The sequence below is a fragment of the Zeus faber genome (genome assembly GCF_960531495.2).
Source record: "Zeus faber genome assembly, chromosome: 18".
Lineage (NCBI taxonomy): Eukaryota > Metazoa > Chordata > Actinopteri > Zeiformes > Zeidae > Zeus > Zeus faber.
The window spans coordinates 12,351,012-12,495,190 of NC_137210.1; the positions used below are offsets into that span (position 1 = coordinate 12,351,012).

The window sequence follows — 144,179 nt, forward strand, 5'->3', positions numbered from 1 at the left end:
TGTCCATCTTTTGGATGTTTTAAATAAACAAAGCGTATTGCCCTTAAGGTGTGTACAGTGTAATGTGACCACAATCATGCATATTGTGCGTCTTTGAGATTTTTCTTTTTGTTGCCCAAAATTCCCCTACTTGCGCGGGGGTGATGTGGTTTTGGTAGAAGCTGCCAGAATCTTATCAATACCAGAGTCTGGAACACGGGGAGAATCACATTATTTGATTAAGGATTTCTGCTTGAATGAAAGACTCAACAAGTGATTTCCATTAGGCAGCCACACATTTAAAATAATGTTTTTCATTTAGCTGCATAATTTATTGAATTAAATAACACATAATAATAATAAATAATAATGATAAAAATAACAATAATAATAATAATAATAATAATAATAATAATGATAATAATGATAATAACATAATAATTATAAGAACAACAACAACAACAACAACAACAACAACAACAATAATAATAATAATAATAATAATAATAATAATAATAATAATAATAATAATAATGAAAGTTCATTTGAAAATGATTCAATATCAGTGATATTTAAAATGGACTTTTGCCCATGAGATGAGATAATTCCTGAAACAAATTGGTTTTCAAAAAAATAAAATAAATCACAGACTTCAATCTTCTCATAAAAAACGTACAATTTCCAAACTCTGCTATTGGGACGCCATGGCTGTTTCATTGAGTTATTCTGGAATTTGGTTATAAGCCAGCGCAAGTACAGTAAATGTTATATTTTAGTTTTATGGGCAACAATATTGTCCTCCAAGCTCTGGACATGTTAGTGACACAAAAAGAGAAGTCTAGTATAGAATCACTGAATCACAGAATCCAAAAGGTGAATTATGGGGGAACTAAGGTTTTGTACTTGTGCCAAATGCCACATGATGGATGGATTTATTGGTATATTTGGAGAGGGGTAAAGCCCGACTTCCCTTTATCTCAGCTGCAATAGCAATGTTAATATATAAGTAATAATATTAGGACCGACAAGTGAATATAAAGAGAAAAAAAATTGATGTAGAAAGAATGGGTTATCCAAGCCCAAATGTGTCTATTTTCCTTTCGTTTTATACGTTGTATGCACACAAATACATTGACAAGGACACACAGAAAATAATCTGCTGCAGCTGATGGAGGAATGTGAGTTCAGCTGCAAAAGCTGCGTGGTGGCCTGCACAGCTGAGAGACATGGAGTGCTCTCCTTCAAAGCGTCCCTCTCCGTCCCCCTGCACCGCTCCGTCAGACTGATAGAGAAATATCATTATTTACACCACCCCACCAAACGACCAGACACATCTGTCTCCCCTCCCCTCCCTCTCCCTCTACATCTATCTCTCTCTCGATGTCTTCCGTCGGACCTCCTTCTTTTCCAGAACAGAGCCGGTTTGTGTGTTCCGCACCGTCTTCCCCGCTACAGGAAGCCTCCCCTGTGACCTGGAGCCACCCTTCACCCCCACCCCTGATCCCCACACACAGGGCAGTGGAAGTTGAAAGTGTGCACAGGTCGACCTTCCCGACAGGAAGGGATAGATAGATAAGTCAAACGGTGCTGATCCCTCGCCGGGGAAAAGGGAAGGCTGCGATTATTGTCGTGCGGGTCCGTGTACCGGAGACTCTCCTCAAGCCGCCCTGAAAAATGCACCCCACCGCCGGGAAACCCTCCTCCCTGGTGGCTGTCGTAGCGGACGTGTCTCGATCGGTTCCAACTCTAGCTCGCCATAATCAGTATCAGCGGCTTCCGATCATTCTGTCGGATTCAAAATGTGGCGCAAGGGTTGTTTTTTTGTTTTTTTTTTGTTCTCCAGATGTGTTGAAACTACCGGAGCGTCGCTGTCGTTCACCGGATTCAGTCAAGCCGGCTTGTATACACTACCCCCATTGAAGCACTAACAGTAAATGTAGCGTGATTAAGAGTCACAGCTCCTGTCTAAAGATACCTCCACCTGTGCATTGGTTTCACAAGTCACTGCCTTTATTTCTTAATTTACTTTTTTTTTTCTACAAATAAAAAAACAACAACTCTACTCATAACTCTACATATACTACTTAGTACCAGATAAGGTTTAGCTGGGACTGTAATATACAGGTGGTTTGGTGAGTACATTTTGGACCCCTTGGACGAAGGTGTCCGCTTAATGATTCAGTGTCATATCATTTTCACTGAATACGTTTCGATACGTCTCGGCCAAAGCTCCGAAGGCATATTTACAACTCCTTGGTTTCCCAATGTATGAGGGGGAAAAACATTTTAACTGCCCCACTCGGTATTATCACAAAGCACACCCAATAAAGTTCGCACCTCCTCAGGTCATGCTGCAAAGGTCCCATTCAGACAAGCCCCACAAAGACACACACACACACACGCACGCACGCACGCACACTCACACTCTGCCACAGCTGTGCAGCCCGACAGTGTGTTTGCAGATTCTCTCGCTCTTTTTGTCCCTCCATCATTCTTACCCTCACACTCTTTTGTCCCTTTTGTGACTCGCATTCCAGATGTTTGCCCAAGAATGCATGCGGGGTAATAAGTGTGCACATACACACACACTTGCACACACAATCTCACGTGCATATGCAAACACGCCCTTCATACCCAAACACATGCACGTGCATACACACACACACACACACACACACACACACACACACACACACACACCCGTACACACGCACACACACACACACACACACACACACACACACACACACACACACACACACACACACACACACACACACACACGCACACACAGGCACTCACACACACACACACACACTCTCGCACACTATCCTGCTGAAAGGTGAACCAGGAGACTAACAGTGAATATTTTGTCCCCATGCCATGTCAACATTGGTGGAAAGTAACAAAATTCAAGTATTTGAGTATGTTACTTACTTAAGTACTACTACTACTAATTTCAAAGCAGATATCTATACCTTTATACATTTTTAAAAAACCTATATCTATCCCTTCTATACTACTATTCTTTATTGTAGTTATACTGCACTGTTATACGGCACTGGATATGATTAATAACTTTTACTTGTAATACTTTAAGTACATTTAGCAGCAAGTACTCATATTCTTTTACTTGAATAGCAATGTCATTATGGTACTTTCACCTTCACTAGAGGAAGTCACTACAGGCCAACAGCAGAGGAACAAAAATGAGTGAGAGAGTCAGAGAAATTGTTGGAGAATGGGAAGAAGAGAGTGAGAGAGAGGAGCACAGGGTCTAACAGCCATGAGGAGCCATGAGGATGAAACCAATACATTTGAGGTTGAGAGACAGAGAGAGAGAGAGAGAGGGAGAGAGAGAGAGAGAGAGAGAGAGAGAGAGAGAGAGAGAGAGAGAGAGAGAGAGAGAGAGAGAGAGAGAGAGAGAGAGAGAGAGAGAGAGATTATTTTGCTAATGAGCCATCAAGATCCCAGTGACAGAGCTGCTTAGACAGTAAATGTGTTTGTTCTCGGCCCCTTCTCACCAAACTGCAGCTCTCACCCCCATCACACTGACCTGACACTTCAGCCTCAACACACACACACACACACACACACACACACACGCACGCACACACACACATACACACACACACACACATACACACACACACACACGCACACACACACACATTGACGCACGCACGCACGCACGCACGCACGCACGCACACACACATGCACATACACATGCAAATACACGTACACAGAAACACAGAGGATGCACATTAGCTTTAAATATATTCAATCTCTTATATTTCAGCGTGTTTCAGCTTTTAAGGAGCCCTAGAGAAGCCGTCATTATGCCATAGTACCTATGGATAGTAGCTCCCTCTCTGACCCTCTTGGTCTGATTGCGACAGATATGTCATTGCATAGCATTGACATACAATATTTTGGAATATTAAGAAGAAAAAAAGGGGCTGTACACTGTGTTTGATGATAGATCTGATAAAATAAACCATAGATTAGATCATCAATTCTACATTATATATATATTAGAAAAATAGGCATAAGAAAAATATTCCTCAATATTTCAGTGCAAGGTAAAAATTGACTGTAGCAATGCAGTCTATAGGTTTCACATATATCTTTTTGAAATGCCCCAAGGAAAAATACCATTATTTCTATTCGAAAATACTGTGGAATCTCTTTTTTTCTATGTTCTAGGTCCATGTGTGTCTTTTTGGACCGAATGCACCTGCGCTTAAATATCCTGAATACTCTTTGACAGCACTTTCCATTTCTTTCCAGCATATGTTCACAACTGTAATATTGTCCTGAGTTGTGAAAACAATTGTGTAATAAAACAATGCTGCACTGTTTTTGAAAAGAATATGAAGATAAAGAGCTAAAACGAGCTTAAATAATAACCTGTTAGAGATAGCAGGACCTCTGGGTTTATGCTTAAACAATTTCCCAGCGAATCAAATTGCATGGCTATCTTATCAAACTAACTTTGACTAATATGTATTCTAGTAGAGAATTGGAGGTTATAATACGTGCTTTGAAGTTTCAAAAATGGATAGTCAATAGAGATTTTTAATTTACTCTAGTGGTGAACAAAAAAGGATTTCTGTTTCTAAGACAACACAAGACATCCATTCCAATAATATATGACATGATGTTGTGAATACCAAATAAATATAAAATATAACATATAGAACATATCAAATTGCATGTCAGACACCATAATTTATCCCTCATAATAATACAAATATTGCAATTATATCATTGAGATACTATGGGCGGTGAGCAGAGTCGATCCGTCTTACCTTTGTGAGTGGCCGTTTATGGTGTGAATAATCACTGCAGACGCACAGAAAGAATAGTAGACAGAACCAGACAGGGGGAACCCTGGGATATGTGCTCTGAACCAAGCCGCACTGCATGGACCAAGCTTATAACTATTAGAGGGTGGAGCCACGCTTTAGGGAGGGGAGAGAGTGAGAGAGAGAGAGAGAGAGAGAGGGAGAGAGAGACCTTGAGAAAGTAGTGAGAGGCCTTGACTAAGATGGAGTGAAAGCTCCTGCAAGTGTTTCCCAAATCCGCCATCCCCTTTCCCAACGAGATGGGAACAATGGAGGGTTCTCCCAGTGATTAGGTGTGTGTCATCAGTCAAACAGTCCTGCTCTGGCAATGGGGTGGACGCCTCCTTTACTGGGACACACTGGAGTCCACCAGGAACTGAGGAAGACCTCTTCCATGACGCACACACACACACACACACACACACACACACACACACACACGTGCGCACACACACACACACACACACACGGACACACACACACACACGGACACACGGACACACACACACACACACACACACACACACACACATTTCATTTTGAAAATTAATTGAAATTTACTGCTTATTTTTTCTTTATTAACAAATTTATTCCACTTTAAAGCAATGTCACTTCTGCCTTTTGGAATGGAATGAACATGTACAAAAGACAATTAAGTAACTTTATACAACTTAACTAATGTAACTTTTATATTCATATAATCTCTTAAGAAATTAAAATCAGGAAAGTTGTCAGGTGTAACCCATCAATCCAAAAGTTTGGTGGACTTTACAGTCATTATATTGAAAGACACCCTCTCACGAATACCTTAAAAGCGTCATTCACTCGGTGGTTAAAAGCACCAAATATAATCTTCTTAGAAGGTCCTTTATTGGTTGTCGATGACACAGTTCTGACACCTGTCTTCCATCGCCTCCACCCTCCCTGACTAAGTCTGCGGTGTCCGGAAAACTAAACATAATGTGCGCGCAGCGAGCTCATCCATACCTCCATTCCTCCTATGGGTTTACAGGTTGAGCGTGCGGTCAGCCTTTCCCTTCCATGACGGAGGTCCCGCCTGTCTTCTCTGCCCTCATCATTTTGTGAGCACGAAGGCAGTAGTAATGGATGATGTGTGTGTGTGTGGGTGTGTGTGTGTGTGTGTGTGTGTGTGTGGGTGTGTGTGTGTGTTGCACCAAGCTGCCAGAGTGATGTGAAAGGGAGGACACCCTGTCCTATCTCCAACAGTCAAGTGTTAACTAAGTCAGCTCATGGGGCCTTGGCCAGGTTTTGGCAATAAGGACCTGTCAATGAAGGAACAGTCAATGACGACGTCAGGAATGAAGAATGTTCAGAGCGAATTAAATGACGTGGAAATTACAAATATTATGCGATCTGAGATCGGTAACAACTCAAATAGTCATGATGCTGTATGCTGTTTCTAAAATAACCCTTTAAGGGGTTTTTGATTGATAATGAATGGCAACAATTGGGACCATTCATGAACAAAACACCCACTCGAGCACACCGAGCGTAAAGACAATCTCACTCGAAAACCTGCATTCACACACAGGCACACACAAAATTCCCACACACAAACACAAACACACACACACACACACATACACACACACACACACACACACACACACACACGTACACAGCACATCAACACCCACTTTAAGCCGCGGTGTGAAAGGTACACGTTAGCCGAGGGGACAATGAGTTTGGAGTGTTTGTCCTTGTGCTTGGCTTCTCTTCCTGTTCTTTTAATGAAGCCTCAATGGGCACCTCCACCCACCAGGTCTCCACCTGTTCCGCCCTGCAGCATCCATAAGGAAGAAGAGTCCGTTTCCGAGGCTCCGTCGCCACTTTGACTCATTTCAACATTAGTTCTAACGGCAGGAAGCCAGATGGGAAGGCTTTCCTTTCGAGCGCGCGTCATGACCGATAAGCGTAGTGAGATCATCGATGGCTCGCTGGGATTCTGCTTCCGTTTTTTTTTTTTTTTTTTTTTTTTTTTTTTTTTTTTTCCAGTGGCTGAGTTTCCGACAGTGTTTATACGGAGGCTGGACAGTATATGAGCTGACACATATGCTGCTACCTCTGCCATAAATAACCTTTCCACAGTTTGGACATGTTTGTTCCAGAGAGACTCAAACAGTACCATGGATCATTACTCCTTGGACTGAGCTGGATAAAGATTGGCAACTGCGCAGCTACCGGGAAAAAAAAAGAAAACCAAAAAAGAGTCTGTGTTTGTGGCTGTGGTGGAGTTGGGGTTAATTATTAAATAAAAAAACACAGATAATCCCCAAAGTGTGCCCAAGCTGGACAAGCTGCCACTTTGCCGCCATTATTCTTAGGAAACCATCATGTGACAGACTGTGACATGCTACTGTCAGAGATAGAGATAGAGAGATAGACCGTGACGGGCAGTAGGGGAGGTTTCCACACTTTATTATCACATTAGAGATCCAACGCTGCGCGCTACGGTTTCCACATGGCTTCCGCAGCCGGGGGGGATTAGAAACATGTGTGAGCTCCAAAGGGAAGCAGGAGAAATTGTTGTACGGCTTTGTGCTCTGAACAAGACATCGAGTGAAGGATCCTGCAGGCACTGTCCAGGCACGAGGACACGCCAAACGTTCAGATAAGGAGATTAACTCACCGAAACGTACAATACACACACACACACACACACACACGTACACACACATTCAAGCATAATATGCTCGCATATACAGTATATGTGTCTGCACATAAAGGGGCACAGACTTCAATAAACTCATAGCGAAGACAACAATGTGTACAGTGAATAATGCCTAATATGGGTGACATTGTCCAGAGCCCCTGACGACCACGACCAAGGTGTCTGAAGTTTTCATGGGCAACATGACAGAGAAACTTTGACTTGAGAAATATATTTGAGAATGCAACTGATGCCCATCGTTCATTGCCCAAAGTCTGTTCCCACAGTTAGAAGAAGGCCTAGGTTTCCTCTGCTTTACACAGTCGATTTTTTGACGCTGACGCCCGTTGCAATTTCCAAATCATACCCTTTTGAACACTTATCACTGTATGTACGGATATGGATAGCGCCAAACAAGTAAATGGCGGAGAGTGCACCATTTAGACAGAATATACAGTTGCGCGTGTGAATGTGTCTGCTGTCTGTGCCATTCTTAATGGTGATTTGAATGGGTGCGTTGGCAACCTTTAAAGCAGTCTGTCCCCGGTCTGCAATCCATCAAGGTCTGTCTGGCCACTGAAACCAGAGATTTACCGGTTACACACCACTCAGAATTGCTTGTTGTATATTCATATATATATATATATATATACATATATATATATAAATACAAGAGAAAGAAAGAAGTAAAAATAGAAAGAAAGAAAAAGAAAGGAAGAAAGAAGGAAATAAAGAAAAAGAGAGTGAGAGAGTGAAAGAGAGAGAGAGAGAGAGAGAGAGAGGACGGCCTTCAGCCTCCCAGCGATGCAGTTCCATTCCCAGTGCAGATGTTGTTTGAAATGTTTGCATGACGGCGAAATGATGTTTTACAGTCATAGAGTCCACGTAATCAAGCCATTACCACAGCAACTACATGTTAAGAATTTGTCTTAAACAGTCGTCGAGTCGCCGTGCCTTTCACCGCAGCCGCATTTTCGGATGGTTTTATGGCGTTGCACTTTCTAAGGGTTACACATTCCTCTGCTCTTTCCCATTCGCCATGCAGCAACCTTGGAATTCGAAGCACAAATAGAGCGGCCGACTCGGCCGGCTTTCCCCTGTAACATACATATGGAGAGGGGAGACCACAGGGAGGCCTGCAGAAAATTGTATCTGAATATTTATATATAAAATAAAGAAGTCAGCAAACTGGCTGGCGTCACGGCGATGAGTGGCGTCCAGTTCTTTGAAGCTTATTAGAGGAAACGTCCCTCAGGTGTAGTCCGTGGAAGAACACAAAAGACAGATAATGGGATCCTCGTGAATCCATGGAATCCTTCGATGCTGGCTGTAATCGCGCCGCCAGCAGGCAACGCTTTGCACTTTTAACTTCAAAATGCAACTTCATCCGGTTTCAATTTGAGAACCCAATTTCAAACTTTTTCCCGGAACTCCAAAAGTCTGGCCCCTCTCACCTTAAGAGTTTTAAGCGAAAAAATTAAAAGGGAAAATGAAAATAGGTCATTTTTTACATTTTTTAAATAAATAGCGTTACGGTTCAGTCAATGATCTTGCAAGTCAACGGACACAGTCAACTCCATGATATCGCCTATAGAGTAAGCAGAGTACACTCTTTCGCAGACAATACCTCAAAAAAGAGAGCGATCTTTTCTTTTCCCTTTCAGAGTTTTAGGATTCTGACCTACTACCCCGGTGATCGGCGTAATGAACCTTGACCTTTTTTTTCTCCGGCCCTTCCAGCGAGGTTGAGTTGAACCAACTCGGAACGAGACCTTTGGAAAGTAGTAAAGCGCAGAACTCCGGACATGTCATGAATAGTCGCCAGTTATCATGCACAATGTGCGTGGTTGTGTTTCTGCTGAAAAAGGTGGTTTTGGGTTAAAATAGTCACCTCAATGCCAGCAAAAAAAACCATATAAACTCACTCTGAAAACAATAAGAGCGAGGCACGTCAGAAGCCGTATGTAAGGTATGATTTGCAGCCGGTCATTATCCCAGAATAACCCCCTTCAGTGTGATACAAGATGCCTTCGTTTCATGTTGGGTTCCTCATCACCCTGTTGGGGGTTCTTTTGCGATAATGACCAGCTGGCTGCACATGATCATACTAAATACTTACTTAATACTTTAAATAACGGGGGTTAATCCCATCTGAGTTACCTTTACAGATTTGACAACCCCCCCCCCCCCCACAAAGCTCAACTCCGCCCCATCGTTTTTCTGCACAGACGACGCCGCTGTCACACCCTTCATCCCACACCTTTAATGCCGAGGGGTTGGGTACGGACTGTTCTGCCACATCGCCTCCCCCACAAACCTCCCCAAAACAGGCAGTAAATCAGCATGTTTTAAGAGCCCCCCTGTGTCACCTTAAAAGTGGCACACTCACCACCAACGAGGGCAGAGGTTTGTTATTCTGTTTTTCATGGAAACAACCCAGCGGGCTCATTCGGCAGGGGGCTCCCAGAACATTTATCCCGCCCCCCACCTTCCCTGTTGACCCTCTGTCCAGCTAAAACAGATGTCCTACATGAATCAGAATCTGAATCATATTATTCGGCCAAGTGCGTTTTCATATACAAGGAATTTGTCTTGGTAAGGATTGGTGCATTGCTGTACAGACAATTTGCCTGAAAAAGCTTAATTGTCTATAAAAAAATAAAATAGAGAAAAAAAATTACAAAATATACACATGGTGGTTCTACGTATAGGATAAGTTAATTTGAAATGCTATGGCAATTGATATGTGACAATATGGTTGCTAGTAACGCTGTGGTTATAAATATAAATATATATAATATATATAAATAATAAATTATTTTATTACTACCTTGTTACAGCGCTACAAAATTATGACATCATAATGCACAGTTGTTGCACAGTGTGAGAAGTAAGACATTACAAACAAGTCAAAATCACATAACCCTACTTTATGTTAGAAACTGTCAAAACGGTCATCATGTGTAGAGTGTGAGCGGTGTAGAATTGAGCTGATTCCCACACTCAGCAGGTCCAGAGTGTACTTACACCCACCGGACGCTCCCCCGAGTCCGATCCACGGCGATCGAGAGTCGCCTGACCTCGTCTGTTCAAACATTACAGCCTCCACCAGGTCTGCTCGAGAGCGGGGGGGGGGGGGGGGGGATCAGACAAATGGCACTAAATCTAAAGACTCTGTATTTTCGGAATCCTGTCGACTGTACATGTTACACGTCTCCAGTAGGAGCAGTGGGTTTATTTAGCTTTGGGAGTTTGCTGTGAACTGTGCACAGCCAGTCCACACACCCTGCGTACTCACAGCTGGCTCGTACACACACCGGGCTTCACACACCGGCGTCGAGACCATATCAAGCATATACAAATGCATGTACGCATGAAGAAATACACTCACACACACACACACACACACACGCACATACACGTGCGTATGAATGCACTGACAGAAAAACACATGAGGCACTCGACTCTTACACAGTCTCCGAAGACACTGACAACACACATACACACACCGGCCGACCCACAATTCCTTGCCTGGATCAACACACTGTTAAATTCCGGTGTCTTGCCTGGGGGCCACAAGCTATGACATCACTGTCGTGGGAGAGGGCCACAGGGTTTACAGGGCTGGCGGCGTCTTGTTGGGGGGTGGACTCAAAGGGGCTTGCTTTCTCTCTCTCGTGGGCACACATTAAAAAACAAAACAAAAAACAAAATGCCAGTATTCATAAATGACAGATTTTAAAGGACACAAACATTTATTGCACAAACGTTGTGAATAAACTTTAAACATGCAAATGATGGACTACTCGTTAAAGACGTGTGGAAGATGTGGGTCGGTGTGTGTGAGGGGAATTATGAGTGCATTTGGTCATGGATTCACATTGAGTGCCTGACTGAGAATACATATGTATATTTGGATGGCAGTAATCCCTCTCCGAGATCTTTTTTTATCATTGTATATTGTATTTTATGGAAATGTGTGGTGCGGCGGGTGGTGTGGTTTAAGCAGTCACACTTGTTTCACCTGGTTCTAGGTAATTGGGCCCGGGATCAGGATGGCTGTACGCCTGTTGCTCGTCAGAGCAATCAACGAGCAACAGGTAAAACCCCCATCCCCACACACAGGAGGCAGCCATTGTCATGACATGTTTTCCATCTGCTCCTGGCTTGTTCTACCTTGCCCACTCTCTACAATAAAACTGATACTTTTCAACCCCACCGTCCCTGTCTCTAGGTTGGAGACACAGGGTGACGTGTGACATGCGAAACTGCCACAATGGCCGGAGCAGATGGAAAACATGTCATTACAAGGGCTCCTCCCCTGTGTGTGTGGTGATGGAGGTTATACCTGTTGCTCGTCGATTGCCCTAACGAGCAAGAGGCATATAGCCACCCTAATCCCGGGCCCAATTTATCTAGACCCAAGACAGGTATGGCTGCTTAAACCGCACCATCGCCACACCACAAAATGTAGGGGTAAATCTTGCTTGGAAATCCATAATATTCAATTTTTAAACTGCACCCAACACACTGATGTACACACACACGCCCTCCGTGCAGCCAGCCCTTTACACTCTGGTGCTACAGTAACGTCCGACACGGACAGAAATTCTGTGATTTATCTCTGGTTGAAAAAAATAGAGTTGATCTGGGAGCCAAAAAAATGACCCTCGCCCTCACCACCCCCGTTTTGGTCTCTCACTGACTCAAACCTACATTTTTACTCTTGTCCCAGCTTCAGCAACACAGTTCTTAGTAGCAATTTCACCTCTGATTAATTGTACATGTTTGTATACATTTGATCTAGAAATATATATTTTTGCAGATATTCTGGGTTATTTTGTACAGTAAATTCAGCAGTATTCCTATGAGGGAAGCAAGGCAGGGCAAAGCAAGTTTAATTATATAGCACATTTCAACAACATAGCAATTGCTGTGCTTTACTGTAGATGAAATATCAGACAAGACAATATCAAGACAAAGTGCAAAAAAAACACATTATGAAAGGACATAGGATACATAACGTAAAAAATAGAATACATAGAATGTACAAAAGTTACAATGGAGTGCAAGAAATAAATCTATGAAAGCTTGTTTTTCTCGTCTTTGTGAACAAGTATTTCCCAAATAGCGTTTCACCTGGTCAAGGCGATATACTAGCCCCGGAGAACCGGTCCGGAGGACCATTGTGCAACCATGTAATGTTTTGCCCTATGCCCATCTATGCCTACAGCAAATAAAGCAAAGCACAGTGATTCATCTGTGAATGTTCTTAGATCAGAGGCTGCAAAAAATCCTGCCATCTGTTTCTGCCTCGGTAAAACAGATACGGTAGCTTGTCTGACCTTTGATATCAGCAAATTTTACTGGAAATCACCTCTCAGAATTCTTTAAACCAGCCACAACACACACACACACACACACACACACACACACACACACACACACACACACACACACACACACACACACACACACACACACACACAGAGATATACACGCAGAGATGGACCTTTATCTCCAGCATACTTTCGTAATTAATAGAAGTCTTTCTCTCTCTCTCTCTCTCTCTTTCTCTCTCTCTCTCTCTCTCTCTCAGACACCCAAAAAGAATTCTCTCCTCCTCTCCTCTTTTGCTTGTTTTTTTTGTTCTTCCATCTCCATATAAATACCTCACTGCCCTCCTCCCCTCTAGGTGAAAGGGTGAGGTAGTGGGCTATAAACCTGGCTACTGCCTGAAAGGCATTTTGGGTCGGATATTCAGCAATGAGGTGTAAGTATGCGTGGAATGCCCATAGAGGTCCATGTTGACACAAGATAAACAGAAAGCATGCTGAAATACAGCGTATGGTGCCAAGACAGGGCTGGCTTCACAGCTTTTAAATAACTTCTATCTGGTTACCAGCGGGAAAGACAAGACAGACATATATGGACAATGAATACCGTTTAAAAAAAAAAGAAGTAGGTTAATGTAGGTTACAGTAACAAAAATGCCTCATTGGAATGTTTAATTCCAACAACTGATAGTGAAAACTCATCATCTGGCCGGGTGTGCTCGGCCTGGCCGGGTGTGCTCGGTGCGGGCTCCCGATGTGGTCTTCTTCGGGGGGTGGACTCCCGTCATTGTACCTGGCTGTCTGGGTATCGGTTATCCAGCTTTCTTGGTGCGCGGGGCACTCGTCGCTGCAGTCCCAGCTGTAGGCGGGGGGCCTTCTGCCATCGTCTGTTTTGCTGTCCGCATGTACGGCGGCCGGGGGCTGGTCAGGGGCCTGCTAGGGGCACAGAGCGGCTCTCGCACTCCGCAGGCCCCCTCTTTCCACGGGCGTTGGTGAGCATGGTGGACGGTTCTGGCAGGGTGTCGGTCTGCTGGCATGGAACCTGGCTCCACGCCTGGCCCCGCGGCCCAGATTCTGGCATGCGGGTGCGTCTTATGCCTGCACGTGGGGGTTTGTTGTGTGTGTACACTTCAGGGGTGCAGGGTCTCCTCGCACGCTCAGGGACTGGTTTATTCTCCTCGGGGCCCTGCGTGAGTGTCGCTCCGCGGGCTCCTGGGCCTCTCTGTGGCTGTAGGGCTGTTCGCTGCTTGAAGGCACTACTATATAATTCTGACGTCATACACGTGTTCCAATTAGTTCACACACACACACACACACACACACACACACACTCACACACACACACACACACACACACACACACACACACACACACACACACACACACACACACACACACACACCTGCTTCGAACACCACCCGAACACCATCCTGATTAGATTTGTCTCCTTTTCTCCCTCCTTGACAGCCATAGCTATCACAGGAAGAGGCCACGTGCCGAATTGCTGTTCCAATTTTCCAGGACTTAATTAATTATGTTTTGTCAATACATCTGATGTTTCTATGTTGTTGCTTGTTTCTATGTTTATTTGTCTCACCTGTGGTGATTCTCCCCCTCTTGGAGAAGTAGTTGTTTAGTTTAGTTTAAAGACCAAAACATGGTAAGATAGTTCTCCAAAGAGGGGGATTGGTGGCGGTCTTGTGTAACCAAAAACTGTGCTCTTGTCATCCCACAGGACGTCCACAGGACAGAGTTATTGCAGCAGTTCCTGGTGATTAAAGGATGAGTAGCAGAGTGGCACTGCAGGTTGAGAAGTCTCCACTTGCAGGCTAGCGTAAAGGTTGAATACGATTTTGTTTTTATAACACAGGAGGGAAGTATAAAGTGGATCCGATGAAACAAACTCTAAACAGGGATGATAGAATCAATTAATTATGGAAACTCTACAGCGAAGAGCCAACGGAAGGAGTATAATATCAATTGTTAACCGGAAGATATCTTGCCAACATTTTTATAGATTGAGATCAATTCAGGCTTTAACGTTTTATGGCCAGGTTTAGTCTTACAAAGCACACAAAGAGGGCTCATGTGTTTTTTAAATCTTACTATAAAACATAGAGAGAGCGCCAGCTTTGTGACCTTCGCTTCTATTGTAGATATACAATGGAAACAACTGTGGATGGTGGAGTGTGGTTAGAGTAGCGCATGATTTCGGTGGGGGGGGGTTGTCGGTTTTTTTTAAGTGGGCTGCTGTAACACCACTATGAATAAAGTATCTATCTCCAAAAATCCCAAAATAATTAATTCAATTATATATTTTAGAAAAAAGATAATAATAATAACAACAACAACAACAATAATAATAATAATAATAATAATAGTAATAATAATTATAATAATTATAATAATAATAATAATAATAATGATATACATCGATCAGCCACAACATTAAAGCCACTGACAGGTGAAGTGAATAACATTGCTCATCTCGTTCCAGTGGCACCTGTCAAGGGGTGGGATGTATTAGGCAGCAAGTGAACAGTCAGTTGTTGAAGTTGATGTGTTGGAAGCAGGAAAAATGGGCAAACGTAAGGATCTGAGCCACTTTGACAAGGGCCAAATTGTGATGGCTAGACCACTGGGTCAGAGCATCTCCAAAACGAGGTCTTGTGGGGTGTTCCCAGTATGCAGTGGTTAGTACCAAAAGTGGTCCAAGGAAGGACAACCAGTGAACCGGTGACAGGGTCTTGGGCGCCCAAGGCTCATTGATGAGCGTGGGGAGTGAAGTCTAGCTCGTCTGGTCCGATCCCACAGAAGAGCTACTGTAGCACAAATTGTTGAAAAAGTTAATGCTGCTATGATAGAACGGTGTCAGAACACACAGTGCATCACAGCTTGCTGCGTATGGGGCTGCGTAGCCACAGAGCGGTCAGGGTGTCCATGCTGATCCCTGTCCACATCCGAAAGCGTCTACAATGGTATATATGTATATATATATATACACACAGTATATATATATATAATATATATTCCCTGTGACAGGGAAGGCACTCCTCACAGATACAGTACACCACAATGAGTATCTAAAATGGCACACCCGTTTCTAGTGGTGTTCTGCACTGTTAATATGCTTGGCCCTGTGGTCTGCATGGATCTGACTCCCGTTTGTTTGGAAAGGAAAGAGCCCTGCCTCAGTGGCAGCAAGTTAGCCAACTTCTAAACTATAAAACAAAATCCCAAATTGGGCACCCTTTCCTCTCACGGGAGTGGAGTCACCGTCAAGCAGTCTGCTCTATATCCCCGTGGCACTAAGAGACCTTTTGTATTCCACGGAAGCGCCATTCATAAACCACACGTTTACAGTCACACCAAATAGATGTGACGTTTTTAAGTGTATGTTCTAATGTGTCGGAGCCGGTGATGTTGACTAAATGGCAACATTGCTCTGTTTGGACCATCTCCCATCAGGTTTTCCACTCGCTCAGTGTGTCAGACATTGCTTTGCTACGATGACATTTCCTTCCTTCGCTCACAGACAGCTCTATTTAAAGGTTAGCTCTGTCTTTTCCTGCTAAATTCCCTGAAAGTCGCCCCCTCCTCTGGTCCGCAGGTGTGGTAGCTTTGGTACATCGGTGCTAAGACCGCCGGGGAGGGGGGGGGGATTCCGCTTGAAGTGAATCTTTTACAGATTTGCCGGTTTTACTGTTGGCTGCATAACTTCCTCAACTGTAATGCCTGTAACGTGGCTCGCCCATGACAACACCGAGTCAGGAAACGCAGGATAATGTAACATTAACTTGTTATTAGGGCTGGGTATCAAAAAGCAGTTCCACCTTGGGCCGTTGTCAAATCTTCAAATTCTCGAATTCGCGAATGATAAGCCACCATATTCATCAACCAGAGGCTTCACAATAATGAAGGCTGTATATCTTTGAAAAAAAACATCAAAAAGGAAACGACTTTGAAAAGTCATGTGCATGCACAGTATCACTGGGGTTAAAAAGAAAGTTATTTATTTATACCATTACATTACGCGGTATTACTCGCGTATACTGTATATCAGTACAAGAGACATTCCAAAAGGCTTCCCTCTGTTCTCTGCCTGTCCATCAATTATCCCCGTGTTCTCGGGAGACCTTGCAATATAATGTCTCACTATGGGCTGCAGGACCTCCGTGGTTGTGGACACTCTCTCTCCCTCAGTAAAAGGGGAAATACACACACACACGCGCACACGCGCACACGCGCACACGCCCACACACACACACACACACACACACACACACACGCATGACCAAAGAGTGTTCCATATACACGATGGCAGAGCCCAGTCATGACAGACCTCCTGGAAGTTGACCTCTGAACCCAGTACAGTTATTGGTGCTTATTGACTCTGTGTCAGCATCTTAAACAACCCTAACATGGGTTTTCTCGCCCCACATCAAATACTGCTGCCATAACACTATTAGTAATAAATAGACGGATTGATACTATGTTATTATAATGGAATTGATTATTTGGATTTTTATTTACTATCTGGTTTTTTGCATTCCTTTTTTGCAGAAAGATACAGTAGAACAGGCTACAAGGATATCAGATAGGGCTTTGTACCCAAGGAGAAGAAGCTATAAGCCTTTGCTCAAGGTTAAGCATTTTGTCTGTGATTTTGCTGCTGGCAACCTCGAACAAAGCCTAAAAACCGGTGACCTAGCCTCAGTGTCCAAGCCAACTCTGCACAACCACATTAAAAACACCTCATCGCAAAATGTAGGAATTTTAAAACAACTCCGTAGACCGGCATGATACTGTATGATAAAACATAATAATATAACTGCAACTACAGTATACACCGATGGAGAATACAGTATACTTACTTCTATTGAATGTCAATGAGACAATGCACATCTCACCACATGGATGTATATATCAAACACACACACAGATATAGATTTATATATATATATAAAACTACATATGTATATATATATATATATATATATATATATAAATATATATATATATATATATATATATTTTTTTTTTTTTAATTTTTTAATATATATATACTGTATATAAACAATTACAATAATGACAGCGACCAGATCATGGAAGGTGGCTGTGATGCCAAAAAGTAATTTGTAGTGATCAATTACAATGAAAAATCCATTTGATTTTTCATTGTTGTCATCGCCACAAGCATCACAATTACGCTTTCTATGATCTTTGTGAACGTTGTGCCTGTATTGTAGGTATACAAGACACACTACGTCCATTTCACGAGGAGGAAGCAGAAATCAAACAGATTGTTTTTTGATTTTTTCAGGCAAAACTAATAAAAGCACAGGTGGCATTTCACACATTAAACTTATTATCAAACTGTTAAAAAAATATTGAAATCACTGTTGGTTCCAGTACCCCTCTCTCTACGACAACATTGACGCGCCTGGGACGCTTCACTACGCAGCTGGTTCAGCCGATGAGAAATCCACAACTCCGCGCCGCGCCCGTGCGGTGGTGTATTTCGGGCGTAAGGGAGCAAACAGAGCACAGTTACATTCCTCTCCCAGTAAGAGCAAACAGCGGGCGCAGAGAAGAGGTCAGAGGCCATTTTGGACATAGCACCCCGGGCCGTCAACACCGACTGCCTCTCCGAATCGCAGCCGAGGTGTGACTGTTACTTACTTTGAAACTTTGGTCTCTTTGGAAACTGAGCGTACGTTATCTCCCAGGAAAAACTGGAGGTAAAAAGTGGTAAATACGCTGCTGGCACCACAGAACAGCCATAGATCACTATATTAGATAGATAGATAGATAGATAGATAGATAGATAGATAGATAGATAGATAGATAGATAGACAGATAGATAGATAGATAGATAGATAGATAGATAGATAGATAGATAGATAGATAGATAGATAGATAGATAGATAGATAGATAGATAGATAGATAGATAGATAGATAGATAGATAGATAGATAGATAGATAGATAGATAGATAGAAAGATAGATGGATAGATGGATAGATGGATAGATGGATAGATGGATAGATGGATAGATAGATGGATAGATGGATAGATGGATAGATGGATAGATAGATAGATAGATAGATAATTATGTAACATCTTAAACCGTCAACGGTGATGTGAATAATTATATGGCCCATTTGATTATAAACATTAACATTTCTATAAACATTTCAATCATGTTTATGTTTTGTTTTAGTAGAACTTTTTTTATTTGTGTTATTAGTAAAAAAAATATGTACAAATAAATGTTACGAGTAAAACAGTTTTTTCTAGATGAGTCATCTTGTTTTTGAGCCGGCCCCCTTATGGGTTTTGCCATAGGCAAGCAACAACTGGACTCATTTACAGAAAGAACAAGGATGGTGCGGTGGGGGGTGGTGTGGTTTAAGCAGCCGCACCTGTCTTGGGTCTCGGAAACTGGGCCCAGGATCAGAGGCAGTCCGAGCAATCACCGAGCAACAGGTAAACCCCCCCACCCCCATCCCCACACACACACACACACACACACACACACACACACACACACACACACACACACACACAGAGCCTCTGTCATGACATGTGTCCATCTGCTCCCTGCTTGTTACATCTTGCCACCCTGTAATAAACGGGTGTGTGTGCGACATCTCTGCCTGTGCGTCGGTCGGAGGGCGCGGAAAATGCCGCTCGCGTGGCGTGTGTCACTGCCACAGATGGAAACCATGTGTCCCATTGATTTCTGCAGATGTTCCTAGAGTCACGGTCAGGATGCGACCTCGTGCATCAGCGTACAGTGCTTGTGATTGTATGTGTGTGGCCCGTTGAGGGCCGTGAAAGACGGGCTGATCTCTCGTCACCTTCGCCCTCAGCTTCTTCATTATTTGTTCTTTATATCGAGCCGACACGTGGGCTCTCAACTCTTATGGGAAAATAAACCCCCCGTAAATAATATATGTTAAACTTGCACTTGAATACATAAACATTACCATTTGTGTGGACATATGTAATGTAAAGGTCACTCGCTGAGCCTGCGTGGGATGCAAAAATAAATGAATAGAACAGCGTACGGGGATGTCATCAAGATCCGAATGTCCTGGTATCACTGTGTCTAAATAAAATGACATTCACAACTCAATGCCATCTTCATTGTCTCTTATTCCGTAGATGTGTGATGTGTGGGTGCATCCAGTATGCGTGCTCGCAGGCATGGTTGTATTTTCCCCAAATGAAATTGATTGCCAAAATGTCACTCCTCATCGGAAGTCAACCCTAATTTAGAGGCTCTGCCCTGCGGATGAAATGAGCTCCCCACATTTCCACATGCGTAACGACAAAATGACGTTGTGGTAGATTCCACGTCCGTGCCGTGTCATTGATTAACGGTAGAGATTGTCGGTTTCAGTGTTGGTGGCCCCGCACCCCAAATCACAGCCTAAATCTGTATTAATCCGAATACGCGATTTTGAGGGCAGGTGAATTATCTGTGAGGCACTTGGTGGGGAATGGCTGAGGATGGAGGGGATGAAGTTACCACCACCATTGGGACACACTATTCAATTTCGCGTGGCATGGAACATGGTCCGTTAATAAAAGCAATTATAGAAAGATAATAAAATGTGTGGCACGGTTGTATTTACACGTTCTTAGATTCATAAATAAACCAAATTCCTGGAAAATTTTCATCAGTATGTTCATTGTGTAAATTTATTAAATCATACATTTTTCCAAACGGTTGCACTTTCTCTTGAGTTTTGAATTTGGCATTAGTGGGTTTCAAGGCGACAACTATTCACTTTGCTTGGTTGATTTTGGATTGGGATTGGCTTCCGTGTCATGGCCGCTGTTCACGTGAATGCAAAATTGAGGGTTAGTCTTTAATGTCAGGGTTTAGGGGGTGACTTGGAGCACAGTGTGTGTGTGTGTGTGTGTGCGTGTGTGTGTGTGTGTGTGTGTGCGTGTGTAGCGCGTTTGTGTGTCAACATCAGATCAGCTCACACGCACACATACATGGATTTACAGAGAGGTGGTCGGACGTATAAAATGTTCCACCGCAGGTAAACACCACCTTTGCCAAACTTCCAAGGCAAAGATTTATCATATTGTAATTCCTCCCAACACTCCACGCTTCAACGCCAGGTCTCTGAGAACCGCATCACTTTTGTCCACCCTTAAAGGCGCAACGGACAGCTTTTGCGGCGCTGTTGCAAAGACGAGCGGATTCGCTCTACGATCGCTCAGAGCGCTCTGTGTAAACGATCAACGCCCCTTTAGAAATAAGAGAGAGGAGAGAAGCATGTTTTCGCTGAAGAGGGCCCATTGAAATTGTCACAATTTCAGTTTCATCGTATTTCCCGCGGTTGCGCAGTCGTACAGCGTGAACGTGGGTTCTGGCCCAGGGCCGGGGAATGAGCGAGGGGAGGCAGGCGTAGGTAGAACAGCGCCGTCCGCCGTGTATTTATTTCGGTCTTTAAACAAAAAGGTGGCTCGTGGGCCGAAGGCAAAATCATAGGCTCGCTGGCAAACAGGGGGAGAGTCCAGAGCGTCGGTGCGCACGTGCTCTGCCTCCGTTGATTGGGCCGATGCCCCCAGCAGCTGAGCGGCCTCGGGATGAGAGCCTGCACCGACTGCTTCAACTCGTAGCTGCGCTCCGTCAACGTCGCCGCCACGTTGGAACGGACAGCACTGGCCTGTAAACAAATACAAGTAAACAGGGGAGCTGCGGTTATCCTGGATCAAAAAAAGCACTACAACGTTTACGTTCCTCAACCGATTTCAATGAGTCGTTTTAATATTCAAGGGTTTACGATCTACCTGGAGGAGGTTGCGCCACCCTCCGCCACTTCCGCTAATGGTAGACGCACTTCCTGTGACGCACTCGCCGTAAGTCGATCATTTTCCCGGGGATTCACACCCGGTGGCGGTCCGACTCGCATAGTGATAGGGAGGCTTCTAGGGAACCAATCTAAACGCCGATGGTGTCATTGTTCTATGACCATTACACTGTGCAAACAACATTAACTTCATCATGATAAGTAAAGTTGCCTATTGCTCCTTTAATAAGAAGTGCTCCGAAAAAGTGTCCCCCCTCCACCTCACAAAACCTGTGTGCGCCATGTCTCTCGGTGGCGCCCTTAACAAGGTTATGCTTGGCAGCGCCGGAGGATGTAGAGATCATCACTGTGTGCTTGGTTTCTCGAAACATTAAGTGCTCGGTGCCCAAAACATTATGCATGACATCATCAGATAGGAGCGGTGGCCCCGGCGTTAAAAAATGTCTGCGCCACTGACTGGAAACAAAGTGTCCTCTTGTGTTCCCGCCACGTCTTTTGGCGCGGCTCTAGATCTCCCTCTTCCCCCGTCCGGTCGTGGCCCAAATGATCCTTTTAAAGACATATTTTATGAAGATATACAGCCAACGTAATGTTTTTCTGCATGTGTCGGGGAGGGAATGATTGCGTAGGCCCAGGGAAGTGGGTTGGGGGGTTGGGGGTCGCGGAGGTCTGTGCCCTACACTGACTCGCTGTGGACGTGTTATTCAGCACATTGTCCAGAATTGCCGGCGACCTCCCGGCGCTGACCGGTCCAGAGCGCCACCGTGTCTGAAACTTCTAACGCTGGCAGGAAATTCCAGCCGTACACCAGAGAAACGGTTAGCTGTTAACAGTTAGATACTGCATGTCCCTCATCTTCTTATTATAGGTCCTTGGTCCTATGAACATTTCTGCCTAGGCTCCACAAGGTGTTCTTTGAGACATCTTTGTGACGGTGGTCCAAGTCAGGGAAGGACGGACGCTCTGTTGATGGATTGGTTGAAAAAGTTCATCCCAGATGTAAAATGTCTTCTGGTCGTCTTTGCAAAGTAGACACAGTCTGAAGGAGGCTGGGATTTGTATATTGGCTCCTGAACGGATTTGTGTGGTATTTGCAACAGCGCCTGTCGCAACAAAATGCCTTTACTTGTCATCGTCGATTATGTCCACTAGATGTCACTCTCTATTCAATGTTGTTTTCTCCATTGTCCACGCCAGAAGAATGGACAATGGTTGGTTATGTGGTTAATTGGTCAAAACCTCATAACATTTTCAGAGAATATTAAAATAATAATAATAATGATACGAAGAATGATAATAATAATATTATTATTATTATTATATTGTTAAAATCATAATCATAATCATAATCATAATAATCATAATAAATATTGCTGCAGGCAGCAATACGCAGGGTCCAGTTTATTTGTTTTTAGGTACGTGTTACAATTTTTTGTTTTTTTATGAAATGCATCAAAATGTACTGAACTCACAAAAATCCTGTAGTCACGTTCATGTAATTCCACGAATCAAACCGTCATGACATTACACATGAGGTGTTCCCATTTCAACCAACTATTGATTTTAATTTCTAAAGTGACATAAATTGTGTTATGTGAATACACAGTGAGTTCTAAATAACAGTTCTGAATAGATGTTCTAATATTGTTTGTAAGTTGTAAAGTAGAGTCATTTGGAAATGTGGACAAGAAATTACAAGACAAGTCAGATAATTGTTTTATTAAACAGCTGTCCAAAAACCTGGACAAAATGATCAATACATGGGGTCCAGTTTATTAATTTTAGGCACCTGCATTTTTTTGTGTGTGTGTAATGCAGCGAAATATAACTTAAAAACATAATGTAATTACGTCCATGTAATTTCCCGAATCCAACTTTCATGGCATTAGATATGAAGCATTTCCATTTCAACCACACGTCAACCATTGACAATAATGGAAAAAAAATAATAATAACCAAACCCTCACCCTAACCCTACCTTACGTTGAAAGTTTTTCCATTAGAGTGTTTTTCACAGTATTTTTCTTCTGTACTTTTTTTTTTTATATTGTGACTGACCTAAACTTCTGGATTTTTTTTATAATGGCTTCTATTATTATCGTCTTAGAATGTTGCGTTATTTGTGTGAGTAATTACCATTGCGCGGCTATTTTTCCAACACCTCCCTGGATCTTGAGTGCATCACTCAGTCACAAATTCCAATGGTTTCGACTAGACGCAGTGATGGGTTTTTGTGGATGACTTTTCATTGTATTTTTCATTAACCCGGCAAAGTAATGGGGTCCACAGATTTAAAATATTACTCAAACAGATCTACTGACATCTACCAGGTAAGATGCTATATAAATATACACGTAAATTGGTAACTTCGAACAACTACAGAGAGACGGAGTCTACGCTGCACACTGGACACCATCCGACTGGACATTCTCAATAGTATGATGACGTCATAAAGCGTCTTACTGTAAATATCATCCTGTTTATTTTGTTTACGAATAGCGGCATGTCAGTTGACCAAGAGCAGCTGAATATTTTGGGTCAAAGTTGTTAGTTTTTTCACTACTATCTGCTCTGTATGTGGAGTCATTTGGATAAAATTTAAACCACGAGGTCCTTGTGACATACCCGTTTAAACGACACCCCAATCGTGCTCGTAGGTATAGTTTTAGCCGGGTTGGACATATTTTGGCGTGAATTGCTTTGGACCGCGTCTGTGATATCGTTCAAATTTGTTCGGTTTTTCACTGATCTCTGCTCCGTATGTGGATCGGTTTGGATGAACCACAAGGTGTTTGTGACAACGCGGTTCAAACAAGACGGCAACCGTGTTCGTGGGTTCGGCCGATTTTGTGTCCCAGATAGTTTTCGATTTCAAAATTCCAATAATTTTTCCCAAACAATAGCAATAGGCAAGTCGAATAGGTGAATAAGGGATGGACCCCTTATAATAACAATAGATTCAAGATTCAAGGTTCAAGAGGTTTATTAATAAATATAGCTGCAGACAGCAATACACAGGGTCCATTATCGACACCAATTACAATTTTTCGAGTTCCCATGGAACGTAGCATCAGATTGTTCTGTCGCCCCTCTTTACATCAGCACTAGAATAACAACTACAAGGCGATACACTTGTTGCGTGTTATGACTTTATCCTAAAAGTTAGAACGTGGCTGTCTCCTCCCTCCTGCCGCACGTCGTCTCTGTGGAAGGAAATCACTCCGTGTGGAAGTTCCCAACAACACAGTTCCATTCAAAAAGATTAAACACCGCATGTCCCTCAGAGACATTTCATCAACTTTTTAAACTTTTGGGACTTGAACAAAAATGGATACGATTCGGACCCGTTGCTCTGGAACTGCAAGCTAACTCTATGTGTGAGGACACAAACACAGAATATGTTTTTGACTGTTTTCCACTCCTACAGTTTGTGTGTTATGACTGGCTCCAATGCCGCACTATATAGAGAAGGACACGACACTGGGATAGATGGGATGGACGGCGAATGTGCACTCGTAGCCACAACCTGCACATACAGTATAAAGCAAATTGGATAGTGACGTCACAAAGCGTCTTACTCCACAAACTCCTCTCGCTCCACCACCGCACCGAGACTTCAGCCATGTCCGTAGCTCCAGCAGGTGTCATGGTCAAGACACTTTAAGGCCGAGAAATGCCAAGGAGAAAAATAAGAAAAAATATCTGAACAATAACAATAGGGTTTGAGCGCTGCAACTGGACCCCAAATAACAACAACAACAATAATAATAATAATAATAATAATAATAATAATAATAATAGATAAAAAAGATGAAAGTAATAATTGATAATGATAATAATGATAGTTATTACTGAATAAAAAAATAATAATAATATGAAATAATCAAAATAGAAACAATTGCCCTGAAAATAATTGTATGTTGGAAAGGGCATTCAAGACTAACCGATCGGCTTTGCCTTCCAAAATAATGTATAATCACAATAACATCTGGGGAGTTTAGAGGAGTCTGTAACGACACCTGTTTGAGGGTGTCAGACATGCTATTACAGAGAGGGGGGACAATACATTCACAATGAGTCGAGAAATATTTGGCTGATCCTCTAGACATTACACATTACACTTCACACACACACACACACACACACACACTAAAACTGAATCATCAGACACATTACTCACAGGCTTAAGGCAAAATACTGTTGCCACACAACTGGATTGTTTCTTTTTGGAAAAATGTGCATCATGATATGTGTGAGTTAATATAATCTTTTTATTTAGCCACCCAAGTAAGATAGGAACGTTACGGGTGGTTACGGGTGGTCATTTATAAGCACATATTTTCCCATGACAATGCAGGTATTGAAGCCGCCCACCTCAAAACAAACACACACTCCCTAACAACCATGATCACACTACCATGAGGTGGGGGTGGAAGTCATGATAATAATAATAATAATAAATAAATAAAAGTTCTACAGAAGAGGATTACGGCCACGTGATGAGGGGGAAAAAAATAAAACTAGTAGTTCTGGCATTAATGTCAGAGAAATGAGTTGACAACATGAAGGGAACAACTTTTTTCTCAGGATCGTTCTTTCTTTTGTCGTAATGTGTTGTGGGGTTTTTTTCACGTGGTAATCCCCCCCCCCCCCGCCCCTCTTTTGGCCCTAACCATCTTCCGTAGAATTGACATGCGTTCGGGCGCCACTCGGGGGACCCTGCGTTCGTGAAGGTTCGGGGAGCGCTGCTTCCATTTGAGCAGACGCGGCTGAAGTTGGAGGTTCGCTGCGGGGGAAGCTGACGCGAAGTCCGGCGTCATTCCTATCGGACCACTTGGGGGACTCGGGGATTCCTGTTTGCGGAGTGGGAGTGGGAGTGGGAGGAGGAGCGGAAGTGCAGGAAGTCGATCCACAGATTCAATGCGTGTGTGTGCGTGTGCGTGTGGGAAGTGTGTGTGAAGCCGCTGTTGCTCCGATACTAGTGAGCGCGGAGCTCGAGGCAGCCGCGGGGGGCGGGGGAAGGAAGCCGCTTCACGTCGGTGGAATCGGACCCTTCATGGCGTCGGCGCCTCGCCATCCCGCTTGAGCCGCGGTGCGCCTGTAAATCGGCGGCGGCCGGTTCCCCCGGAGCGACCACTATGCATTCGGACTGCAGGCTGCTACGGACACAGCGGTAATGGAGGGCGGGGGACCGACGGGGGCCGCGGCTCCGGTCCTGTCCATCCTCCTCGTCGTCCTCCTCGGCCCGGGGAGCAGCCGAGCGCAGAAAGGTCGGTTGGACTGGCACGGGGGGTGGGTGGGGGTAGTTATGGGGGGGGGGGTTAGACGCACGCGCCCCGCTCCACCCTCCACCCGGAGACGTTGTGGTGGTGTCGGCGGCAGCGCGCCGCGCTTTGATATCGCTACCTTACATGGGTACATTTCAAACCCGCTAAAAGCCCGAACGAAGCCTTCCACCCTAAAAATATATATATATATTGTTTTATATTATATTATTATATGCATGGTTTCGCGCAGCCCTAATTCGTTATGGTTAATTACATGTATTTTTTATTTTATTTCATTTTCAAGCTGGAGTGGTGGTGAGCGCGTGGTGGGGGGTGGGGGTTGTTTACACGTGGTTTGCTCAAACACCAAGTGTTGGACACTGGATCTCCCATTTATCCTCAAAAGCCAAAACACCAGTCTTTTAAAGGGCGGTGTCCCCCCCCCCCCCCCCCCCCTCCTCCTTCTTAATCTGCAGTCGTCCAGTGCCAGTGGTGACTCGGCGGGACAGGGAAGCGGCTTTTGTTTTTGTCCAGTTCACCTGGGGAACCGCAGCAGGGAGACTGTTATGTAACGGCCAAGCTCACCGAGGACCCACTTGGCACCGTCAAGCGCTCGGTGTTATTCCTGAGGCTTGGCCCGCGGCAGACAGACGCAGCTTCTTCGATTTGTTTTTGTCCTTCCCCCTCATCTCCCCTGCGCTTTCTGCTCCATCCTCCTTCCAGGCGATGGCTGCGGCCCCAGCGTGCTGGGCCCGCGCAGCGGGACCCTGTCCTCCCTGGACTACCCGGGGACGTATCCCAACCACACGGTGTGCGAGTGGGAGATCCGCGTTCCCCGGGGCGACAGGGTTCACTTTCGCTTCGCCGAGCTGGACATCGAGGAGAACAACTGCCAGGTCAACTACCTCCGCCTCTACAATGGCATCGGGTCGCAGCGCAGTGAGATCGGTGAGGGTGACCGCTCAAGTGTGGAAGAGCGAGAGACTGCAGCCAGTCGGGGACACAGCAAGGGTTTAACACCCATAGGGGCGGTCAAAAGATAATACAATTGGGGGGGAAAGACATAAGGGCCATGGATAAACAAATACTAATGTTGGATACTGTTACAATACAGGCCATGGGACCACTACACCAATTTCAAACTTACTTAATGTTCACACTACACAACATTCTGTCTTGTGATCGGGAATCTTACAGTCTTGAGGTTTTCACATTACATGACTGATCTGCGACAGGGGGTCACACACTCCAAGATATTTCACCAGGAGGAATCCTAGATGAGTCTGTCGGGTATCCGAACTACGCTTTGTCACAAAAACACACACGAGAAGGGACACCGGAAAATCCGCGGTACCAGGCACTAGACAGGATTATTATTATAATTTTTTTATTATGTACTTGATCGAAAAATAATAATGAAAGTAGAATTTAAATAAGAAATTTATTAAAATCATAGAGAAGAAAAGTGAAATAGGTATGTTGTGTGTTTCTGGCTGCTGCTCTGTGCACTCCCGTTATTCCAGCTCTCCTTCTCGACCCCCCCCCACCCCGTGTCTGCCATCGTTGGCTGTAGCCCGTTGCGTCACTCCCGACTGGAGCCTGACACGATCAGATATTAAACATATATATCTCATGATGATGATATATCTAGATACATCATCTATATCTCGCCGGCGTCTGCAAGCCATCGGTAAACACTCGGCGAGCAGTGCGATCGCGTCGGTTCACACCACTCGCTTGTCGCCCACCGGAGTGTGGTATGATGTTCCTCCAATCTGGGGCTTTGCTCGGTGATCTCCAAAAACCCGTCAGCGAGTGGAAAATCAGGCCTAGGAATCGCGTAGTTTGAACTCGGCATAGGATAGAACATGGTTATTGTATCGGGTGATGTATACAGTGTAAACATCTGTTGCCAAGAGCCACTTCAAAGTTGTCAGATATTAAGGAAAAACCACTTGAGTCTCTAATGCAGAAAATGGATTATATTTTAAGCATTTTCCAATGGCCCCAAGGTATCTGTTTTAAAATCTTGATTTTTCAGGGAACGTAATGGAAAGGGTCAATACTCTGTGTTGGAATCAGTTCTAGCAGTTTGGGAAAGTGTCATCACTGCATTCCTAGCTTCCCCACTAACTTTTGCAAAATAAAGTGAATAATGCATTTGGGTGCCCCTTTAAAATCTATTCCTTTTTTGGCTCAATTTTATCCCAGCATTATATTCATGTAGTGTATATGGCATATACTCAGTAAATGCCCGTTGGATGAAAAATACACCGAGACATCTATAGGTTCTCACTAAATCTGTTAGAGCTCTAATACAGTTCTTACTGTGCATATCCCTACTCGATATGTTAAGTGTTGAGGTAACTAATCTCTACCTTCCTCCATCATCGTATGGCTGTTGTTCCTGCTGCTGTGGAACAGTGAAGTACTGCGGTTTGGGCCTGAAGGTTAATGAGCTTATCAAGTCCACTGGGAACGAGGTCACGGTCCAGTTCATGAGTGGAACCCACCACAGCGGGCGTGGATTCTACCTGTCCTACTCCACCACACAACAGACAGGTACGGCGGGAGTCTGGGATCGTGGGTAATGTGCTTCTATCTGCAGGCTCTGCCGGACCATTTTGGATTGATATTACGTCAAAGTCAACCAGGGGTCACACACAGTTTTATATATTTATGTTTGTTTTTGTTTTGGCTTGGAGTGGGCATTGCCTTGGCGACTGTCTGTGAAAGGCAGTGTTTGAGCCAGCATCTCATGTGAGTCTTATTATAGTTACTTAAGTCTACAACACTTTAGTTTGCCTCCTTTTGGGTTATAACTGTACTAAGTGTACAGTGCCCTGGCGAGGCTTAGTATACGGCACAAACTGCACAGTGTTGGTGTTTAAACATCTAAACAGCTTCCTTATTATTCGTTCAGAATCAGCCTCCACATTCAGTCTTGGGTGCTGAACTAAACAACATAGCTCTCCTGTTTCACCCCTGCAGTATCTGTGGTGTTTAAAGTGAAAGGATACAGATTAGACGGAATAGTAGTCAGGGGAACTGTGTGTGTGTGTGTGTGTGTGTGTGTGTGTGTGTGTGTGTGTGTGTGTGTGTGTGTGTGTGTGTGTGTGTGTGTGTGTGTGTGTGTGTGTGTGTGTGTGTGTGTGTGTGTGTGTGTCCTCACCAATGCACTTGATACTCTTCTTCAAGCGCATAGGGTCTGTTACCAGTAAGCTGTGTGGCATATTTTAGTTGTTTGTTATTTTCTTTTTTATGTCATTACTTCCATTACATTGTTCAAGATTAATTCCCAGCAGTTTGGCCACTAGGGATGAACCATTTGTGATCAGAATTCACTTAAGCTGCCAATAACCATGTATAGCAATTGGAACTAGGGCCCACACTCAAAATAAAACAAAAAGACAGGTGTGTTGTTATTATTATTCGGGGTCCAGCCCCCTAATAATTTATATTATTTTTAATATTGGTCTTTTTTGGGCTAAAAGTTTCTGTAACAAGACAATCGCAGTACCCACAATCATGTTTGAGGTCTGATTTAAAACTGAGATGTTTCAGTTGCTTGTCATTAGAGTTTGATCAATATTGATTTATATCTGAAGCAGAAATTAGTGAAAAACAAGGAGGTGGGGTGGAAATCTTGATAATAAAAAAGAATGGTTACTCCAGAAGAGGATTAGTGCCACATGAGAAAAAAAAAAAGAGAAGAAATTGCGACGCGAAAACATTCTTAGATGAATCAGTCATTTTACTGGAAGTAGAAGAACGCTAAGGCGATTTGATAAGTTTCAGGAGTGGCCTGCATTGTGACATAATCATCCAAAGTAATATAACTTTATAAGCTTTGTCTCTCAGAACTCATTCGCATTCAGCCACTTGTGACACGTAGACAGACAACTTGAACCGATGCTGCGTTTAAAGGAAACAAGGAAAACTGTAACTCTTTCTGCGTTTTACAAAACCGCGAAAACTATCATGGTCACAGAAAGCATCGTTGTACCGAAGGAGGTTCTACGAACCTTTTGAGGAACTAGGGCAGGGCCATGAAACTATCTAGATAATTTTCATGATAAAGACCTTCCATGATAACAATGACAAATTTATGAGATTGAGATTTATGAGATTTATTTCGATGCAAAGTCTGTTTTCTTCTAAGACACGACAGGAGCAGCCAATCGTACAGAGCAGATAAACAACCATGTGACATGAACAGCCAATCGTACAGCAGGAGCACCGGGGCTTCCTCCGATCTCTCTCCCCAGCCGCGGCGCCCTCCGGCCGGGCAGTGCACAGTGGGAATGAGGGTCTTGACTTTCCCTTGAATATATATATAAGTGTATCTAGCCGCAAGGTAGGGAGTTTTGACCCTGAAGTGGCCATGCCTCTTCTGTTTTGGTTTTGTGGTTTTCTCAGGTTAAAAGCTATTTAAAAGCATCCTTTAAAAAATAAAATATGAAGCGAAAAGAGAGTTCTGACATCTGATCTCACCAGCCTGAAGTTGCCTTGGCTAGTGTCCAGACTCATAAAACCTGTTTTCCATAACATTCAAGCCAATTTTGTGCCTGTTTTGCAGCCATTCCAAAAAAATGGCCACCTGTGTCTTCACATGATCCTACAGCTTTGCAAAATCTGGCGCTTTTATCGTGAAATGCCCAATTGTATCGGATATTTCGCCTTAACCATTAGACTAGTAAACAATGGAACAAGATGTGTAAGTTAGTGGCTGTGGAACCAGAGGCCAAAAGGGAGGGGGGGAGGGGGGCGTTATGGTTTGGTGTTTGCTTACCTCAATGTCAGCAACAGATAAGGAGGTGCTCTGCAGTGAATGGTACATCCTGAATGGCCAAATGTCTGAAATTCCAGCTGTGTGTGTGTGTGTGTGTGTGTGTGTGTGTGTGTGTGTGTGTGTGTGTGTGTGTGTGTGTGTGTGTGTGTGTGTGTGTGTGTGTGTGTGTGTGTGTGTGTGTGTGTGTGTGTGTGTGTGTGTGTGATGAGAAAGCAGAGTGTAGGCTATGGCTCGATTCACGGGACGTGGATGTAGCTGTTGAGGTCTATTCCCCTTTTCACTGCTGTGCCTGGGTTTTGTCAGATTGTGCTCTGAAGCTCCGTGAGGCTAAACCAAGAGAGGTATGTGTGTGTGGACGTGCACGAGTTCCTTCTGTGTGACGCAAACCCAACGCCAAATATGCCGGATGGAGTTGTGGTTTGTCTCCGCGGCTGGCCTTTGGAGTGTGGTTCCTTTAGAGAGAAAATAAGAGGATGTAGGGGAAGGATAATTGGACACGTGAGATAGGAGAATGGTGCATGATATTGGAGAAGACACCCCCCTCCCCACTCCATGAAACCCTCAGCCCTCCATTGTCTGATCTCACATTACTGAAGAATGTTGATTATCAGTTAGAGCTGACCCTAGTGCCTTTGGACGTTTCTTTGAAGGGACTTCCTTAAGTACAATACTTCTACTCTCTTGAGGGACAAAGGCGTCACTCTCAAGAATTTCATTTTATGACCAAAATGCTTTGTCAGAGTTTTAGTGTTGTGTTTGTCGTCTTTGGTTTAATGGAGTATTGATGGTAAAGAAAGGTAGTCAGTGATATGCAGTACAAAGGAGCGATATTTTCCATTTCATTGGATCACAAGTCTAGGCAAACAAGTCAACCAGTAGGGGAATATCGGCTTTTACGCCAGAGTACATAAGAGATGGACGTGGTTTGGTGGTTTGCACAGCTAAGTAAATCAATGCATCAGTCGGTGAACTGCGGTTACTGGTTGCTGGGGGGGGAAACTGGTGCATTTCTGACTCACTGGTTGGTTTGCCGGGATGAATTGGCCGTCTGATATTGAGGTCAAGTCTCAACAAAGAATGGCAATGACTACCACCGGGGAGGTTTCAAAGGACATTTTCAGGAACACACATCATTGTGCGGTCCATATATGGAATGTCCCTTCACCAAAGCACTTAACACCCCCCCCCCCCTTTTTTTTCACATATTAGGTAAAACTTTGATGTGAGGTTGCAATACTGTTCTATACTGTCACTTGTAAAATCACTGCTTGGGTGAAAATGACCTTAGTTGGTCTCGTTGATAACGTTTTCCTGAGGGCAATTTTTCAGTCAGTGTTGTTTAAATAAAGTGTCCCATAATCATTGATTGAGATATATATATATATATATATATATATATATATATATATATACACATACACTGCTTTACTTTCTAGATCTGATCACTTGCCTGGACAAAGGAAATGACTTCACAGAGGCAGAGTACAGGTAAACACTACAAATTATGTGCGTTTGCCACGGTCATAAGAATATCCAAATCATCTCTAAAAAATCTAAACGTCTCTCCATTTTTTTCCCCTTTAGCAAATACTGTCCTGCTGGCTGCTTGACCTCTTATGAGGAGATTTCTGGAACCGTACCAAACGGCTATAGAGAAGTGAGTAAATAACCTGTGAGTGTGTTTGTGGCACGTGGAGATATTTGTGGACTTGCACTGGTTCTTTGAAATGTTTGGGTCAAGGGGCCGCATTTCAACATTGATTATATCAGGTTTGTGACAGCAGATTAATTAGAACCTTATCATGTAATCATAAATATGTATAATTTTTGACATGTTTATTGCGTCTCGGGCCAAACCATAACTCTCGGAGTACTGGCATAAAATAGTTTGAGGTCTATATCCCATATCCAAGGTACACAACCTGTACTTTGCTCATCGTGCCAACTGTTTCCCCACCGGAGTCGCTAATTTATTTAGTTATTTACTTAGTTTTACCTATTCGACTCTGCAAACTTAGGGCTCAGACCATCTCTCTCTCCCCCTCTCCCTTGATCTCATTAAGTTCTGAGTAAACAGGGCCCCTTCTCTGTGGAATGCATGTCCCGCACTGATGACCTCACAGCGCCCCCGCGGTGCATGAGGTCATGGGCGCCATGTCTCAGGCTGATGACCTCATGCTCGGCGCTTTGGGCCCGAAGGGGGAGGGGGAGGAGGTGGGTGGAGGTTGGGGGGAAGGGGGGGGGGGGATTGCCCTAGGGGCACAGGGGAGTGGCGGGATCCGAAGGTGTGGGGGAGGTGAGCTAATTGTTTGGCCGAATAAACGGGCCTCTAATCCAGACCAGCTGCAGGAGGGTGCTGACCAGACCTGTGTGTGTGTGCGCGTGTCCTCTGTGTGCACACATGTGTTTTTGACAAGGAGAGAGAAGGCCAGTGAGAGTGAGAAGTTGAAGAAAACTTTGCTGTGTGCATGCTGGTGGCTGGTGTTTTTGTGCACATATATATGTTGTGTGTGATGTGTGCCAGCCATATCTTCATGCATGTGTTTGTGAAAGTCCAGACCCAGGAAACATGCCTTACTGGGCTTAAATGTCCTTATACACTATGTTCTGTACAAAGACTACACGTACACATTCAAAGCTTAAAACTCAGTTAAAAATAAAAAATAAAATAAAATCTCCGCTGCTTTTGTAAATGTAGAACCTGTAGAATTTTCCTCTGTAGCGTTAGGGACCTGCTTGTGGGAGAATGCGTAAACTCAGCCAGTAGCACACAGGGTTCGGTATACACACCCAGAACCCTGTGTTGCTGTCAGTCCCTAAAGTCCAACCTTCTTACTCATATTCTCATTCTCACACCCCACTTGTCCTTTTGTCTGTCTGTGTGTGTCTGTGTGTGTCTGTGTGTGTCTGTGTGTGTCTGTGTGTGTCTGTGTGAGCCAGTGTGTGAGAGTGAGGTTTCTTGTGTTAGAGACTGGGCACGGTGGTTTTGGAGCGTTACTTGGTGTTTGTGTTAGTGGTTTGGTATGGTGCTCCCTCGTGTGTGTGTGTGTGTGTGTGTGTGTGTGTGTGTGTGTGTGTGTGTGTGTGTGTGTGTGTGTGTGTGTGTGTGTGTGTGTGTGTGTGTGTGTGTGTGTGTGTGTGTGTGTGTGTGTGTGTTTTTAAGGGATGTTTTGGAGTCGACCAGGGTGAGTGAGCTTTCCTCGCTGCGTACATGTGTGTGTGAATTTTGCATGCATGCTCGTCGCTGCACGGGTCACGAAATGTTTTCCCCACACTCTGTGTCAGCTGTGAATCCCAGTGTGGGCCTTTTTCCAGTAAAAAAAAATTAAAAAAAAAAAAAAAACTGACCACACTTCCCTCAACCAGCTGTTCCTGGGAAGGAGCTGGCTGTGGAAAGGGAACCAGGCATTGTCCGCTTCTTGGGGATAGGGCAGCGGGTTTGGTTTGGAACCCAGCCCGCAGTGAATCATTCCCAGTGCTGCTCAGTATTCCCCCTGCAGGGAGGTGACATCATGCTGACTCATCTGCCTTTATCTGCGACGGTCTGGAGGTTAAGAGGCTCTGTAAAATGGCACTGCCCATTAAATCTCGTTCTCTGCGATTGAGAGCTTTTAAGCCCTTTCCCTGAAACGTCTTCACGATGATCCCTCATTGTATTAGCCAAAGAACGTTAATCCACCCTTTTTTTTTTTTTTTGTCTCCCCCCCCCCCTTTGCTGTTTGTGTGCTTTAGACGTCGCCGCTTTGTGTGGCCGCCATCCATGCGGGTGTGGTGTCCAACGCCGTTGGGGGGAGAATCAGTGTGGTCAACAGCAAAGGCATCCCTCACTACGAGGGCACACTGGCCAACAACGTCACTTCCACTGGGTGAGGGACACCCCCTGTTCCTCACTTTCAAGGTCTGTCCAAAATCTCACTTGTTCAGAACCTTTATTGAACCGTTTTTTCTTTTTTTCTTGTCTTCCCTTCTGCTCAGAGGGACCCTGTCCAACAGCCTCTTCACCTTCAAAACCACTGGTGAGGTTTTGATAGCGCCTTTCCTCGTTGGTATCTGTCGTTTCCTCCAGTTTAAACAGATGGTAGTAATGGAAGCCCTCTCTGCGCTCTCAGGTTGCTACGGCACGCTGGGTCTGGAGTCTGGCGGCGTCGCAGATACGCAGCTCTCTGCGTCCTCCACGTGGGAGTGGAACAACATGGCCGGCGAGCACAGCGTGTGGGCCACGTCCGGTGCTCGCCTCAAGAAGGCGGGGCTGCCTTGGTCGTCGGCTCAGAGCGACCCGCAGCAGTGGCTTCAGGTGGACCTGAAGAGGGAGAACAGGATCACAGGTACTGTGGAGAGCCACGCTGTACTACTGAAGACGCTCCGCTCACTTGTAGTCAATGCTTCACTCTCGTCCTTGTATAGACCGAGGGATGTGTGGTTACCAGAATAAAATGTGTCAAATATTAAAGCTGCATGAAGACAGCTTTCTGCTCATAAAATGAAATCAGACTCCTTGTAATGTGGAGGGATTGCTAAATACTGCTGATTTCCCAGAGTCCGCCTTGCAAAAGAGTGCGAGGGAGGGAAGACGGGTCGTTTCCTTGAATTTCACTTTAAAGGAGACCTTTTGACATTACAAAGGCAAGGCATGTTCCATGTCTTTATTGGAGAAAAATGTATTCTATGTTCTAATGTTCCCAAACGATTTGAGTCTTTTGTGAAGGATCTACAATCGTTACTTTTTGCTCTTTCTCGGCGCAGGCATCGCCACCACGGGCTCCACGGTGAGAGAGTACCAGTTCTACGTGTCAGCATATCGAGTCCTCCACAGCAGCGACGGACAACACTGGCTTACTTACCGGGAGGGAGGTTCTGCACAAGACAAGGTGATACGAGCGCCTAAATCAATACCCCACCGCTTTCCTGCCCGGCAATCACATCATCTGTGTGTTTGCGGTTTTCTCTTCCCTCCCTCAAATTAGTGTAGATGGGCAAAAATGTCACTTAAGAGGACTGGGGGGACCGGCCCCCGGGACTGTTTCCATAGCAACCACTATTGACAAAGTGGTGTTCGTGGCAGGAAATGGGAGACGGCGGCGGTTGGAGTTAAGTGCAGTGATGGACACGCCTGGACAGCGGGATGTCAATAATGAATGCGGATGGATTTTGAGGCTGAATTAGTTTCGGGCGGGGCGGCCGCTTGCATTTCTACACCTCTGTTATGGCTTTAAGCGAAGTAGTCATGAGCTGACCCGACTGATAACGAGTGACTTAATGTCTCACCGTGCCGGTGCTCACAGTCTGAAACCATAAAAGCCTTCGCAAAAACCAACCGAGAACTAACTGTTCCCATCTCACGGCAGATTTTCCAAGGAAACACTGACTATCTGCACGAAGTGAGGAACAACTTCATTCCACCCATCGAGGCCCGCTTTGTGAGGATAAACCCCGTCCGGTGGAACCAGAGAGTGGCTCTGAAGCTGGAGCTGCTGGGCTGCCAGGTCCATGCCGGTAAGCAACCGTGGCGGGGTTGGGTTTCTTTGTCATGCGAGCCGACATCCCACAAAGAAAGAGGATCCCGGCCCTGCACCAACATCTGCATGCCCTCCTCTCGTTGGACAGCCGGGCCCAGGATGTTCCACCCTCACGTTTCTCCCAGGCCTCCCTCGCCGCCGCTGGCGACGAGAAGGCCGCCTCGCTTTGGGCGCACCACACACATCCCGGACATCAGGAACACCACCATGCCGCTGCACACCAACAAAGGTCCGTCGCAGAGCTTCTTGTCGATCGCCTGTGGATGATTCCACTTAAGTGTCTTTAACTGTTATCTGCTTTGTTAGATGTGGCGTTGCCGGCGGTGCTGGTGCCAGTTGTGGTCATGGCCTTGACTGCGCTCATCCTAACTGCGGTTTGTGCCTGCCACTGGAGAAACAGGTGAGAATCCCTGCTTTGCTTTTTACGGTCAGATGAGTGAACCTCCTCAACGGGGGCTTTGGTTTGACCTCTGTGTCTCGGTTGTTTTGGCAGGAAGACCAACTCGGAGGGAACCTATGACCTTCCTCACTGGGACCGCACAGGTAGAAGGAAGCGCCTATTATCCACCGTCATTTCCTTTTATTGTCGACCGTCATTTCATTTCCGTTTGCTGATGTGTATGTGCGTCCGCCTCAGACTGGTGGAAAAGCATGAAGCAGCTGCTGCCATCCAAAATGGCGGAGAGGGAGGATTCGGTGCGGTACGGCAGCAGCACGGAGGTGGGCAGGCTACGGGGGAGGGTTACGGCCCCAAGCCTACACGCCGAATCCGCAGGTAAAATCGGTTAATCCCGGTTACCCCAAGAAAAATGGAAGAGTTAACACCTGGTATCTTCCGGTTAACCAACCCGAGTGGTTGGTTAAGCGGATTAAGCTACCACCTTGGTTAAGCTACCACCTGTTAACTAACCCGTTCCCCCCTTGTCTGCAGAGTACGCCCAGCCCCTGGTGAGCGGCGTGGTGACTTCACTCGGCGTCAGATCTACATTTAAGCCCGGCGAGGCGTGCGACCCCGGTTATTCAGATCCCGACCTGTACGACGCCCCAATCTCGCCGGACATCTACCACGCGTACGCAGAGCCCCTGCCGGCGTCGGGAGCAGAATATGCCACGCCCATCGTGATCGAGAAGGCGTGCCACCTATCGGGGGGCTCCACCCTGAACCACCAGGCCACCGCAATATCAAGTTTCCTGGGCAACGGCCCCCCCTCCATGCTCGCCCAAACGGACAACGGCAAAGTGGGAAGGTCGGCGTACGACACGCCGAAGAGCGCCAACGGACAAGCCTCGTCCACGGAGGAACTGACCTATCAGGTGCCTCAGAACGGCACCCAGAAGCCATCGGGACAAGGCTGACGAGCAGAGGGTCTGCGACGGACAAGGATTATATCCGTCTCCAACCATGGAGGGCTGACGGACAATGCAGCCTTGTGAGCCCCGAGCCACGGGGATAAAAACACTACCTTGGGTTTACTTTGGCTCTACGGTGTGTGTGTGTGTGTGTGTGTGTGTGTGTGTGTGTGTGTGTGTGTGTGTGTGTGTGTGTGTGTGTGTGTGTGTGTGTGTGTGTGTGTGTGTGTGTGTGTGTGTGTGTGTGTGTGTGTGTCGTTGCATGGCCACAGTGTGCTTGCGTAGCCACAACAGTCCTATCACTGAAACCTCACAGATGAATGTGTTTGTCTCAACGCGTTGAGAGAGGTGAACATGGAACGGCCGGAGGAGCTGACTACTATTTATCAGATAAGACTCGGTCCCCTTTTCTGTGATTGCTTGATGTGTTCTTTCCTTAAACTGTGATCGCCACATTGTCGTTTTTTTAGTTTTTTTTTCTCGCCAGGTACTCCGTTCGGTCTATCTGAAACGCAAATGATGAATTACAGATTCATTCCGTGTAAGGGATCTAGAGCCACAGATTTACATGTACAGAAGTTTTGCACCGCTACTCCAGAGACCTTACTCAACCTTTGCATCAAAGGAGGGTAAAGGTTAAATGTTACCCCCAACTCAAGAACACCCCTCTCTCCAAACGGTACTTTTTCCAATGTCTTCTCCAACAAAAGACAACTCAAAATGACGTTGATTTAAAAAAAAAATAATAATAATAAAAAAATTGAAATTATCCGCAAAACCTGTGTAGAAATTGCTTTTCAAAAAATCGTACTGATATTTATTTTTCTTTTAACATCCTGCTGATGAGACACATTTGGGGTTTGTTTTTTTTTTCCCCCTTAAATCTGCCCGACCACTTCCTTCATTGATTCTAAATCAAATAACTAGTGGTCGCACCGTCATAGTTTCACGGCCGTGGACGCATTTTAACTGGTGAGAACTTTTAACGCGCCATGCGATTGCTTGATTTGGTTCAAACGCTGCCGGAATTTTAGGTTCGTAGACTTCGAGAGGCAGACCCCAAGAATCAAGACGAGCTATCAAAAAATAAACTACTTTTTTTTTTTTTTTTTTTTTGTATCATGAAAGACCGAATATTGCTTTTCCTGCATTGACGCAACGCCATTTCTCCCTGGATCGACCCGTCTTCGCCCCGATAGAAAAACAGAACGGTCTTAGTTCACCGGCCACACACACACACACACACACACACACACACACAACGTGGTCAGAGAGAGAGAGAGAGAGAGAGAAAGAGAGAGAGAATGCATTTGGCTGATCCACTTTCCTGATTGAGTGTATCATGATGATGTTTATTGTGATTATCGTGCGGGCATCTGATTCTGTCCTGTCCTAATGCATCTGAATGTGACGTTATGTCTGTATTATGGTGTCTTTCCATCTGTGCAATCAAATTGTGTATCTGGGTGTTTTAGCTGTATCTGTCCCTGTCCGTGCTGAATGTCCTCATACAGCTTGTAGAGCTAGGATGTGTACCTTCACTGTCATTAAGCACAGTAGTCCACAGGCTCCCATGCAACCCTCTTCCGGTGATTCCTGCTCGATTACATGACCCGGCGGGCGGGGATCTGGATGGAGTACGCCGCGGGAGCAAGCTGCTTTATTACTTAAGAGACAGAATCACGCGATTAATTCCGAGTCTTTAGTAGTTGACAGCTTTTTCTTTTTTCGTTTTGTTTACTCAAGATACCCGGGCTATGATATGCATTGGTGCTCTCTGGTCACTGTAGAGGGGTTCTGTCTGTGATTCTCACTCACTGTATATAGAGAAATAAAGAGTTTCTAAAATACAAAGTACAAACTTTTTATTACAGTCTCCAACTCCCGTCATTATCATTCAATTCAAGGGCAGTTTTCATGACAGCGCCTTATTTGGTACACTGCTACACATTGACTTTATTTTTTTCTTAAATATGTACAAACATGTGAAAAGTCATGACAAATGTATCCTGTAGGACAAGCTAGTCTTTGCAGATGTTTTGAAACGAGTACAGCTGCTGTAAAAAAGACATTAAACGATGGCTTAATTGTGTGTTATCAGTTGACCTGGATATCGTCAGCTGCCCCCAAGTGGCCACATGTGGAAATAACATACAAAAGTAAAAAGGTTGCATAGCTGAATAATTCATGCTTTAAACGACTGATTCCGAATCCTAAAATTAAAGTACCAACCTAATGCACAAATTTTACTGACGAGTTCAATTGCAGTTAAGACTGTTACTTTGGAAATTTGGACTCGACATCAGATCTTTGCAGTGAGGATATCCGTCTTTCCAGATTCCTTATTTAAGGGTGGTATCCGACTGAAATCCGTTTTGCTTGTTTTTTTAACTCCCTGCCAAATCTCACCATGTCCATCGGTGATCTTCCCTTCCTTGGAACTGTTCTTTCGTGGCAACCTCTCCCACCAACTCAGCTCTTTCCTTTCCTCTGTCGGTCTCATGTAGTCACTGTTTTTTTCGTTTGTTTTTTTATTCCATCATGTTCTGTCCATTTTTGCCGAACCTCCACCAGATGACAGTGAGGACGACGGCGATGAGGAGGATCAGGCCGCCGGTCACCAGGTAGGCTATGGGCAGGAAGCGGTTCTGCCCTCCGATCCAGGTCACCGTGGTCAGCACCACTTCCTTTTTGCCCTGGAAGTACTGCACGGGGAAGTCTGGAGTTGGCACAGGTCAAGGTAAAGAAATGAGGAAAAGACCGAACCTCACCCAAACATAGCCGGCCGAGCCTTAAAATAGGTCCCACTTTCTTCCTTTTGGAAGAGCCGGCTGTTATTCTTTCCGCAGTTTGTTCTTTTTCCTCCTGGGAACAATTTGACCCCACTTAAAAAAAAAACCAAACAAACCCACAAATCACCATTCCCATATCAGTGAAAGGATACTGTAGGTGATGTTGATGCTGTAGTTTCCGACCGGCAGTCCGTCGGTGAAGGGCTCCTGCTCTCGGTTCAGAATCCCGTAGAGCTTCTTGAAGTTGGGGAACGCCGCCTCCCTCATCCACACGATCAGGTCCTCGTTGATGAAGCCGTTGTTGCCGGGGTCGGCGGCGTCCAGCTCGTACACGGGCCTCTGCCAGTACGGCGGCTTGCCTGTGCCTGTCGTTGAAAGTCAGTATCGGCTCCGATTTGAAACAATTGAGATTTGGAGGGCGATTGATTTACACGCATAAGGATGACAGCATGAATTATTTCCCTGCGCGAGCGTGTTAAAATGCATCTCCGCAAGTCTTCACGATCATCGTCCTAAAAAAGGCACCAGAGCGGTGGGAAACCAGCCTTTTTGTGTCTTTTTACCTTCAAAAACCTGGGCCAGGGTCTTGTTCGGCGTCTGCGGGTTGCGGAACTTGACGTTTTTGTCGGTGTACCAGGCGATGCCCCTCCTGTACAGCGGGACGGCGACCGCGGGGCCGGCGGCGGCGTGGTACACCAGCCTGAAGGTGTCTGGAACGTTCAGCGGGTAAACCCATCAGACGGAGGAGGATGCGGAAGGATGGAGCGAACTAATGTTTGGACAGGCATGATGGTTTACCATTGAAGAGGCTGTTGGCTACGGCACCGCAGGGGGCAATGGGAAGCCCGTCGGGATCCGTTATATACGGGAAACAGTACGAGCTGGGCTTCTAAACAGAGGTTCATGTATGAAATTAATCACACACACACACACACACACACACACACACACACACACACACACACACACACACACACACACACACACACACACACACACACACACACACACACAACGGTGAAAACAATCAACTTTTTTTTTTCATCCATTAACCCACAATGAGGTTTTTTCTCGCCGCCTCCCTCCCTTCGGCTCCCAAACTGCACGAGCCTCACGAGGCTTCAGGTGAAGCGGGGAGAGATCTTGGTGCTACCTCAAGGTTTCGCTTCCTGCCAACCATCTGCGCGTCGTCTCTGGAGTCCATGTACCTGCGGAGGTTCTGGTGGAAGTTCCGGAGCCCGTAGTAAAAAAAGACGTCTCCCTGGGACAGGACACGGACGCGCGTGGGTCAGAAAAGGCTGTCTGTCTGTCTGTCTGTATGTCGCTGGCTCATAAAGCTTCAGGGAGGCTCGAGCGCTAGGTCCTAATAATAAGAAAAGCAGGCGTGAGATGCACGAGTTCACCTTGAAAGGCTTTTCTTCGATTGCAAAAACCACTTGGCAATCACAGGGCTGCGCTGCCTTGCTGACATCTTTACGCTTCTCATAGCACTTGTCACATGTTCCGGCCTCTGTGTAGTCCATCTAGGAAGAAATGTGGGAGGGGGGGAAAAAAAAAAAATCTTGAATTAAATTACGTTTTGTTTCTTGTAAGCACAACCTCGATCTCCTCTCCGCACGTCACTACCGTTTTACTGCACCTTTCTGCTTATCTTATCAGGCTGTGGGACTTGCTTTATGGCAAATACGAAAGTCCACGAGCAGAGTTGGGAGAAAATATCTGTAGGAATCCAAGCGTTTCTCCCTTTATACCAAAGTTAATCCTCGGCCACCGACCTTCATCTCCTGGGTGCTCTGCACGGTGAGCAGCAGCAACACTCCCAGCAGCATGCACAGCACGGCCATGCAGTAGAAGAAGGGCAGCACCGTGTTGGCCGTCAGCATGGGAGACCAAGCGGGAAGCTTCTGCTGCTTGAAGGCCGAGTTGTCCGGCCTGCGGGCCAGGGGCCCGGCGTTGGCCTTGGCTTTGCCCATGAGAGGGAAAACCCTAGACGTGGACTCTCGATGAAGACCCCGGCAGGAGAACGGGAAAGCCGAGGCGAGGGGGGGGGGGGGATCCAGAAGGGTCGGACTGACAGGAACGCTCCTCTCTCTCGTCTGTTCCGGTTCTTTCTATTTCCACGGCGTTATCTCTCGGCGCTCTCGCTCGCCGCTCTGCCTGCCAAGATAATTTTACTCGCCCGGGCCCCGCAGAGTGGAAAGGACCTTTGAGGCTCCGCTGCTGGCTGTTACACATTAACCACGGTGTTTCGTATTACTTCCTCCTTTCGATACCTCTCTTGGTGGTTTTCTCCTCTCCCGCCCGCCTGCAGAACGGACGTTAGATTTAAAAGGCGTTTGTCGATCGAGACCCAAAAGACAACTCTGCGGAGAAAAAAAGGTCTTCAAGGGTAAACTGCTGTTTTCAGCCTCTTCTTTCTTGCTCTAGATTTAAAAAAATATATATATATTTTTTTTAGGAGGCTGTTATGAGAAAGGGGACTTCCTCATGGGTAACAGCATGTGACATCACACCCCCAGTGGGAGGGACTTCCCTTGATCAAGGTAAACAAACAAGAGAGGCTGCTTTCGTTCAGAGAGCGTTTATTCAGTACATCGCACCTGGACAAGGCGTTGAACTACAGAAAAGGAACAAACAACACTGCACAACTGACACGGTCTCTTTGAGAAAAATATTTAAAAAGCACATCACACGTTTCCCACCGACGCAAAAAAGGAAAGCAAACAAGATATTAAGAACATTTTTGGGCGACACTTCAAACATCAGGTCGCCGTGCAGAATAAATCCGACTAGAAAGGGTCCGATTTCACTCTGTGCTTTAAGCATCGAGTCGCTGTGCAGAATAATAAAACCAACACGGCTGCTCCCACGTGCGTCACCCCCCTTCTGCGTGTGCTTAGAAAAGGCCGATTTTGATCTTGCCGTCCCTGCAGCCTTTCAGGATGCCTGCTTCCAACATGTTCAGCAGATCTACTTTGACCTGGGAGAGGGAGACGCGGAAGAAAACATCATCAGTGCATCGCGTCGCACAAAGCACTGTCATTTCATTGCGGTGTCCCGTCCTGTCCAGCAGGGGGCGGCAGCTCACCTCGGGAATGTCCACCATCCTCCGGCGCTTCTGGTCTCTCCAGTTCCAGTCCAGCACCAGGTAGCAGAGGGGCCCAACGCTCAGGCCGTCTGGGAGAGGTCAGAGTTCACGCCGGGGTCAGAGGAGTCGAAGATAATTTGGAAGGCAACATTGTGGCTCGGGATGGTTTTGTTTTTATATCTACCGCTCTTGATCAGACTGTGGAGCCTGCCGGGCGTCCCCACTCCCACGTGCGTCACCCCCTTCTGCAGCAGCTTCGCCTGCTCCTCGACCTGAGCAGAGAGAGAAGAACCTTGTAACACTAAACTACGAGTTATTCGACAATCTAAGTCACAACGGGGAAGACTTATCATCTCGACCTTGATGTGTTTTGCAAACAGCTTCAGCACTTTGGCGTCGCCCTTGAAGGTGGTCAGCTGCCTGGTGGTAAATAAACATAACAACACGTTCATGAGGGTGTTAATAGCCTTAAACAGAGTTCAAAATAGGTAATGATCAACGAGGGCTCAGTTATAAGCCCAGAAAGGGGACCTATTATGCTCCTTTTCAATACGTTAGTATAGGTCTCTGAGGTCCCCAAAACAAGTTTTTTTTGCTGAAAATATACCACTCATGTGAATCATTCTAACATGCCTCCAAACTCATCCTGCTCTCAACGGGCTCTTTCAGTGGGTGGAGCCACCCTCCTGAAGCCTCTAGTTCCGTGAGCCAATAGGGTCTGAGCTTTACTTCCGGGTTCCGTTGTATTAAGCCCGTACATTTTCACTTAACTTCTCCTCATTAGTCCACCAAAATCTGTTTCTGAACAAAGGCAAAAAATAAGCAATCCGGCTGCTGAATCGTCACTCATATTAGATCTACAAGGCCTCATTTAAAAGTTTGTTTTCCGACTTCCGTTGCCGTGCTCCGAGCTCGTGGGGGACACGGCACCAAGACACTGCACGCAGGGATGTTTTGTTTCATTCGATCAGTAAACGTTGAAGAATCAAACAAGATAAGATCAAATAAAATAAATACATATACAATAAAAACACAATTTTTAATGGTTTGTTTGGAGAAACGCACAGCAGATTACACATTACTCCAAAGAATACAGTATGTCACCATCAATAGTGAAAATTACAACAGAAAATACAATAAATGGCAAGTGACTATATATTTTAGAAAGTTTAAATTAATCACCTTTTAGAAGAATAATCAATGCACAAGCATGCGGGTCAGTTTGAACTAGGGATGCAACAGTACAAGGGATGTTATCGAAAATCGCTCGGTATTACCAACTTCTCTTCAGACACTCGCACCACGTCGTTCACAACCGATCCGATTCTCTTGAATGGCTCTTTGGTATGAATGAAGGGAACCGAGTCTCGCTGGGTGATGAATGCTATTTTTTGTCAAGTTATACAGTTTTTTGTTGTGTTGTTTGTTTAAGTTGCGGCCACCGGCAAATGTTTCCCCATCTATGTAAGAGATAACCCATGCTCCTCCCTCGCCGGGAGGTGTCCTGGCTGAAAAGGAACGCACCCACTGTCACGTCCGGTTCACGTCAGGGCCTTTTCCGCTGCTTGGAGGCGCCACGACATAATACCGACCTTATACACCAGAACCAATTGGGATAAGTCCTGTACACTCACCGGTGGACATCACGCATGCACGCGCGCGCGCGCGCGCACACACACGCACACACAGACACAGACACACACACACACACACACACACACACACACACACAAACACACCCCATCACCCTCCTAGTTACACCCCTCTCTTTTTCTTCCTCATTTACTGCCATATCTATCACAGGAAGAGGCCACGTGACGAATTGCTGTTCCAGTTTTCCTGGACTTAATGAACTCTGTTTTTTTCTCGATACGTGTTGACGTCCGTTGTCTCACCTGTGGTGATTCTCCCCCTCTTGAAGTAGTTATTAGTTGTTTATAGACCCAAACATGGTAAAATAGTTCACAAAAGAGGGGGATTGGTGGCGGTTCTGTGTAGGAAAAAACTGTGCTCTTGTCATCCTACAGGTCGTCAGAGTTATTGCAGCAGTTCTTGACGATTTAAGAATGAATAAAGAGTTGCATTGCAGGGTTGAGAACTTGAACTCCACTTGCAGACTAACTCTGTCCTAGATGCAAGAGCATACAAATACTCTGTGTTGTATGCCCAGCACGCTGACAGCACAGGCAAAAAAAAAAACCAAACAAACAAAGAAAAAACACCTTGAATCTTGAACCTTGAACTTGAATTCCTGTCTCCCCCATCCCCTGACAGTCATACGCACAGAGCATTACACTAGTTATTTATGACTACAATAAAAACATTTTTTACACCTTTTAAGTTTTACATTTCTTTTTCATTTTCTTAAATATAAAGATAGTGAAACCGTACCGTAAGCGTGGTCCCAAAACTGTGATACGTACCGAACTGTGAGCCCACTGTACCGCTGCATCCCCAGTTTAAACCCACTTTAATCCATTGAAAAACAGAAATAAACACATAGTCTGTTACTCACTTGATAAGCTCAATAGTTCGAAGGGCAGAGCTGCAGACGATGAGCAACACCACAGAAGCCTTCTCCGTGTGCTGCTTCTGGATCTTCGCCCATTTGGGACAAACTGAGCGAGAGAGAGAGAGAGAGAGAGAGAGAGAGAGAGAGAGAGAGAGAGAGAGAGAGAGAGAGAGAGAGAGAGAGAGAGAGAGAGAGCGAGCCCAAAGAAAACGGAGATACAGCACAGGTGCATCTTACTTGAAAGAAGGAAACGGTCAGGGGACATCGCGGACATCGCCACTCACTTTCTTTGAGATAAGACGAGAGGCTGTGCGTCAGGTCATTGCAGGTCAGGAAGCTGGAGTCTGGGAGGCGCGGAGGGACAGACAGAGAGAGCTGGTGAGTGCGAGCAGCGGCGGAGGAAGGAATTTTTAATTACTTGAGGAGCTCCCGTGGCTGACCCTTCAATTTGAGCTCCTCCAGCTCAATAACGGAGCGCTTGTCTGAGAAGTATTGTACGGTCACGTTCTGCAGGTCGGCGGGACAGCCCGGCTGGGGCTCTGAGGAGGAGAGGACGTCTGTGATCGTCTTCTTTTTCTGGACAAAAATAGATTAACGCTCCACACCGAGCTAAAGAGGGGTGACCGACCGTGAAGCTCAAGGTAGTCTTTATTATCCCCCAGGGGCAATTTGCAATTTACAGCCAGCAGTAAATACAATCAACACACAAACGATACACACAAAATAACCATAGAATTACTTGATGTTATTTAAAAAGGCCAATAGCAGCTAGGACAAATGATTTCTTAAATGTATTGATCCTACATCCTGGTAGATTATGTCTGCAACCAAATGGAAGCAACCTGAACTCACTGACTGAACTAATTCATTTTTTAAATTGCTGTTCCGCTTTTCACCAACAGGGGTCAGGCTCACCCTCTTCCTCTTCTTTTTTGTTGCCTTTTCACCCTCATCCTCTTTCTTTTCCTGGGCAACAAAACACTCCTTCTGTGGGGGGGGAAAAAAGCGAGATCAAGAGAATGTCACCCAGTTCATTACGTACATGTGTGAGAAACACGGAGAGGGCGTGGGGCGGGCTAACAGCCGGGTGTCCTGCGCTGAGTGCACTCGGCTACATGGATGAGCGCTCGGGACTTGCGGCCGGGTGGGCGTCTGGCCGGTTGCGGTAGGACGGGCCTCGCCTTTGCACGGGTTGTTGGTGGATGTGGGGGCCCTGCCGGCTTGCCTGCGGGGCGGGCGGTTCGGGTGGGGTTTGGGTCCGTCGGTGCGGGACCAGGCTCTGCGCCTGTCTGCGTCTTGTGCCTGCACGTGGGGGTGGGTTGTATGTGTGCGGCTCAGGGGTGCAGGGTCTTGTGGGCTCCCCGGGACTGGTTTATGCTTCTCGGGGGCCGTGCGTGGGTGTTGCTCTGCGGGCTTCCGGCTTCTCTGGGGGGGGTCTCTATGGCTGTAGGGCAGGGAGCTCTGGGCTTTCCTGCGGTGTTTATATGGCTGCGGGACTCAGGGGTGGCTTTGGGGCCTTTTCCGCTGCTTGGAGGCACTGCCATATAATACTGACCTCTAACTCATTTGGACAACTCCCGTGCACTCGCTGGTGGGGACACACACGCACACGCTCACGGACACGCAAGCATATGCGCGTGACCTGGACGCGCGCGCACGCACGCACGCACGCACGCACGCACGCACGCACGCACACACACACACACACACACACACACACACACACACACACACACACACACACACACACACACACACACACACACACACACACACACACACGTCATCTGATGTTTCTATGTTCATGTTGTTGTTTGTTTCTGTGTTATTGTTTGTTTCTATATTCATTTGTCTCACCCGTGGTGGTTCCCCCCTCTTGGAGTAGTAATGATGATTAGTTGTTTTTAGTAAGATCATTCTCCAATGAGGGGGATTGGTGGTAGTATTGTGTAACAAAAAGCTGTGCTGAGTTGTTGCAGCAGTTCTTAGTGATTAAACAATGAATAGAGAGTGGCACTGCAGGTTGAGAAGTTGAACTCCACTTGCAGACTAAAGCTGCTTTCACACATGCACTCCAGACAATATCCGGATAATGTCCGGACCTGATTATCCCGACATTGTCCGGATTCACCCTTTCACACATGCAGCAAAAAACATGAGATTGTCTGTGTCGGAAGCGTTTACACCACCTGTAAATAATCCGTTTGGTTTAGGCGAGGTGCGGTGCCTGGGTAGGGCACGCAGGAGGCAGGACGTGACGCAACGACGCTGCAGAGTTTTACGGCACATCCAAGATGGCGGATGACGCTACAGACTTATCAGTAGGTGGGCTTTTTTTTTTTTTTACGTTGATACTCCATGTATTTGCACATATCGCCAATATAAATGAGATATTGAAAAGGCACATGATAGAGACGTCATCAACACGCGACACGCCCACTCGCTCACTGTGAATGATCCGGACAATCACCAGCTCTGTTCACATATACCGCTCAATCTGACATTACGCAGACTTGGTACTAGGGTGCTGGCTGGGTAATGTCCGGGTAATGTCCAGGTCAAATGATTCAGACGTCTGCATTCACACATACAGCTCATCCAGGTAATGTCTGGATAATTTAAGGGTTTCAGTGTGAAAGCAGCTTCACTCTGTCCTAGATGCAAAGAAATAGAATAGGCATCGAAATACTCTGTGTTGTACGCCCAGCATGCTGACAGCACAGGTAAAAGAAAAAGAAAATAAATATATATATAAAGTTTTTTTTATCTTGTATTTTTAATTGATATCATCATACCCTTTAACTAGCAACATACAGTATAAGCTAACCTCCACTTGCTATAGATGTATAACTATAACCGATTTAAAACCGGACATATCCGTGATAAAATGGACTTATTCCTCATTTGAGTGAAGGTTAATGCTGCTGTCCACAAAAAGCTGGAGAACCAGAAGAGCCATGGATATTATATATAGAGCCAACAGGTCACATGACTGCAATACCTGCGGAGGGTTTTTTTTCTTCTTCTTTGCTTTGGCTGGTTTGTCTTCTACGCTCTTCCTCTTTTTCGCCGTTTTGCTCCGTGTCGGTTGTTCCTCCGCTGGCTGCTTCTTCTCCTCGGTCCCCTCCTCTTGTTCAGATGCATCTGAAAAACACAGGAAGAGTAAAAATCATTAAGATGCTGGTGGCGGGCACTGGAAACCCACAGTATAAAAATTGGCTAAATCTGGCAGAACAAAGGTCAAATGAAAAAAAAAAAAACTAAAAACAAACAAACAAAAAAAAAAACCTGACGTGTATAATGTTGTGGTTGATTGGTTGATGCTTTCAATAATAATGTGATTAATACACTGTAGAAAGCGGCCGGACTCAGAAGGTCAAAAAGAAGTTAAGTGGCAAATCATCACATTAAATAAACGACTGTTCGTGACCTTGAGGTCGTGTAAAGCAGGAAATGGAGAAAATGAACTGGACTGAACTGACTTCTGGTCCATCGTAGAATGTACAAAAAAAAAAAAAAAAAAATAATAATCCTTATTTGCATATAACAATGCTGTATGTGCTACGAGAAAGGCCCATTTTTCAAAGATATTTACAGAGAGTGGGAGTGACCCTACAATACTGTTTTCCACTGCTGGTGAAACCTGCCCCGGTCTCTGACCTTCTAAACCAAGCTACCTCTGGTTTTTTCTTCCATTTTAGTTTTATGGCTATCATCATGTACTATTCTAAGTACATGAAAGATGTCATTAGGTTACCGTTTATTTATTTCACTTATTTGTCACAGACCTGTTGGGGCGCCATTACCTACTACAGGCAATACAACAACCGTGTGGAAATGGCCATGTTACCTTGGATACCAAAAATTTAGCCGTCATCAAAGTGTGGAGTTATCTTTAGCTGGCGTGTTGCTCCCTCTACCAATTCCCAATTCATGCCTCCGATCGTCTCTATGGAGTCATACATAGACGACCACAGCGGTAGAGGGCAAATGGGCACGCTCGTAAATACCGACGCCTTAATTAAAACGGGCAAATGCCAGCGTCTCAAGCGGACTATAAATTTGTATTTCATAACAGTGCCCTTACTGTTTAGGCAGGTGGAAAATAACCTGACGTTAAGGCTTCAAGGATATGGAAGATATAGAAGATACAAAGGCAAAGCCCGTGTTTCCCTGTGTCGGTCAGTGGACTGCGAGTGTGTTGGAGGAAAGTTAAAGTATGAATATAGCACACCTCCCTGCCCCACACATATCTCAGACGTGGTAATTACCGGGAATTGCGACATAGCCAGTTGACGACTGCGACCTATGTTCCAAGGATTATAAAATATAGCACGGTACACTGTGATACTATTAATATAGAGATCTATTGCCTATTTTTCTGTGAGAAATTGCAATACATTAAGATACTAAATTATTGTAGAATGACAGTTTTACATTATTGGGTTTAAACACAAGAAAAAATGACTTTCCTATTTTCTCAACTACATCCATAAATTCAATATTTATACTGCTATTTAAAAAAAGCCAATACAGCCTTGTCGAGGGATTGATGAGTTAATGTGTCCATGAATGTATACAAGCGTCTTCTCCTATAATCTCCTCCTATAATCTTCCTGTTATACCTTCAGGCACCCAAAATGATCATCATAATGTGACAGTTTATTCATTCTCTCCCTTTGAGGTCAGAAAGTGATCCACGAAAATAGGTGCCGGTGCGGATTCAATGTCGCGCTCAAGGGCACGGGCAGCTGAGCGGATGCTTCACCGACGTGGCTGGCTTGAACCTCGGTCTTCAAAACGAGTAAGCTTTAACCGCCGAGCCTATTGATCTTCAAAAGATATTTCTATGTAAACCCTTTTATCATGTGGCTTGCTGCAGTGGCAAGGACACGGTCCTCTCACACCGAAGCTCATTCAGCACTTACACTCTGAACACTTCTACATAAAGTTGTATAAGGCGGATAGATCGGTGCCTATTTAACTGAACAAAAATTTGGTGGGGCACGTCTACCGGAGCATCAAATCAAATCATTTCAATGTGGGGTTTAGTCTAAATGCTGACGGGCATTTACAGATGAAGATGTTTCGCTCAGTGACGGCGCCTGTGAACGCTTGACCTTGGGAGTGGAATCGGTGCCGGCGTAACATGAGGCTTTGCTAAAAAAAGTATATTTGGAAAAAGACGTTACGCGGTGTTCTGTCCGTGACGTATTTAGCTGTATTCCACACTCCCCGGTGACCTCCCAGGTCTCTGTTCATTGTCCAAGTGTCTGGCATTGCTGTCAGTGACGTCTCCCAAACAGCCACGGAGCTCGATATAACACAGTGAAAAGGCTTATTCTGAGATGTCTCTGACCTACCACACAGGTCATTGAGCAATAGCAGCCATAGTTATCACAGCAAGAGCCCATCCTCCCCATCTCACCATTAAACGGTTATTGGACCCTGCCCCAACACTTTTCCCTGGGACCATTATGACCCAATGGGGAAAATAAAAGGGAGGGATGGTCTTTTTCCAGGAGAAAGCATTCTTATATTGGCTGGCATGTCATTGACTTTCCGCCTGTCTTTAGCCAATAGCCACACCTCTTCCACCCCCACAAACTTTATCCATCGTCAGCATCACCCCTCAGGAGACTGACTCCTTTCGCTCTAAAAGACCACGCCCACCAGTGATGAACCAAGCCATCCGCTCCACTATTGCCTCGTACGTTCATACATCCCTTCCTTTTTTTTTTTTTTTTTTTTTTTATAAACCGGGGTCATAGCAAAGGGAGCACAAGCGCATGCAGGTGCCAGAGAATGAGGATGCGGGGGACGCTCCAAGGGAAAGACGACTGATTATTAGAGGCTATCGAGGTGACAAAGGATAAACTACAGCAAGGAGGACGCAAAACACGAAGAAAAAAAGGAAAACGGATAGAGGCTGAAGCAACAGGCCCAGTTTTACCGCCTCGTGCACCTCTCAAATAGGTGAGTTACTTTCCATATTAAAATGTGCCTGTGGGAACTTCCCCAGGGAGCCATGATGATGGACTACTTATCCTTTAAAAATGTCAAGCATTGTATTTAAAAGTAAAAACCAAAGGGATAACAAAAAACATACTGTATAAATCCTTGTGTTAAACAGAAAATATTATTTCCATAGGGTCGCTCAGAATGCATAGTTTTCTTTCCCCGAAAACAGCTTAGTCCAGCGCTTGCATTTTGAGGTGATTTCCGTCTCCATTTGGCACAATAAATAAGCGGCGGAACACGAGATAAAATCAGCCTGGCAATTAAACATTGACTAACGCAGGACAGTTCCTGCACTATACTGGCCAATGTGGTCTGAGATGAACATATCTCTTCGTCCGCCATGTGTCAGTCAGGGTGCTGAAGGGGCAGCCGGATTGACAGTGGGTTTAGACCCCAATAATCTCTTTACCGCCACAAAGACCATCCTGACAAGCTGTCAAGCAGTGAGACCTGCTGTATATCCCCCCCGTGTGTTTCCGTGTGATGAGCTGCTGATTCAGCAAGCCATTTCTGCAAGGATTATGTGGAGGATGGGCTGCCGTGATAGCCGAAAGCGTATCCGTGCGCTGGGCAGAATGTAACCGCATTTCTAAGTACGTATCGGCAATGTAGGGTCAGAGGGTACAATAAGTGTCAGAGGGATGGTGGATCTCCCCCTCCGGGACATAACAGGCCAGAGATCAGATTTCCCAGAAAGGCTTTGGAGACTCCATGAATAAAACACCCTATTAATAAAATAGATGCTCGGCCAAGCTAGTGCAGCAGCACACATCTTATTATGGTCAAGCTACAACGGAAGTTTTACACAGAACACCCAAGTTTGGAGGGGGTATTACTAGTTTGCCTTGCCTACAGGATGAGCCAACTACAGCAGCCGAGGTAAATAGGGTTCAAGTGCAAAGGTATTAAAATTAGGTCTGGTATGCTCTATCCCTGCAGATGGGGTCGGGGCACAGCGTTATTAGGGTGCCATAAAATAGCACAATTATTTGAAGGAACAACCCGTAGATAGCGTAGCATTCGACTATATAGGTCACTTTCCTCTACAATACGATTAACATCTGATACGGTCATTCTCTTTTTGGAAGTGGGCTTATCACAGCAAGAACGATCCTAACGATCCTATCCTAGAAGTAATATAATTAAACAAGATAAAGTAATTCAATGATGAAGGTCGGTTGATAAATGTATGCATAGTAGAGCTGTTGGCCACTGAGCAGTGGGGCAGGGTTTCGCTTTGCGGAGAACTGTATCCACTAGAAGCTGAATACGTTCCTTATGTTCCTTAAACTTTGACCCTGAAAAATCGCCCACACCAGGCCCCTCTACAGATGGCAGACTGCAAGAGGAGACGCCCGGCTACAAGATGAATATAGGTCAATGAGTTTACAGCTCAGATAACTGCCGATCAATGGAGGCAAATAGCGACAGAGAAGGGGCGCACTGGAAGAAAAACGGAGCAATGTGGCCACCTTCAATGGATTATCAATAAAGGTGACTGGCTTTAATGGATTGCAGATGGCACTGACTGGTTTTAATGCGTCGCCGATGGCACTGACTGGTTTTAATGGGAATCAATGGACTGGTTTCGGGAAGCGTCTGAATCGTTCCAGACAGATAGTGTTCTGAAGTTTGACGGATTTGGCTCATGAGGAGTTTTTGGGAGACACATGCACAGCTGCCATTATGGCTATTCGAAATGCTTCCCCCCAACCCCCCCCCCCTGCTCTGGTGTCTCGTAGCGATTATCCCACGTGAACAGACATAGCCAAGTGGCCTCAGGAAAGCTCTTAAAGCCCCTGTAAAGAGAAAATAAATATGATGTGTTCTGAGTTTGTCACACCACAGAAAAATGTCTGATGAGTTCAGTTGAGCATAAGCTCACGGCTTCCCTGAAGACGCCTTTCACTCCAGGTGTTTTTTTTCCCCCGAAACAGCGATTTATCCCCGACTCCGGGCTGTTGGCTTAGCTTGTTTCACTATCCAACCTGGTCTTTGTATAGTGTTAGGGGAGTGGCCAGGCCAAGTATGACCGCTCTAGGTCATCAAGTCATGATTTAGCCCGTCCAAAAAAAATCAGTCTTTTCACACGTTTTCATGTACTTTCTAACATGTATAATGTTAGAACAAATCACTGAATTCACTTCACAGGGACTTTAAAGACGCTGTTCACACCTGTAGGGGAGAGCGGGACAAAGCGTTCCCGCACGCTCCTAAAACCCAGGCCCTGCACGTCCCATGACACTTTCCACAGCTGCAGTCGGGAAAAACCAAGAGCCCTTTGTTCAGTGTGAAGCGCATACCATGGGGTGCTTTTGTCGATGTTCATGTCACGATTTATGAGTTTCTGTGAAGGCAATATAATACTTTCAAAGAAATCCATTCAGCGAATGTTTTGACGATCAATAACTCATCTTGGGACAAGTTCCAGTGGCCTGATATCGGGATGGTACTTATTGGTCTTGGAGGCCTTTCGTTTCCACGCTCTAAAGCCACTATTGAGCATGTGTTATTGTTAAATCAATAGGAGATTTAAGCTACACGCACAAAGTTAACAAGCAGGCTATATTGGAAGAAGTCATTGGAAGACAGGAAGAATAGATTGCCAGGCTCTGGGAAGAATCTCGGGCAGGATAGATGGATAGATTAGTCTTTTCGGGAAATCCATCATGTGCCGTACAGAAATTGTCAGACAAACAAACAGACTACAATACCGACAACAAACAACAGCAGAACAGCACAACATAATCACAGGCGTACAGACACATACATACATACAGACAGTATACACACAACATATCACCAATGTGCTCTACATATTATGAGGTGCAGCATCCTGGCAAACAGAGTTTCAGTTATTTTTGTTTCAGTTCGTTCAGCAATGCAGTACTGGTAGGCACGAATGATCTGCGAGCCGGGTTTTTTGGAGGGATGGCACCCTATACCGTCTGCCTGATGGTTACGGCTCGTACGCGCTTAATAGGGGAGGGCGATACATCTCTAATGATTTCAGGTCCTTTTCCTGACCAATCGGGGCTCACAGGTCATGGCCACGCTGTTGTCCAGCAATCTTAGCGCAGGCAGCAACTAACTGACACGACATGATTCAGTCAATTTTCTTTCTAGTGGTTTTATCTTGATGATGCTTGGAGACAAAGCTGGAAGCTTGACGATAAAATTCTGAAATAAATAAACAAACAAACAAACAAATGAATAAATAAATAAATAAAAGGTCTGAGGATCCGAGAGTTCCAAATGTGCCCCGGTCCTTTCTATCCGTTGTGTTGTTTTGTGCGCTGTGGTGCTGCAGGAACGTTTAGTGAATTGGTTGTCTTTACCTTAATCACGATTTCATAGATTTCAGGATTACCATTGTATGTGTTAACAGCACAGGAATAATAAAAAAATATATACAAAAAAAAAATAAAAAGACAGGATATCACCAGCAGGGGGAGTAGCAGGATCACCAGGCAATTCAGTGCAACTAAATAAACCTTCAGTCTGGCCCACAGAGAAGTAGAGAGGCTGCTGTTGACTACTTAGATACAAACAGAGAGAACTTTAAGGGAGAGAACGTCAAGAGTAGCTACCTCCTTCTGTAAGAAACTGGTTTTATAAGGCAAAAGGCTTTGCACAATGTGCGGAACCATGAATTTCTCTTGACATGTTTTCCCAAGTATGTCCAACGTTAACGTCCACTGGGACAGTAACAAAACATTCCCGTCTTACTCAAGTGTGTTACAAAACTACCGATACGTCTTCGTCAAATAGTTGGGAAAGTCCTTGCATTTGTCTACGGCTGTTTATGTTGCGTGCCAACTGTCCTTCCGCAGCTGGTTCTTTTCTCTATAAAAATTGAATAATGCTGCGCGACCTCCAGTTTGACCTATGACATCACTGCCGCCACGTGTCTCCCTGCAGGTTCACGTGCCTGTAGGGAGACTTGTATCAGTCCAGGCCATGGATCAAACCTGCAGGGGGATGTTTCTGGTTGTTTATGGAAAAACAAAACTCTACTACTATAAATGATGCTGTTCTAGAATCGCCCCCAAGAGTGATTGGAATTTACAATGTTCGTAGAATATCAGATGTGCTGCCTTTTTCAAGTTCAAACGGATGTAGATAGAGTTGATTGTGTTGAAGTGGACAAAACATGAAAATGTATCGTAAATGGACCTTCAAGTGGTTTTAGTTTCTGTTGTAATGTTCTGGGTCCAATTTATCGAAGTGTTCGTAGAATAAATTCTACCTATGTGCGGGAATCCTCCTATGCACTAGGATGTAACGGCATCCGTACGGAACGGTATCTACCAAAATACCTTGGTATACGGTATTTCACGGTATTAATCCCCCCCCCCTTCATTTTCTGTATATTCAATTAATAAATAGTTTATATTAAAGAGGATCTATTGTGTTCCTTTTCACCAAGTGAATATAAGGTCTCCAAAGTCCCCAAAACATGTTTTTAAATTTATTCTTATGCATCCGAGCCATTCTAACATGCGTCTAATCCACCCTGTCTAACGCGGGCTGTTTCAGTGGGTGGAGCCACCCTCCCTAGGCACCCAGTTCTGTGAGCCAATGGGGTTTGAGCAGGAGTTCCGGGTGCTGTGAGCCAGTTGGGTTCGAGCTTTACTCCAGGCTCAGATTTATTTACTCTGTAAACTTTCACTAATGTCACCAAACCGATAAGTCCACCAAAATCTGTTTCAAAACAGATTTGAGGCGAGAAATAAGCAATCCAGTTGCTGAATCTTCAGTCATATTAGATCTAAGAGGACTAATTTAAAAGTTTGTTCTGACTTTGGATGCCGTGCTCCGAGCTCGTGGGGGAGAGTCAGACACGGACACCGCACCGGGACACCGTACGTACCGCCGGAAGGGAGTATTTGTGTCATTTAAAGGTCGGAAAATAAATAAACACATCTACATTAAAACACACCATCTTCAAATTGTTTGTTTTTGGAGAAACGCACAGCAGATCGCTTGCCACAGCCTAAGTCTTTCTACCGCATACTACTCATTTTTTAAAAGAAACACACAACAGAATTATTTTTTAAATACTATTTGTTTGTTTGTTGAGTTACTCAGATGAAGGGCGGTTCTAATTCTAATGTGTCTCAATGCTGCGTAGTACTGTGACACAAATTGGGAAAGTTTGTTTCAGGACTTGTCTTCTGAATTAGAACCCTCACAAAAAAAGCTGACTGGGTTGTCTTATTCCATAGTTTGTGTGTTAGTACGCCCATCAGAGACCCAAATGTATGTGCACAAGCACTGAAAAAAAGTTTGTTTTCCATAATAGGTCCCCTTTAAAAACGAAAAACACGTGGTAAAGTCTCTGATGTGACGCAGCACGGGACGACGCTTGTCGGGACTCTCAAATTCCCAAGAGAGGCAAAATAACAACGCACACACACGCACACACGCACACACACACAAACACCTGACTTATTTGCAAAATTGAAGATTAAACTTTCATCCACTCTCACCTTATGATGCCGCTGCACGGTAACAGACGGCCAAATGTTGTAATAATCCATTCGATGAGTATTCGTAAAGCACGGTGTCGTGAAAAACTGGCGTAAACCAGTATTGCTTTGTCGCGAATGAGTGGCAGAACTACTTTACGGATGGATTACAACATTTGCCCATCTGCTACCACGCAGCGGCAACATAAGGTGAGGGTGAATTAAAGTTTGTATCTTCAATTTTTCAAATAAGACAGATTTATATATATATATATATATATATATATATACAGTGGTACTTTGACTTATGAGTTTAATTTGTTCTGTGACAGAGCTCGTAATTCAATCTGCTCGTATAGCAAATAAATTTTCCCCATTGAAATTAATTTAAATGCCATTAATCCGTTCCAGCCCCCAAAAAACACACCAATTTTTTGTTACGTGTTTTTAAATAAGAAAAATGTATTTATAAATAACAAATATTGTATAAAAACATAATAAAACATAATAAAAGAGAATGTGTAGATCATTTTTGCCTTCTCGCAGATGATAACCTCCGTCACGCTATCTCCTGCGAGCTGCTTCTCCGTCAACCACACCAACCGAAGATTCTCCATCTTTTCATGGACAGCGGTCCGCAGCTTAGACACTATTTTAACGCCCTTGGCTGGCGTAATACCCTCTATCGTCTCCTTCTGCTTCAGTATGGTACATATCATATAAGCACTATGCTCGTACTGCCTCGCCAATTCCATCACACGCACACCTCGCTCATGTTTTTCTATTATTTTGCGCTTTAAGTCAATGGACATCATTCGCTTCTTCTTCTCAGCACTTACTTTTGTCGGACCCATGGTTTGAAAAAAAAAATTGGCAAAAGAACTGCACAAAAAGCACAAATCGCGAGCACGAAACACAAAAGAGATGCTTCCACGCTCAGGTAACCACGTGAAGTGAAGGACAGACGCGGGATGCTGGCCGCATTCCCTCGCCACGCCCACCAGCAGCGGTGTACCTGAGGCTCGCTCCTCGTAACTCAAATTTTTGCTCGCAAATCAATACAAAAAAATTGACGGAACGACGGCACGTAACTCGGAAAACTTGTATGTTAGTGCGCTCGAAACTCAAGGTACCACGGTATATATATATATATATATATATGGCCTATTTTGGCTTTTTGAGAGCACTGACAAGCGGCTTCCTTTGCTGCGTCACATCAGAGGCTTTATCATGTGTTTTTCTTTTTAAATACAAGCTATTTATTAATTGAATATACAGAAAACAAAGTGGGAAAATTAATAACGTGAACTACGTTATGTCGTGGTATTTTCGTGGATACCGTACCGTACTATGAAATTTCATACCGTTGCATCCCTAATTGGGAGGTTTTATGTGGGAAATGTTTATGCTGTGGCGTTAAGGGAATAATTGCATGAAGGCTTCACATCACAATGTCTTTGAGGGCAGGTCGTGAAATACCAGGAGTATTGGACCTATCCCCTGTTTTGCTCTGGAACGTTTGTGCTTAAATTGTGTGTGCGCCCAGAGATGGGAATGGTGCCATTTGTCTTCTGTTCAAGAGTCCTTGAAAGCTGCCCACAGAGACATTAAATGGGCTTAAAGAAACAAAACCAACTGATGAACCAATCATTGTGACCTGCAAAAAAAATAACCCCCACCCAAAGAAAAACAACTAAAACTGTGCACTCCTTGAAAATGCAGCTTGTGCCAGATATTAAAGCAAAGCAGGATTTGACTTTTCATAGCAAGACCTAGTGCGCAATGTCTGTCACCTTTTAGAATATAATTGGAGTGTCTGCCTCAATCAGTAGCACCAGAATTGTCCCTCACATCAAAATAAAATCAAGCAATTCACTTATGTTTTCTGGAACAGGCTCACAGTCTAAATTGTAAATCAATGGGAATTGCTATGTTGAGCTATTATAACAGATTTATTTTTATGGCAGGAGAGTGTGTCTGTGACAGTTTCCTTTTCTTCCACTAGGTTCTCTGCATATGCATGGTCACAGATGTGAGTAGATTTGGAAGGCATTTTCAGTACAAATACACTTTGATAAAGTCATTTTGAGAAGAAATGTGCATGCACACATTTCTGTGTGCACGAGTATCTAGTGTAAAGCAAAAAAAAAAAAGCATCATAAAAGTGAAGCCAGGCTGGAGTCTTCACAACCATTTATTGTTTCTTCTTCTAAACTAAACACTCTGGCAGCTCTTTCTGTCTCTCCCAGCTGCTCATCGACCTCCACACTTTATCCTAATTGACTTGTCTTTTCACTCTTTTGCTTTGTATCTCCCGGTGACAGGTATCATGGGGATGGTATTTGTAACACTGTACTCTAGAGTTTTGCTTGCTATCCATCACCACTACGGGACGCTGATGCAATGGAAGAGGAATTTAGGAAGTGATATCAGAGTGAGGATAGGAGGCCCAACATGTGTTAGTGTGAAATGTGCACACACACACACACACACACACACACACACACACACACACACACACACACACACACACACACACACACACACACACACACACACACACACACACACACACACACACACACACACACACACCAGTGGTAGAATTTCACATATCTTGCCTACCCAAGGCGTGACCTTCTGTCAAGGAAGCAGCTTACTTAACCCAGCAAACCTCCAGAGGAGGAAAACACAATTGACATCAGTGCTCAGATATGTATCGTTATACCGTATTTCATTACATCACTGGCCCCAAAACTGTCGCTTACGTTTTTCTATAACCATGTCTTATGCGGAGGCTTCCTGACTAACAGCCCAGCGTTACCAAGTTGCATGAAAGACTAAACATTTAGGAGGTTTAGTCTAGCTAAAAAGAAAACACTTTTAGGAATCAAGGAATATACTGTATATATACTGTATATATTGACTCACTGATTTGATTGACTCAGAGCTATTATCGCCATAAATAACACCCATATATTATATCGGATCATATCATATAGGCTTGCATTCAAATAAAAGAATTGGTTCCTGGATAAGAGTCGTATGAGCTCATGCAGATAGAAATTGCCTGGCTTGGTTCCACCAAGGTATTCAATCTTAATAAACAAACCAACCATTATCTACACTTCAAAGACCAATGAGCATAAAGCTGAGAGACGGCTCCATGGAACATTACTATCAACTGGAGGCAATGAAGTGTTCATACAAACGGCTAGAAAGTTGGAAGGGGTTCAGTTACAGGTTGGGCCAGAGGTCCAGATTGTGAATTCCTGGAACTGTTAAAAAGGAATTCATATCACCAGGAATGGCGTGTGCCATCGTTCTTCAATTCCAAACTTAACATGCTGCAGTCTTGGAAGGTCTTAACCACTTGGAGTGATTTCAAAGGGGCGGCAGTGCAGCAGCATCTAGCGCTTTCACTCTATCAGTGGTGGGCAAGAGGAAACCAAGCTGAAATATCTAATGCTTTCTGTCAGGCCCCTTCAGACAGGGGACCTCTGAGAAGAGGCCACGCCGGGAAAGAAATGAGCTTGTTTTGAATTCCTGTCCCGCTGAAATTCAAGAAAATCCCCTGTTATTATGAACTGAAATCATACAGTATCTTTTAATGGTAGGATGCATGGAGTTTTGCTCCCAAAATGTGTGATTTCAATTCAAGCTTACATTTGGTAATGTCAAAAACATCTTTAAAAATGTAAAAAAAAAAAGAATAGATAATAAAAGGAAACAGTGTACTGGAAATAAAAATTGCAAGGTCCACACTTTCCTACAGATCTTTGGAAGGGCAGGAGACTATTCCCAACTGCATGCTTCTGCTATGATATTTCAAACAACCCTGTTAGTTTAGCAATAGGACACATTCCGCAAGAGTATATACAGTATGTAGACAGAAATGGTCAACGGCACTTTAATATTCAACTGTCCAGATATGTAAAATATAGTGATAACGAAATTATATGTTGTATGCAAAATAACATCACTAAACTAAGGTATTCCATATCTCAGAACACCCACACTCAACACACATGAAGGGCATGGCTGCCAGCGCATAAGGACTTTGATTTACAGTAAGAAGCAGCGTGCAATGCTAACTTGTACCCTGGCACAAGCGCCAGCTTTGGGCTCCAACAGATCGGGCCACTTTCCCATGACAGGTGAAGATAAAGTGGATTTGAGCTGCCTGTGAGGCGAATAGCTGGCCAGAGAGACTGAATAAAGCCAAAGACAGGCCCACTCTGCTCCTTATTAATGGTTTCATACACAAGTGATAAAGCTCAACGTGGTTTATAGCCACTTCCAAAGCAGAATTGAACAGGGAATAGGTGAGTGTTCATTACGGCCATGCTCACTTTATTATAAGAAGCCACCTGTTTGTGTGTGTGTGTGTTTACACTCTGTGGACTTGCCGTGTCTATGCCGAAGTTTGAATTGGGAAGAAGAGGGAAAATATTATTATTTCTAAGTGTTAATGGTTTATGGGGGGGGGGGGGGGCATGCAGCCGGGCACCCCTGAGTGTTGTTCAGATAAATAAACGGAGGCGGCCGGCCACATGTGCAGCTGCCAACGCGCCTGCCAGCAGACAGACCCTGGAGGGGTAACCCTGGCAACCATTACCGAGGCCGATTCTGGCTCCGAACCAATGCTGAAGCAGTTTTCTTTCACGTGCCTGGTACGGAGTGTGCATGTGAATGTGCTTGGATATAATTATGGACGTGCCTGTCTAGACATCTTGTGCGCAATGTATAGAAGGTGGAGAGAGAAAGTGTGAGGTGATCAGCCCTCATCAGCGGGCAGTCATCAGCAGGACAAGGTCAGCAAACAGAAGCATGTGCCTTGGCGAGAGTGCTAGCCTTAACAGCACTGCCAACGGATGAGGAGAAAATATACAAAACATGGATCCAAGGAATACAAATCCCAGGCCACCAACAGAAATGTGTGCCAAAGATCACCAGCTTGCAGCCCTTCTGCTGCCAGTCCTGATCCTATCTGATTGTATCCTCTCCTGTTGTAGCACAGAGTAAAACCAATTGATAAAAGCTGTTGCTCCAGAAAATCTTCTGTGGTGACCAAGTTAATCCATGGATGACCAGGAGAAATGGAGGAGGGCAACGAAAAATGGATGAAGTAGAAAAGCGGGCAACGGGAACGGAGGAAGTTTGAGGGTGAATTTGCTCCAGAATGCCTGCAGAGGGATACAATCAAGTGAAAAAAAACAACCAGCCTCTTCCATCGTGTTCAAAGCTTCATCATTCACCAAAAAAAGCTGCCTAACAGGAAGGAAGCAGCAACAACTCCCTCCTTCTAAGTGATTGATACCAAGGTGGTGGTGGTTGGCATTTTACTCTCTCCAACCACTTACTGTCCCTATAAAGTGAAGGCCAATAAACAGGAAAAAATGTGTTATGTGCTCAGACAAAGACATGACGTTTGAAGGATGTTACCGGGTGCATTACAGCCCTGACAGAATACAGGGCTGTGTTTCCATTTCCCCTGTGTTTTCTTTACTAATATTTGTCCCAGTATTTATCTTGTTTAGAAAGACCCAAGGTTGCTCTTGGACCTTCATGACAACGAGCAGCTGTCGCCTGCCTCTGTGTGTGTATGTGTGTGTGTGTGTGTGCGCATGCATGACTGTGTGCGTGCATGAGTGTGTGCGTGCTTGCATCTGTCTGTGCACGGCCGGAGAGAAAAAAGAATGTCAGTGCTTCCATGTTCAGTATGTGGGTTTTCTTAAAAGCATGAAAAAAATATATTACAACATTAATCACAGTGTTGAGACAATTGGACTGAAAAACACAGGTTTCTGGAAATAATAAGTAGTTTGCCCTACTTTCTTTAGGGTTAGCTTTGCGTTTTCCACTGATCAAAAACACATAATGGTGGGTTTACCACAGTTTCACGTCAAAAGAGCCCAGATGAACACTTAAAAAGGAGCTGGTTCATGCTTATAACCCGTGAGTGTTTTAACTAGAAAGAGAGTTTGGAAGACAAATGCATGAGATCATGTTAGGCTGTGAAACTTTCTCACTTTCCCCCATCTATATATGGTATTAGGAAACCGAGTCAGAGAATGGCAGTAAGCAATATTTAGCTAAGGTCAGCTGTGATCAAAACATAAAATGCCCAAGAAAAGTTCTGCACGCAGGCACACTAAACACCAAAAAATACACAGACAAGATCCAGTCCTCATATGGTAAGTAATGGAGCGGCTACTTGCTGGCACCCTCCTATGCCAAGTTGGAACAGATCACTGTAAATTAGTTAAGAGAGACTGATGAAATGACATAAGTGCAAAACCAAAAACTGTTAAGTTGTTGTTTCAGCAACAATAACTGTTATGACAGCACACACTCTGTGTTTAGGATAGCTTAAAAATGTCACACTTAAATGTCATGCGCACCCGCCAGTTGCTGATACATATAAACTAATAAATGTAAGTGTTTTTGTTTTTTTTGGTTTTTTTTCTCCAGTGATACTGGACCCAATCTTTTTCCTGAACCAACCCCTCACAACTTGCCCTCGAACGTCCAAGGTGGATTGATATGCTTTCCGATTCTATTGCAGGTAAAAATGTCATCCTGCAATCAAGGCGGTCCAAAAAGACACAACACTGTCCAGCCTGTGAAGTGCAACAGCCAGGGGGACAGCAGCCTGGGGGGCAGGACAGGAAAGCCCGAGCACCGAAAAATAGGCAAAGACCTCACTCGGGAAGACTTTATTTTCCTTCTGAGCATGTTGGAGGGAGAGCTACAGGTGAGCAACATGAAAAACTCCTCTGTAGATCTGCTTTAGCCTCTTTCGATTTGGGCAAATCGTGAAACGGTGACAAATTAGCATTGGTTCGAGGTACCCGATCCTGGCATGAACAGCACGCAAGGCCAGTTGCATTCAAACCGCAGAGCATTGGTCTCAAGATACTTGTCATGTTACGATGTCTAACTAGGCCCGAGATGAAGTGATAACAGTGTTGAAGCCAGAGATGACAGATCCTGCTCTACTGGAAGCTCGCTATGGTTTTAAAAGGCCAGAGAAGGTCCTCAGTGCCCTGCAGAGAGACTCACTCCAGGCCATGCATGACCAACTGGAGGACGTCTATGAAAAACCAATGGCCAAGGTAGGAATGTTTAACAGGATTTTACCCAAAACAAAGTCCGTCTGAAATAAACACCCGAGGCCAACAAGTTAAAAACAATCATGTGTGTCCCATCTTTCTTTTGAACAGCAGGTGTATTGGAATTTATGTTGTGGCGTGTATTTGTTTTATTTTGTTTATTTTATCATAACCAATTGTGGAAAAGTCTTTAATATGTTATCAATGAACCCAAACCAAAAAAAAGGGCTGTTTATGACATAATCAAAACCATGTCTCATCCATTTTATCTTAGCATTTTTTGTAGCATGGAATCATAGGATAGAACAGTCTGCAGCTTCTAGTATATCTTGTGATGGGAATCTTTCAACGATTAGGTGTGGTCTGTAGATTAAAACGATTACACGTTTTAATCCACAGACTTAATTACACGACTCTAGTACTCCTTCCAAGAACACTGGCAGCAGAAAACATCTCTTTTCCACTACTTCTCCTTACCCCTGGCCCTCAGCTAGACCGCCTGGAGGAGGCCCACAGGCAGACGTCAAGGCGGATGTTAAAGCAGCTGCTGGAGGTAGAGAGCTCTCACAGCAGGGCCCTCTACAGGCTGGAGGAGCAGGAGAAAGAACACAGGACCTTCATCCAGAAAAGTGACGACCTGACTGCTCTATTGGAGCAAGATCGAGAGAGGTTGGTGGAATCAACCCCCGGGGTCAGCACACATTCCACAGCAAAGCCAAAGTTACATTTCGATAACAAAAGCACGACTATTTGCATCTTACCACCTACACAAAGCCGCACGTTACAACTGTGATTTCAGAAATGTTCATCGGTGTCATGCAGAATTTCTCTCAGCAAAAGAAGATGGCCGGGCTTAAGAAAAGCATTTAAGCATTGGAAAACAAATCAGATCTGTGGCTGTGCGATCAACTCTGATGCAGGCGTCGATTCTTTCGGTGTGCACGGCCTGTAATGCTCTTCATGTTTGAGTCAGAGAACAGAGGTGATGTGGGTACCGCATTTCAACTTGACCCCAAGCCTATACTTAGCGCTGCTCCACTCAGACACGGGCCATTACATCCCCAGACCTGGTTAGGCTGTGTGGGCAGCCAAGCTCTGGTCCCTCTCCGTGTAAACACATAAACAAGCACATATATACACACACACACATACAATTATAAGCACATTCTGAATTGGCACACTCTCTGAACATTGTGCCCAAACACCACATAATATAGATTTAAGTCTGTATCTCGCACAAGTAAATTGGAATGGGATAGTGATTGCTACTATGATTCCGATCCCAACCATTCAGATGTGGCTTATGCTCATAGATCAGTCCAGCATGAAGGTGGTCGCTAGTCCTGCAAGCTATTTGAGGCCCATAACGGTACTTGTGTGTTGAGGTCTTTGGTTGTCTTGGCTCAAGTACCAACGGAGTCTGCTCTGTAATCTAGTAGAGTATGGACTGGTCTTGCGCTGGGCTTGCTGCCTCGAGGGGAGACAACTAGTCTGCTTCTGCGTGCCAAGGTCCAAACTCTCGACCCGACAGAAAAAAATAGTCATGCCAGTGGAGTGATGTAGTTGACTAGCATTTGACTATTTTCGTACATCGTGGAAGCCCTGAACATGCACTCACAAAGACTTGTGGTCCATCTTCTCCTAATAATGATGAATACATAAGTAGACAGTGTGTCTGAAGTGTGGAGTGAACCCTGTGTTGCTCATACATTCCTGGCTGCAAGAACACAGAGGGTTTTGATCCGGATGCCTGCCCTCCTTTATGTAGCCCATTAGGAACATGTGTCTCCAACATATTGCACTAGTTTTGACAGAAATTCAAAGCATTGGCCAAATGGTACGATGGACACAGCTGCAAGCTGAAAGCCACTGACGGTGATACGTCACATAACATTGCTCTGCGCATCAACGCATGTCGTCTTTCATATCGCAGTGCTATGCCTAATCCATGTGGCTCACTTCTATCTGGAAGTATTAACTGTGTCTTTATCTTCACCGTGCAGGTACACAGACACACACACCTTTTCCCAGACACACACACACACACACACACACACACACACACACACACACACACACACACACACACACACACACACACACACACACACCTTGTCCCAGACAGGGACAATAGGCTTTATATACACAGAGTATATTGGATATCAGGCCCATACGATGAATTGATTATGCTTCCTTTCCAAACAGACTCCTGTGGCTATTAGCTGGAAGGGACTGGAAGTTTGAGCTGGGTCAGAGATATCGTGCTGAAACATTGGCATTTATCCACAGGCTAAACAAAACAAGGCGCGTGGCACTATGCCTGTCACGTCCCCTTTCATCTGCCTCTCTATCCTCCATTCATCTCCTCCTGCTCACATCTAGCAACTGCAATAGCCTAAATATTTAGCAGAGAGAATTTCTGCTCCTGCTCAGGATCTTCTTCAATGCCTTCTCTTCCTCTATCCCCCCCATCCTCTTTCAAAGCTGATCTTCTAGTCTAAGTGAGCCACTCAGGCCTGGGGCCTAATACCATCCCTTCCATCTCTCTTTCATTTCAAAGAAATAAAGAAGTTGCACGACAGTGCAAGTGCCGGGTGCAGACCAGATGATGTTTTTTTCCTTAGAGTATACAGCAAATTCCAGTCATGGCGTGTAGGAAGATAATCACCACGTGCCATAGTATGATCCCTGTTGCGTGTCAGAGGATGATTACATTGCCGCATCACAATGCAGCAATCTGGCTCTTCCAACCTCAGCTATCAGATCATGGTGGAGGCCTGTGTGTGTTTTCTACGGTCTATCAATAGGGCTGACATGTTCTCAGGGTTAACCACACACACATGTTCGCCACACACAAAGTACCCATGCTCTCTCATCCGTCCAGTTGAGTTCTGAGTCACCAACACCTCCAAACTCTATCCTACACCCACAAACCACTTGAAACGATTTCATGTTCACATCCCTCAAAATGTTGTGACTTGCTCATCAATAACAGCTAAATACACTGAAAGGAAAGTCTGAATATTGGATCAACAAAGTACATGGAATCGAATGGCACTTAAGGACCAGAATGAGGAATGACATGAAAGATATCCTAGCCTTATTCAAAATACAGCGCAGGAAATGTTCGCTAGGCTCTGTCCAAAAGAGCAAGACAAAGTAAACTTGGCAGTGCCACTGTGGAAACCCACAGCTGTTCTGTCCTTCGCTGCACACTCAAACACATCCGCCGTCCACCCACTCCAGTAATGTGTCAGGGGGAGATGTGCATAAATTACCAAAGGAGTCTGGCAGTGCATCAATCGGTGGAGCGGAACTGCTGTTGGATTGTAAACTGTCGGGCCTATTCATTAGCTTCACCGGGTAAGGGGAGTTCGGGTTAGGAGCATTCCTTCAAATTGAATTTAACCTTCTGATAAGAGAAAAGGAAGGAGACAGAATAGTTCGGCCGAGTTTGCATCCTCACTCTGTGCCTTCTTAACAGCCGTATTCAGAAGGAGAGTACAACTGGGGGACTCTGTGTAGGCAGCGGCTGAAGAATAAATAACCAATTCACTCAATCTCTACAAATTATACTTCTGTACAACTGTAAGAGCTATGAGATGAGAGAATGCTGCTCTCACATAACAGGCATATTACATATCAGCCATGTTTGAGGGTTTTCCTGGAAATGCCTTTGAGGGCTCCAATTATGCATGTAATTGAGGACAAGCTCTGAAGCAGCGAGCCCTGCCTTTGAGCGAAATGGGACCTCATGAACCCTGGTTATGGGAGTTGGTCTGTGTACAGCAATAGCTTGGCTTGAAGGTTGCTCTCTCATATTCCACAACTAAAGGAAAAGGGGCTTTTACTATTGAAACTTTTTAAAATGTACTACTACCTGCATCAACTGCAGAACAATTAGTCTCATTGGTCTGGTAGGTAGCCATACTAGCCTGGAAACCAAAGGCACAATAATCCTAAATAATGTATTAGGGCTTACAGCCGAATTGATTTACCAGTGTTCGGGGTGATGTGTGGTACGTGAGTGACGCACTTTCCATTGGTTTTGGTATTGACTAGCATGTTCGCCAACAGTTAAGTCTATAAATAGAAAAGTTTCCAGTGAAGTTGGGCAGTTTTGCAAATTCCTGCCTGGTGACAAATGTCCCAAGGGAAATATTTCACCCTTAATTAGGACTGTAGGTCCTTGCATAGAAAAGAGAAAACAAATAGGCTCAAGCAAGGTATATTTCAAATTTAATGGAAGAGCCATCATCTGCAGAAGTCTTCACAGTTCTTTGTTGGGGATGCGAGTTACAGTCAGAACCATGCGCTTACATTTATCCCACGGCATTCCATTACTGAATTAGATGCATCATAATGTAGACCCATTTTGTTTATCATTATTTCTTCTTGTCATGATCGACAAGAGAAATTGAGCAAATAGATGTGTATCATCCGTCCTCCTTCCCGCTTGCCCCCACTGAGCGCATACTTTTGATTGGAACAATCCATCAGATGAATACAAACAGCGTTGAAGAACGTAAGTAACTAAATCTTGTAATAGCCTAAAGAAATAGGAGTCATGGGCCGCGGCTTAAGGCAAAGAGGTAGGACGGGAAGCCAAACCTGAACAAAGGAGAAGCAGAGGAAAAGAGAGAGTGAGAAGGGCTGGATATATAGACATATGGATCTAATTGTGAGCCAATGAGATGATGTCACCTCACCGTCAGGTTATCAGGCCCCAGGCAAAGCAGCTACAACACAAAACATGTCTCCTTTCAAAACGCACATCCACAGCACATATACAAGATCCGATGCGTCATAGACAGCCCCGCAAGAGATGCCGTTTTGAGGAGGTGGTGTACTAGGCGCTGTTGTTAGGGACCCTTGTGTTATGACCAACTTGTTTACTGTGGCTAATCTTGAAAAATGAAAATAATAGCCTCGCTAGTTTGAATTGTAATTGAGGGTTTAGCCCCCACCCCGACCATCCTCCCTCCACCCTCTGTCGTTCCCATTAGCCTCTCTGGCATGGCTGCACCATGACCTCATCTGAATTGGGCCGAAATCCAGTAACACACACACACACACACACACACACACACACACACACACACACACACACACACACACACACACACACACACACACACACACACACACACACACACACACACACACACACACACGACTGTACAGTCCCATATAAGGGCTTGCTGATGATGTAAGAGGCGCCGTGGGCTGCCGGTGGGGCTCAGTGAGCAGAGCACTTCTCATAATGTTTGGTTTACTGGATGGAATGTCCACATAGCTGGGAACACCGGTAGAGAAAGAGAGGTGGGAGAAAGGAGAGAAAAAGAACAGAATACACTCTCTGGGGATCTAAGGACAGAGGCCAACAGCTCAGGTAGGACCACAAGACTACACGCATGTACATGCATGACGAGCATTTAAAGCAATAATTTCTATAAACAATTTTTGGATATTCATCACTGATACCGTTTAGCCCCATTTACAATTTAATATCTCTTAAAAACTTGTTGAACCAAGCTGTAGAAAAACCAGACATACTATATACACACACACACACACACACACACACACACACACACACACACACACACACACATATATATATATATACACATACATACATACATACATACATACATACATACATACATACATATTACTAAACATATTAACCTATTTATAACTTTTAAGTTACTACAATACAACCCCAAAACTTGCATTAAGACACTATTTGGCATCTGTTTTAGAATCAAGCTCCATATAGCCAAGACAAATGATTTTTAAATGGATGCCTTAACATAAATGATTTGGCACGACATTGGAATTCCAACAACTGCAAAAACTTGAGGCTCTAAGTTAAGGAGGATATTGTAATTTCACTAAGTCCTTATTTACCTTGAAGAATGCTGCTTGGTAAATCTATGTATAGACGCTTTATTTTTTCTCCCATGAAACCTTGTCATACCATAACTTTGTTAAGACATTGCGACAGTACGGAAGAGACTAACTGTTTCTGTGGCCAACATCTATACAGTTTAATGTTCCAAATATGATTTTGTATAGATTTCTCCTAATATATGGGTTTAGTTGCTTCAAAATGTTTAAGAAAACCTAATCTAACTTTTAGTTTTAGTCCTAGAGAAAGATTATATGTACTATATGCTGCACACCCTTTGAAAGATAATGAATTCATTTTAAAGTGTTCAAAGCAGATACCCTGAAATGTACCTCATGTCACAGGGGGCAGTTGCCAAATTATGCAGTTCAGCTAAGAACACTTAGGGATAATGATAAAAACAAAACAAAAAAAATGGCCAATAAACATAACAAAGTGTAACATGAATGTATGCTTATGCTACAATTAGCCTGTAGAAATTCTAAAAGTGACAGGACGAGGTAAATGCAGCTAGCCTGTAATTACTTATGGAACAGGGGGAATTCCTGCCTTTCCATGCTGCAGCAGGGGTAGAGCTAGAGGGATACAGAGGGAGGGTGATGGGGTACAGTCGGCAGAGTACTCAAGAGTAAAGGAACTTCTTAATTAACAAACGCTCCCTACTAATGGATCATCTGTCGTGCCGGTCAAAACATTCTACCGAGCAGCATGCTGATAATGGGGTAAAAACAAAAAAAAATTAAGACAAATGTGCCTACAAGACACATAGCCGAGCTAACACATGTACATATGATTACTGACCGATACACATAAAAAGAACAGAAAGGACAAGGTTTTAAGTTTTCATCAAGAGTATGCAACCATCAGTACAGTTCCTAGGAAATGATGACAATTTCATAGTATTCCTGTTTATGGGAAAGTCCCCTGTTCGAAAAAACACATTTCAACGCTATGAAAGATAATTTTATGTTGGAAATAATCTTATTTGAAAGAAGTAAACTGTGGACAACATTAGGTTGCCTTGATCTACATCCAGTACATAAACACAACTGCGGAATTCTCTACGCCTGTATTGTATTAACATTTGTTTTATTATGTCACGCTTTTACAGGCTAAAGCTGCTGATTGTAAAGGAGAAAGAGTACCAGGAGAGAAAGGAGGAAGGCAGTGAGAGAGAAGTATCGGCTCTGAAGGAGGAGCTGAGCGGACTCAAGACTTTTGCGCTGCTGGTTGTTAATGAACAGCAGTGCCTGACAAAGCAGCTGGAAGAGCAGGGCAGGCATGTCCAAGAGCTGACCATTATCACTGACCACGCCAAGCAAGAGCTCAGTACCACGAACTGCAGGGCAAGGGAGGAGGAACTCAGGGCCCTGCAGCTGGAAGCAGAGCTACAAAACCAGGCGTCTACCTTCCGCATAACCCAGGAAGCCATGACAGCCAAACTGGCAGATGAGGAAACTCAGAACCAGAAACTCAGACAGCGACTGGCAGCCCTTGGCCGACAGCTGGATGAACTGGAAGGGACAAGGGCTGCCCTGAGGAGGGCAGAGGAGGAGCTCCAGGAACTAAGGGAGAGGGCGAGGTGGGTCGAGGAGGGCACTGAGAGAGGAGCAGGGACCACAAGCTTCTTGTCAGATGTGGAGGTACTGAGGAGGAGACTATTGGAGATGGAAGGAAAGGACGTGGAGATGAGTCGCATGGGGGACCAATGTAGAGATTTGGACCGCAGGCTAGGAATGGAGACCAGCCAATGTCGCAGCCTGAAGGCTGAAGTGGACAAACTCAACGGGAGAATCAGTCAGCTGGACAAACTAGAGGAGACTTTGAGCAGGAGCAGGCAGGAGTCTAATGCACTTAGGGGAAGCTTGGAGAAAGAGAAGAGCTTTAGTAACCAGCTGTCTAGCGAACTGGACATTCTGAAGGTCAAGGTTAGAGAGCTTGATGGAGCCGATCGGCAGCTGGAAAATAGTGAGGTGGCGCTGAAACAGGACCTGGCCAAACTCCGAACCCTGACCATGGCTTTGATGGAGGACAGAAAAACAATGGCCGAACGACTCAGACAGGCTGAGGGAAAACTCAGCGTGGAGGATGGCAAACAAAATGAGCAAAAGAGTTTGATAACAACGACAGAAAGATTACGAGAACAGGTACAACAGGCACTGATATGTAAGGCAGATTTGGAGTCTAGGATTAAGGACATAGCGAAGGAAAAGGATGAGCTACAAATCAAACTAGAAACAGAGGAGGAGAAAAATAGGGAACTACAGAGAAAAGCAAACATGATGAAGAGCAGGCTACACGTCCTGGAAAGTAGGAATGCAAAAGAGGTGAAAAAGGAAAATGAGATGCACATTACCATCCCAAACGACTCTCACCACATCAACCAGGAGGAAGAAACCAAAGTAAAAGCACTGAGCCAAGAGGTGGAGGGGCTAAAGAGGAGGCTTTGTGAAAAAGAAGAGGTAGAGGGTGAGCTGGTCAAAGCAGAGGAAGACTTGCAGTCTCTTGAGTTGAGGTTCAGGGAGGAGCAGATTAGGTCACATGCTCTTTCACAGGAGCTAAATGAGGCAAAGAGGGAGCTCTCCAGGTACCAGCTAGTAGAGAAGCAGGAGCTTAACCAGGAGCATGTTCTCCTGCGTCGCCTGCAGCAGGAGCAGGTCAGGTCCAGGCTCTTGGACAGGGAGGTGGAGGCCCTAAAGGAGAAGCTCCAGAAGCTGATGGGGACCGAGGTGTCAATCTCCAAGGTTCAAATGGATCATTCCACTTTGGAGAGGAAATTGGTCCACCAAGAGGCCAAGAATAGAGAACTGGCTAGACAGATGGAGAGGCTGACGAGTGAATTGGAGAGGTATAGACAGTTTAGTAAGAGTCTGAGGCCTGGAGTGAATGGACGCCGCTTTTCAGACCTCCACCTGTCCTCTAAGGAAGTACAGACAGAGCTGGCAGACAGCCTGCCTCCTGACTATAGAAACCTGACTCCTTTTGTTCAAAATGAGAAACTAAACGAAGACATTGAAGAACACCCCAGTCAAAATGAGGACCAAGTCCTAAACACAAGCAGTTTGACTCTCCATAACAACCTAAACAGCTTGAACCATGCAAATAACAATATCAGACAATACAACAGCCACTCAACCGATGACATAGATATTAACCAAACAGTGAGTGAAGAGGTGATGAATGGTAATCTTGTGAAGAAAGGAGATGTAGTTCTAGCACACACACCAGGGCGGCCTTTACACATCAAAGTAACACCAGACCATGGACTCAACACAGCCACATTAGAAATCAGTAGCCCAACTGCAGACACTGCAACATCCTACACCAGCACAGCGGTAATCCCAACTGGCAGTGGCCTCCAAAAACAGAGAATTACCATTATTCAGAATGCAGCTGTCTCCGCAGTGAGGACCAAGAGCTCCTCTTCCAGCCCAGATCAAGCCCTCTCCCCACTCCCCCTAACACCCGTGTCTCGGGTGGTAAGTCCAAATTCATCTCGTTCTGTGACACCCGATCGCAATTCCCCTGTCCAAATTGTAACTGTGAGCACCTGTTCTCCAGAGCCCACTGAGGTCATGGGTCAGGCCGTCTTCCGGATGAGTCCAGAGCGGCAAAATAGTTGGCATCTCCAGAGGTCCAACAGTGCCAAAGCCAGTCCCAGTGTCATCACCACCGAGGATAACAAGATCCATATCCACCTTGGTAGCCCCTATATTCCAACTCTGAATGGCACACCCCACACCATTCCTAAGCCTGGTGGGCCGTACTATTCTCTTCGACAAGAGCAAAGGACTACAGTGCTGACCAATGGATGTCACACTAAAAATGGTGGCAAGATTACTAGTAGCATCACTATAACCCCAGCTACCTCCCCAGTCACACATCCCACAAATATTACAGTAAGTGGCCTTTATGATTAAGTGATTCAAATACCCATCCCTTTACTAAAAATATCCATTCCAATTCCAGTATACCACTATATCGACAGTCCACTATTAACTTACTAGCCCACTACAGAAGATGTGATGCACAGCAGATCGAATCTGGATAAAGAAAGAACTAAGCAATAAATGGCTTATCTTATCACTTAATTATTGATTTTGACAGGCAAAAAAAAAACCAGCATGGATATGAATGCAAGCGCTCACACATCACCCATTTTGCACTGTGACATGTTTTGCTTTTTTTTTTTATAAGTGAAACTCTTGAGACTAATTTGTGTGGTGTTTCTTCTTAAATTTCTGTTTTCTAAAGATTGTCTGCTCATTAAAAGCGATTTGTTGTTTTCATTCATTTGTTACAGTGGTAACTATTGTGTTCTGACAAGTGCATCAATCCCAATATCACGCATCGTGACACTGCAAAGCAATTCTCGTCTGAGGGATCAAGAAAATCCGGAATATCAAGCGATAGTTGCAAACCATTATCAATTATCAGACAATAAAATAATAAAAATAAATAAATAAATAAATAAATAAAAGAGTCATATTTTAAATGTAAGACAGTGGCATGTTATTTAGTACATTACTAGAATGATAAAACATGACATAAAAAAGGCTACCTTCGTCTCTAATTGAGTTACTTAATCACTACTCACACAGCCATTCAGTACACATCTATTCTGTTCTATTTCAAACGGCACATCTAGTTATTAGGGACTTTTATGAATCCCACAACAGCTTCTAAAAGTTTGACTGATGAGTCACCCGTTGACTTAATTGAAAACATGAGGTTCCGTGGTATATTGTTACCTGATCCCTTTTTACAGAAATAAACAAAAAAGGAAGAAGAGGATGAACCTCAGACACAGAAAAGTTAATAAAAAAACAAAACATTTATTTCATAACAAAATTATTTTGCAGTAAACTCAAGACACATGCTCAAGATAAATGATTATAGCCAAAGTAAATCCCCAAAAAAGTGCGATTGAGAGACATATGTCGCGAACCATTCATCTTAACGACTACAACAAAAGTCTTTCAACTGTGTGTGTGTGCGTGTAGATTTATTTGATGTATTGGATTATTATCCACTGATACATTTGAAAGCTCCGCCCTCATCAATACACTTAGTGCCCCCTTGAGTGCAACATTTCGTAGAAGTTGTGTGGACATAGATATTGTGAAAGAATTCTCATCTCGACAAAAGCTTGATGTTTTTGTTTTTTTTACAAGGAAGTTTTATATTTCTTCCGAGGTGGAATTGACAAAATAACAAGACAATACTGTCAATAATGTAAGACAACCGCCGCACTGCCATAAATACTCAGGTCTAAGTTCTTGAGGACAGCTATACCGACGAAGAACGGTAATGGCCAAAAATAACACGGGCATTTATTATACTATTTATATTTTTGATGTGAGGGCTATATCAAACTAAGGAACTATGCAAGGGGCCACCGGGGGCCTCCGATGACGGACCTTGGCTTTCACAGTCAGGTTTTACTGCGCTGACATCACCGTTTGGCGATGAGGCTTTTGATAATATATAGTGTGACAGATGCCTGGTGGGATTGTGCATTAGCGTAACATTCCACAGAGCATTTAGCAACCAGACACATCAGCACAAGGTCTCACTGCCCTCACTAATCCGTTGTGTGCCAATTACTTCAAACTCTCGACATTACGTCTGACTTACAAGTGAACTGCATCCACTGTAGAAAGGGTTTGCGGATGTTCTGAAAATGATAATTATTCCGGAAATAACATCTGATGCACGCAAAGAAAAAAAAACTATAATTACTATAATTATAATTTTATAGCATGCATTTCTTACGCCCGATGCATTACAGCAGTGCAAAAGAGTACATTTTTTTTTTTTTCTTAAGTAGCCGGAATGCTTAAAAAGGTCGTAACACGTCACTTTGTCTTTGATCAGATCCCTCTGGAGCCGCTCCAGAAGTCGGGCCCGACAAGGATTCCCAAACACAGAGGATACAACAACCACAGAGGCACCGACAGATCTCCGAACACTGGACAGAAAAACGGAAAGCCTCCTCCCACGCACACATGGAAAAACACTGGCCTGAGACTGCCCAGCGCCACCAAAGCTGCAACCTCACCGTGCTAGACGTCGGACTGGATGTGGATTTTTACTAACGGTATAATGTGATTTGGAGACCTCGGCGGTGGCGTCGGAATTAACGTTTTGAGTGGAGTCCGATTTTGGTCCGAGCGGAAGCATGCAATGCCCAACTGACGCTGAGATGGATTTGGCGAGTCGGATCTGCAAAGTGTATTATTAGTAATGAATAAATGGTGATAAAAACAAAACGAACAAAAAAAAAATGGTAAACAAATGTGTTTCACTTCCAACCTGGTTCACATTTCCTAAGACAATGTTCTTCTGTGCAAATAACTTCAGGTAACGTCTTAACAGTATAACACCGCCCTCTATTGGTATGAACAGCAGATGGACTGGACCGCGCGGGGGCAGTGACGAAAGGAGTCGGTTCCTTTCGGATTCAGTTCTTGAGGAGTCAACAAAAACAACAACAACAACAACAACAACAACAAAACGAAAGAATGTTTCCGTTTCCCCGACTCTCGGTGGGTCTGATTGAGTTGGCTGCGAGGCACGGCTGAGCGAGCGAGGACGTGGAGGGAACGACGAGCGAGGAGGCGGAAGAGGCAGCCGGGCGCTGCAAAACGGTCTTCTCAGGGGAATCGTTTTCATTCCGTCGAGCGGAACGCCGCACACCGAGGGGCCCGCGAAGAATCTCCCGGCCTCGTTCTGCCGAATATTATTTATTTGGCCGGGGAAACGCAGAGTGCAGTCGACTTCTGTCAAAATGAGGAATTTATTCGGTGGAATGCGAAAGTGTAATTCGGTCACAGGCACCAAATGCCTTGACCCTTTTTACTTTGGACTTTACTGCAAGACTTGGGAGTCGACCTTCACTCATTCACTCGCTGGTCCACTGTTTTTTTTATTTTATTTTATATATATATTCCCGAGCCGTTTCAAAGACGAATTGCTAGCGAGCCTGGCGGCACTGACACCCACCGGCATGAACCTCGCAGAGCGCCGGAGAGCAGGCCGCCGTGGGGCCGGGCCAGCTAAACTACAACTCCCACAGTTCCCGTCGCGCCCGGTTTCCGCCACCGCTCCACGCGTTCACGTGTGTGGAAGCGCGTTTACTGAGCCCCACGAACGTCACACGTTGGGTCGAAACTCCACGTTTGTAAAGATTCTCTCTCTCTCGGTGTGATTTGAACAGGCTGGTCGCATATTCGATTTGCAAAGGCTACCGGGCTAACTGGGGGAAAATTGGAACTTAATCCATGCTATCGCTAGCTAACGCCGTGTAAACATCGGCGACGGCCGGTGGACCGAGTCCGTAATCAAGTCCGTCATGAATAGTCTCGGCTCTGAGAGCGACACCCCCTCGGTGCTTAAGAGTTTAAAAAGTGACGACGTTCGGCCAAATACCTGAGTTGCCCCCGTGCTGCCACCACTCGTCACCCAGATCGTCTCCCATCTTGCCCTGCTCGTCCTGCCTGTGCGATCCGAAACTACCGCTCAGAGGGTGGTGGGTGGTGGGGGGCGGACGTTCACAAGCCCTGCGTTCAGAAACCCAGAGATAAACGTTTATGAAGTATGTCGTTGTAACCGGTATTTCTGTAATAATTTGTGGGGGGAAAAAATAGATTGTAAGATGAATTTTGTGATGTACAACGAAAACTCCCAAATACGAGTAAACTATAATGAAATCACATACGATAACAAATAATATGCGAATAATAGGTACTTTGTCTTCTTCAACATAATGATGATAATAATAATTATTAGAAATTCATCATCATCATTATCACTATAATAATAATAATAATAATAAGCAAAGGAAGTAGACAGTGACAACCAAGCACTCGCCTTTTTCCCCCCCTTTTATCATTGTTATCATAAGGGGTCCAGCCCGTAGGTCCCATAGTTATTGTTCGGAAAGCTCTCCGAATTTTGAAGTCTAAAACTATCTGTAACATCAACTTTGGCATAACACACGGACGTGGTTGACGTGTTTCGCGTCGACTAGTTTGAATCGCGCTGCCACAAACACCTCGGGGTAGAAGTTTCCTCCAAATCGATCCACATGCGGTGCAGATATTAATGAACAACCGAACGACTTGGACCCGAAATATTCAGCTGGTTTTCTTAACTGACGCGTCGCGTTCTAAAATAAACGAGATGAGATCTACAGTAAGACGCTTATGATGTCATCATATTTGCTAACAATGTACAGATTGTGATTGAGAATGTCCAGTTGGACCGTGTCCATGGCGTCTGTGGCAGTTTCAGGGCCCTCCGGCACAGAGACACAGACGATGGGGTTGAGAAAACACAGTTTATTGTGGAGAGGGAGCTTGATACAACAAGCCCCAGAGCAGCGGGGATGCAGCCACAGTGATCCTGGGCCCCAATTACCCAGACCCAGGACAGGTGTGGCTGCTGAAACCACACCATCCCCACACCACATACCCCCGACGCCAAAGTGAGCCCAAGGAGAATCCCTGGCCATAGTCAAACCCCCATATCCAAAGCCTACCACCATAACACGTAAGCCATAAGCCTATTTAAGGCTTATAGTTTAGTAGTAGCAAAACTAGCCTATAGTTTAGGCCAGTTTTGTCCAGAGTAAGGACTGTAAAAAAAAAAAAAAAGACTCTGAAAGAATGACCGGAAAAACGCCTGCAGGCGATGCTGCAAAATCTCTGACATTTAATACAGATGAAGTTCCTTTAAATAAACCTGTTGATACTCCACACATTATAAACAATCAAGATCTCAATATCGACGGAAATAATCGGGATGATCATTTCAGCCATAATCATGCAGCCCTACTTCAGAATGATAACCGCCGTTCTTTGCGGCGTAGGAAACCCCCCCCCCCCCCCTACAGAACACCCCCCGATCAAAGAATTACACTTTAATCAGGCCGGAACAAATGAACTTCTGCAGTCACAAAACACAACAGAGAGCCAAAGCGCACGCGTCCATTAAACTTTTAACGAAGGGCCGACTACCCTGGATCCCACGTATTGCTATATATTTATTATATATATACATTATAATAATAAATGATGATGATGTCGAAGAGCAAGAAGACTTTTATATTGTCACAATTATTTCACATATTCAGCTTCATGTTTGTGAGCAACGTTACACATCGCAAAATTCATCCCCCAAGCGTCAGTGATTTTGTTACACATGATCACCCAACTGAGAAGTGAACAGAACAACGTAGAGAGTCCTAAAGTGTGATTAAATAGAATGTACTGTACAACCAACAGGAGTTTGCGAGTTCAGAAGAGAGGCGCCCAGAGCTGAAGTCAGATCTGGTGTCAGATTTGGAATATAAACCGCAAATGTCGGTGAATTTACAGTCGGGCTGAAACCGCGATCACATTGATCTGGTGAGTGTCTCTGCACTGTTTACACTACAGCACTCTGATGTGACCTCTCCTCGGCATTCACTGTCATTACGGAGAGGGGCTGGTTGTTGTCATTATCCAGCGAACAGGGAAGAAAGGAACCAGAGAAGAAGGGGAGAGGAAGACGTGATAGGCATGGTGCCCTCTTTTTCTGCAGCTGGAGCGGAGAGAAGGGGAAGGAGGGACAGGTCCTGCGTGGGTAATTGCATCCTTTTTTGTGGTTCTTGTCGGAATAACACCGTTCTCGCTGGCGGAGGCTGTGAGGCGCGTTTGATTAAAGCTTTCCCATCGAGAGAGGGAACAGGCTGATTACCGAGGAAATTATACGGGGTCAAAATGTTGTGCAACCCCTCCAAATGGGGAAAGAAGGAAGGAAAAAAGAAAGAAAGAAAGAAAAAGGAGAATGGAAGAATGAAGTGAACACGACTCGCTGAGGTCCACCAACGTTCTCTGGCGACAATGGGGATCTAAGTAGCGGTATCACGTGTAATTAAGCGTGACCCCTCCGAATAGGCTGTTCTTTCTCATCCGTCACAATCTGTCTCTGGCTGTGTTTCTTTTCGAAACAGATTTAGTAAAATAGCAATCACATTTCTAAAGAATCCAAACCGGTTGCCGGGTTCATAATGTTTCCACAATAGTGAATGTGATTCAGAGATCTTGACGACAACCGAAAATAAATGAAGTTGTTCCAACAACAGGCCTACATTTAAGAAAACTGCAAAAAAAAAAAATGCAACAGTGCTCATAGTGAAGGCCAGTAGCACCAATGTCCCACTTTGAACAGCCGATTAAACAACAGTGGCACGGCAGTGAAGGAGCGCCTGGGTTCCATGCTACCGCTTGCTTCGCAGGCACAAATAGGAGGAGATGATGCCATCCTTGTACTTGCTCCGCGGGGCACAGTCCTGTCTGGAGAGGGCGGAGACCGGGGTCTTGCTCTTTGATTTCTGCTCTGCTCTCCACCATCCACGTCAGTATTCATATTCACTGTTAATCTGTCCGTGCCATGCTATCAATACAGTATCTCTATGTCATGTATGGAAAGAAAATACTAAATAGTCAACGATATACACTTCTATCACACAACTATCTATCACAGACGGATTTTCATCTAAATCAGGATGAAGCTAATACTAAATAAATTAATCCAGAATTTAAAAAAATCCTTTCTAATATGTTGTTTAAGTTAGGATTCATTATTAGTTGTAGACTACGAAGTACTAGACTACGGAAATGAAGGACTTTTCAGCTCATTCTGGTTTTGGTCTTGGTGCTGGTCTTAGTCCAGATAAACCTGGTCAACCTGGAGGCCACACCCATTAATCAAAAGATAAAGCTCCCTCTGGCCACGTTTGATTTTAATTTACAATAGATTTACATTATCACTTTTAACTAAGACTGGGGCTAATCTGAGACACTTTTCAACCATGACTGAGAAAGGCCATTTCAGTTAGTCAAGATTAAAAGTGTGATTTAGTCTAAGGTTAGGCCTAATATGTGTCCGCAAAACCGCCCGGATAAGTTTTAATGATTTATTTGTTTATTTATTTAATGATCCATTGTCGCCATTTGCGCCCTGTACCATTCACCAATTTTATTATCCAGGCTTCTGTAATGGCTCAATTTCCCAGCAGAAATCAATGAAGTGCAATCCAGCCCAAATCCAAAGTACCCCATTTAAAAAAAAAATAATAATAAAAAAACAAAAAAACAAAAAAAACCCCTCTATATATAATTTAACCATCTAGCCAAGGAGGCAGCACGACACACTAAAATAAAATGCCAAGATCCTCCCATTAGTGTATGTGGGAGCAATTTACGCACAACCGTAAATGAACTACCCGGGCTGGGCGCATGAAATTATCATATTGTGGCAACATTTTGTCCTCTAAATTAATGATGTCGAGGAGATGTGATCAAAAAGTTGCTGACATGATGAGGTCTGAAATATTAGCGGTTTATTCGACTGCAGTTTTAGTATTAATTGACATTATCGTATTGTCTGCTGCTATCCTCAGCTGGATTCTTTAATATCATTTAGCATTTTGAATGCATGAGCAAATGGCTTGATATACTGTACTATATATATATATATATATATATATATATATATATATATACTGTATATACTGTATATAGTTATATGTATGTGTGTGTATACAGTATAATGTGTGTATATATTTTTTTCTTTTCTTTTCTTTTATTGTTAAGATCTGAGAAGTGGAGTGATATGATCTACTTTCTTGGTCTTAGTGAGGACGCGAGGGAGACCTGTAAAGACACTGTTACAGTAGTCTAGTCCACTAAAGATGAATGCATGGACAAGTCTTTCCAAATACTGCTGAGACATAAGTCCTTTTATCCTTGATATGTCATTTATTCTTGATATGTATCTTAAGGTGATAGCAGGCTGATATATATATATATATATATATATATATATATATATATATATATATATATATATATATATATATATATATATATATATATATATATATATATATATATATATATATATATATAATAATGTAATGTTCCTTTTTGTGATGATCATTTGTCCATATTTCCCAGCCCTACGGACTGCGTGTTTACCAGCAATATAGGGAAAAATATTTCTTTGTGGACATGCGATAGCCCTTGATGGAAAGTTGTGAGAAAGAGAAGAAGAATGAAAGAGGAGATGAAAGTCTTTGTAATTAGCGGCGGGCAGCTGCCTCCTCGGGCCTCTGTGATTGCAGACTGTGGTGCATTGGTGTTAATGTGTTTATTTTGTTGTAAGCAGCTGTTCCTCTGCTTTCTCTTTTTAATGATCACAAGGAGATGTTTTATTTTTGGATACCGGCCTCCTCTCTGATGCCGAGCGAGCCTCTGTGCTGGGGGATGGAGAGAGCGAGCGAGAGAGAGAGAGAGAGAGAGAGATGGAGAGGGAGAGGGAGAGGGAGAGGAGGGAGAGATGAAGGAAGCGAGAATGGACAGCAAGTAATTATGCCTCGGAAAAACATTCTTTGCTAATTATAAACACACCCACAAAGGCACCGTCTTTCTCTCCGACCAAACTCTCTTGCCGTATATTTCCAATGCGGCAGAACTACCCTCTCGCCCCTCGAGCTCGTAAAACTACCCGCTCCCCCTGTAGGCCTCCCAAAGAGCAGCGTGGGGCCTTTCCATTCATCTCCCTTTTTCTCTCCTTCTCTGGCTCTCTTTCAACTAGCACTATTATTTCCGAGCCCCCCGATCACCTCACCAACTCATTTCTTCCCGTTGTAAAGCCCGCTTTCTGGAGTTGAATGAGAGATATTTGAATGGGAGATATCTTTTTTTTGCTGCCTCTTTTCACAGTTCTGAGCTCTTACGCTTCATTTGTTTCCGACCGGTTTCTATATGGAACACACAGAACGTAATCCGCGGACTGAGGGGGACTTGATGTTAAAAGCTTGTTCGTTGCACCAGTGCATTGTGCAGTTTCTAAATATGCATAAAATGACTGGGTGATCCGTGATTACACTAATTGTCTGAATTGACCTTATTAAAAAGACAATTAATAATTGCAATTATTGCTCCATTAATTGACCATATGTTCCAGGCGTCTTTACTCTACTTGATAGAAAACTGCAGCGTCAATATCCCTGGAAGAAAAATAATTAAAATTTGATTGTATTCATAAGTGGACAAACCTGGTCAGAGCGACAGACGCAGAATAACTGATTTGTTTTTGCCACGGCGGCTTAAATGGAAAGTAGTAAGGTACAATGGCTGTCATGTCGCTGTGCCACAGGTAAAGGGACGTGGGGTGGGTGTGTGTGTGTATTTGTGGGGGGGGGGGTGGGCCTGGCAGGTCGGTGTTGGGACAGCTGTGCAGAGTCCTTATAAACAGGAAGTGACCTTGAACTTTTCAAAAACTTTTTCAAAAACAACTTCCTGTGTCTGAATTACGACTGTATTCATGAGCATCTGGCTGAGCTTGACCTGCGCAGAGCCGCGCTGCATTCTAAACACTTTGCAGGGCTATTAATTTGTTGCCATTGCGTTTTGTCTTTGACAGAGCTTTGGAGGGGAAACTTAGCCCCCATCAGATTGCAAATGCTGAACAGTTGATAATTGCATAGTTGCGCTTTTTTGGGGGGGTCAGTATCTTTTAAAGGTGCATCTTTATAAGAAACCACCGGGAATCTTTGCCGTTAGGTCACCCGTGCGGTCGCATGTGTGTGTCACTCATGCCCCAGATGGGCTGAGCATTTCGAAGCCTCATCGTGCTTGTGTGTGTGTGTGTGTGTGTGTGTGTGTGTGTGTGTGTGTGTGTGTGTCAAAGGGGCTCAGAGTAAGACAGGAGCCACCGCGGCCCCACCGAATGTTTAAACACGGGGGTCACGCTACCTCAGGTGTCGACGGCAGAGCTCGCGTGACAGCGGCCGGGGTCCGGCGGCCTCGGAGATGCAAGCTGCCGCCCTGACGGCCTGGTTAAAGATTGAACGCGGCAAGTGGAACTGGTACTCAAGAGCCGGCCTTGTTTTAGCCATTGGGACTCTTCGGATCGTAGGGCTGGGTTTCCTGGGAAACGAGCTGAGCAAGGTATGGATGCGTCGACCATCGAGCATTGTCCAAAATGGCATAGTGTTGTTCTTTTCGGAAAGCCTTTTAGAATTGAACAACCAGACCAGACTACTCCTAGATTCCTGCAGAGAGTGTGCAGTAGGAACAGTGTAACTGTGCAAGCCCCCCCCCATTCCTAATTACAATAGCAAGTGACAGGGGTGGTTGTTTTTAACCGAGGAAGTGACACCGCTAAAGACCAGAGGGCCGTCAACACAGCTGGAGGCCCGGCGATTCCATGCATCCCTATGGTAACACCGCAGACACCTGCGTCACAGGCTTGGTGACGGGCCAGAGGGGTGTGGACTGAGAAAAACAAGGTGAGAGGGGATTTGCAGATGGTGGAGCTGTCAAATAAGACCTTGCTGTCCATGCCATGTGGCCTGTGACCCAAGAGAGGAAGGCTGCAACAAACAACACCAACAAATGCCACCAGCATCCATACAGTATATGGACTCCATAGTACCGGCCGAGTACCTGGGGAAGGAAGGAAACTGCAGATAAAGGTAATGAAATGCCAGCTTTCTTGTTTGGGATGCTTCCTTTCTATGCTGTACATACTATGTCCTTGAATGGCATCGTGCCACATCCCTAAAATCAGAAACCCACGCAGCCTTGCTGTAATGGCATTTCAGACTCCCGCTGCCAGTGCAATAACACCCCGAGAGTGACACATGCAAATGGGGACTGTAATACCGTGCCAGAGAAGACCCCCTGCTCCCTTTCCCCAGCCTCCAGCGCGCCGGCAACGACAGAGAATAACTTCATCATCTTTATTATTAATCGCCATTTCTGGTGAAAGCCATCACATATCACGGCAAATAATCCCCCTGGCATTTACTCAGTCTCAGGGTTATTGCGCTGTCAGTGTCGGCTCAACGGAACCCCAATAAAGCTTCAAGTCATTGTGCATCCACAATTTTCATTTTTAAACATTAAAACTTTGATTCGGGGTAGAAGCGTATGGCCATGCGTTGTTTTTAGTAGGAGTGAGGCAGACAGACAAACACACACACACACACACACACACACACACACACACACACACACACACACACACACACACACACACACACACACACACACACACACACACACACACACACACACACACACACACACACACACACACACATATTCAAATGAATCACTCACAAACTGTACTGCTGCGAGTATCAAATTTTCCCGAATGATCTCTGGTCTACTTGTCAAAACAACATGAAATTCTAACCACGTTACTTGATTCAATCTGGAGACAACAGCCTCACCGTAACTGCCTTTGCGAGCCCATGGTGGATCTATCACGACCAATCATCCAGGAACTCAATGAGGATATGAAATAAAATCCGGGCTCGGAATGAGTGGATTGTCTGCCTCTCATCGACCAGTGGTCTACAATACCCATTCGACAATTATTCATCTAATTTACCTCAGCGTTCGCTTTTTTCCGCTTGACAATCCATTCATTCATCTCCCCCAATACCACAAGGTAGTATTACTGTTTATCATGGTTATGATCTGGTGAACTAATTGGAGGACACAGACAAGTCCTCTCTCTGGATGCTGAAACAACGCCGCTTAGCACGATAATGACATAATGAGGCTGTAGGGACCGTGGGATTGAGTGATAGCATTAGAGCTGGCATTCATTCCAACGTGTGGCTCGGCTATTTTGAAAATGATTAGCCATCTTTCAAACGTGGCTGATGCAACGAACCCAAACTTCCATTGCTCTAATTTGATTTTATTTTGTTTTATTTTTCTAATTAATAATTATTTTGCTCCCTTTTTTTAAACCATGTATAAATCATTTTGGAATAGTTAAAATAATAATAATAATAATTATTATAATAATAATAATAATAATAATAATAATAATAATAATAATTGTTTTTGTTATATTAACAATAATAAATAAGGAACACAGTACAGTGCTTTTCACTTCATAGCCTCCCTATGGAGGACAATAGAACAATACTGGAAGTTTCCCTATATCCTGAGATAAACCACCTAAATCACTACACACAGTGCCAGCGCAGCTATAGTCTGAGGCTATTTATTCCCTCTGAGGTTGCATTTCCACTGGTATAAAACCTGCTTTTGCTGCATAGTCTGAACTGCCTTTAATGATATGGAACTTTTTGAGAGCGGTCTGCAAGGGCCCCCGGGGAAGGGCCCGAGTCTATTAATGTGGGATGTGGTGAAATTGCAGTTCTACAGGCTCACATCTGCTCATCACACAGCCAAATAAATAAATAAATCCCTGCTATATAATATAATATTATAAAATATAATATAATATGATGTAATTTTGTTTTATTGATATGGCATAATGTAATTTATTAGATTAGATAAGATATGTATACAAAGAGTGTATGTGGTCCATGAAGGTCATTTGTATATATTTGTGTGTATTTGTATACTTAATGAAAATGTCCAATGTAAATATACCATCACTCATGGATGCATGGCTTCTGTGAAATTACACGTTGGGCACAATCCGGCGTAGATGAAAGCAAAAAGAGAGGAGGAGATGAGAGGAGCGTGGAGTGGAGGGTGATCAAGATTGACTGGGAGCAAAGCAGCAAGGTGGTTATGTCAGGATGTCCCGGCGGTCATGAATAAAAGAAGAAAAGAGTAGTTAGGGCTTCGCAGAACGAGTACAGAACGTCACAGGGTGGATATCAAAGAGATTAGTAACACTGAACTGCATATCACATTGCTCTTTCTTCCCGACCTCTCTCTCTCTCTCTCTAAGCACACTGTACACAGGGTCACACACACACACACACACACACACATGCACGCACGCACGCACGCACACACACACACACACACGCAGGGTATAGATCATCTGAGCATTAGTATGGTTGCCTTGTAAGGCTTGTCACCAGGGGGAATTTGCATGGTGCAAATTAGGTTGGATCTCTTCCTTCGAGAAGCCATTAGGCCCACTCTCCTTCCCTATGTAAGTGTGTGCGTGTGTGTGTGTGTCCGTCCATGCATGTGCCTGTGTGCGGTGCGAGAGTGAGATCTTATCAAATAATCTCCACTCCCAGTACATCATGTTCTCCTCACCGGGGCAGGGTGGAACTGGATACCTATTCCCATATGCACAAGAAGGAGTGACTCACAAAAAAAGAAAATAATAAATACACTAAATCTCCTCCCATGGGATAAAGACATCGGTCGTTGTTGGTCTACAGACTTAATAATTAGTATTATGTAATTGCCTGCGTGAAGGAGTTCTTAAGGTTACGGAGAAAGGAGGACAGAATCCGCTGCTGATCCTGGAGGAGATAGAGACGGCGACTCGAGCCACGCTCCTGGAAAAAGATTCACCATGTCACTTTCCCTCCGCAGGTTCCTCCAGCCTATTACATTGCATTGATTTGTCTGTATTTGTGAACAATACGCTGCTGAATGTTATTTGAAAGCCGGTATTCCTTTTCTATGTTTTAATTATGTATGCACACATTTTATCCAAGAAAAAAATCTCCCGGAGCAATTGCCGCTGTTTTTCGGAAGAACGGCAATCCAATTATATCTAATTACGTTGCTGGGCTGCTGTAACGAGTGATAAAGTCCAGGATAAATCTTGCAACATCGACATGATAGTTTTGAGCAGCCGAAAATAATCTCATGGCACGGTCTCTGCTGGCGTGATTTGATTAAATGACATGACGTGCTGTTTTAGAACCTCCCATAAAATGCAATAGTCGCGATGGAGCGGTGGGGGTCTTTGCAAATGCACATTATACTCTTCATAATGACCTTAGGCCGGCTTAAATCTTAAATGTGTTTGGTTGAACAATACGGAGCTCCCACAATGCTTTATATCTGCATGAAGAGAATATGAGTGTTTACTCAGCTTTGTCCGTTTTGGAAGATATATCAGCTATTAGGGCTCCCTCAAAGCTATTAAATGCCATTGAACTGACAAAGATGTCGATATCCGTTCAGAGTTTGTATTGTGTTAATGCTTTGCCTTTATGTTGCTCATCTATTAGGGCCCGTCTTTTCCTCAGCCCAGCTATCCCCTTTTAGTTTGCACTCTCATTTTGCACTCCATAATTGCAAACTACTTCCTGTAATTGCCTCCCCCTGTAATAACGGGTATTTACAGATGAAGAGGATACCTTTTTGCTGTGCTGACAAAACCGTAACTGTTCACAGCAGATGATATCTCGGCTGGAGGACGGAAGTGGCGATAAAGAAAAAGGAGGATGGAGGAAAATGATTTGAGGGGGGGGATTGAGTCTGTAGATTTAGCCCCTCGGCGACGCTGCACAAGTTCATGCACACTTCCACCAGTAGATGACGCTGAGACCCTCTCCATGCTGGGAAGCGCTGCACTGCGTGCGCATCCTGAAGAAGGAATTTATCCGCGTGTTTGTGGGTGGGTAGTTTGCAATTGTATGTGTGTGTGGCTCATTTAGTATGCATATTTTGACAGGGTAGTTGTGCATTTAAAAATGATATGCATATCTGTGTCTGCATGTTTGTCTGGACTTTCATAGTTTCGGTCCTTGGGGCTTGAGAGTTTTCTCTCGTTGAGATGTTTACTTTTCTTTGAGGTGAGTGGAGGACGGGGCCCCCACTCTTGGAGTAAGAGAGTTGGAGAAAAAAAGGCCCCAGTGTTGCACCGGCTCTTCGGAGTCGGGTGTTAGGGGGGCGGTTGAGTCGGGTGGTTTAGTTCCACTCGGTCGGATCAGTCGACTCCGCCCTGGCTACCTTTCTGCGCCTCCTCTCCTCCTCTTCCCGCTCCGTGTCTCGTCATCGTTTTTTGTTCCCCCCCCCCCCCCCCATCAAGCCCCCCTGGCCCCGAGGAGCATCTGCGGCCCTCTTTCACTTCCCATATGCCCCGTGCCTCCAAGCCTTGCCCACCACGCCGGAACCAATCACTTATTCATCAGACACATGAATTAACAATCGTTCAGTTTCCATCGCACCAACAACCTGATGGCTGATTTCACTTATGACCTGCTTCAGGTCGACGCGGGGCGGCATGCACGTCACGCAAACACACACATGTGGGCAGTGGTGTATAGTAACAAAGTGCAAATACTTTGTGACTCACTACAAAATAAAATCAGGAAAACTGGGAGGCCATGATGTTAGAGAAGCCAGTTATCACAAACTTAATGTTAGCAGATCAAGACTCATATCAGCCAGCAAGCTGAGTGTAAACAAACACTCCCAAGCCGCGTTCAGAGTTGCCACGTCCGCGGTTTTCTTGCGGAATTGGGCTGCTTTTTAAGAGTTGAAGCTGCTTGTTTTAGTCCGTGGGGGGGGGGGGGGGGGTGGCTGGGTTTGTCATGGAGACCTGGCAACCCTGCCTGTGTTCAGTTTAGTTTTTGCGCCGTTGCTACTGAACAATCACAGGCGTGTCGCAGAGAGACACAGCCAGAGCAGCGACGACCACGGCGATGGCCTCCTCCAGCGGTGATGCTGCCCCACCTGCACCTGCCCCTGCACCTTCATCTGTACATTCACCTGCGTCTGCACCTTCACCTGTGGCAACACACGTGGCCATATTTACAACAAATGTTTTCTATGTCAGATTTAAAGATGCGTTTAACCAAATTAAGTGCCTCTTACACTTACCCAAAATTACGGAAATATTGGCAACCAAAATAAAATCACAGCAAAATAAAAGCTCCACAGTATTTACTTTTACTTCTGATACTTAAGTACCTTTATTATCAGCTACTTTAAGACTTCTACTCAAGTAGTATTCCAATGAGTGACGTTTTTTGGTAAGATTTTACTTTGATTTTACACTACATTGACTCAAGTGCGGCTTTCGAAGAACTTTTTCCACCACTGCACGTGGGCGTGTGGGACTGCGATAGCCGTCAACACCTGAGGCTGTGTCTGTCAAGGGCTAAGATCGAAAAATTGAGTCCAACATTAATTTAGACTCTAAATAATAGTAAAACATACACCAGGGTTTGAATATAAGGGGGCATGCACATAAACAAAATGGTAATGGTGGTGCCAATCAAAACGGATCTATTTTCTGCAAGCCGGGTTCACAAAGAACCTGAAACGGGAGTCGGGACAGGATGAAGTCGTCTCGTTTGAAAGGAGCAGAAACTAATTCCCGTCGAAGGCCACAGTCCGGGTTCCAAGGTTATCAACACATCACTGAACCGCGGACATGAAAAAACCCAACTGATCTCTTTTTTTTTTTTTTTTTTTTTTAACCAGCGTCATAGGTGGACGGAACGGGCGAACTGTGTCATCCCAGAGGTGCCTTTCCCTTTCAGTCGACGGGCGCCTTTTCTCCGCCGGAAAAAAAAATTCTTTGGCGCGAGATGTGAGCGATAATTGCTTGATCGCCGTCCTTTGTGTCACAGGGATTCTGCTGACGAACGTGAGCTATTCACATGTGGCCAATAAAAGACAATAACTCCTCTGGAGTCTGAAGGGAGGCTCTGCCTTCCTGAGTCCTAAAAATGTCTTCTTCCAGCTGCAGTACCACCCCCCGCCCCGCCCAAACGGTTCATTCACGTGTGTGACGACTCAGCCCCTTCAGTGAATCAAGTGACATGTTCAGTATTTCATCTTGATTGGACACGTAAACCAACAATCATTCAGAACAATTTGATACTTGAGCTGCGGTAGGGGTGGTGAGTGATTCATTTATTTGCGCGTGCGTGTGTGTGTGTGTGTGTGTGTGTGTGTGTGTGTGTGTGTGCGTGTGTGTGTGTGTGCGTGTGTGTGTGTGCACGGGGATGCAAGTAGAGCCGGAGTGAGTGGCTGTTCCAATCTGTGTTTATGCGGTAAAAGCTCCTTTCTCTGTGACAGAGCAGACCCAAGGACAGGATTCGAGTTTGGAAGCCTCCGCTCTCACTCCTCTGAAGAGGACGACGTGGAGGACGGGGAGGAAACTGTCGGGGAAAATCTGTGTTTTTCCCGTTTCGGCGTCATGCGTTGGGGTATATTTATCCTTGTTGGGAAGGGAATCACCCACACCACACCCCGCCCGAAAAAAAACAAAAAACTGTGTGCACTCTAGCATAGAAACGCCAGCTTTGTGCTATTTAACCTGTCCACATCCCAAACACACATCCCCACATCCCAAAACACGCACACACACACAAACACACATACACACACACGCGCGCGCACACACGCGCGCACAGGCCCCAGTGTCGCTGAATTTTTAAAGCGTGCTACTGGCGCCAGGAGCCACATTAGCATGGCAAACTCGGCGTGACAGCAGTTTTGCTACAGTGCTGTTAGTGATGGAGTGAATATGCCCACAGTTTGGGTTGCTCTGAGGGAAAGTGGTTCCCTCCAAAGTGTGTTACCGTGTAGCCCCGGGTGGAGCTGCAGGGGGCTGGGGAAAGGGGACGGGGAAGGGCCCCTGCTTTATTAGACGGCGATGGGAGCGGGGCGGAGGGAACGGGAAAGCGAAGAAGAGGTTTTGTGTGTGTGTGTGTGTGTGTGTGTGTAGAGAACTGAATTCTAGTTCAAAGTGTCGAAACGTGACCGAGCGGCTGGGAGTGGAGGAGGAAGAGGGAGGAGGGGGGTAGCTGGTATGCCAGCAGAGCGGGGGACGGAGGGAGGAGGGGGGAGGCGGGGCGAGCGCCAGAGAGGAGGCGACCGCGCCCGGCTTATTGAAGAAGACAGAGGGAACGCTGCAATCAGCTCCTCCCCTCCTGCGAGAGAGTGCAAAATCACATTGAATAAATGGAGCGATGGTGTGCGGAACGCCGCCTCTGCAGAGAGCATGGGCCCTCTGGCTGCGAGAGCCGCACAACGCCTATTACAAGCATTACCATTCAAACTCTCCCAGTTAGATCATTATTCACTGTTGATGCTCGCTGCTAAGAATGACAAACAAGCTCAACGCCGACTTCCCACTCCATCACTGCAATTACATATAGACATATAGAGGTTTCCTCAATAGGTCCACACTTCCCATGCTATTTAATAACTTAGAGTAATTAACATCTGAACATGCTTCAAAAAGGGATTGCTGCCCCATGTCTTGTGCCATTGGTAAAATAAAAAAAGACAGCAGCAACAAATGAAGGGGAATCTCTTTGAAACAAAATTGGAATGCGAAACACAGAATGGAAATGGTAATAACTCCTTTGAGAGGGATGAAAAGGTGATAAAAGAGATACAAATCTCCATTTATCCTGTCGGAGTAGCCTATTTATATTACCGACTCTGGCACAAAAATCTATTGCCGCTGTTTCCCTTTCGTCCACACAAAAGTTTTTATTTGGTGCAACATCTACACCTGGGGATGTTTTGAAACGTTTTAGAATGAACCGAAATCCACGAATAACAGTCGACTGAAATATCCCTTTGACCCAACGTGAAGGAATACAAAGACAAATGTTCCTAAAACAACCCAGCAAGAACCAGCACATGGATATGGAACGTTATTTCCTAACAGTATGATCCATATGAAATCAATAGTAAGGCTAGAGGACAAGTTTTCCACATTGCCATACATGATCTTGTCTTTATCGACTGTATTGATTTATATCACTGGTTGCTATCAGTAACGCACGACTTGCAAACGATTCGTTCCTAAAGAACAAATATTTTTGACTCGGGAGTCACCTCTGTAAGAATTACATTCACAACTCAGAACCCATCGACTCTTCTGACTCCCGCTCATCGTTCACGCCTTGCTCACCGTGCGTTGCACCAAATGAATCAAACGGAAAGTCGGAAAACTGAACCGATCCGTTGGCTGGCTCCCTCGTCCAGGACTGATCCGCACGCACTGACTCCCATTCAGCCTTGTTTATCGTTTTATATTTGAGGAGATGCGGTATATATACAAACCATGCTCCAAACGCTGCGGCTCCGGGAAAATAAAACCGGCTCGTTGAACCGGGAAAAGGAGGAGGTTGAAGTCCGTCCCCCGACCGTGACACAACAGCATTTGGACCAAGCGCTACGCGGGGAGCTGTCAGAAGGAGAAAAGGACCAAAAGACAGTGTCTGCTGAAGGGGCTTGAGCCGAGAACAACCACAACAACCCAGATCAACCTCCACCTTGATACGCCCAAGTTCCAGATACGGTTACGCATGGAGGCATTTCATCTGATGATCGGATGTTTGTGTATCCGACGAAGTTCTGACATATTGACTTGCAGAGGTGGAAGCTCCGGGTTCAGAAAAGTAATATCAGGCTCTGGGATTTTGTGTTTTTTTTTGCTCCTCCAGCGCTGCGCCGCGCTCTGTTTTTGTTAGTTTCTTTTTGTATGATACGGACATTTTTAAACCAAGGGACGTTCCGCCTTAGATGGGGGGAGTGGGTTGCGTAATGGAGAGAGAGTGATCTCGGGGTCCACTGTGCATCCGGGCTGTTCCCGTGTCGCCAAACAAAAAACAACAACAAAAAAAGCACGCTTATTTTAAATGTATTTATTGTAAGGAGCACGGAACCCAGGCGGGGGTTGAGGTAAATAGAAAAGCCCCGGTCCACTATTTGAGGAAATATGGGCACTGTCAAAAAAATGACACTGAGTTTGATTTTTTTTATTCTTCATCTTTCTGTAAAAGCAGAGCCGCTCCCACCTCCTCTCGCTGTCACGTTCCTGCTTCTTGAGTTCTTATTGAGTAATCCCGGTGTTCCGGGAGACGGCCTCCGGTGGTTCTAACGTCATTTGCTCTCGCGTCCTTTTAAGTGTACCTCCACCTTAACAGTCTGCACTTCATAACAATCAGAGTTTTGACTCCTCCGATTGACATTATTATTTAGTGCTTTGTAGCCCCTGTCGCCTGGTGTACTGGTCCAAATAAGTGAGGTTTTGGATAAACAGGGTTCTGTAGAATCTCACCTTTGACCTGCTTTTTGGCCCCACTGCCGACATCCACCTCCAACCTGTACACCTGCATTAAAGTCGTTCTCTAATTCTCGCATCTCGGCCGCAGACGGCGTTCTCTCTCTCTTTTATTTATTTTTTCATCATCTGCTCATCACTCTCTCCCCTATAATTATTTTCTTGTCTGAAAAAAAAAGTGTGGGGAAGGAAAACGACATCTTTTCACAGATGGGAGGAGAGATGGAACCTGTTAAACCGTCGAATCAATTTCGGCAATCAATTTCTTTGAGATATTTATTAATTTACAGTCTAAATACAAATACGGCGCAGCTGCACCCCACCCCCACCGCCGCCGCCGCCCCTTCATAAGCGTCGCACCAAGCCAGAAAGCAGGTGCTCCACAAGTACGGCCTCACATCTTCACCACCGCCGAGAACAATTAGCAGATTTTCACTCAAATCAAGCCGCGCCTGATCACGTTGTTACATTGTTAAAACATTTTTTTTTTTTTTCGTTTTTTTATAATCCACCATCGCAGGCTACCCGGATAAATTCTCAATGTCAGTGGGATAAAACTGTCTTTAGTCAACAAATACTCGAAACAAACACTTATGTTTGACGATTTTATTAGGTACTCGGAAAAGGATGGATGAAATAATACCCAAACATGCTAAATAGCTGCAGCCTAAACCTGTTTTTTGTTTTTTCCTACATTGGAAGCAATGTACTATGGTCGACAGCAGTGTTTCTCAAACGGGGGTACTCATACCCCTAGGGGTAATTTAGGGGACTGCAGGGGGTACTCCGAAAAAAAAATGTGTGAAAAAGTATTGGTTATATATAATGTAAAAAAAAAAAACCCAAAAAAACAGTATGTAGTTTATTTTGATTTTCTTTTTCCTCCCAATGCCAGTGAAGGGGGTGCACAGATGAAAAAAGATCTTAGAGGGGGGTACACTACTAAAAACCAATTGAGCACCACTGGTCTCCAGGATTACCAGTTAATATGTCTATGGGAGGATGTGTAACTCCATCTTCTCCATCTGTGGGGGTGAAGGCAGGATATACAAAATCACTATAAAGGATGGCAAAAAAGTGATCTAATAAAGATTGATGGTAAGTGTCTATTTGCTCTCTCTCTCTCTCTCTCTCCGTCTCTCTCCATCTTCCCACATCAGTTATGAAAGTTGGCCACGGAAAGGTCACATCGTGCATCCTTCCAGATAAACAGCTCGTTGGTTACCGCCGCAAATGCAAACTTGAAGAAACAAGATTGTTTTTTAAAATAAACCTCATAAAATAGCAGGCGCACGAGTGGACGGAGAGATGCGACGGAAAGTTTGGACAGACTCGAATATTGGACTTCAAAGAGTTTTTTTTTTGGTTTTTTTTCCCTACAGAGGTTTTAATGAAACCTTCTCTGAAGGGATGGAGCAGCGAGACTGTTTTTTAGAGCACCACCACTAAGGGCCCCCCGTGGACCCACATAACAAAGTGTGTCATTAAAAATTAACACTGGGTGGAAGAGAGCAAGCCACAGAGGAGGTGGAGGGTGGAGGTGGTGGTGGTGATGGGGGTGGGGTGGGGTGTTAAAAAGGAGATCAGCCAGACAGGCAGTGGTGGCACCCATACTGGAACGAGGCTGAGATCCTTCCAAGACCCCAAACCCACTCTCTTTATCTCTGTCACTTTTCGGGACCCTGTGGACCATCGACTGTAGTATTGTTTTTACTATGTTTTTGTTTCATAGCGGATAAAAAAAATTATACATACAGTATATATACAGTATATATATATATATATATATATATATATATATATATCGTCATCAATTTGAAGAGAACCTTAAAGAGAAAGCTGTAAAGTGGCCTTAAGAGGTATAAATGGAATCATCACCATTGCAAAGTGACATGATAGGACATTGTTTAAAAAATAATATATATAATTTCTATTAGATATTATATTAAATCCTATATATATAGTTTATTTACTTATTTATTTGTGTAATAATATACATTTTCCTATAAATTGTATTATATGAATATGATTAATATTATATATTAATATTATTCATATTGTTTTTATTGTTTGGTTTTTACAGGCAAAAGGCACAATTTAAAATGAGTGGCATCAGAGTTTGCTTCAAATTCATTTGTATCAGTAGGGTCCCTGAGCAGTGAGTGCAAACAAGCCGCATCTTGCTCTTAGCATGGGGTGACCACATTTTGAAACCCCCACACCGGGATCCTTAGGTGTGGGTATTCTTGGGTAGGGTCAGGGTTAGGGTTAACCCTGGGCTAACCCCAACACCCCCCCCCCCCCCACAACACACACCGAGCGTGTGGGCGTGTTGATGATGAAGCCCACTTCTCTGGTGGGATCTTGGTGCATGCTCTTTTCTTTAAATTGTGCCGAAAACAGGGACATCTTAGTGTTTTACAGATATCTGTCGGGACAAACCTGGACGTCTGGTCACCGTATCTTAGCATCCCCGAAAATGCCAATGGAGTTTTTGTTTTTTACCCTGCTGAAACACACTGTATGTTTTAGGAACCATATGCAAGCACAAATCAATTTTACAGGCCTCTTTTCCTTCCCCTGAAGCCGGTTCCCTTAAACATTTTCTCCTCCGGGCCTCAAGCCCTGAGCCTTTCATGCCTTCCCCGGTTAAGACCGGCCTTTCAATCGTAGGTGTCCGGCCCCAGGCGGAAACACACCCTCCTGCCGCTCGCTCTCTGTGGATGCACGGCTAACATCACACTCGGATCAAAGACGCAATGCTTCCCCTCTCCTGCCGCCCCGTCTTCTGCCGTTCGTAGGCAAAGAGAGGAGCCCTCTACTCGGGGAGGATCCGGCAAATCTCTCGCTTAGGAGTTCAAATGGCTGCATTTTCCCGATGGTCTCAGACCCCTGGGTTGGTCATTTCCGATCATTGGCGCCAACGGGTCACAGCGGCACCTTCCTCAGGGAACCACCAGGGGGCGCACTCACCGAGTGCCCCTGGCGGGTAAACATCCCGGTGTTTCCACAGGCCGGCATCTGTCTCCCCAATCGCTGGTCAAAGTCAGTCATGTCCTGTCGCTCACTTTAGACAGCCTGCGGACGCCGACGGAGGACACGGAAAAAAAGAGGATGGAGGCCGTGCGGAGGTAAAGGATGATGGTGTGCCACACACTCCGTGCGCTGTCATCCCCTCCGTCTCCCATCCCTCTTCCTTACAATGACCATGGAAAGGAGGAGGAGGAGGAGGAGGAGGAGGAGGAGGAGGAGGGGGAGGATGGGTGAGGAGAGCCATCACCCTAATGGCTCCCCGTCCCATCCTGATGAGGTAATAAAGACCCGCTCTTTTCCCCTCAAATAGGCCAATCTTAGTGTCAGCCGCATGAGGAAGTGAGGAGGGAGACGCTATGAGCCCAGAGCCGTATGAGTTCTTGAAGCCGCCATGCTAACGTGAACTCTAGCTGCTGAGATTCCTCCATAGTATTATATAGTTTTCCATTCCTTCCCCAAAAAATATACACCGCTTAGCGGCTGAGAATTGCAGCGCCAGGGGGGGGTCTATTTCATGGCTGATTACATGCATATTCATTAAGATTGTATTAATTTGATATGGATTTCTTTTAGCCTCTCCTTAAATGCCATCTGAGCAATTGAGGAGATTTAGGACTAGGAAAGGGGAGGCACCGGGATTTGGAAAACCTGCTGCCTGGCGAAAAAAAACCCCCAAAAAACCCCAGCTTCGGTTATAGAATAGCAATTATTTGCGGGAACCGGGGGTCAAAAGGTTGCAATTCAGCCCGGACTGACCCCTGACCCCTGAACTCCAACATGGAATTAAGCGTTTTGTCCTGACGAGGCTGTTTCTGCAGTAATAACATGTCTCAGCTCTTTCCCTGCATCCTTTCCGATTTGGGTCCTCAGCGGTGACAGATGACATCAGCTCTGTAAAACCAAAATGTCCAGAGAATAACACGACTTATTGTGACCGGCGGTCATCGGCCCCAGTCGTTGCGTAAATTCTGTCTCCGCGATACATTGTGCGTGTGTGTGTGTGTGCTCGTGTGTGTGTGCGCGTGTGTGTGTGTGTGTGTGTGTTAATGTGTCTGTGTTAATATGTGTGTTAGTTGTAGACACTGTAAAGACAGAGTCGGTGTTGTGATGTCACAAATATAGGCGTCGAGTCGGGTGGGTTGGGGCAGTTTGAGATCTTCTAAGATCTCCTCATTAAATTTTCAAAAGTCCTGATGGTCCACCGAAAATTGAACCAACTGTTCCAAAGCAACCTTAATTTTATGCTACAGTAAGTACAAATTAGTTTCACAAAAATTATTTTTAATCACACTCGGCCGAGTTAATTTGCTGTGCGGTAATTTCCTCCTTGCTCCCTCTTAACCCTTGCGCACTCGCCGCCCAACCGCGCCGACTCTCACCGCCCGCCGGCCCTCCCGACCCGCCGCTCCCCTTGTTACCGGCGCCGGAAGCGAGGAGCTGAGGAGCTCGGCCCACGCAAAGGCGCACAACGCCACGCGTGGGCCGAGGAAATGACCCTGGCCGTGAACGCAAAGGTGTCCGTCACGGCGACAGGGCTCTGCAAGTAGAGCGCCGCTCTTCCGAAACACGCCGCTTCGTGCAAAGGAAACGTTCCCGTGCGTGTGTGCGGAAAGGCTCGAGTCGTCTCTTCGCCCGTTCGTCTGTGGTGAGCAGCGGCGCCGGAGAGGGAGAGAGAGCGGCAAACAAAGTGGTAAATGGACTGCGTCTCATATCGCGCTTTTCTAATCGTGCTTCGAGCGTCGCTTTACAGCACGTTCCTCACGTTCACCAAAAGGCTCCCACACCGACGGCGGCGGTGGCAGCCGTGCGGGGCGCACACCTGCTCAACCAGAGCGGCGCTCGAGGACACTTCGGCGCGCCCTACCTCCTGCGCCGCGCCGCCCCCGAAGCTCAAAGCGCCCCCGTCACAAAGCTTCATTTGTAATTCCATTTGTTTACGGGAGGAGCGACGTAAACACGGAGCGCTGCCGTTCCATCTCATAGGGTGGGAGCACGTGGATGTAAACAGATGATGTATCGGATGATGTTTCTATCATTTTTAGAACTTCTTAGAACTACTGAAGAGATAGATCGACAGACAGACAGACAGACAGACAGACAGACAGACAGACAGACAGACAGATGGATAGATGGATAGATGGATAGACGGATGGATAGATGGATGGATAGATGGATAGACAGACACACTGACAGACAAACAGATAGATAGATAGACAGACAGACTGACAGACAGACATACAGACATACAGACAGACAGACAGACAGACAGATAGATAGATAGATAGATAGATAGATAGATAGATAGATAGATAGATAGATAGATAGATAGATTCATCCATCTCTGAAGTAATGTAATTAAAGTAAGTAATTCACTTATTAATAAACTGGGGTGTCCAGGCTTCATCACCACATGTTTTAGGAATAGACCCTGATCTAAAACAGCCCCTCAGCAGGGTGCCCACGTCGCGCCAAAACAGTGGGTTTTTATTTTAAAACGGTGCTTGTTCCGTTCCATAAGGAAATAAATGAAACAAGCACGGTGCGTAACGGGGACACTTACTCCGTCACTCTGATGTGTTCATTTTAAGAGTTGAACTTGGTGTTCAACTCTAAACATAGTGTTTCAGTTCTATTTTTCATTACACAGTGGAAAACATCCTCTCCCTATTCATTTAAAATCCCATCTGGGGCGTGTCCCCCGCACTTCTCCAACCAAAGTGACGCCTTTGAATCCCATGGCTTATGAGCACAACCGTTTCCTGATAAGAACCAGATCCTCCACCAGATGATCTGCTCGTTACAATTTAAAACACGGCTTAGATGTGATCAGTAGTCACAGATAGCAGTGTTTGCTCTCCAAACACTCTTTTCCCAGCTTTACTCTGGAGCACATGTTGTCTCAAAGTAGACCCATACTGCATGCAGGGCATCAGAGACCTGCTTCAGCAAGGCGCTACTTTCCACTCTTCATCACAATACCAGTATTATTTTCATTATTTTTACTATACCACTATTTTTTTTTTCTCCTCTAAAATACTTACGGTTAATGCTTAATGTTTATGATAATAATGTCGATGCTCTAATATAGGCACTCCTCATTTATCAGTGCATGTTTTACCTGCTTGGCTAATGCAGGTTTATTTATTATCCCAACCCTGAACTGGACAGAGTGAAAATGCATGGATGGATTTATTCGTCCTTTGCAGCTCGACTTAATAACGGCTTTATCAACTGCAGATAATTGTTGGCTATTTTTACTATTCATAAAGTGCATACGTTATGCACGACGCGCGGCCACGGTAGAGTACGTGCTTAATGACCTGATCATGCTAAGCTGCCAATCCGTCTCCACTTTGATATGTTTGCGATGGGGTGTTAAGGCTGACCTGCCTGAAAAAATACAAATCATTAAAAGAGGAATACGATTTTCATAATGCCCGTCACAGGCAAAACTCAAGTGAAAATCTCTCTTGAAATAGCCAAAAACCGTTTTATGCCCCGCATTTTTAATTAATGAAAAGTAATTTATTGTGCTGGTGGAAAAAAAAATCTGTTTTTTGGAAAGGCAATAGGTGATTCCCTCCCCGCTGCTATTTAAGCGCGCCAACATTCATTATTGTTATTGCCGTTGGTTATTGTTGCTCATTATTCATCAAGCACACAGAGTCACAGTGTCAGTGTGACAAGGCGAGGGTGCCGTGCTAATTTACTTTGCCGAAGAGAAATGTTAGGCTTATTGACAGGCTGTGTTTTCGGTAATCATTAGGCTCGTAACTGGAATAAAATGGAGGACAAAGGACGAAAACTGTCCAGTCATCCTCCGCTCACTGATGTTTGCAGCCCCGCCAAATTTGTCACCAGCGTGATACATGGCTAATGACTCGTTCAGATACTTCGATTTGTCACACCTTTTTACCCCGAATGACCAGAAAATGCTCATGCGCTGAAGCATTGATTCAATACATGGTGACACGTTGAGAGGTACCTGCGTTGCAACGTGGACCTGCAGTGAAATAACTCTTACGTTTGAATCGAGCGAGTTCCCAGATGCTCCGCCGCTGTGTGTTTCGCGTGGATGGTCCAGCATTTAGATTTTTTTTTCCCTCTTCTCCAGACACATTTTTAACAGCCTAAGGGTCGAAAGACCTATTACAGTAACTGACACCCTGTTATCTATTGATTCCTCGAATCCTCCGCCGCTATTTTCACTGATTGAAGGTAATAGTTATTGGCCAAATTGTTATTATCGCAAAATGATCAGCCCTTATTCAAATGGTCAATATGGCTAACGGGCTGTTTAACCACCGCTATAAAGCCGAGAGACAAAATACTCCCACTATAGCTGATTTATGTTTTGCAAAGCCACGCTGCACAAAAGCCCCCCTCTGCTTAAGGCGCATTACCACAGCCTCACATCCTTCGGAGGTTGGCTTCACCATTACATCCACGATTGTCTGCCGATAATCTAAAAAGTTGCGATTCCTCCTCTTCTATTCTTCTCTCAGAAACCATTAAAAGAAGAGCTGATGGGAGCGTGGTGGAGGTGGCGCCTTTTAATAAGGCACGGTCGAGGAGAAAATGGCCTTTAAACGCCCTCAGATGTAGAAGAAGTGAAAGGAATAAGGGAAAGAGTTAATTGGCTTTTAACAGCGTTTGAATGGGCCAGCTCACTGGTACGATGTTCAGAGACGCTTCACGCTGTTGTCTGTCTGTCCATCTATCTATCTGTCTATCTATCCATCTATCTATCTATCTATCTATCTATCTATCTATCTATCTATCTATCTATCTATCTATCTATCTATCTATCTATCTATCTATCTATCTATCTATCTATCTATCTATCTATCTATCTATCTATCTATCTATCTGTCTATCTGTCTGTCTGTCTGTCTTGCCTGATGTGATGATAGATGTCAAGGAGATTGCACAGGATCCCCTCCGTCTGTAAAAGAAAAATAAAACCACTCACAACAAACATCACGCAGTGCTGTTAACACGAGTCATCGCAGTGTCCTGTTTAAAATGCCTCTATTCCGTTTCCATAGTGTGCGGGTTGCAGCACAGGAACATCCCCTCCTTTATGGGGGTTTGGATTTCACAGCGCATATTAATCGGTGCCCTGGGTCCGCGCTCCCCGTCGATCAAAACAGAAGCTCTGACAGAACAATAAAAAGCCTTTGGGATGCCGGCCAAGCCACTGAATTGGCCCTTCTCTGAGATCTTGCACTTCCTTCGAGAAGCCATGCATATGCTCCCTGGGGCGGGACGGCCTTAGAGAATCAGGAGAGGAGTAGGAGGAGGTGGAAGGGGAAGGGGAGGAGGAGGGAGAGAGCCGAGCGCCTCCATCTGTCCATGGATCCGGGGGCTCACAGACCGTCCCACACAGAGAGTCTCTCGGTACCCTGGCCTGACTCTCCATGGCTGCCATCTCATGTCAACTGTTTGCCAACAGTGGGATGGGATGGACAACAAAACCACATATGGCCACAGAATACACATACGGCTCAAACATCACTACGCCAGTTTTTTTTTTCGGGTTTTTTTTCCATTGCTGCATAGCTCTCCATACCATTGGCGTCATCCTTGGCTGGGTGGAGGTAGGAGTTGCAGCTAAAAGAAAACCAATCAATATCATAGGTGTCATTTTGCACTTACCTCTCTGGTAATGTAGGAGGGCCCTTTGAGTGATGATGATAATGTATGTGTATGTGTGTGTGTGTGTGTGTGTGTGTGTGTGTGTGTGTGTGTGTGTGTGCGTGTGTGAGAATGTGTCTACACACATTCAGTCCAAGCGGGGAAGAACCTCTTTGTGATAGACAAGGGCCATCTTGCCGAGAGCTTTGGGGGCGCACGCTGTCGGCCCTATTTTCATGCCACGTCCTCACCGGGAACCGATGTGCTCCGGGGGGTTTCCGTTAACATGGGGACTCTCCCTAAATGGATGTGGAGATGACAGACAGGGGTGTCAGAGGCAGATAACGCGACGAGGTGTCTGAAAACAACATAAAAAAAAAATAAACAACCCCCAGTGGAAACAAATTCCGGTTTGTCAGTTTGCACAACCAAACCAGACGGCGATCATCATTCCTTTGGACCGGGGTCCCAATCGATATCCTATTATCGACGAAAGCCGGGGAAATTTTTGATGTATCTCGTTGTTTTCCGGCCTATCGGTCTGATCGCACATCACTGTCCTGGGAGGTGTATGTGGAGGACCGCGCCCTGACGGTCGGGGAAGATATGAGGGAATCGGTTGCGGTCGGGAGCGTGCATTGGTTCATTGAAGACGGCTCTCCGCACTTTGTCATGTCTCCCTCAGTTCCCCGGCTGACGGATGAGAGGGCTTTTGACTATAAATCAGGGGAATACATTGCATGATTTCCCCCTCAGGCTCAGAACAGGGCAGCCCCGCTTGAAAAGATTGCCGCAACAGGGGAGGTATCACTCAAGAACAAGCACAAACACACACACACACACAAACACACACACACACACACAGACACTAACATGTATATATATTTCGCCCCGACCACCAAATTAAAGAAATGAGACGGTTTAGGGAACGCGAGGGACGTGAAAAGAAAAAACGTTCAACTCCGACGGTGAGGAGGAGTAGAAGTAGGTAAAGCGTGAAGGAGACCAAGGAACTGAAACGTTATGTGTCCATAAAAGCTTGAAAAAAAAAACCCTCAGTGGAGGGAGATAATGTTTGGCACACAGCAATGTGCCATTCCTTCTCAGTCAACACAACTCATCCAGGCTGAATTACAACCGAAGACTGACTTTGCTGTTAAAGCTACAAAAACCAACAAGTGTGTGTCGTTATATTTATTTATCTGAATCGTGATGTTTTCTCCACATTTTCCGTTTTGCCTTACAAAGTCACATTGAAATGACACAATTGCCCATCCAATCCTAAGCCAATGTATTTCCTGGACTACCTGGGCGGGTCCAATTGCAAGTGTAAGGACCCGTCTTGACCAGGAACCTTACAGTTGATTAATCCCAACTTTTTTTTTTATTAGTATCAAAGAGCTTCTGAGTCAGGTGTATTGCGAACATGTAAGGCCACGTGCACGTTCCACGCGTGTACAGACCTCCAGCCACGGTTATTAAAGGGAGTCCCGCCCATGTGAAGTGGCGTCGGGGCACTCGGTCTTGCCTGCCGCCTAAAATGGGTTTGACAGCCTTGCCCGAGAGGGCGCTACCTTCGCTGGGTCGGCCATTAGAGCCGATAGTGATCTCCTTGTCCTTCAAACGCGTGGATATGCTAATTAGCCGCCCGCTTGAGCCTCTCGAAAATGCTCGGCGCATACCTCGCCGGGACCTTTGCGTAAGGATCGCAAAGGCAAATCCAATCGAGACTCGAGATTTTAGTTTGAACGATGATGCCGCGTCTGCACTCCGGCGATGTGTTACAAGGATGGGGTGTACGGTGAACCCTGCCACCCTTCCGTTCACAGACTCATTATTTCTGCATTTACCGTCCGACCCACAGGTCCACTTGTTGTGTAGGGATCCAGACTTGGCGTACGCGCTGCTAATTAAGTTAAACTGTGCTGTCGGAGGATTACCCTCAAAGGTAATCTATCACTATATAATATAATACACTTACTGTTGCATTCTGCTGTGCACTTGCTGCGGCTGTGTTGCCTATAAACATTGTGTTGCCAACGTTGTGTTGCCCCGTTACGCTTTGAGCAGTACTCAACGTTTTGTTTAACATGTTAAATGTTCTACTACTTTACTCCTTTTCTTATTACTTTTTGACCCACATTCCTGAATTGCTCCATGAGGATTTGCAATTTATTACGAGTTGAGGAAGCGCTATGGAGACTAGACTAGTTTGTCTTTCACTACGTGGTGCCTCTAAGATTGAAATTACAGTCACCACCTACCTTGGTTTTTGCTGGGTGACGGTGCGTGAGGTTTTGTCGTGGAAACGCCTGCACGTGTGGTTTGCCGGCGGGGTGGTGTTCGGGTGTGAGGGGTGTTGGGGAGGGGACGTGCTCCTCGACTCAGGCTTCGAGGTATATCTTGTTTAGGATGCATTTACCAAATGACCTAAACAAGGCGTTTTATTTGTTGGTTTTGGCTTCGGTAAGGATGGACACAAACCAAAACACAATTTATACACTGTGTCCCTGTCACATTTACGTCCGCGCTTTCGATTTCCCTCCTTATTTAGATTTCTTTCCATGAAAAGAAAAAAAAAAAAGGATGCAATCAGTCATTTTCTGCAATGCTGACCCGTACAATTATTAATTCGACAGCGCGGCAGCTGCATGCGCGTGCAGGCGAACGCAAATTAGGAGTGGGCGGATTAGATAACAAGTTTTGGGGACAAATGTCACATCAGACATAACTACTATGATCACACTGACTCCGTGATGATTAGAGGTAACAACCTTCATCGGCGTAGATTTTGGGGATGTTCCGCTCCGACATGTGTGTTAACTGCGCACACACACACACACGCGCGCGCGCAGACACACACACGCAAACACACACACACACACACACACATGCACGCACACACACACAAATGTGTACAGGCTGTTGCCATGGCTTCTTGCAAAGTCGTCTTTCCACAGCATGTTGAGAACAGCGCTCTCCCTCTCCTTCAACTCGGGAATAGATTTCTGCATCCATCTCTAATTATACCCTGCGCCCGCGATGAATCCGGCTCAGAGTAACAAAGCGGGGCCAAACAAGATATCAACGGCCGAGGTCACACTTCCTTAACTTCACATCCTCTCTCTCTCTCTCTCACTCTCTCTCTCTCGCTCCCTCTCTCTCTCGCTCTCTCATCATCTGGGCCGTTCCTCCATCTCTCACGCTGCTGCCTCTTCCTTGCGTTTCTCTCGCTCCGTGATCTCTCTCTCTCTCTCTCTCTCTCTCTCACTCTCTCTCTCGCTCACTCACCGGCGGCGCGATGGATCAGTCATCGCTCGGAGGGCCCCCGCCTACACGGTCTAATCCCCCAGCGTTGCGTAAAACGGGAAGGGGAATCATCGACGTTGTGCATCTGAGTCTGAGTTTGACCAATGCGCAACTCTCCACCTCGACAAACCCTCGACCGCTCTCAAAATAAAGCCTGGCAGGATAAACGGTGGCCACAGATCCGTAACAGCTCAGGTTGGCTCTCTCCTTCCCTCACCGACACTGAATGCTAATACGCCAAAAAAATAAAAAAAATAAAAGCAGGGGTGGGTGGTGGGGGAGGCTACATTTTATAATTCAAACCGTTTTTTCAAAGAGAGTCAAAGTGAAGGGGGGGGGGGGGTGATAGCGGGAAGGACGGACGGAGGGTATGAGAGCGAGAGTTACTTGACAAAGCAGGAAATAACGGCAATGTCATCTCCCTCCGCCGGAATCACACATTTCATCCCGGCTCCGCCTTGGATGTGATCCCTGGACCCTGGGCGCGACAGAACTCATAAACCTTAGGCTCTCTCTCTCTCTCTCCCTCTCCCTCCCTCTCTCTCTCTCTCTCTCTCTCTCTCTCTCTCTCTCTCTCTCTCTCTCTCTCTCTCTCTCTCTCTCTCCCTCTCCCTCTCCCTCCCTCTCTCTCTCTCTCTCTCTCTCTCTCTCTCTCTCTCTCTCTCTCTTTCTCTCTCTCTCCTCTGCTTTTTCGATTCGGGCGGCGTTTTCTTGGAATCAGACGCCATAGCGTTGGAATGTCAGCCAGAGAGAGAGAGCGAGAGAGAGAGAGAGAGAGAGCAAGAGAGGGAGAGAGAGATCAGCAGCGAGGTATTAATAAGTTATATACATAACTGTGATGTTATGAGATGTGCATCCCACATGTAGTGGCTCTCGAGCACGTTGAACTAAATGCAGGAGGGGCAGAATAAATTCCAGTGTTTTCTCGTCATTTTATCTCTCGTGACCCCTCGACGGTGATCTCACACTGTGGAATAATAAGCCTCTCCCAGGAGTTTTTACTCGGAGTCCCGTAATGAGGGAATGCATTAGTAAACGGCTCAAATCTCAGCAAACCTATAAATGCTGCATTCACATGGAACAAACGGTAGATGGGGAGACGGCAAACGGCACTTTCTGAATGGCATGGCAGAGCGAGGGGGAGGTACCGCGGCAAATGTGACGATATGTTGCTATGGTGATATACAAAGACTCCTATAAAATGGATAAACAAAATGACTTATTTTCTTATAGACATGTACAAATTTTGGGATAAATTGTAATGCATATAGCTATAAAAATGCAGCTAACTATTAATATTTTATTGCAAAGTTAAATGAATGTTAAATTCCCTCCAAAATGTTTTGTCATTCATAGTTAATGGTTAACTTTACACAAGCCGGCTATAAAGCATCATCTTCCTCTCCAAGCAGGTTTATGTTATGGATATTGTCATGCGGCTTCAAGAGAGAGCACATCTATAGAGATCTGTTTGCTGGTCGTGATCAATGATCCGTTAACTTAGCGATGGCTGATCATCTGGTTTCCATTGGCAATTATTCATATTTAATTATATCATTATATTAGGAATAACCTGGAGCCGCAACTTAACCACCGGACCAACCGCGCCACCACCATGCCCAAATCCTCCATCGGCTTCCTCACTACAAGCGCCAAACAGCCTCCATACGATTAATACATAGAAAAAAACAACTTTTATATCAATCCACTGTTTTTATTGAAGTCATTTAAGTGTGATATTCCAGAGAAAACAGCATCTACCGGGTCCGACTCCAAAACTCCGGGTCTCTGGCAACATGCGCAGTAGAGTCGGCTCCTTGCCTACGCAACATCTGACGGTAACTCCGTCGCGGACGATGGCAAAAAGTTAAAATACATTAACATTGCACGGCACATGCCGTGTACTGTTGCCGTTGGCGGTCTTCTCTGCCGCCATGCTCTCGTCCACGTCCATGACCTCCGGTTTGCTGTCTATCCTGTTCCACGTGAATGCAGCATTATCGCTACCGTGAATATTTGACTCGGTCGTTTGGTTTGTTTCTTTGTTTCTGGTGCGCTCTGACACACACACACACACACACACACACACACACACACACACACACACACACACACACACACACACACACACACACACACACACACACACACACACACACACACAGAAATAAAACTGTTTACTAGAGCAGCAGAGGCTGAAGTGAGCATTCCACTGCGGTGTGCTCTCTATCTACAGTATGGATCCTTTGTCACTCCGTGTGGGAGTAGGACGAGCGGCGAGTACATTTATCTCCACCGTCGACAGAAAAGCGTTGCGTATCTGAGGCCTTGGATCAATATTTAAGAAGTGAAAAGTTATTCTCCATACCATAAATATCACCGTAAAATCATATTGACACACTCATATATATATATAATACACACACACACACACACACACACACACACACACACACACATATATATATATATATGAGTAATACAGATTTTAACAGCATATATAACGTAAGGTTTCTGCCCGCCACGGTTAGTCGTGCTGCACTCGAATACCTTCTGACAGCCCGTTTGGAAATGAATCAACGTGGATTGTTCCAGAAAGAATCTCTCCTATCTCTGCTGTGGTGAGCTGCAATGCAGCACGGGTTGCAGCGCCGGCTCATTCCCCCGCAATTAATTATTAGTGGATCTGGGTCCTTTGTGTGAACAACACTCTATCAATACTGCGTCTACTGGCTGCAATCAATGAACAAGTTATTTAGGGAATTAGGCTCGCTCTCTGTCCGGACAAATTCTTCCTCACTCAGATCAAAATCTTCTCTGTTGCATCTCGATTGCCCCTTAATTGCACTTAGGAAAACCACGGGCATTGTCTCCCCGGTTTGGATCCGTCGCCTTTATCGGTGCTACCGCATGTCTCCGTCTCTTCTACCTCTGGAACCAGCGCTCACCTTCCGTCGCGATGAACAGTTCGTTAGGAAATGTCAATAAGCTCTCTGTAGCGTGACAGCATGTTCTCAAGCAAATTAGAGCCCCAAAGACAACAGGAATATTGTTATTTTCAATCCTCCATCATGTGTTCATTAATCTTCATTTGGACATGATGAGTGTGGCAATCAAACAAAATGTTATTGCTGTTGGGGCCTCTCGTGGATACCGCGCTCGCGCCCACCCTTCAACAATGCTCCCCCGCGAGCTAATGCAGTGCAACAAAAATTTCCAAACGACTTTAGATTAATTTCGGCGATTAGCAGCTAAATATATCCAGCTCTTTCAAAGTCATTAACGGTAACAACAACAACAGCGGCGATGGCGGCAGCGGAGAAAGCACCGCGCAACCGCACAGGCAATCATCGCACAGAACCGAGACCTTTAAACATTGAAAAAACAAAGATCATCATCATAAAGCAGCCCCTCGATTGATTATGCAAACGGCCGCCTCCGACGCCAGAGCACACGCCAAAGCTGTCACCGTCGCCCTGTGATCTGAGATCTTTGCAGTAATTAAGAAGGTGGGTTCTCGGGACCCGGCTCCATTGCTCTAAATCACTGTAATTGCCCCAGATCTCCCCTTAAAACACCACTATTTATTCCCCTGTAATTACCGGCACATCTGCGGGAGCGCATGTGCCTGATTCCCGTGCGACATCACCCCATGCTCCGCCCGTCTCCTTCAGTGGCGTCTGCTAATCCCCTTTCTTAAGGGGGGAGGGCGGAGAGGATCAGCCTCCACCCAGGCGAGGGTCTCTTATAGCCGCGCTGGTGGGAGGAGGAGGATGGAGACTCCATCGATAGTCTCCATCGTCTCCATCTGAGTTTTTTTTTTTTTTTTTGGAATTATTTGTAAGAGAAGCCGTCGAGGCCGAATGTTGGAAAAATTGGATTTGAGCCATCCGAGCAAGGAGCGGTGGGCAGCCATAGCACGGCGCCTGGGGACCATTTACAGCGCTGGTGCCAACGCCACGGTCCTGAGCCTCGACAGTAGCGACTAACCCTAACGTGACTGTCTTAAAGGTGGGAGGAAACCGGAGCAAAACCCATGTGCACGTGGGGAAAAATTGCGCAACTCCACACAAAAAGGCCCCAGTTTGGCTTTAAATCCAGGACCCAGAACCTCAAAACCCAAAATACTAACCGTAACCTTCACCCTCACAGTGCTTAAGTCTCCTGGGTCATTTTGGAGAGCACTTTGACCAGGACAAGTGTAAGAGTGCTCCGGAGTGTTAATATGCGCCAGGCGATAATGGGAACAAATCAGTGACAGTATACTCTTTTACAAGCCTCCTCGTTGGGATTTGAATATTTTAAAATTCACTGCTTTGGAAAATCACAATGTAAATTGCTCAGGAAAAAAAGGGGAACGACGGGGAGTGAAAAAAGGCCACACAGAAGGAGGAGGTGTTCGTTCGAAGAGGGCCGCAGCAAGGAATGGGGTTTAAACGGGATCAGTACAGCGGTGGTCGGTGAACACCGCGACTAGTTACTATTCTGTTTCGACGACGCGGCACCAACGCAGCCTCGACGAGGCCCGTCCTCCAGGGCACGGGGTTGGTTTGGAACCTTCCCGATCCCGCCCTGTCATCGTCGGCAAACTCGGCTCGGGTTGGGGAGGAGGAGAACGGAGGAAACTTTGAGGTAGCGCCCGTTTGGGCCGAGGGCACCAGCAGATCACGTGCGACCCAATTCTCCAGCTGTCCTAGATATAAACACTTCCCGTGGATCGCTGTCCTCCTCGGCTCATGATCAAAGGCGGCGAGAAACAAACGACCGCGGCGGCGGCAGGCGGCGGCGAGGGATGGGCGCTCGGGGAGGGATGTGAAGGGAAGGCGAGAGGAGGGTGGAAGGTAAAGAAGAAAGGATGGAGAGCAGGGAATACACGTAAGGAGCGAGGGAGCTGGGACAAGCACGCAAAGGGGGGGGGGGGGGGGGGGTGGGGGGACGATAACTAATGAAGACGTACTTTGCTGCAAGTCTGAAATGGCACACGTTGAAGGACGTTTCCCCTTTGTAGCCACAGCGTCCCCTTAAAGGATTCCGGTTTCCCTTCCCGCTGACATCCAGAGTTCTTAATCACCCCTCCTCTCCGGCCCCCCCCCCGTGACACAGAGCGAGCGCCAGGTGGAGGCCGTGTTAATCATCGCCGTCTCCTTCCACGGCGTAAGGAAAATAAGAGATGCGCGCGGTGCCCGTCCTCCAAAAATCCTCCCCAAAAAACTCTATCAGCAGTGCCTCTGTGTTCGTTTTTTTTAATTTTTTTTTTAAGCAATACCTAAACGGTATCAATGGGGCAGCGGCTTTGGGTGTCACGAGCGCATCCGCCGCTGGGAACTAAATTGGGCCGCTGAGAAGACGCGCCGTTTTTGCGTTCATTCATTATTCTCTCTCTCTCTCTCTCTCTCTCTCTCTCTTTCTCTCTCTCTCTCCCCCCTCTCTGCCTTTTTCTCCAATTTCCATCGTATCCTGTGAGGTTAATCTCGTCGGATGCGATTCGGAATTCCCATTAATTTAGTCATTTCTGCCTTTGATGGCGAAGGCGTCTGGATGTTTTAATCTAATAATCTTTAATCTATACCATATAAAAAAATAAAAAATCGGTCCATTACCGCGCAGACGTTTCAGCTTTGCAGCGATACGCTCACGCCGTGATTTATACAGCGCGTCCTCGTAAACAGACGCCGCGGCGACTTCAGAAAAATCTTCATTGCGGAGTCGGGCCGAGTTACGGGAGTATTTTCCCAGCGGCGGAAGAACCGTCCCCCCGCAGAGAAACTCGTCTCGTGACGCGTTTTGCGACGGAGGAACAGAATGAACCCAATCGTGTCGGATTCCCTCATGAAACAGCCCAGTATTTCCGCCGCGTGTCATCATACTCATTAAGGCGTCGCCGTTTATAGATCTGAGAAGGTGCACTCGGATCCCCAGAATAGCCGCGAGGTCAATTCGGAGAAGTGGCGCCTCGAGAAGACGGAAGTGTGCCGGTCTGGAAGCTCAAACACCGCGGCGCGACAACGCCGTACGCTTCGGCTTCTTCGACGCGGATGGTGTTTCGTAACTTTTCTCGCTGTCCTTTGCGTTGCCGCCAACGCTCCTCGCTCTCCGCAGGAACGTGTTTGTAAATGATGTGGTGTGCGCCTCGCGTTATCCCCTTCCCTGAGTTGCTACGGAACCAGCCGCGCAGAGCCTCCGTCGAGCCGGGCATGCATACCCGATGCGATGTAAATGTGCGTTTTTTTTCTTTCCCCGCCAATGCCAATGCCTCCCGGTGTTCGCGTAATGTGGATGAATATTAGTGATAACGAGCGGTGCTTGTTTGGGGCGGCCGGTGGTTCGGGTTGTTCGGTGGTGACTCCCTCAGGTGTTGGACACCGTCTTATTCACCCCCGCCAAACCTCCCGCTCTGCCGCGTTTGGCTCCTGATTCCAGTAGTTTATACGTATGAGACCTAATTTCTTTGTGAGCTCTATCACAATGTGTGCCAATGTATTCCAACCCTCTCAGTAATGACATTAAACCACTAGACGCTGTTTAATTAGCACGGCATGTATTTTTAGAGTTGTGCTGTGATTAAGATGCGCGATAATATATGCTTATTTTCCTGATGGATCCGCTAAACGACAGCTCCATTAAACAAAACAGTTACGGAGTGAAACAATTTCATTATGACGGATGCCGACCGCATTCAAACCCTTTCTGCAGCTTTCTGAATATCCACCCGAAGAATAATAACCCCTCCGCAATCTTCGCTAAAAAACACAGCAACGTCCCAAAGTAACAAAAGATGTTTGGAGTAATAATGATTGGGGGGGTCTATTCAGTCGACCTCCAGTTAATCACCTGACTGCCACCTCCCATTCTCCCAACCCTTTCTCTCCAACCTTGTGCTCAATACATCTCCCCATTTCCCAGGAATCTCATTCATCAATGCCAATCCAGTTTGGGTATCGGTGGGAGTGCATTATGTCCCCTTCTCCTCGGTTCATCACAGAACCTGCCCGATGCAAAAAGGAGTAATTTCCAGATAAAAAAGTGCGCTTGATTAGACGTGTTTGTGGCACCGCTCGTGTTTGGGTGTGATTCATTGTGCTGATTTATGTTGACCTTTTAGCGTCGCTCACGTGGACTCCCTTTGTTCTTCTGCTACGGCCCGCTGGGCCGCCAGGGGTTGCTTATTCACTCGTTGAGAGAGGTGAAGGTGTATGTGCGCGCATGTTATAGTTATACAAACACATATACTGTATATCATAAATTATTTAATGCTATATATGATGCTATATATGGTGGTATGGTATATGCTATATACCGTAGGATACTATACACACACAGACTCATACTCACACATTTAATACACATATAACAAATATTATAGACACACATATAATAATACATAACGATATACTCCGATCAGCCACAACATTAAAACCACTGACAGGTGAAGTGAATAACATGGATCATCTGATTAAATGGCACCTGTCAAGGGGTGGGATATAATAGGCAACAAGTGAACAGTCAGTTGTTGAAGTTGATGTGACTCCACAAGATCTCTGAAGGTGTCCTGTGGTATCTGGCTCCAAGACGTCCTGTAAGTTGCGAGGTGGAGCCCCCATGGATCAGGCTTGTTGTTCCAGCACATCCCACAAATGCTCCATCGGATCAGACACTAACCCCGACCATCCACATGATGTAGAAGGAAACGTGATTCATCAGACCAGGCCACCTTCTTCCATAGCTCCATGATCCAGTTCTGATGCTCACATTCCTATTGTAGACACTTTCGGTGGTGGACAGGGGTCAGCATGAACACTCTGACCGCTCTGTGGCTACGCAGCCCCATACGCAGCAAGCTGTGATGCACTGCGTGTTCTGACACCGTTCTATCATAGCAGCATTAACTTGTTCATCAATTTGTGCTACAGTAGCTCTTCTGTGGGATCGGACCAGACGAGCTAGACTTCACTCCCCACGCTCATCAATGAGCCTTGGGCGCCCAAGACCCTTTCGCTGGTTCACTGGTTGTCCTTCATCGTTCCACTTGGAACACCTCCCAATACCTGTCATTTTGAAGATGCTCCGACCCAGTCGTCTATCCATCATATTAAGACCCTTGTCAAAGTGGCACAGATCCTTACGTTTGCCCATTTTTACTGCTTCCAACCCATCAACTTCAACAACTGACTGTTCACTTGCCGCCTAATACATCCCACCCCTTGACAGGTGCCACTGGAACGAGACGAGCAATGTTATTCACTTCACCTGTCAGTGGTTTTAATGTTGTGGCTGATCGGTGTGTATACACACATATATAAATAAATAAATAAATAAATAAATATATATATATATATATATATATATATATATATATATATATATATATATATATATATATATATATATATATATATACTGCACACGCATGCACACACACTCAGAGACATACACACAAACAAATGCACCCAAACAAACACACACTCTTTTTCATCTGGTAGGAATACTCTCTTCACTCTTTCAAGTGCGGGAGAATTTCTTTGGAAAACGCAGCATTCAAAGCAGTCGCGGCTTCCAACACCGAAGGACCTGCTATCGCTGCTCTCAGTGATGGTTTATGTTAAAGAGAGCAGACATTAAAGGGCTTATTCAACATACGCTTCCCCTCAGAAGCCTGTCTTTGAAAACCTTTCCCCCCCATCCTCCTTTTTTCTTCCATCCAGTCATCCCTCAGAAGTGCCTCGTTGATATTCTTTGTGTATCTCGCCGTGCCCCGGGTCTACGGGTGGCATTATACACTCAGCGGGATGATCAGTCGGGGTCAGAGGCAGCATTTAGCCGCTCGCACCCCTGCCCACCTCCACCTCTCCCCTGGACACCTGTTCCCTGCTCACCTGGGGGGGCGGATGTCAGCGCTTCGGAGGACTGTGACACCATGTTGCTTAAAAAGAACAGAGAGAGAGCGAGAGAGAGAGAACAAGAAAGAGAGATAGAGAGATCGAGAGAGAGAGAGAGAGAGAGAGAGAGAGAGAGAGAGAGAGAGAGAGAGAGAGAGAGAGAGGTGTTGGTATTGGTGGAGAAGACAATCATTAAACCACTAGAGGGCTAATGGCTGCAGTAAGAGGTGGTATATTTGTTGATAGGAAAGGAGGGAGGGAGGAAGGGAGGTAAGAATTAAGGAACAGATGGAGGGATGAATGGAAGGGGTAAGGGAAGCAAGGAGGAAGGAGGTAAGGAAGGTAGGGAGGGAGGGAGGGAAGGAGGAAGGCAGGAAAGAAGGAAGAGAGGGAGGATGGTAAGAAAAAAGGAAGAGAGAGGATAGGAGGTAGGAAGGAAGGAAGGAAGGATGGAAGGGAGGGAGGGAGGAAGTAAGGAAGGAAGAAGGAAGAGAGGGAGGGAGGAATGTTGGAAGGAAAAAAGGGAGTGGAGGACCGAGGGAGGGGGGAAGGAAGGAAGCAAGGAAGGTTGGGAGGGAGGGAGGGAGGGAGTGAGGGAAGGAAGAGAGGGGGGAATTGAGGGACTAAGGGAGGAAGGGAGGAAGGGAGGAAAGAAGGAAGAGAGGGAGGATGGGAAGAAAAAAGGAAGAAAGGGAGGATAGGAGGTGGGAAGGAAGGAAGAAAGGATGGAAGGAAGGGAGGGAGAAAGTAAGGAAGGAAAAAGGAAGAGAGGGAGTGGAGGAATGAGGGCGGGAGGAACGAGGGAAGGAAGGAAGGTCGGGAGGGAGGGAGGGAAGGAGCAGACGGAGGAATGGAGGAACAGATGGAGGGAGGAATGGAGGGAGTAAGAGAGGAAAGGAGGAAGGAAGGAAGGAATGTAGGGAGGGAGGGAAGGGGGACGGGAGGTAAGAAGAAAGAGAGGGAGGATCGGAGGTTGGAAGAAAGGAAGGACGGATGGAAGGGAGGGAGGGAGGAATGATGGAAGGGAGGGAGGGAGGGAGGAAGGGAGGGGAGGGATGAAGGAAGAGAGGGAGGAAGGAAGGATGTATGGGAGAGAGGGGGGAAGTAAGGGAGGTTGGAAAGACACGAGGAATGAAGGGAGTAAGAAACTAATTTAGGAATGAAGGGAGGAAGGAAGGAAGGATGTTGCTACACCCTCCCCTGTAAAACTAGGAAAACTAAACTTCTGCCCAGCAAGAGGATCTATTTAGGATCTAGTTACTTATTAAAATTAGGAAGAGGAAATGGTCACTGGGTATTTAAAAACAACAGTGTGTGTGTGTGTGTGTGTGTGTGTGTGTGTGTGTGTGTGTGTGTGTGTGTGTGTGTGTGTGTGTGTGTGTGTGTGTGTGTGTGTGTGTGTGTGTGTGTGTGTGTGTGTGTGTGTGTGTCAGAAAGCGAGGCTGAGGAACATCCTTAATGTATGTATGAGGTCTCGATTCCTTGCCAGCAAGACAGAATGAGAGAACACAGAATTGGAGGATCCAAGAAGGAGGGGCTCATGGAGGATTTGGGTCATAAATTGCCAAGAGGGATGGTATTGTGTGTGTGTGTGTGTGTGTGTGTGTGTGTGTGTGTGTGTGTGTGTGTGTGTGTGTGTGTGGTGCGTGCGCATTTCACTGTGTAAATTGAACTGTGGTGGATAATCACTGTGTGTGTGTGTGTGTGTGTGTGTGTGTGCGTGCGTGCGTGTGTTTGTCTGTTTGTGTATGTTCTCATGTATCATTTCTACAACAGATTTCCTGATTAGACCCAATTAAGTTGTTGATTTTTTTTTTTGTTTTGCATGCAAAGCTACTGCCTACGAGCGATAGAACCCGGAGCCGCGGCCACGTGACTCGAAGTATGAATAAAATAATGCGCAGCGTAAAACGCGATGGATGGAAATTAATTAATTTTTTAAAATGTAATGGGGAAAATAAACTTCTTTCTCCCCCTAAACTGTGGACTGCATATTTTGTCTTGGTGGGACCATCTTTGAATTAATGGATAAAAAGGATGGAAAATAAACTCTTATCCCACCCACCACTCCACCAACAGCAACACACAAGAGGAAGTGTTGCAGCAGAGGGGGTCAGCCACAGATCAGTTTGATTTCAGCGCTGGGTGATAAGCGTTTGGGATGGCGTGCTATCTTCCCTCAAAACACCTTCGCCTCTGACCCGCTATATTGAATCTCCACGGATTTGGAGGGATTGGAGCGATGGCTTCCTAGACTCTAGTATCCCATGGTCTATTTTGAGGAACCTTGCACAGCCCACACCGTTCTATATTGTTGCTGCCCTCCTGATTGAGTTTGGTGAAGATATAACTGATTTAGTAAAATGACAAAATCTCTCCGCCGTTTTTGTGACTTCAACCTGCCTCCCATCTGCCCATGGGCTCCCGTTCCGAAAACACCTCCTACGCCGTTTGTCCGGTTGGGAGGTCGGGGGGCTGGCGACCCCTGCCGCGCCGGCCCTGTCACGGCGTGACCCCGCCGCCATACCGCTCGGGGACTCGCCCACGTGGACCCCGCACCACGTTGGGCGCTCATCTCTCGTCAATCGTGTCGTCTGCACCAGTCAGAGGTGACGCTTAAATGTTTTTTCGCTCCTCGCCCCAAAGTGCCAACCATGACATCGCCGATGCTCGCAAATTTTCCTTTTTGACAGGGAAGGGGTTGGCGGAGGAGGTCGGGGGCGAGGGTATACCTTATTGTTTGTTGCTGCAGAGCAGGAACCGGTCACTTCGCGCTCTCCCTCGTAATTTGTCGGCTCCCCCCTCTGGGGAGGGACAGATTCGCCTCCGCTCACGGCGTTCACGCCCCGACGGTGACACTGGGAGTTTTCGCAAATCCCCACGAAGGATTTTTTTTCGGCATGTTTGGCAGGGGCGGTAAATGGTGAGAGGCACGGCCTTCCTCTGATGTCAGGGCTTAAACGCTAGAAACACAAAAGCAAAGCCATGGGCGAGGGGGGTAAAAATAATGAAGAGCTAATGGAAATGTTGGGAGGAAGGCGGACACAGCAGGTATTGGCAGAGTCCTCTCCCTTCTGGTGCTATTTTAATTATCGTGTACGTGTGGGTTTACCATGCGGCCGTGCAATCCTTATTTCAACTTTCGGTGTTTTTTTTTTTTGCCCTCAGTAACGCGTCAGTAGATTGGAATCTGAGGATTATTTGCATGTAATTGTGGAAGTGGAGTGAGAGATTGAGGGGGAAGATTGGGGCCCTGTCACCACAAGGACCGGAGTTATCCAGTCATTTCATATACTGAAATCTGGTTATGGACAGGCTGCGCTTCATTAGCACCGAGTGAAGTTATTGAGACTTTCTCAGCTGGCCTTGAAGCAAATTTAATCGACCGGAATCAAATCTTCCGAAGGCAAATGGAGTGAAAACTCTCTGGGAGATGGAGGAGAGAGGGCACAGTTTTTAAGTTGGAAGTAAAGTTTGTGTTCAGCGATTGGATTAAAGTTGCGATCCTTGTATTGCGCAATGTAAAAATATATATACACAGTCATATACACACTGGGGATGCAACACTACACCATATGTTTTCAAGCCGTTGGTACGTCCCCTATGGTTCCGTACGCACACATGAACCATGGTATTACGATATCACAGTAGAAGTGCAATGGATGCGTGCGCGGCATCCAGTAAGTGCTGCTTCGGAACATTTTGGGGAACAATTAGTCCGAATGAGGCTCAAACATGTAAGGTATTTTACCAATGTTGTTTCCAGCGATGGTAAATCGAGCACATGCTGTTGGCAGTTAAAATATGGGTGGAGAGGGTCTTCAAAAAACAATTTTTTTTTTTTTTTTGTTTTTTTTTAAACATTCCTTATTAACATTTCACTGAGTAACCGACACCCCTGAATTGTTATTTCAGCCTCGGGTGTTGCGGCCACAATTTCAACGTGACTTTTCGGCGTTTCGCTCTGGAACTGTCATGGCCGCGTATCAACATCTGTGAGCGGCGGCGTGGTTTGAGCTAATGTTTTAATTGGTTCCTGAGAACAGAGGGCAAGCTAAATTGCTTCAGTGTCCCAGAGGCGTTCCTCCTTTAATGAGATATTCTCGCCTCCCCGGATCAGAGGGGTCCTGACCCGCATTGTCGTCACTGAGATATTATAGTAGTGCATTCCGCTTGCTCTGATGGAACACGCTGGGAGGTTAATGAAAGCAAAGGTTAAGGAGAGGTCTATGCACGGGACGTAAAGTGATACTTCAATGCCGGGCGACAGAGATGGATAGAGAAACGGGGGTGGAGATAGCGATGGGAAAATCCTTGTCCAACGTCGACGGAGCGCACGCGTCACTTCAGGTCCCTCTGTTTTTCTTTTTTTTTTTTTGTTTGCCTTTAATCATGTCGTTTCCGCACTGTCCCGGAGAACCGGGGCATTGTCCGGAGTCGTCCCTTCGCACATGTAGCACGCAACGGGAGATTGTCGGTGTAAGACGCGTTCTCACCTACTGGAAACACCCCGTTTGGTTTAGACGAGGGGTGGCGCCCGGGTGGAGCGTGCATGAGGCAGCAAAACAACTGGATCAGATGTCGGACGTAATATTTACTGCACAGTACACCATGGAAAAGCAATCTATATGCAGAAGTGGTTGCACGTGCGCATACGCAAGGTCATTGACACGCCCACTCGCTCGCTGTGGGTTCTCAGGACGATCACCTGCTCTGTTCCCACATGGGCTCACTCGGACCTTACACAGGCTTTGTATAAAGGATCTGGCTGGGTAAAGTCCATTTTAATGTGCTGTCCAACCAATTTGGACATTTGCGTTGTCACATATGGACCCTCCCGGTGATGTCTAGATAAGTTCGGGGTTGCAGTGCATGTTCGAAAGCAGCTTCAGTCTGCTCCGCTGGCGCGCAAACGGCGGCAATCATCGACGGCTTCACCATTCGGCGCTGAAACTCCGTTCCGGGCGGTCTAGAGGAGACGCCGCCCTTGAAGGGACGCCACGAATCCTCTTAAACGCTGGCAACCACAGATTCGATTTTAAATTAGGTTTTAGAACCACGGCACCGTCCCCCGCTTCTGGGACCGAGACCGGGGCAAGGTGCTCGGTGCTCACCTTTCTGCAGTTTAATAGAAGGAAAAGAGCGAAGGGAAAACAGAGCGCTGAAACAGGCACGTCCTGCGCCTGTGGTCATCTGTGACAACAGCTCTTCAGAAGGTACGCGAGTACGAACGGAGAAAAGATTAGAATGTCTCATGGCTCGGCGAGGCTGCGGGGACAGATGTTCTCTGTGGACTGCCTCAGAGTAAAAGTCCAATAAAGTGGTGGGGAAAATAATACAAGAGAGAGAGAGAGAGAGAGAGAGAGAGAGAGATGGCCTACTTAGCCCTTTGGGTGTTTGTTCTCCTGTTGTTTTTCAAAGGCCCTTTTTGTTTATATCCCGAAAAACAGAGATTAAGAGATAAGGAGGAGGAGGGGGGAGGGGGGCAGTCCCACATTGCAGATAACGGCGTCTACGACATCTACCTCCTCGTGCCTCCGCGGAGCGTAGATTATTGGTAAGGTTTTCCTACTCCCGGGCGCCTGCGGGGGGGCCTCACCGCACCAACCCCGCTCCTTGCGTAGCCCCGCACCGCGAGCAGCTGAAATCGATCCGTCGCACTCTTGTTCCTCCGCCGACGGGGTCGTCAGGATGAACAATCGCCCGGGAACCATACCCCACATTCCATTCACCACGTGAAACTGAAAAGCAAATGTACACACTCTTACACTTACGCAACTATTTTTTAACATAAGGCGTGGTGTTGTATTGTAATGTGTTTACTATAATCACATTGCATATGTCGTAATAATATAGTAATAACGTAGTAATAATTTATTCACCTATTCATTACTATCCATGCCTATATTATTGTATTGATATTTATTGAACCCATACAGTATCATCTATATTAATATTTTATACCCACAGCCATACTAGCAGTCATACTGCCACTAGTCTCCAACTCTTGCGTTTTAACTTGACTCATCTTGTGGATAGAATCCCTTTTTGTTTATTGTGCATATTTTGTAAATTTGAAAAAAAAAATTGTATTTATTTTTTGGGCAATTTTATTCTGTTATCTGGACATTTCTTTGCACATGTGGCTATTCTTGTTTTGTGTGATTCTCACGTGATTTGATGCCAATACACCAATCTGCACCATGCCAAATTCCTTGTGTATGAAAATGTGATCGATACGGAAAGAACAAACTTCTGTGTTTGTATGAAAGAGTTCCATCTCCCGTTCTGATATGACGCCGACGGTATGTATTTGTGCGAGTTCAATCAATTAAAACAATGCGTTAGTACGTTTAGGGTTCGGGGGATGGATTCTTTCTGCTCCTGCCACGAGACTGACATATCTTTTATGCAGCGCGGTATTTCCAGCATTGTTCTGTAACAGCCAGCGATCCTTTCACAAACACCAAGCACGAGCAGGCCCAGGTAGGCGCTCTGACTGACAGGCTGATTTGCTGCATTCTCCATCCCTGTTCCTCTCCACCAAGCCGAGACAATTAGATCTACAGTCGCAGAGCTAATGTCAATCAAATGCCTCCACCGCTTGAATTACACAGTAATAGCTGAATGTGCGTGTGTGTGTGTGTGTGTGTGTGTGTGTGTGTGTGTCTGTGTGTATGTGTGCGCAGCTACGTGAAGGAGCATCGAGCACATGTATGTATTGGTGTGCTTCAGTCCTCCACCCGCCAAAATGAGAGCAGTGACCTGCGGAAACACGGGTCTCTGAAGACATGGCTCCTCATAACGCCGAAACCTTAATTCAATTTGGAGCAGGAGTTTTTCACTGGCTCGGTGTGACGCTAATCTAATAGGGATCCGTCCACGGCAGACGCCAAGCTGCAAGGCAGAGTCTGGTTTTGGGGGGGGTTATGCAATTCGAAGTTCAGGAAGAGCTGAACGGAGAATCCCTGCTGTGGTAGTTTAGGGAGGGGAAAAACACATAATACGGCTGCTCACCTCATTAACTTTGTATCACAGCGGATCATGACAATGTGTGTGAATGTGGGGATTTTATTTTTGTGAGCGTATGTTTTTTTCTGTGTGTGTGTGTGTGTGTGTGTGGGGCGGGGGAGTTGGATGGGAAGCGGGTGTTTTAATTTTGAGCGCTGTTTGCATATTACAGTAGACGGTGCGGTGAGGGAGTGCTTGATGGGCTCAGCGAGGCCTCGCCAGGGAGCTCGGCTCCCGCAGCCGATCCGGAGACGGAGACAGTCATTACGGTGCGGCTCAGCCGGGGAGGGAGACGCTGAAACTCCGAGCTCTGACCCAGATCCCAGACGAAGGAGCTTTTTCATCTCTCCTCTCTTTTTAGAACAAAGGCTCCTACATCCCTCAGATATGTGCCTCCACTGCACTCATTTCTTGCGCTTCCACTATTTTCTACTGTTTCTGTGTTTGGAGTTTTGCCGTTAAGATCCCTCTGGTGTGCAGGAAATGCGGCTCTGTGGAGTCTAATTGATGAAAGTGCCCAATCCGGGTTTAGCACGCTCCCCAATTAGGACAGAAAACTGTAGAGGCGCAAATGAATGATATAACGTACCAGAGCTTGTCTTTGCAGCAATATTTTGTTTATACCCGCTTCTCCGTTCGTCCGTAATAAAACACAAAATGTGCCACTTTCCACAACTTACGGTAAAATCGGGCGACTCCATAGTGTGCCGTGCATCCCAGTGCATTTCTAATCACGCTAAATCATGTCGACCTTGTCCAAGGGTCGCTACTTTACCCTGCGAGATTCTCGCTAGATACTTCCAATTTCATGGGAAATTAAATTAACATAAAATCAATTAATGCATTAATTAGTGCACTTTAATTACCTGAATTGGAGTATAGTTTTTGCTTCCAATTATTCCATTCCATAATTAATAGTATGTGATTACCATCGCTGATATCAATGTTAAACACAACGGGAATCTTACTGAGGTAAATGGAGGACATCTGTGGCTTATCAACATGTTGGCTGAGCCAGTTGCTGGCCCCATATCACGTGGAACCGTTCAGACCCGCCAGGAGCCAATTAAATATCAGGATTGTAAGGCCCCCAGTTGGATGCCATGGTGATGGCCATTGTATCTAGTAAAACCCGTCGGCTGTGCGCTTGCCAAGACTGCTGCGGCTGTGTTGATGAGAAGATTAAAATTCCGATGAGAATCTCTTTCTCGTTGCTCGACTTTCGTGTCGACGCTCGCAGCTCATTTAATACCCACGAGGCACAGGCCAGTACACAGACGTTTCTCAGTTTTACTTCGATTATCTGTGACATCACTAATCACCTTGGGCCTGAACATAATGAATGAAATACTAAATTGTTGCAGTATAACCGATACTACGAAGTTTATCATTTTCAATATATCAAGGTTAAAATTAAAACTAACAAAAAAGAACAATTATGTAATAATAACACACACATAATTAAGTAGAATAACACACACGCACACGCACACACGCCACACACACACACACACACACACACACACACACACACACACACACACACACTTACCTTGCAACCTGTGCGTGAACTATGTAATAAACTGTGCAATATTTTGTAAGAACACTGTAATAAGTTAACTAGTTAGACTAAACTGTTATTAGCCGTGTCCATACTATTGTATACATATTATTATTATTCATTATTATAAATTTCTCATCTGTCTGCACTACAGTGTAACAACTATTACCGAGACAAATTCCATGCATGTGAAAATATACTCAGCCCCAAACTTAGGACTCATGGTGTTCCTCTTTGCCTCCCTCCACGCCGTCGCTCCATCTGCACGGCTGTCTGTGCCCCCTCTTCCTCTCCGTCTCTCTTCCTCCCTCACGCGCTCTCTTATCTCGCTGCCGGGACCCACAGCTCAAGGTGATACGACAGCTAATTAGCAGAATTATCAGTGACCCCGTTAACGAGCCCATCATTTAAACCTGTACGCCTCCTCTGAGAGTCCAACCCCCGCCGCACGGAACCCGAAGGGGAGGAAGATCAGGCAGAGGAAGAAGGAGCCGTGCGAATGAGGGAACGAAAGAAAGACATTGTGGTAGAATTGGGTGGGAGAGAGGGAGAGAGGGCGAGAGAGAGAGAGAGAGAGAGAGAGATGGCTTTGAGATGACACTGAGATTGAAAGCGAGGACATCGGAGGACAAAGGCTCGGAGACGGGGGGGGCGAAGGAACAGGGGGGAATGGAAGAACAGAGGGGAGAAAGAGAGGGGACGCGGCGCGGTTAGGTGGCAAACGCGGCGGCGACGACATCTGAGAGGATGAGCGGCGGCACAGGAGGGAGGACAAAGAGGTGGAGCGAGGAAGGAAATAGAGCAGTTAGGAGTTGATGGCTTAATCTGGGGAAGCATTTTTCAAAGGGAAATAAAGGGGGGAAGAGTGATGAAAGGAGGGACAAAAAAGAACGGGCCAATGCGATGATTTGAGCGAAAAAATGAGGATGGACAGCCGTGCCCCTCCTGCGCCGCCCTCACCTCTGAGTCTCTGACAGCCCACAGCATACAGATGGCACCGCTAATTGCGCAGCGCTCATGGAGGGGGGGCTGCTCCTGTGCCGCCATTGAGACGATAAGGTGCATGTGTGTGTGTGTGCGCGTGTGCGTGTGTGCGTATGTGTGTGTATGTGTGTGTGTGTGCGGTGCCTGCAGAAGCACGCTCGCATGTCCGTGGGTGTTCACACGTGACTTTTCCCTCGACCATGTTGCTGACACGTGTCTTTCTTTGGACGCCGAAAGTGTCGGCCGTGTCAAAAGGAGCACTTTGGAAAATGAAGGCTTTGCAGTTGGAACGTGCCATTAGTGCACATAAATGGACGTGCTTCATTCAAGCGCGCACGCAGACGCACGTGCCGTGCGCGCTCCCTCCAATATTGGAATGCAATTATAAATTTTACATTTTTCAAGGACATGTACATGTCTTTTCAAGCTTTTTCTCAATGTATGGAGATGAGGTAGCCGCGGCGCGGGAAGATACCGCTTGTTCGCAATTAGTCCTCCGGTGTTTTAAATGCTTTCATATCGAGCAACAGCCCCAGCACCACCACCACCACCACCACCACATGCATATGTCCATCCCCTACATACAGTACATGCACAGTACAGGCATACAGAGAGCACGGCGGAGAAAGAGGGACAGGGAGAGAGAGAGAAAGAGAGAGAGAGAGAGCAGATTAAGAGTCCCGCGTGTCAAAATGTCCCGATGAACTAAGCATCCGGTGTCACAATCATCTGCGCTCGGGCCGCAGCTTTCCGCTGCGACGCCAAGCCGTTCGAGAGCGCGGCGGCGGAGTGATGAGACAAAAATAAAGATCAGTAGAGGCGGTGGTGAAAACGAGAGCCGAGAGTGGCAAGAGAGAGAAAGAGAGAGAGAGAGAGAGAGAGAGAGAGAGAGAGAGAGAGAGAGAGACAGAGAGAAAACACGGGGTATCAAATACAAATTATTCATGTACCAGTAACCCATTTAGTTGCATAACTCTCGCAATTATGTATGCATAATTGTGCGTGTTAGAGCTGTAAGATGTTGGGATGTCGGTGCGTTTGCTGCGAGGCGAACAGAGTTGTCTAGCGCGGCCTATTTATCCGCCGATGCCCTCCCCTCTCAACTGCTTCTTTTCCAAATCTGTTGTCGGATTCCTTGATCGAATCACGTCGCGTGTGTACTTTCTGCCAGGATCGTCTCTGTTGGAGGGGTAAGAGATTCTGAAAGACCCGTCCGGAGGGAGGGGGGCCGAACGTTGCCCTGGTGGTTCTGTTGCAGACCGGGAAGAAGGACTGGAGTAACGGAGGAGACGCATTAAAGAGGGGGGATGGATGTCGGGCAGGACAATAGGTTTCGCAGTTGAGGAATTGGGGCTGGGGTTGAGGCGGGAAAACGTGAAAGAAAGGAGGGGAGGTGGAGCTGAGAAGAATAGCGACGATTAATTATGACGGTGAATGGGATTAGCGATGCAAGACACGCAAACGATTCGTTCGTTGAGAACAACATTTTTGGACGACTCGCAAGGGAGTCACGTTTGTTGTTTTGGTAACTGCAGCAAAGCACGCCAGGGGTCTGGGGTGTCGATCCACAAACGAAAAGAGCAGTGAGCTGCCCGACAAGCTCCTTGAGTTTCAATATAGTGAGCGGGTGAGCGAGAGAGAGAGAGAGAGGAAGAGAGTGGTTCAGCTTTCAACTCGTGAGTCCCGAAATGAAAAGAGGATTACCAAGGATGAAATTCATTTGAAAAAAAGGTCACGGCATTATTTGACATAATTCATATTGAAGGTGACTGATTCACACTTTGCATTCCACCGAAACAAATAACTGCGAATTGTCAGAGACAGCCGACTCTTCAGACCCTGGTTCATCGTTCAGCGGAGGTCCTCCGTCCCTCGCCCGCGCATTATAGCGATGGAATTGATTTAACGAAGAACCTAAAAAAACGTAACGACTCTTTTTACTGAGTGACTCGTCAAGAAACGACTCGCGAATAAAGAGCCGGGCCCTTCATCACCCATCGGGGATATCGGGGACGGGGTGGATTCAGGAAAAACTTGGGAACTGGAGTGGAGGTGGAGAAGAGGGTCAGTCGGACAGAAAGAAAAGAAATGGGGTGAGATGAGAGATGGGGTTTGGCTGTGTGTGTGTGTGTGCGTGTGTGCGTGTGTGTGTGTGCGTGTGTGTGTGCGTGTGTGTGTGTGTGTGTGTGTGTGTGTGAGTAGGGAGGGGGGCGTGTTGCTGTCACAGGTAGACCGAAATCAGGTTTCATCACTCATCGGCGCCGCGGCTAGCGCGACACCTGGAAGAAATTCTACCATGGGAAATTAGAGTGAAACTTGCCCTCATTTCTTCTGCTGCCCTGGTGATTTTCTTCATTTCTCTCTCCCTTTTCCCTCCTTTCCCATTCTTTTCTCACCGTTCGCTCCTTCAATTTGAATGGGTTTACCGGCGTCTGAGCCTGGAGGAGCTCGGCAGGGGTGAGGAGGAGCGGCTCCCTTTTTCGTCGTCTACGACTGTGCGGGAACGGTCGTGGGTGGGAGCGATTGCACATGGGCTGAATGGAAACGCACTGAGCTCACGGTGAGATTTCAACCAGTGGAAGCAGACGTTTACAGGGGGACAAACACAGCGAAGGAGAGTGAGGGAGAAAGAAGGAACAGACGCCGAAATATGTTCCACATCAATCCCATAGCAACGACACCTTACTATGGTGCTGCTTATAACAGTGTGAAAACAAGTTTGTCAGTGTGTGTGTGTGTGTGTGTGTGTGTGTGTGTGTGTGTGTACGTGTGCGTGCGTGCGTGTGTGTTTGTGTGTGTGTCTGTGCCATTGGTGAAAGAAGTACTCATCTAAAAGTACCACACCCCGCCACAAAATAGTTCTGATAAAAGTGAAAGGACCACAGTGACTGATATTGACTTTCAGACTTTCTACTGAAGTAAACGTATCTCAAGAATAATAATTATAATAAGTATAACAAGTACTTTAAGTTGACTTGCTCTTGCTCTTAAAAGTATTAAAATTAAAAATACTTGTCATATCCAGTGTCCTGACATAACAGACTAGAGCCTATAAAACGTTATAAAGTTCTGCAGATTGTATCCTGCAGATGAGTGCTCATGCAGATCCTGATTATAATTCACTCAGAAAATAGTACATTAACTATTTTTTAAATATAGGCCAGGAGTTTTTTTAGGATATGCACTTTTCCTATAGGAAATCCTATAGATTTACATTTTATATACACCGATCAGCCACAACATTAAAACCACTGACAGGTGAAGTGAATAACATTGATCATCTCGTTCCAGTGGCACCTGTCAAGGGGTGGGATGTATCAGGCAGCAAGTGAACAGTCAGTTGTTGAAGTTGATGTGTTGGAAGCAGGAAAAATGGGCAAACGTAACGATCTGAGTGACTTTGACAAGGGCCAAATTGTGATGGCTAGACCACTGGGTCAGAGCATCTCCAAAACGACAGGTCTTTTGTGGTGTTCGCCCACAAGGCTCATTGATGAGCGTGGGGAGTGAAGTCTAGCCCGTCTGGTGTGATCCCACAGAAGAGCTACTGTAGCACAAATTGCTGAAAAAGTTAATGCTGCTATGATAGTAAGGTGTCAGAACACACAGTGCATCACAGCTTGCTGCGTATAGGGCTCCGTTGCCACCTCCTAAAGTGCCTACAATGGGCACTTGAGCATCAGAACTGGACCATGGAGCAATGGAAGAAGGTGGCCTGGTCTGATGAATCCTAATTTCTTCTACATCATGTGAATGGGTGGGGTTAGTCTCTAATTGGATGGAGCATCTGTGGGATGTGCTGGAACAACAAGCCCGATCCATCGGGGCCCCACCTGCAACTTCCAGGACTTAAAGGATCTGCTGCTAATGTCTTGGAGCCAGATACCACAGGACACCTTCATAGGTCTTGAGGAGTCCATGCCTCGATGGGTCAGAGCTGTTTTGGCGGCAAGAGGGGGACCAACACAATATTAATGGTTATTAGTGGTGGTTTCTAATGTTGTGGCTGATTGGTTTGTGAATATATAAATATAAATACTGAAAATAGGAACGTAGTACAATACAAAGTAGAGATATTTGCTTTAAAAAGTAATAAAGTGAAAGTCAAAAGTCTCTAACTTAGTACAGGTACTTATTTGTATTATGTATTTGTATGAAAGTATTTGTGCTTTCCACTACCTGTATGTGCATATTGGCATATTTGATAAAATGTGTGTGTGTGTACAGCATGCTTTTGCCTTTGCCTCTGTGCAGCTGTGTGTGTGTGTGTGTGTGTGTGTGTGTGTGTGTGTGTGTGTGTGTGTGTGTGTGTGTGTGTGTGTGTGTGTGTGTGTGTGTGTGTGTGTGTGTGTGGCTTACATGTCGCTCCTCTGTGACTTATTCCGCCACATCTATGCAGCATTAAAAGGGGTAAAGTGCCCCATACAGAGGAAAATTAGCAAACCAAACCAGATAGATAACTACAGAGATTATATACTGCATACTGTGTGTGTGTGTGTGTGTGTGTGTGTGTGTGTGTGTGTGTGTGTGTGTGTGTGTGTGTGTGTGTGTGTGTGTGTGTATATATATATATATATATATATATATATATATATACAGTATATATATCACCTCACATCACGTGCCCATTGTAGGGTTAGGGTTAGGGTTAAGGTTATGCTTCCGTCTGTGGCTATGCAGCCCCATACTCAACAAGCTGTGATGCACTGTGTGTTCTGACACCTTTCTATCATAGCAGCATTAACTTCTTCATCAATTTGTGCTACAGTAGCTCTTCTGTGGGATCGGACCAGACGAGCTAAGACTTCGCTCCCCACGCTCATCAATGAGCCTTTGGCGCCCAAGACCCTGTCCCCGGTTCACCGGTGTGTCCTTCCTTGGAGCTGAAGACCTGCCGTTTTGGAGATGCTCTGACCCAGTGGTCTAGCCATCACCATTAGGCCCTTGTCAAAGTCACTCAGATCCTTACGTTTGCCCATTTTTACTGCTTCCAACACATCAACTTCAACAACTGACTGTTCACTTGCCGCCTAATACATCCCACCCCTTGACAGGTGCCATTGGAACGAGGTTTTAATGTTGTGGCTGATCGGTGTGTGTATATATATATAATATACACAACTCAGGGCGCTCAGGAATCCCAGTGTAAATCACAGGGTATGAACAGAGCGTACAGATCTGTTGCAGGCATTTGACCTCGAGTGTCGTGTGTCAAATGGGTGCTCACTCAGCACTCTCTCTCTCTCTCTCTCTCTCTCTCTCTCTCTCTCTCTCCCTCATACACATGGCCGCACACAGATACACATGCGAGGCATGGCAGCGTGTGACGAAATATCTTGTAATCCACAATTCTCCTATTTATGCTGCTTCGTATGACCTGGGAATGACATTTTTATCCATTTTTTCTTTCACAAAAAGGGAATATTCAGAGGTTTATTTTATATATCAGCAAGCAGCAACCAAAGCAGATCCGAGCACGTTTTGAATTATATACATGTATATATATATATGAAGTATTTTGGCAAGGAATGGAATTACAGTAGACATATCGGTATAGAAGTAACTGAGTTAATTCTCCCATTTTGCTTGATTTGTAATTATTCTGCACGAAACAAACCAACACAACTCAAGCTCTTCCTGTTTGCCGCCTCCTTCTTTGATCATACATTTTTTATAGTATGCATGCGAATTTCATTTTGGATTTCTAACCGTTTGCTGTCGTCATATTTTATAGCTTTGTTTTAATTTGGTCTAGTTCCAGTTAAGTGGACTCAGCGTCGTTTTGATCAAAGTCCCTGTAAAGAGAATTCAGTGATTTGTTTTCTAAACACATTATACACGTTAGAAAGTCATTGCTGAAAATATGTGAAAGGACTGAGCGATGCCGTACTGAATCGTGGAGTTAGACCCTGAAACTGTTTCTCACCATTTTGGATTTTTTTGGGCGGGGCTAAATCATGACTTGATGACGTTGAGCGGTCATACTTGGCAAGGACCTTCCCCCAGTACTATTTAAAGCTGCCGCGGAGCTCCGCAGCCATGATCGGAACGGTCTTTTGGGAGCCCCTGTTTTAAAGTGACCTGGTTGGTTTCTTTTACCCGCCACTACTGAACCCAAAGCACATATTTATTTTTGCTTTCCTGAGGTCAGCTAGTCTAACCTACACAAAATATTCATACTTTTTTTTTTTCAAGTAATTTTAAATGTATTTTACAATATAATATATTGTAAAATACATTTAAAATTCATGCACTACAAGTCATGCCCAATAACATTATAATATATTATACAGTATATTATAATGTTGTTGGGCATAACTTGTATTGCATGAATGCTATTGAAACGCTGTGATTAGGGGATGAAGATTACATTATTTTACATTGTCATCAGCCACCATTGAGAATTTATTTAAATGTAGTTTAGAGCTATAATTGTATTTTTCAGGGTGTCCATCATCTTTTCATTTAAAGTACTTGGAAGACGTGGTGTTTCCCGACTATTTTTTGCTCGCAACTATCTTTGACATAATTAACACTCTTTCGCACAAGAAGAAAAAACAAATGAGTCTGTGCTCCAGACATTTTCGGGTGTAGGAGTGTGATACTAATCTTGGAGATGTACTTTAAGATCCGTACAGGTTGGAAGATTTGGTGTAAAAATAAAATAAGGCATCTTTTCAATAATCATATTCATGATTATGCAAAAATGCTCTTTAAAATTGAAAATTCTCGTTTTCTTTATTTATTTTGTGTGTGTTTATTTTTTGGCTTATTTTCCACCGGCATTTCATTTCTTTTTAATCACAGCGAGCGATGAAAGACAGTTCTCCGGCAATGGCAGCTTTAAAAATGTAATGGTATGATATGATATGAATGTAATGATGATTTCACGTTTTAGTTCCACGAGATGGACTTCCCGACTCGTCCCTTGGACCTCAGACGGTCTTCGTACTTACACAATGTATACAACTGACTGACCTCATGTTGCAGTTTTCAGTAAAGTAAAGCTCGGGGCCCGCTGAGCAGTTTACAGAAAGTGTATTTTATTATCTGTATTATTCTATCTATCAATCACTTTGTCCACTGATTCTTACTGGCGACAGTGGTAAGCAAGCAAGAATCATTGGGTCTGGACAGTTTTCGGACTTTTGGGTATGGTGTGGTATTTGTAAAACAGAAATGTGTTTTAAATGATCATATAGAGTACCGGGGATGTACTGCCTGCCTTTCCTGGGTATGAAGGCATTCATCTTTGCGATTCGTAGGAAAATCAATAACGATCACTAACGCCAACCTCACCTCAGCAATCATCATAAGGCAAAAAAAACAACTTTAAATTGAATATATCATTTTTTATAATGTAATTTAATTTATTTTACATATTTCAAATTCAATCTAAGATCTATCTCAAACCTGCAGTAAAAGTAAGTGATTTAAGGTACGCACTGTACCTTAAATCACAGGACTGATCCTCCTCTGAACCTTTTTGGTCGACGACGGCGCTTCTCTAACTTCTCCAGCTAAATCTCAATTCTCTATGGCCCAGCTTGACACACACACTCACACACTCACACACACACGCACACACACATGCACACACGCACACGCACACACACACACACACACATTGACACATAGCTGCACAAAGGCAAAGGCAAAAGCCCGCTGTACACACACACACATTTTAACAATTACGCAAATATGCATAAATGGTGTTGGAAAGTACAAATAGTTTATTCAGTTGGTTTGTGTGCGTGAATGTGTGTGTGTGTGTGTGTGTGTGTGTGTGTGTGTGTGTGTGTGTGTGTGTCATCTTGTCTGACTATCAGAGGTAGTTTACTGCACTGCTGCACCACCAACAGATGGCCATTACCATAGTAGCATCATCCACACTCGGTAGAGATCTCTCTCTCTCTCTCTCTCTCTCTCTCTCTCTCTCTCTCTCTCTCTCTTCTTTCTCACGTTGAGCAGAACCCCGGCCACACCATAATACTTTCATTTCGACGCTCCGCCTAACATTCATAGTGGGGAAAAAAAAAAAAGAGTCAAAATGTACTCCCCGCCTCCCCCGTCAGCATCTGTTTCGGCGGCTCCAGCCTCTCCTCAGCCCAGGAGCTGTCGGGGTAATTCCACATTGAAATAGTTGAAAAGGGGATTGAAGGGGCTGATCTCTTTAAAAAGCTCATATTCTTCACTTTGATCTGATAGGAAGAGGAGAAGAGTTGGTTTGAAACCCTGACACTGCCGCCTTGCTCCGGGATTTGGATTTACGCGGCGGCAGAAAAACAAAAGCGGGAGAGACATACGGAGAGAGCGAGAGAGAGAGAGAGAGGGAGAGAGAGAGGGAGTGAGTGAGAGAGAGAGAGAGAGAGAGAGGCAAACGGGAGGGAGAGGGGACAAGAAATGGACAATGAAAAGAGGAGATAAATGCTCTTTTAGCGACTTTGATCCCGACTACCATCGTGGCATGGCCGCTGACGGTTTCGACGGCCTTGTACAATGTTGTGATGCACACACGCACACGCACATGCACACACACACACACACACACACACACAGACACTCACAAATATATAGCTTAGTTTGTCGTTCTGTGCTTTTATGTATTCTGCACTCAGAATCTACATCAGAATCTGAATCAGTTTGTTCGGCCATACATACATAGTCATATACAAGGAATGTCATGGTAAAGATTGGTGCATTGTTGTACAGACAATTAGCATTAAAATGTTGAACAGTCGGAAAACAAAACAAAACCAATATAGCTGCAGGCATTGTGTTAGGTACATATTACAGTTTTCCAGATTCCAGGAAACGCAGCGCGAGTCCGAATTTTCTGAGTTTACATTCAACGCCGCACAGTTCTTTTCACTCGTTTTTTCATAACTTGTTTTCAAGGTTTTCTGCGAATTGTTCTGGTCTTTTCTTTTAACACGAGTGTGACTAACCTGTAAGGATGGATGTTCTGTTTTACTGACTGGCGATGCAACTTAGTCGGGCCGTACTGAGGAAAACCTGTAGGGATCGAAGGACGCTTCGAGTCCGCCTTGTCCGCTGCGAGGACGGGGCGGAGGGACACTGTTTTTATTTTTATGTCGATTTTATGTTTTTGAAATAAATTGTGTATAAATAAAAACATGTTTACTTTGAATGTGTTTTTTCCACTCACCGTGGTCTTATGTCCCTGAATGTTCCTCTTGTGTCGTTTAGTTAAAATGTCCCTCAAGAACGGTGTCTTAATAATTACCATTGTTCCTAAATCATGCAGTGTGGACACAAAAGAAAGAAACGGTTCCTCTGATGGTTCTTAGAACTTCTTGTGGTGCCAAAACGCTTTCTGTGACCGATTATATTTTTCATTGATTTGTACAACGCAACACGAGTTACAGTTTTCAGAGTTTCCTTGAAACGCAGCATGGGCTCAAGTTGTCTGTCTATGTGCAGCAAACACTATGCAGTCCAGAAGGTGCAAGTCGCTGGACGTGAATGTCTTCGACGAAGACGAGAGACGAAGCTTGGACTTACATAGCTCCAGATGATGTCACAAACAAATCAAATGTTTGAAACGTCTGAAATGTCCAGGCTCGCTCGTTTGTCGTGTTCCAGATTGCGCCGGAAAAACGCTAAAGGTGATTAAAAGTAAAAAAGAGTCGTATTGGTTCTTCTCTTATTATCGGGTGTTATTGCTCGGGTTATTGTTATTGCTCGGATTTACAAGCAGTGCAGTAAATATACAAAAACAAACATAAAATATAAAATTATATAATATTCATTAAAAAAAACATGAAAAAAAAATACAGTATATATATGCAAATATATATATACTGTATATATTTGCATATATAGTGTATCTGTATATTATACAAGACTACAGTATGCATGTAAAATATATATAAATAAAAAAGATATACAAAAATCTATACACAGTATATAAGTAACTCTACTTACAGGATAGTTATTTAAGTGTGTAGATCAACTTTTTGTGTGTATTTGTGTGTGTGTGTGTGTGTGTGTGTGTGTGTGTGTGTGTGTGTGTGTGTGTGTGTGTGTGTGTGTGTCTTCAATCAATGGGGAACATGCCCCTAACAATCCCCCTCTAAGGGGGCCACTGGCAGTAGGTCACTGGGCGGGTGACCAGGCCGCAGATGGTGAGGGACACACACACGCCGCCTCAAGGACACGCACTCCACGCCATATGAATGCCTCTCAAGTCCCCCACCCCCCAACTCCCATGACACCCACCCATTCACCCACTCACCAACCCCCCAAACAGTGAATACCTCAAGGCCGGTAACATGGCAAAAAAACCTTGACACAGTCCTGCGATTGTTGGTACAAGACACAATAGTGACAATAGTTACAATAGTTATCTACTTTTATCACGTTTTGAGTCTCATATTCAAGAAAATAGAGGTCAGAAAGCAAATTTTTATATTGGGGGGCATTTTATTTATTTATTTATTTTTATTGTTTTTCTGTCATTTAAAAATTCATATATTTAGTGTTTATGATTAGGTTTAGTGTATATTGACACATTTTCTATTGTGTATAGTTAACTTGACACAATTAAACATAAAGGTTTAATGTATATTTTGATGTATTGCCATTATCTTTGTTATATTTTTTATTATATTGCTTTATTATTATTGCTGATTTGATGTGAGCTGCTCTGATGCTTTCATTTACCTCCGGCGATATGAAGTATCTATCTATCTATGTATCTATCTATCTATTTATCTATCTATCTACCTATCTGTCTGTCTATCTATTTATCTATCTATCTATCTATCTATCTGGAGGATCCCGCGAGGCCTGCAAAGTGCCATCCAGTGCGAACATGAGCGCTCTATAGTGTGTCTGCTGTGCGTCAGGGGTCCAGAGCGACCTGCGTCCAGGGGGGCTGGCGGCCAGGAGCCCCCTGGCGGATGGGGCGGGAGGGCAGAGCATTGTGAGGCTTCTCGGCTTTGCAGAGTGTTTCTCAGTTTTGTCCAAGTATGACCTTTCTTCCCAACAGCCTGTCATCTGCGCATTATTGGGTTTGCTTTCATTTCATGAATGTGAACCACGATTCGAAATACAATTTGTCACTCTGTGGGTGTTTTGTTTTCAGAAGAGAAAAAAACATTATCTAAAAGCAGCAAAAAAAAAACACCAAAGAAAATATTCCTCACAGCTGTTAAATGCAATAATGCACGCATTGAGCTCTACTCCGACATGCATGGCCAGCTAATTTCTGTAGGATGATTGTTAGTGACTCAAACATTGTGTGCGTGTGTGTGTGTGTGTGTGCGCGCGCGCGTTTTTCTACGCCCTGTGTGTGTGCATGTCCAGTATAATATACTGGACATGCACACACACACACAAATAATGTATACGTATTATACATTATTTCTGCGTTTGTATGTGTGCGTGAGCGAATGAGGGAGTTTTGTGGCATTGTGAGTGGTATCTTTGAATGTGTGCATCCAAATGTGTGTGTGTGTGTGTGTGTGTGTGTGTGTTTCTTTTTCTTTCTTTCTTTCTTTCTACGCGCGTGTGCGCGGTGCGGAGGGAGGTGAAGTGTGAAATAAAGTTGTCAGCGGGGCAGGGGACTGTGGGCGATCCATGGGACCACCAGGCTCCAGCCTCCAGTCCCTAGCGTTGTGCGTGCATTGTGCGTGCGTGTGTGTGTGTGTGTGTGTGTGTGTGTGTGTGTGTGTGTGTGTGTGTGTGTGTGTGTGTGTGTGCGCGTTTGTGTGTGGCTCCGTATTGGCTCCGTATTAGACAAATGAAATGAGGTGCCAGTAATCGGCCTAGATGCACCGGCGTCCAGATGGGAGGAGAGACAGGACGAGTGGAGGGATCCGGGGATGAATCGATATGTCAGGAGAGAAGGGAACCGGGTGAAACGAAACATTTCTGTTTCTTCAACTCGACTTTGCCCCCCAAAACTAAGTAGCACTTTCAAATCCCAACTCCTCACAAATTCATCTTCCAGCCTACAGCAGCGAGCTGTAATCCATCTCTGAGGGAAACACTCATCACAACAAAGCCAACCTGAGCGGCGCTACAGTAATATCTGCCACCCACCCCTCCGCCACCCTCCACCCCCCCGCCCTCTCTCCCTCTCTCTCTCTCTCTCTCTCTCTCCCTCCCTGTCTGAGCTTCTCTTTGTGGATTACATGAGGTTTTACATTAAGGTTTCAGCGCTCTCATTCTCCCAAGACTTGAGACGGAACAACAATCTTTCAGGAATATTTTCTTTTGCTATTTTTTCAAAAATCTTTGGGCAGGAGGGATTTATTATTGCGTAACCATATTCTGGTAGCAAGGTTTTCCCTCCCTGTGCGGTGCATGTATGTGCGTGTGTGTGTGTGTGTGTGTGTGTGTGTGTGTGTGTGTGCGTGTGTGTGTGTAGCGTACTTTTTCGTTGAGTTCTCATCTATGATCAATAATTGAAGCTCTATAAGGGCTCGGTGTTGAGTTGATATTCAGGGGCTGTATCTTGGGCGATCCTCAGGGATACAAAGGCTCTCTTTCTCTCTATCCACCCAGCACCCCTCCACCCCTCCACCCATCCATCAGCCCCGTGCCTCCCCTCATACCCCTCTTTATATCCGTCTCCTTGCTTATGACTTAAGCCTCTCTACATCCCAGCCCTGATCCTGATTCTCTGTCTCCAAAGCCAACATGCCGATATAAAGGTGTGCACGCAGAATGTACACTTTATTCTATTTTATTCATCCCCTTCTATTTATATTTCCCGTCCTCATTTCTCTCAACCAATGTCTCCCCATTCTCCCCTTTTTTCATGCATTGGAAACAATACTTCTTTAAAGGAATAGTATATTAAAATAGCCAGGGAATATTCGTAAATCGTAACATACTGTTCCTCTCAGCTGTTTAGATAGATAGACGGATGGACGGACGGATGGACGGACAGACAGACAGACAGACAGACAGACAGACAGACAGACAGACAGACAGGCAGACGGACAGACAGACGGACAGACAGACAGACATAGACAGACGGACACTTTATTCATCCTCGGAGGAGAATCAGAATCAGTTTTATTCACCAGGTACATTTTCATATACTCGGAATTTGTACGGCGAGGTTTGGTACATTTCTCTCAGACAATGAGCACTAAAAAAAAGGCAAACTTAACTGTCTGAAAAAATGGAGAATAAAAATAATAAAAGTAAAATCAGTACCAATAAGTAAAAATTCTAATAAAAAAGTAATACATTATACAGTATATTATAAATAAACCAATTGTGGTATTACAGCAGCACACATTTAATGAAAAACAATAGACAATAGTAATACATTAATAGAATAAAAATTTAAGTAAATTATCAATATGAAATAAACCTATAAACAATAAAAAAAAAAGATCCTACAATAAGTAATGAACAAGAGATGAGTGTCAGATGTGTTTGCTGTTGAAAGTGCCTCTGGCAGCGGAGAGCCAACAGTTAGTGGTGATAGAACATACGTATATACAGTATTAGAAATGGAGTATGAGATATGGTCTCCACCAATGGAGATGTCTCCTCCACGGTGATGGCGGCAGGTTCCAGGGATCTTGTTTACAAATGGCTCCCGCACGGCAGACTTTTCAAATGTTTTCCTGGCATCGCCCAACGAAACCCCTCTCCTCAACCCACCGCCCCAAATAATTAGCGAGGAGTGCATAACAGTGGTGATGAGAGCACTCTTTCAAGCGAGTGCTCTAATTACACCTCAATTTGTCCATACCGCCATCCATCACTGTGTCTGATAAACAGGGCATTTGATTTTTTGAGTTTTTATTTCAATTAACGGCGGCCTCGCAGGAGAAGAAAAGTGACGTTAAACACTTGGGGATGCTTCAAACTAATTACTCCACACGCCGCCAAATAATGAGCCAATTAATTAGGTAAAACATCTTCAGTGCCATGTAGCTGGTTCACACCCACAATCCAGGTGTGCCGCTGTACACTGTGTCACTCATCTTACTTCAAGAGGTCCGTGTACTGGTTAAGATGTTTGATTTGTTGATTTATCCCGAGACTTCATATCACAAATATATATATATCAATAAACGTATATACTGTATATTCTATTCCAAGATGTTTCCTATGGTTGCTTTTTGCTTCAAACAAATTCGCAAGAAGCTACTTTAATTGTATTTATTGAACTGTTAGTTTGCTTAACGCTGAAGTTTGGGAACATGTTTCCCCCACAATTGTCTGAAAACGTTAATATATATATTCCTAATTATTTATATATATTATACATATTTCACTTTTTAAAATAACGTACAATATATATATTTTTAAATACTGTAACTAATAATAATAACTCAAACAAGAAGCGGTTCATCATGTCCTATGACAGTCGCGATAAGATGGCTGATACTGCCAACAGGGCACCAGAAGAAAAACAAATTATAACTCCAGACACGGCTACTGTATCTCTTCAGTGTGATTTGCCAAGTGAACAGGTCCAAGATCTGGAGGCAAGCTGAAGGCGGCCGATAAGTTGTCACCGAGCCCCTTGTTTGTCACCGCATTCGTTTAGCCGTAACTGATAGGCCGCCGCGCGCTTCTCCATACAGAAGGCACGGCGCCGCGTGTGTCGACTTTCCTTTGGGGACGGCGCGAGCGCCGCGTTGACGCCTGCGGCGCTGCCTCCGTATTCACCCGCTCTGCCTCCTTCACAGCTGAAGGAAGGGCATCGCAAGCAGTGAATATCATCGCAATCTGTCGGCTCCTTCGGTTATCTTCGCAGACTCCGCAGAGAATGACAAACAGCGCTCCGGCATATCAATTTCCACAGAGCTGCCAGTGGTCTCTTGAAGCCGCGGCCCTCCGGTGGATGCCTGGCTTTCCATTGGACGATCGCTGCCGACCGCAGCCAATGGGAGGTTGGGTCTATCATCTCAGTGGAAGCTCTGAGGGGCCCCTCCGCCTGTGGCTTGATATTCAGGACTGTACGTTCTGGGCTCCTCCGGGATTTCCGTGCCTTTTTACACTCTGCCTTTACAGTATGTGCCTACATGCCTGTAATGGTGTGAATCCGTCTCTTGGCCGACAACAACATACCGGCGTCGTCGGCTTCATCGGCACGTACTTGCTGATGTGCTTCACAACAGAGCGCGCATGGAATTAGTCCCTTTTCGAGCTTGTCCTCCTCTCACATTCAGTCTCTCTATGTCACTTTAAAATGTTAATGAATTACATTTGATCTGCTCATAGACATCCCTTTATTTTATTTTATTTCAAAGCAACACTGTGTAACTTCTCTACCTTAAGACAACAGCTTCGGGGCTTCATTTCGATGGTACACTGGCTTGTAATATAGAGAATGGCGCCTCTGTCATTTGAAATTGCAGCATCCATGTTTACCCACGTCTATGCAACATCTTTCACTTTCTTTTCTTGAAAGTATGCCTTCTTCTGATCAGTTGCTTGATTGATTTTGTATAATTACAGCTCCCTACGAAACCTAGTAACAACCTGTGTATATTTGCTGGATGTCCTTCAGAATGTAGGTGGGTAATATACTGTACACATGTATATTATCGAGGGGACCATTGAAAGGCCCGGACGGTTTAAATTTAAACTGATTTTCTGCTGAAATTCATAACTCAATACAAACCCTACAGTAGATGTTACATTTTATTGCTCATGCTGCTTTGCATCAACATATTTCATCATGTACTCTCTTCACTGCTTCTCATGTTTAATGGATCAGTCTACTACAGTATCTACTGAAAGGCATTTCTTGTTTTTGCGCCGCACCGAGCTCGGGTCGTCCTGCACCAAACACCTATTTACTCTGAAGCCAGGGACTGCTTGCACTGGGCGGCGTTTGCACAGTAGTCAACCTCCGTGTTGTCGCCTGGGAAACAATGAGAGCATGTCAGTGCCGTCACGGTCAGAGTGTGACCGTACGGGATGAGGGAAGTGGTGATGGAGGGGCCTTTCTCGAGGAGAGATTCATTCTCTAATATTTGATGTTATCTCATGGAAGCACAATGCATCAGTCTCCTGTTTGCAGTGACAACACTACAACACGCAGGCTGATGACCATTATGTCATTGTACTGAATGTAACATTATCCCTGCTAGGATAAAACTATGGCATCAACTCCATTTAAATAATCAGCTTAATCTACGTTACTCATCACATTTTTGATTCATTAGTTTGAACAAGTTCCCACTTCCAAAGACAGGTTTTACTGTAATTCAACTCCACGACTAGAATTCATGGCTATGTGAGGACAGTGCCTAAATGCCTAAAGCTAAATTCAATTTTTTTTACCCAAACCTCCGATGTAAAATTCGAACTCCAGTCCAACTACGTAGTCTGTCGCTCTAACAGGCCGGCCACGGGAGGTCGGGGAAGTGGAAAGACATATTTCTCCGTAGGAATGTTTTGTTCCGTACGCCGCCAGCGCAATCGGTACGTTTTCATCGAGGCCACTGCCGTGACGTACGGGAACGATTTATTGACCTCCAAATGGGTTCCACTGCAGCCTTTCAGACCCATGCATCTCTAGTTAAAGGTAAGATTGAATCTAATGACTTGGTTTCAGCGATGTAATGTGTTCGTAGTGCACTGATGTTTCCGGAAAAGGTCATAGGATTAGTGCACAAGGTACATAAAATCTTGGTGAAGCTGCAAAATGCCAGGTGTCCCTACTTGTCTTCCTCCAGTAGCAATTGGGAAGAAATAAATGGTCCCGACAACACCCCGACACTTTCATTTAATCCAACGTAACTACATTTTATTTGGTCGAATATATTTTTGTGGAGTGGTCTTTGCCACCGAACGTTGTAATATTGTTAAAGATGGTCTACGTGGAATTGTCAGGTCTTAATTGGGGTGCGGCGTACGGGTATAGTAGGTTGCAAAGTTCATTTTTAGAATCCTTTTTAGAGAGCTCTCGACAAAGGATCCATGGCACGACCAACCACGGAAGGACAAAAGATGCGGTACAATCTAACATGGCAATACGTGGACATAAAGACTGCACAGGGTGCGGGAGACGCAGAATCCCTACCTTTGACAGTAGTCGACACATCAGACATGTTGACAGTATTGGTGACGTGGTTGATTGTCCAGTAGATAAGTTGTGGAAGTTTAGGATAAATGCAGCATTGCCCTCTCCTTGTCCTCATTGTTTTCAAGTCTCGATGTAAGTAAACACAAAATATGCATCGCATGCTGCCCGCACAGCCACCTGACCAAACGTGGTTATGCCAATATGCCATCTCACTTGCTGCTTCAGTCGAGCGTTTACAGCCATGATTTCCTATTTAGTGTGACTATTGAGATACAAAGTCTCTCCGGATGCTGCAGTTAAGAAGAAGTGCAGGATGTGACGCCACCCCTTGAAGTTTTTTTTTGTCTGGAGCTCCGGCTTGCACGTTGTCAGACGTCACTGGAGGTTCTGCTCCCGGGGACGACACACAGGCGGGCTGAGGGCTTATCTAGCCCCCCCGTAGCAGCTGGCTAACCTCTGCAGGAGAAGAGTGGTTAGCAGTTGGTGCAGTTTCTATACAGAGGCAGGGGGGTGTTGATGGTAAATGTGAGCTGAGCTTTGCTTTGTTTCAAGGATTTGGCCTGAACATTGTGTCCTTTGGAATCCATCTAATAAATGTAGTGATGTTGTAGCCTGGCAACCCAACATTGGCAATCAGGGAGTTCCGCCTCTCTTTGTGTAATCAAATCAAATGTCCAGTCAAACAAGCGCCAACAAGCACATTTTGCATGCAGAAGCAACCTTCCCACTGAGTTAGGAATGCATTGTGTAATATATCTTTTTATTGTATTATTCATTATCTACAATGCTCCCGGACGCCCAAAATAAAACTGTGCCTAACACACCAGCTTCCATGCAATCTTTGGCAACAATGTTGATTGTGTTAATTTTCTATATTATTTTTTAATAGTTTACCTAATTTGGAGGCCTCCCTTTGTCCTCAGTGGTATCTTGGCGGGAGTGGAGGCCTTTGATCGGAGGAGGGGTGGCACCCACTGGGCGCTGGTTTCACCAAATGGCTTGGATTGGGCTTCCCCGCTGGGGTGGGAGCTTTGATCTGAGGCAACTATGATTATTTAATCACCACCAGGTATATAAGCACCCAGAGTCTGTACGTGCAGTGTGTGACTATATTACGCTGGGCGTGAGGACGTATTGTCTTTGCGAGGTGCTCCCCGATATACATGCACGTGCAGGGAAGCACGATTGCACTAGCTTATATATTAACTCCTAAAGCGGAAAAACTGTCCATCCCAAGTTACAAACAACATCCACTCCCTGTCAGCAACAAAAAGCAATGTGCTGTGAGCGCTCAGTCTGGGTATGCAGCAAAAATATAATAGTTAAAATAAAAAAAAAAATATATATATATATCTATATATATATATAGATAGATATATT

General features: G+C 45.2%; 4 protein-coding genes across 4 annotated transcripts; 2 read left to right on the forward strand and 2 right to left on the reverse strand.

The window, feature by feature from the left end:
• Positions 1-26,519: 26,519 nt before the first annotated feature.
• dcbld2 (discoidin, CUB and LCCL domain containing 2) lies at positions 26,520-40,444 on the forward strand. Its single transcript, XM_080018611.1, has 15 exons — positions 26,520-26,941; positions 27,662-27,886; positions 29,363-29,500; positions 33,167-33,218; positions 33,315-33,387; positions 35,463-35,596; positions 35,706-35,746; positions 35,840-36,055; positions 36,474-36,598; positions 37,076-37,223; positions 37,335-37,475; positions 37,553-37,646; positions 37,740-37,789; positions 37,884-38,021; positions 38,178-40,444. The coding sequence occupies exons 1-15, from the start codon at positions 26,848-26,850 to the stop codon at positions 38,600-38,602; spliced, it is 2,094 nt and encodes a 697-aa protein (XP_079874737.1). The 5' UTR covers positions 26,520-26,847; the 3' UTR covers positions 38,603-40,444.
• A 683-nt stretch (positions 40,445-41,127) lies between these two features.
• Positions 41,128-43,361, reverse strand: tmem30c (transmembrane protein 30C; the record flags this gene model as incomplete). Its single annotated transcript, XM_080019557.1, has 7 exons — positions 41,128-41,315; positions 41,541-41,753; positions 41,952-42,098; positions 42,187-42,277; positions 42,542-42,649; positions 42,792-42,911; positions 43,164-43,361. The coding sequence occupies 7 exons, from the start codon at positions 43,359-43,361 to the stop codon at positions 41,128-41,130; spliced, it is 1,065 nt and encodes a 354-aa protein (XP_079875683.1).
• Positions 43,362-43,972: 611 nt separating this feature from the next.
• Positions 43,973-79,035, reverse strand: cmss1 (cms1 ribosomal small subunit homolog). Its single transcript, XM_080019363.1, has 10 exons — positions 78,941-79,035; positions 49,990-50,132; positions 47,904-47,975; positions 47,429-47,564; positions 47,273-47,332; positions 46,992-47,094; positions 44,836-44,896; positions 44,661-44,748; positions 44,477-44,565; positions 43,973-44,368 (listed from the first exon to the last, which is right to left on the reverse strand). Exons 1-10 carry the CDS (start codon positions 78,987-78,989, stop codon positions 44,285-44,287), a joined length of 885 nt encoding a protein of 294 aa, XP_079875489.1. The 5' UTR covers positions 78,990-79,035; the 3' UTR covers positions 43,973-44,284.
• LOC307244238 (filamin A-interacting protein 1-like) lies at positions 52,768-77,740 on the forward strand. The gene is made up of 6 exons (XM_080019362.1): positions 52,768-52,964; positions 65,049-65,237; positions 65,428-65,598; positions 66,086-66,264; positions 72,621-75,408; positions 77,387-77,740. Exons 2-6 carry the CDS (start codon positions 65,055-65,057, stop codon positions 77,576-77,578), a joined length of 3,513 nt encoding a protein of 1,170 aa, XP_079875488.1. The 5' UTR covers positions 52,768-52,964; positions 65,049-65,054; the 3' UTR covers positions 77,579-77,740.
• Positions 79,036-144,179: the final 65,144 nt, after the last annotated feature.

Bases quoted from the DNA above. Each gene is read 5' to 3' on its own strand.
- cmss1 (XM_080019363.1), bottom strand. From the start codon at position 78,989: ATGGGAGACGATCTGGGTGACGAGTGGTGGCAGCACGGGGGCAACTCA. The intron at 47,095-47,272 runs GTGAGTGGCGAT...TCTCTCGCTCAG, and splicing joins CTCGTCTTATCTCAAAGAAA to TTTGTCCCAAATGGGCGAAG. The intron at 44,566-44,660 runs GTAGATATAAAA...GACCTCTCCCAG, and splicing joins CCACAGTCTGATCAAGAGCG to ACGGCCTGAGCGTTGGGCCC.
- LOC307244238 (XM_080019362.1), top strand. From the start codon at position 65,055: ATGTCATCCTGCAATCAAGGCGGTCCAAAAAGACACAACACTGTCCAG. The intron at 65,599-66,085 runs GTAGGAATGTTT...CCTGGCCCTCAG, and splicing joins ATGAAAAACCAATGGCCAAG to CTAGACCGCCTGGAGGAGGC. The intron at 75,409-77,386 runs GTAAGTGGCCTT...GTCTTTGATCAG, and splicing joins CACATCCCACAAATATTACA to ATCCCTCTGGAGCCGCTCCA.
- dcbld2 (XM_080018611.1), top strand. From the start codon at position 26,848: ATGGAGGGCGGGGGACCGACGGGGGCCGCGGCTCCGGTCCTGTCCATC. The intron at 27,887-29,362 runs GTGAGGGTGACC...GCTGTGGAACAG, and splicing joins GTCGCAGCGCAGTGAGATCG to TGAAGTACTGCGGTTTGGGC. The intron at 35,747-35,839 runs GTGAGGTTTTGA...CTGCGCTCTCAG, and splicing joins CTTCACCTTCAAAACCACTG to GTTGCTACGGCACGCTGGGT.